At 45.0% G+C, this 144179-nt stretch overlaps 7 protein-coding genes and 1 pseudogene across 15 annotated transcripts; 6 read left to right on the plus strand and 2 right to left on the minus strand.

Moving 5' to 3' along the window:
• Positions 1-13525: 13525 nt before the first annotated feature.
• LOC125515923 lies at positions 13526-26491 on the minus strand. Of its 8 annotated transcripts, none has more exons than XR_007287178.1 (8): positions 26189-26487; positions 25769-26072; positions 25523-25685; positions 24087-24208; positions 23860-23971; positions 15009-15117; positions 14379-14470; positions 13526-14006 (listed from the first exon to the last, which is right to left on the minus strand). XR_007287178.1 is itself a non-coding variant. In XM_048681407.1 (8 exons), the coding sequence occupies exons 5-8, from the start codon at positions 23897-23899 to the stop codon at positions 13698-13700; spliced, it is 513 nt and encodes a 170-aa protein (XP_048537364.1). In that variant the 5' UTR covers positions 23900-23971; positions 24087-24208; positions 25523-25685; positions 25769-26072; positions 26189-26490; the 3' UTR covers positions 13526-13697. The 8 variants fall into 8 exon arrangements, 1 of the variants encoding a protein (XP_048537364.1); XM_048681407.1 differs by having other exon boundaries at positions 15046-15117; positions 26189-26490; XR_007287179.1 differs by lacking the exon at positions 15009-15117 and having other exon boundaries at positions 26189-26486.
• A 3008-nt stretch (positions 26492-29499) lies between these two features.
• Positions 29500-30497, plus strand: LOC125515922 (chlorophyll a-b binding protein of LHCII type 1-like). Its single transcript, XM_048681406.1, has one exon. It carries the CDS (start codon positions 29578-29580, stop codon positions 30376-30378), a length of 801 nt encoding a protein of 266 aa, XP_048537363.1. The 5' UTR covers positions 29500-29577; the 3' UTR covers positions 30379-30497.
• Positions 30498-37448: 6951 nt separating this feature from the next.
• LOC125512348 (chlorophyll a-b binding protein of LHCII type 1-like) lies at positions 37449-41503 on the plus strand. The gene is made up of 3 exons (XM_048677439.1): positions 37449-38321; positions 38356-38362; positions 40988-41503. Exons 1-3 carry the CDS (start codon positions 37525-37527, stop codon positions 41387-41389), a joined length of 1206 nt encoding a protein of 401 aa, XP_048533396.1. The 5' UTR covers positions 37449-37524; the 3' UTR covers positions 41390-41503.
• A 2133-nt stretch (positions 41504-43636) lies between these two features.
• LOC125512144 lies at positions 43637-48317 on the plus strand (annotated as a pseudogene).
• Positions 48318-51220: 2903 nt separating this feature from the next.
• On the plus strand, positions 51221-52206 carry LOC125514768 (chlorophyll a-b binding protein of LHCII type 1-like). The gene has a single exon (XM_048680125.1). It carries the CDS (start codon positions 51296-51298, stop codon positions 52094-52096), a length of 801 nt encoding a protein of 266 aa, XP_048536082.1. The 5' UTR covers positions 51221-51295; the 3' UTR covers positions 52097-52206.
• Positions 52207-54488: 2282 nt separating this feature from the next.
• Positions 54489-55290, plus strand: LOC125514979 (cyclin-dependent protein kinase inhibitor SMR6). The gene has a single exon (XM_048680381.1). The coding sequence runs from the start codon at positions 54652-54654 to the stop codon at positions 55078-55080; it is 429 nt and encodes a 142-aa protein (XP_048536338.1). The 5' UTR covers positions 54489-54651; the 3' UTR covers positions 55081-55290.
• A 2294-nt stretch (positions 55291-57584) lies between these two features.
• LOC125513271 lies at positions 57585-63732 on the minus strand. Of its 2 annotated transcripts, XR_007285842.1 has the most exons (6): positions 63255-63732; positions 62916-62994; positions 61193-62032; positions 60726-60983; positions 60022-60530; positions 57585-57891 (listed from the first exon to the last, which is right to left on the minus strand). XR_007285842.1 is itself a non-coding variant. In XM_048678343.1 (5 exons), the coding sequence occupies exons 1-5, from the start codon at positions 63640-63642 to the stop codon at positions 60371-60373; spliced, it is 1725 nt and encodes a 574-aa protein (XP_048534300.1). In that variant the 5' UTR covers positions 63643-63732; the 3' UTR covers positions 59955-60370. The 2 variants fall into 2 exon arrangements, 1 of the variants encoding a protein (XP_048534300.1); XM_048678343.1 differs by lacking the exon at positions 57585-57891 and having other exon boundaries at positions 59955-60530.
• Positions 63733-66321: 2589 nt separating this feature from the next.
• On the plus strand, positions 66322-71593 carry LOC125513272. Its single transcript, XM_048678344.1, has one exon. The coding sequence runs from the start codon at positions 66633-66635 to the stop codon at positions 67368-67370; it is 738 nt and encodes a 245-aa protein (XP_048534301.1). The 5' UTR covers positions 66322-66632; the 3' UTR covers positions 67371-71593.
• Positions 71594-144179: the final 72586 nt, after the last annotated feature.

Below are 144179 nucleotides of genomic sequence, written 5' to 3' on the forward strand. Positions count from 1 at the left end.
ATTCGAATGAAGGCTTGGCCGTAGTGTGATGTCATGCTGCGGAATATGTCAGCAGATTAGATTTATGTTAATATTATTCTCTCTGTGGCAATACGTGGAAACTTATTTTGCAGAGCCGGACACTACTCTTGGTGTTTACCAACTTTTATGAAGAACTTGGAGGAGGAACCCGCCTTGCAATGCCAAAGACAATCTACGCGCCGAACTCGTCGTCATTGAAGCCTGGTTCAGGGGCTACTGAGGGAGTCCTGGATTAGGGGGTGTTCGGGTAGCCGGACTATACCTTCGGCCGGACTCCTGGACTATGAAGATACAAGATTGAAGACTTCATCCGTGTCCGGATGGGACTTTCCTTGGCGTGGAAGGCAAGCTTGGCGATGCGGATATTCAAGATCTCCTACCATTGTAACTGACTTTGTGTAACCCTAACCCTCTCCGGTGTCTATATAAACCGGAGGGTTTTAGTCCGTAGGACAACTTCATCATACAACAATCATACCATAGGCTAGCTTCTAGGGTTTAGCCTCCTTGATCTCGTGGTAGATCTACTCTTGTACTACCCATATCATCAATATTAATCAAGCAGGACGTAGGGTTTTACCTCCATCAAGAGGGCCCGAACCTGGGTAAAACATTGTGTTCCTTGCCTCATGTTACCATCCGACCTAGACGCACAGTTCGGGACCCCCTACCCGAGATCCGCCGGTTTTGACACCGACAACCATGTTCACTTCCCGGACTCCGCCGGAAAGGGACCATCACGGCTATACACGCGGTTGATTCATTTTAATTAAGTCAAGTGTCAAGTTCTCTACAACCGGATACTAACAAATTCCCATCTGCCACATAACCGCGGGCACGGCTCTCGAAAGTTTATACCCTGCAGGGGTGTCCCAACTTAGCCCATCACAAGCTCTCACGATCAACAAAGAATATTCCTTCTCCCGAAAAGACCCGATCAGCCTCGAAATCCCGGTTACAAGACATTTCAACAATGGTAAAACAAGACCAGCAAGACCGCCCGATGTGCTGACAAATCCCGATAGGAGTCGCACGTATCTTGTTCTCAGGGCACACAGGATGGGACAAGCTACGAGTAAAACTAGCCCTCAAGTTTCCCCGAGGTGGCCCCGCAGGCTGCCTGTTTCGGACCAACACTCAGAGGAGCACTGGCTCGGGGGGTTAAACTAAAGATGACCCTCGGGTTTGCAACCCCAAGGGAAATTTATAGGTTGCTAGGCAAATGTAAAACCAAGGTTGGGCCTTGCTGGAGGAGTTTTATTCAAAGCGAACTGCCAAGGGGGTCCCATAACCCCAACCGCGTAAGGAATGTAAAATCAAGGAACATAACACCGGTATGACGGAAACTAAGGCGGCAAGAGTGGAACAAAACAGCGAGCAAAAGGCCAAGCCTTCCACCCTTTGCCAAGTATATAGATGCATTAATTAAATAAGAGATAATGTGATACCCCAACATATCCATGTTCCAACATGGAACAACCTGCAAGGCACCTGCAACTAGCAACGCTATAAGAGGGGCTGAGCAAAAGCAGTAATTAGCCAAACAACGGTTTGCTAGGAAGGTGGGTTAGAGGCTTGACATGGCAATAGGGGAGGCATGATAAACAAGTGGTAGGTAGAGCGACATAGTGATAGAGCGAACAACTAGCAAGCAAATATAGAAGTGATATCGAGGGTAATGATCATCTTGCTTGAGATCTCGCAAGGAAGAAGAACGAGTCCATGGAGAAGACAAACGGACGTAGTCGAACGAATCCTCACAACTCCCGAACGAAACCGAAGCTAACGAGAGAAGCAAACCGGAAAGAAGCAAACAACATGATAAACAACCATCACGTACACATGGCATGATGCACAACCAAGGATGATGCATGTCCGGTTTAATGAGTCATGGCATGGCAAAGTGCAACAAACAACACTACACGTTAAGTGGAGCTCAATATGCAACGAGTTGCATATTGACGAAACACCACATTCAAATATTTAGTTCACTCTCATTTATGTACCCAACAATATTAAATGTTATTAAACATGGCAAGGAGTGAGGCATAAGTAAACTAACTATTTAGGCAAGTTTAAATGAGGCTGGAAATAACAAACAATAATTCTAGAAAATCCCCATATGCATATTATGAATTTGGTACGGTTCTGCCCTAAACCATATTTTAGAGTTGTTAAACATGCAAGATGAGTGCACCATTTTAAACTAGGCATTTTTCTACCCCATTTGCATATAAAGTTTATTTAAATCCGAGCTGCGGTTAATTAGTTATGAATTAAATCATTTTAACATGAAAAATATGCAAATTAATGCAAACAAAATTTTAAAAAATTTTAACATGGATTAAAGTTGCATATTATGAAACTAGACAAAATTCTAAGCATTTTACATCTATAAGTTATTTACATATGATGCACGGTTTGTGAGATATGATATGCATGAACATGGAGGGTTTTTCTGCAAATCTACCAAGCTCCTAGATAAATGAATAAATTCGCAGCAAGGAAAAAAACTACACAGGAAAAAACTGGTTGTGCCAACAGTGCACAGGAAGCGGATGGAGGGGGCTGCTCACCCATGGCCATGGCCCAGGTCGGTGGAGCAGTGGGCCGGCTGGTGCGCTGGGCCTTAGCACCGAAAGCATGCACGGTTGGACCTCGCTGGAAGAGGCAGGACGGGGTCAACGTGGTTGGGACGAGCGGGCGTCCTCTGCTCGATAGGAAGTAGAGCCGCGGCGGCGCGGGCAACTCCGAAGGACGACAGAGCGACGGGAACGGGAGGAGATCGCCGGACATGGCGCAGGGCTGCCCGAATCTCGCTAGAGATGAAGCAGATTGGGTAGTGGCGCAACAAACTTGGCCGGCGGTGGGCTCCTGTTCATGGGGGAAAAGAGAGAGGTCGCGGGTGAGGGACACGAAGAGCAAACGGGGGAGAAAGAGAAGGGAGGCGAGGTCGGCCTATTCCGGCGGTGCTCCGACGGGATCCCGGTCGCCGGAGGAGGGCGGCGGTGAGGCGGTGGGGTCGAGCAGGAGGAGGCGCTCGGGGAGGTTGGTGCGAGCGAACTTGGTGCGGGGAGCAAAGGCGTACGGGCGGCGGTGCGGTCCGGGCCCAGGCGGGCTCGCGATGGGCTTCGCAGGGCCGCGCGGCTGGAGGTGGAGAATCAAGCGAGGTGGTGGCTGGCGAACGGCGGCGCACCAAGTGGCTGCGGGGAAGCGGGCAGGCGCGGAAATTGAGTAGGGTAGGTGCAGACTAGGGGATGCCAAATTTGGAAGGAGGGTGTCCATATATAGCAAAAATTGCTAGGGTTTGGGTCTAGGGTTTGTTTCTGGACCCTCCGAGGTCGATCAGACGGTTCTAGTCGAAGGGGGGTTAAATAGATGGGCTAGGAGGGCTGTGTAGAGGGGTTGGACTGAGATGAGAGAAGAGAAATGAGGCCCGGCAACTGTTTTCGGAGACCGAAAACGTCCGACGTTAGACCGGCAGCAGTGTCGCTATAGTTATCCGTTGAGGTATCAAACGGACTCCGAATGCCATGAAACTTCGCAGACGATCTACCTACAACACAACAACACCGCACACCAACTTTCATCCTATTCCGAGAACATTTTCCGGCCACTTATAAAATAATATTTCGGAGGTGCCGCGGACGCGTGTGAGTGTGGTTGGGCTCGGAACGAACAATGGAGAGAACTGGGAGACCCGGACGGATGCAAGTTTTGAAAACATGCAGATGCAATGCAGATGATGACATGAGATGAACAAAATGCAAAACGAAAGACAAAACCCAACCACGAAGGAAATATCATACATAGCCGGAAATGGCAAAAGTTGGAGTTACAAATATGAAAAGTTACATCTCGGGTGTTACACAGGTCGTGCTCATGGGTGCCGTCAAGGGGTACCGCATTGCCGGTGGCCCGCTCTGTGAGATCGTCGACCCACTATACCCTGGAGGCAGCTTCGACCCTCTCGGCCTAGCCGACGATCCCGAGGCATTCGCTGAGCTCAAGGTGAAGTAAATCAAGAACGGTCGCCTCGCCATGTTCTCAATGTTCAGCTTCTTTGTCCAAGCTATCGTCACAGGCAAGGGCCCACTTGAGAACCTCGCTGACCACATCGCTGACCCAGTCAACAACAACGCCTGGGCGTTCGCTACCAACTTTTTCCCCGGCAAGTAATTAAGATGTCTTGAAGATTGTGCACGCCACGAAGCGTGTTGTTGTGTAGTCTGAGTTGTACTACCATGATGTATATTACGAGAATTTTGTGCAAAAGCAATGCAAGATTGTCCGGCTTGGATGTTATTACTTGCATCAATCTAATTGTTGTGGTCACAATACATGAAAACAGATACATATTTCGACTCGCGCTTAGTGAACCATTATCATTATTGTTGGGGAACGTAGTAATTTCAAAAAAATTCCTACGCACACGCAAGATCATGGTGATGCATAGCAACGAGAGGGGAGAGTGTTGTCCACGTACCCTCGTAGACCGAAAGCGGAAGCGTTAGCACAACGTGGTTGATGTAGTCATACGTCTTCATGATCCGACCGATCAAGTACCGAACGCACGGCACCTCCGAGTTCTGCACACGTTCAACTCAATGACGTCCCTCGAACTCTGATCCAGCTGAGTGTTGAGGGAGAATTTTGTCAGCACGACAGCGTGGTGATGATGATGATGTTCTACCGATGAAGGGCTTCGCCTAAGCACCGCTACGATATGATCGAGGTGGATTATGGTGGAGGGGGGCACTGCACACGGCTAAGAGATCAAGAGATCAATTGTTGTGTCTTTGGGGTGCCCCCTGCCCCCGTATATAAAGGAGTGGAGGAGGGGGAGGGCCGGCCCTCTCTATGGCGTGCCCTAGGGGAGTCCTACTCCCACCGGGAGTAGGATTCCCCCTTTCCTAGTAGAACTAGGAGCCCTTCCAAGTAGTAGGAGTAGGAGGGAAGGAAAGGGAAGGGAAAAAGAGAAGGAAGGAAAGGGGCGCCCCCCCTCCCTAGTCCAATTCGGACCAGCCCATGGGGAGGGGTGCGGCCACCCTTTAAGGCCTTTCTCTCCTTTCCCGTATGGCCCATTAAGGCCCAATACGAATTCCCGTAACTCCCCGATACTCCCGAAAATACCTGAATCACTCGGAACCTTTCCGGTGTCCGAATATAGTCGTCCAATATATCGATCTTTACGTCTCGACCATTTCGAGACTCCTCGTCATGTACCCGATCTCATCCGGGACTCCGAACTCCTTCGGTACATCAAAACACATAAACTCATAATATAACCGTCATCGAACTTTAAGCGTGCGGACCCTACGGGTTCGAGAACTATGTAGACATGACCGAGACACGTCTCCGGTCAATAACCAATAGCGGAACCTGGATGCTCATATTTGCTCCTACATATTCTACGAAGATTTTTATCGGTTAAACCGCATAACAACATATGTTGTTCCCTTTGTCATCGGTATGTTACTTGCCCAAGATTCGATTGTCGGTATCTCAATACCTAGTTCAATCTCGTTACTAGCAAGTCTCTTTACTTATTCCGTAATACATTATCCCACAACTAACTCATTAGTTGCAATTCTTGCAAGGCTTAAGTGATGTGCATTACCGAGAGGGCCCAGAGATACCTCTCCGACAATCGGAGTGACAAATCCTAATCTCGAAATACGCAACCCAACAAGTACCTTCGGAGACACCTGTAGAGCACCTTTATAATCACCCAGTTACGTTGTGACGTTTGGTAGCACACAAAGTGTTCCTCTGGTAAACGGGAGTTGCATAATCTCATAGTCATAGGAACATGTATAAGTCATGAAGAAAGCAATAGCAACAAACTAAACGATCAAGTGCTATGCTAACGGAATGGGTCAAGTCAATCACATCATTCTCCTAATGATGTGATCCCGTTAATCAAATGACAACTCATGTCTATGGTTAGGAAACATAACCATCTTTGATCAACGAGCTAGTCAAGTAGAGGCATACTAGTGACACTCTGTTTGTCTATGTATTCACACATGTATTATGTTTCCGGTTAATACAATTCTAGCATGAATAATAAACATTTATCATGATATAAGGAAATAAATAATAACTTTATTATTGCCTCTAGGGCATATTTCCTTCAGTCTCCCACTTGCACTAGAGTCAATAATCTAGTTCACATCGCCATGTGATTTAATACCAATAGTTCACATCACCATGTGATTAACACCCATAGTTCAACATCGACATGTGACCAACACCCAAAGGGTTTACTAGAGTCAATAATCTAGTTCACATCGCTATGTGATTAACACCCAAAGAGTACTGAGGTGTGATCATGTTTTGCTTGTGAGAGAAGTTTAGTCAACGGGTCTGCCACATTCAGATCCGTAAATATTTTGCAAATTTCTATGTCAACAATGCTCTTCACAGAGCTACTCTAGCTAATTGCTCCCACTTTCAATATGTATCCAGATTGAGATTTAGAGTCATCTGGATCAGTGTCAAAATTTGCATCGACGTAACCCTTTACGACGAACCTTTTGTCACTTCCATAATCGAGAAACATATCCTTATTCCACTAAGGATAATTTTGACCAATGTCCAGTGATCTACTCCTAGATCACTATTGTACTCCTTTGCCAAACTCGGGGCAGGGTATACAATAGGTCTGGTACACAGCATGGCATACTTTATAGAACCTATGGCTGAGGCATAGGGAATGACTTTCATTCTCTCTCTATCTTCTGTCGTGGTCGGTTTTTGAGTCTTACTCAACATCACACCTTGTAACACAGGCAAGAACTCCTTCTTTGACTGTTCCATTTTGAACTACTTCAAAATCTTGTCAAGGTATGTACTCATTGAAAAACTTATCAAGCGTTTTGATTTATCTCTATAGATCTTGATGCTCAATATGTAAGCAGCTTCACCGAGGTCTTTCTTTGAAAAAACTCCTTTCAAACATTCCTTTATGCTTTGCAGAATAATTTTACATCATCTCCGATCAACAATATGTCATACATATACTTATCAGAAATGTTGTAGTGCTCCCACTCACTTTCTTGTAAATATAGGCTTCACCGCAAGTCTGTATAAAAATATATGCTTTGATCAACTTATCAAAGCGTATATTCCAACTCCAAGATGCTTGCACCAGTCCATAGATGGATCGCTGGAGCTTGCATATTTTGTTAGTACCTTTAGGATCGACAAATCTTTCTGGTTGTATCATATACAACTCTTCTTTAATAAATCCTAAGGAATGCAGTTTTGTTTATCCATTTGCCAGATTTCATAAAATGCGGCAATAGCTAACATGATTCGGACAGACTTAAGCATAGATACGAGTGAGAAATTCTCATCGTTGTCAACACCTTGAACTTGTCGAAAACCTTTTTGCGACAATTCTAGCTTTGTAGACGGTAACACTACTATCAGTGTTCGTCTTCCTCTTGAAGATCCATTTAATCTCAATGGCTCGCCGATCTTTGGGCAAGTCAATCAAAGTCCATACTTTGTTCTTATACATGGATCTCATCTCATATTTCATGGCCTCAAGCCATTTCGCGGAATCTGGGCTCATCATCGCTTCCTCATAGTTCGTAGGTTCGTCATGGTCAAGTAACATGACCTCCAGAACAGGATTACCGTACCACTCTGGTGCGGATCTCACTCTGGTTTACCTACGAGGTTCGGTAGTAACTTGATCTGAAGTTACATGATCATCATCATTAGCTTCCTCACTAATTGGTGTAGTAGTCACAGGAACAGATTTCTGTGATGAACTACTTTCCAATAAGGGAGCAGGTACGGTTACCTCATCAAGTTCTACTTTTCTCCCACTCACTTCTTTCGAGAGAAACTCCTTCTCTAGAAAGGATCCATTCTCAGCAATGAATATCTTGCCTTCGGATCTGTGATAGAAGGTGTACCCAACATTTTCTTTTGGGTATCCTATGAAGACGCACTTCTCCGATTTGGGTTTGAGCTTATCAGGTTGAAACTTCTTCACATAAGCATTGCAACCTCAAACTTTAAGAAACGACAGTTTAGGTTTCTTGCCAAACCATAGTTCATACGGTGTCGTCTCAACGGATTTAGATGGTGCCCTATTTAATGTGAATGTAGTTGTCTCTAATGCATAACCTCAAAACTATAGTGGTTAATCGGTAAGAAACATCATAGATTGCACTATATCCAATAATAGTACGGTTATGACGTTCGGACACACCATTATGTTGTGGTGTTCCAGGTGGCACGATTTTGTGAAACTATTCCACATTGTTTTAATTGAAGACCAAACTCGTAACTCAAATATTTGTCTCTGCGATCAGATCGTAGAAACTTTATTTTCTTGTCACGATGATTTTCCACTTCACTCTGAAGTTTTTGAACTTTTCAAATGTTTCAGACTTATGTTTCATCAAGTAGATATACCCATATCTGCTCAAATCATCTGTGAAGGTCAGAAAATAACGATACCCGCCGCGAGCCTCAACATTCATCGGACTGCATACATCAGTATGTATTATTTCCAATAAGTCAGTTTGTTGCTCCATTCTTCCGGAGAACGGAGTCTTAGTCATCTTGCCCATGAGGCACAGTTCACAAGCATCAACTGATTCATAATCAAGTGATTCCAAAAGCCCATCAGCATGGATTTTCTTCATGCGCTTTATACCAATATGACCTAAACGGCAGTGCCACAAATAAGTTGCACTATCATTATTAACTTTGCATCTTTTGGCTTCAATATTATGAGAATGTGTATCACCACAATCGAGATCCAACAAACCATTTTCATTGGGTGTATGACCATAGAAGGTTTTATTCATGTAAACAGAACAACAATTTATTTTCTTACTTAAATGAATAACCCTATTGCAATAAACATGATCAAATCATATTCATGCTCAACGCAAACACCAAATAACACTTATTTAGGTTCAACACTAATCCCGAAAGTATAGGGAGTGTGCGATGATGATCATATCAATCTTGGAACCACTTCCAACACACATCGTCACTTCACCCTTAACTAGTCTCTGTTCATTCTGCAACTCCCGTTTCGAGTTACTACTCTTAGCAACTGAACCAGTATCAAATACCGAGGGGTTGCTACGAACACTAGTAAAATACACATCAATAATCTGTATATCAAATATACCTTTGTTCACTTTGCCATCCTTCTTATCCGCCAAATACTTGGGGCAGTTCCGCTTCCAGTGACCAGTCCCTTTGAAGTAGAAGCACTTAGTCTCAGGCTTAGGACCAGACTTGGGCTTCTTCACTTGAGCAGCAACTTGCTTGCCGTTCTTCTTGAAGTTCCATTTCTTTCCCTTTGCCCTTTTCTTGAAACTAGTGGTCTTGTTAATCATCAACACTTGATGCTCTTTCTTGATTTCTAACTTCATCGATTTCATCATCATGAAAAGCTCGGGAATCGTTTTCATCATCCCTTGCATACTATAGTTCATCACGAAGTTCTACTAACTTGGTGATGGTGACTAGAGAATTCTGTCAATCACTATTTTATCTGGAAGATTAACTCCCACTTGATTCAAGTGATTGTAGTACCCAGACAATCTGAACACATGCTCACTGCTTGAGCTATTCTCCTCCATCTTTTAGCTATAGAACTTGTTGGATACTTCATATCTCTCAACTCGGGTATTTGCTTGAAATATTAACTTCAACTCCTGGAACATCCATATGATCCATGACGTTCAAAATGTCTTTGAAGTCCCGATTCTAAGCTGTTAAGCATGGTGCACTAAACTATCAAGTAGTCATCATATTGAGCTAGCCAAATGTTCATGACCTCTGCATCTGCTCCTGCAATAGGTCTGTCACCTAGCGGTGCATTAAGGACATAATTCTTCTGTGCAGCAATGAGGATAAACCTCAGATCACGGATCCAATCCGCATCATTGCTACTAACATCTTTCAACTTAGTTTTCTCTAGGAACATATCAAAAATAAAACAGGGAGCTAAACGCGAGCTATTGATCTACAACATAGATATTCTAATACTACCAGGACTAAGTTCATGATAAATTTAAGTTCAATTAATTATATTACTTAAGAACTCCCACTTAGAAAGACATCCCTCTAATCTTCTAAGTGATCACGTGATCCAAATCAACTAAACCATAACCGATCATCATGTGAAATGGAGTAGTTTTCAATGGTGAACATCACTATGTTGATCATATCTACTATATGATTCACGCTCGACCTTTCAGTTTCAGTGTTTCGAGGCCATATCTGCATATGCTAGGCTCGTCAAGTTTAACCTGAGTATTCTGCGTGTGCAAAACTGGCTTGCACCTGTTGTAGATGGACGTAGAGCTTATCACACCCGATCATCACGTGGTGTCTGGGCACGACAAACTTTGGCAACGGTACATACTCAGGTGGAACACTTTTATCTTGAAATTTAGTGAGAGATCATCTTATAATGCTACCGTCAATCAAAGCAAGATAAGATGCATAAAAGATAAACATCACATGCAATCAAAATATGTGACATGATATGGCCATCATCATCTTGTGCCTTTGATCTCCATCTCCAAAACATCGTCATGATTTCCATCGTCACCGGCATGACACCATGATCTCCATCATCTTGATCTATATCAATGTGTCGTCACATGGTCGTCTCGCCAACTATTGTTCTTGCAACTATTGCTATCGCATAGCGATAATTGTAAAGCAATTATTTGGCGCTTGCATCTTATGCAATAAAGAGACAACCATAAGGCTTCTGCCAGTTGCCGATAACTTCAACAAAACATAATCATCTTATACAACAACTTATATCTCATCACGTCTTGACCATATCACATCACAACATGCCCTGCAAAAACAAGTTAGACGTCCTCTACTTTGTTGTTGCAAGTTTTACGTGGCAGCTACGGGCTGAGAAGAACCGTTCTTACCTACGCATCGAAAACCATCCCTCGAACTCCGATCCAGCCGAGTGTTGAGGGAGAATTTCGTCAGCACGACGGCGTGGTGATGATGATGATGTTCTACCGACGCAGGGCTTCGCCTAAGCACCGCTACGATATGATCGAGGTGGATTATGGTGGAGGGGGGCACCGAACACGGCTGAGAGATCAAGAGATCAATTGTTGTGTCTTTGGGGTGCCCCCTGCCCCCGTATATAAAGGAGTGGAGGAGGGGGAGGGCCGGCCCTCTCTATGGCGCGCCCTAGGGGAGTCCTACTCCCACCGGGAGTAGGATTCCCCCTTTCCTAGTAGAACTAGGAGCCCTTCCAAGTAGTAGGAGTAGGAGGGAAGGAAAGGGAAGGGAAAAAGAGAAGGAAGGAAAGGGGCGCCCCCCCTCCCTAGTCCAATTCGGACCAGCCCATGGGGAGGGGTGCGGCCACCCTTTAAGGCCTTTCTCTCCTTTCCCGTATGGCCCATTAAGGCCCAATACGAATTCCCGTAACTCCCCGATACTCCCGAAAATACCTGAATCACTCGGAACCTTTCCGGTGTCCGAATATAGTCGTCCAATATATCGATCTTTACGTCTCGACCATTTCGAGACTCCTCGTCATGTCCCCGATCTCATCCGGGACTCCGAACTCCTTCGGTACATCAAAACACATAAACTCGTAATATAACCGTCATCGAACTTTAAGCGTGCGGACCCTACGGGTTCGAGAATTATGTAGACATGATCGAGACACGTCAATAACCAATAGCGGAACCTGGATACTCATATTGGCTCCTACATATTCTACGAAGATCTTTATCGGTCAAACCGCATAACAACATACGTTGTTCCCTTTGTCATCGGTATGTTACTTGCCCGAGATTCGATCGTCGGTATCTCAATACCTAGTTCAATCTCGTTACCGGCAAATCTCTTTACTCATTCAGTAATACATCATCCCGCAACTAACGCATTAGTTGCAATGCTTGCAAGGCTTAAGTGATGTGAATTACCGAGAGGGCCCAGAGATACCTCTCCGACAATCGGAGTGACAAATCCTAATCTCGAAATACGCCAACCCAACAAGTACCTTCGGAGACACCTGTAGAGCATCTTTATAATCACCCGGTTACGTTGTGACGTTTGGTAGCACACAAAGTGTTCCTCTGGTAAACGGGAGTTGCATAATCTCGTAGTCATAGGAACATGTATAAGTCATAAAGGAAGCAATAGCAACAAACTAAACGATCAAGTGCTATGCTAACGGAATGGGTCAAGTCAATCACATCATTCTCCTAATGATGTGATCCCGTTAATCAAATGACAACTCATGTCTATAGTTAGGAAACATAACCATCTTTGATCAACGAGCTAGTCAAGTAGAGGCATACTAGTGACACTCTGTTTGTCTATGTATTCACATATGTATTATGTTTCCGGTTAATACAATTCTAGCATGAATAATAAACATTTATCATGATATAAGGAAATAAATAATAACTTTATTATTGCCTTTAGTGCATATTTTCTTCAATTATCTGCTCAGATCAGCGATGGCTCAAATGATTCTGTAGGCTGGTCACACTGGTGAATTTGTGGGGTCAAATTAAAGGAACGCTAATATACATTTTCATGGAAACTTCCATCAATACAACCGTTGGGAATGATCTCAATTCAACTGCAAGGGGCATGGTTTTCTTTAGTTTCTTAATTTTCAACAAAAGCAGTGTGGCCAATTATACAACATTAGTGATTTTTCATATCTCCCTACCAGCCCAACGAAGTGGTTTGGTAATACCACTCGGGCGTTGTTGTCTAAAGTGAGAAGGCAAAGTGACTGTCGGAAGTAGTCAATTTAGTCGAGGAGGAGCGGTGCGAGAGACAGTCGCTAACGCTGATGTTGAAGTGGATGGTAAAGAATAAATATGGGCATCACCTATAAATCAACACGTGTCTTTATTCTGTGTCATCTCTTATACTACCTAAAAAGAATGTAAGATTCTCATTTTACCTTTCTTTCCACAACCATTTCGTCCAACCTTCCATGTATATGATAGTTAATCATCTTAATTTACTTATCTTCTAAACCAATTCCACTTTAATTTACTTACCAAACTTCTAATCAAAATATAAGGTAATTCACGGGCAGAATTTTATGAACATTTATTTACACAATCACATTATTATTGACAGAAAAATCACAAGCTAATGTACTAGAATATTTATATCCCGTTGCAACGCATGGCCATTGTTCTAGTTTTTATTATAAACCAATTAAAAATAGTTTCATTCTTCTTAAAGACTATAAAAGTAGACATTAAAATATACTTTTAAACAAGATAGTTATTAAAATATTGTCAATATATAAAGTTGTGCACAATATGATTGTTGTGCATGATCATCACCAAAACAAAAAAGATAGGGTGACATGAGAATCAACGACGTTTGTGAGGTAGGGAGCATGCGCTAGGATTATTTTCCTCGAGAGCTTCGACTTATATTTTTTTTACCAGATTCCTACCCTAATTTAAGAGCTAAACATATACAAATCAAACATACATAATTAAAAGTGAATATAGAGCATGATTGGATTGGTGCCAAATATTTAGCAATGTGCCAAATATTGGCTACAACTTGATTAGTTACCGAGTTGTTTTGCGTGTCTCACATAAAATCTCTACTCCTAATGGACGAATTGTTGAATAGTCCCCCCACTTTCGCCTGATTTTTTTTCAACCGGTTTTTTTTCCATCACCCACACACCAATCCACCGAACCCCACCCACGCACGTAGACAAAGAAAACAGCGTCCTGCCGCAGATCAGGATCGGCCTGCCGTCGAACCTCATACCCCGCCGGATCTCGCCGCCTGAGTCCATCTGGATCGCCGCCGTCATGCGATCTGCGCAGCCGTCGTACAATCTGCGCACTCCACAGCGCCGCCGCGGCGGAACCACTCGACAGCGCCGCCGCCACAGAACCACTGGACAGCGCCACCGCCGCGGAACCACGACAGCGACATAGGAGTTCCCGTCGGCAACGCTGTACGGATTCAACCCCAGGTATGAACACACATGCTTTGTTTGTTATGTATACGTGTACAGATCAGAACATATACAAATGTCCACAAATGTAATACATGATAACTTGGGCGGAACATATACAACTTTCGGTTAATCTATACATGACAGGCATAATTGGTTAATCTATATAACCGGTCCACAACAGTAAGTGCAATGGTTGTAGTCAAGCATCTAAAGGTCCTTTGGTTAGAGCAGGTCTACCCTTTCAGCTAGAACAAGTACTTCGATATTCATTCCTTCTCCATATTCACCATGAAGGATACTCTCAAAGATCCATACCTGGTTAAGAGCATAGTGTTGGGCTTCACATGACAAAAGGAAAAATAATTACCTGCCCGATTGTACCATCCTCAAAGTCAGCATTGAAGGATTCATAAATATTGTCGAACGTCATACCCTCCAAGACATCATAATTATATGGACCTGGAATAAACCAAACGAATAAAAGGATGAAAGCAAACAGAAACTAAATCAAGCCATGCCACAATTCATTTTGCACCTATGGTACACATGAAATTACCCGACGTTCCAAAATAAGTGGAATGCGACATATCTATTGCTATTTTGTTACAACAGAAACGGATTCTCAACTCAAATGAAGTGCAAATAAAAATAGATCTTGTGTAATACAGTTATGTGCTTGAGAACGAAAATAGCAATAGATTTGATTAACATAATACGGAAGGTCAGAGCTGGAATATGCAGTCGTGGTAGTCATTTTTCCTGTTAACAGGCTCCAATACTCAGACCAAGCAACCCCGATCATGTTTATAACCAGCAAATTCAGTTTTCAAAAAAATGCAAAGTAGCAAAGTCTGTTGGACATGTCTTTCTATTTTCATATGTATAGCAAAGCTGCCCTTATGGACTGAGTTTCTGTAGCATGGGAACGGGCGTTTAGTACTGTTGGTATTTCATGTTATCTGCTTGCAGAGTCGGTTTACAAGTTTTTGCGGGATACCTGAGTCTGTTAGACATGTCTTTTTTTTAGTAGTTACCTATGGGGACTCCACACAGCAAGCCAACAGAACAGACGACACCATCGCCGATACCTCCAGGTATATGTTCACCTGTAAATTGTGCTACACAAGTCAAACACCAACCCAGGAAACTGAATTTGTTGCAGGCCCGACGGAGGGGACAAGTGTTGACGACTCTAATGAAGGGATTATACCCGTAGCCGACGTTGTTGACATAATGTACCCACGTAGTCCAGGTATAAGGCTTAATTTTATCCTTTTTATGTGAAAAATCATACCTAACAGACTTGGGCACAACCGATTCTGATGTATCAACATCGTGACTTGTAGGAGTCCATATTACTCCCTACGAACGGATGATACTTGAGACCGATGGTGATAGCACATATGATACTCCAGGTATATATCTACCTCCATGTATATGTTCAGCTACATATTTTGTTATACATGTCAAACACCATCACAGGAGATGTTGCAGGCCCAATGGAGGGGACAAATGGTGACGACTCTTACGAAGGGGTTATACCTGTAGCCGACGATGTTCACCATGTGTCGAAAGGTTAACACCATGCGCTTACAACTTTGCCTTATATCGGTCCTGTATATTGTTATGTTTACATGATGCAGACAACCCTCCAATCTCATGCCTATATAATGTAGATTCGTTGCCGGCTCTCAGTAATCTGACAAAAGAACTAGCTAGCATGACAAGTGACATTTGGGAAGAGAGGCCTCAGAATGTCCCACGCCATCCTCTCAGTGATATCACTAATGCAGATCAACCATCCTCTATGGACCTTCATGAAAAGAGAGCTAATGAAAGCTCGGAGGCGAGCTGCTTATAGAAAGAAAAAAGAGGAGGCTACCGCCAAGCAACAAGATGAAAAACTGTCTGCCCTTACGATATCAGGTAAGAATGCTTTATGGGAAGGCACTGCGAGGATATTATATATACTCCCTCCATTCCACAATATAATGTTAACATCAAATCACATGCAGATATGCAAAATGTTCCCATGTTACCTCTCGGTGATATCACTAATGTGTGTCAACCAACCTCGGTGGACCTTGATGAGAAAAAAGAGCTAATAAATGCTCGGAGGCGAGCGGGTTATCGAAAGAAAAAAGAGGAGGCAGACAGCAAGCAACAAGATGAAAATCTGCCTGCAATTACGAAATCAGGTAAGGATGTTTTATGTTTCAGCAATACGATGACCGTATGTATACTTTCTGAGTGAAGAATCTAGGCAACGTATGTTTCCTCACCCCAACCCCACAAATAATTGACCGAACAATAGTTGACCACTGTGTTGTGCATACAATTCCTGATCATTTAGGTTCAATTCGATATAGGTCAGACATACGACTTTTGATTCCACACTTTATGTATGGACACGGAGGGATTATATAAAAAATAAACCCTAGATAGAGAAGTGGCTTCAACCAGACATGTTGCCTCTCGGTGAACAATGAAGACCCTAAACCCTCCGTGCATATATGCAAAATGTTCTGCTGTTACCTCTCAGGGATACCAACCCAACTACATCCAGCTATACATCATTGTTTAACAAGACCCTAAACCCTCCATGCACATATGCTAAATGTTCCCCTGTTACCTCTCGGTGATATCACTAATGTGTGCCAACCATCCTCGGTGGACCTTGACGAGAAAAAAGAGCAAATAAAGGCTCAGAGGAGAGCTGCTTATCGAAAGAAAAAAGAGGAGGCAGCCAGCAAGCAACTAGATGAAAATCAGCCTGCCCTTACGATATCGGGTAAGAACGTTTTATGTTTCATCAATATGTTTCAGCACTGGGATTATATTACATACCCGCTCGGTTTCATAATATATGGTTACTATGTTTTCATGAAACTGAACCATTTGAATCTTTGTCCAACATTCTAAAATAATACAACAGATAAAACAAACTTTGTATTGTCGATATTGGTATTTGTTGAGATTCTGCTACCTTGCAAAATGTTGAACAATGAACTTCTGATTATGTTTTCACACTGCTATAAAGAACACAAGGGTGACTTAACAGACGAGCAAAGTGAGCAGAGAAATGCGCGGAGGCGAGCAAATTATCAGAAAAAAGTGGGCGACGGAACGATCGATCTTCAAGAAAAAAATCAGAAGTTGCGAGAATGGCACGTGCAACACCCCTAAAACCATGACTGAGGATGAAAGGGGGGAATCAAGTGCAAAAAGAAAGGCAAAGTATGCTGCAAAAAGAAAAGACCCCGTGTGCGGAATCGATCGCTATGCCACGTCCAGATCTAACTAGCACATTGTCCAGCACTCACACACATTGTCCGACTCTCACGCTTTCAGCCATCACGCCACAATCTGACAGTGAACAAATAGATCATGCTCCTACCGTGAATGCGGCCCCCACATACATCCGCAACACCGAAACCGATGGTAGTTATCCTATGAACCATCATCTTTCATCATGTAATCATTCATGACATATAAATAATGGTTCGATAATGTTGTAGGTGCATACCTAAGCAGAACCTTTGGTGATGGTGCTGTAGATGGCAACCTCATCGAAATCAATGAGCACATACAAAATGCCGACCAGCAAACCAGTGATCCGGTAACAAAGCTGGATAATGGCGGACGAGCAGAGTCATGAGTCCAGAGCTCGGCGTGGGATGAGAGAGCGAGCTTGCAAGGGAAGTATGGCGGCGAAGACGCGTCAAGTGAAAATAGGGAAGCAAAAAACATGTTCGAAGGTACCACGTGGTGAGAGAAATGCTCTATGCGACCCGCGTAATGAAAGGTTTGCAGGTAGGGTAATGACACCAACCGCCAGGTCCATCTCCATACCGGAAATGAGCTCAACTGGACAACCTACCGTAGTGGAAGCACATGCTGCCTCGACCCCATCTAGCACGTCGGAGTACACGATCAGAAGTGAAGGTAACACTCCCATCCTTACTCTCTTGCGTTCCTTGAGACTAAACCCTCATTTATTGGTTTCGCACCTGAGCAGACGACATGGACGCTTACCTTAGTCGTCTCATGAATGATAATGTCAACCCTGACAGCCTCTTTGACGATGAGTATTACCTTTTTGCTGGTGAAGGTATGTCCACAGTACACCCACTGGAGCAACATCCACCCGTTGGAAATATCACACTAATTATAAACATTGTTTGCAGGCTCAGATGTTGATGGCATGGAGCACGACGAATTGGAAGACTCAAGTAAAAATACCTATGTCGACCATGATCCATTGGACTATGTCTACTCAAACCTCCCGGACCACACACACATCCTGAAGCACGCCGCAAATTGCCATCACTGCAAGGCCAAGAAGTTTGTGTCCGAGGCCCCAGGATTCTGTTGTCGCAATGGGCAGATCCAGCTGAAGCAACCGGAGGCCATCCCGGAGCTAATGAGGCTTTGGTCTAGCATGGATGCGGACTCAAGGCATTTTCGGGAGAACATACGGTTCTTCAACGGCCACTTCTCCTTCACAACCCTCGGCGTCAGCCTTGATGAAAGCTACACAAACATGAAGTCTAGGGTGTACACGTTCCAGGCGCACGGCACCATTTACCACAACATTCATTCCTTCGGGCCAACATCACGTCCAGATCATCTACAGTTGTACTTCTACGACGACGACCCAGGCCTAACCCATCGCAAGGCTGCCACCAAGCAATTAGACCAGGATGTCGTCAGAAAGTTAGTGGACATACTCAGGGAAAACCCGTACTCCCAGCAGTTTAGGAGTTTGGGTGCGCACAGGGACAACCTCGGCGATTACAGGATAGACCTAAACACTGACGCGAGACTAGACCAACGAAAGTATAATAGACCTCTGTCATCTGAGGTCGCTGCAATTTGGGTGGAGGGCACTGACCTAGCGAAGAGGTTCGATCGTAGGATTACACTTTGCGGGAATGACAACCAGAGACACAGTATACATGTGACGGCTGGCCCGTATGACCCGCTCTCTTACCCACTCTTCTACCCAAGGGGGAGCTCGGTTGGCACCCGAAACTTCCTAAACGTGATGTCCCTTGGCCGGTTGTGCAACAACCAAGAGGTAGACGTGATGATGATGATGATGATGATGATGATGATGATGATGATGATGATGCAGGTAAGCCTCATGCGTGTTCTGTCGTTTAGATTAATTGTATACTTCTCATATGAATCCTAATGTCCGCGTTACTCATCCATGTGCAGATGGGAATAGCAGGTTATACGTCTCGGTGAGAGACTACTACTGTTACATGCTACAGACACGACCTGGGATATTCAATCCCATACTCTGTGGAGCACGATTGCTCCAGCAATGGGGGGTGGACATGTACATCAAGATTGAGAGTTGTAGGTTGAAATGGTACAGGAAGAACCAGACAAAGATCCGCGCCAATCTGTATAAAGGAGTTGTTGATGCAATTACATCCGGGGAGACTCGGGCAAGCGCTGTTGGGGTAAGGATAGTGCTCCCTGGAACGTATCCAGGTGGCGACCGCGACATGAAGCGGAGGCATATGGATGCCATGGCAATTGTCCATACCTACGGGAAGCCTGACATCTTCTTGACCATGACCTGCAACCCTAACTGGGAAGAGATAACGAATGAGTTGTTTCCTGGTCAAACAGCGCAAGACCGACCTGATCTTGTTGCTCGTGTGTTCCATGGCAAGCTAGAGGCTATGAAAGAGATGTTCAAGAAGAATATCCTGGGTGTGGTTGTCGCACATGTATACGTAGTCGAGTTCCAGAAGAGGGGCCTCGCCCACGCACACTTTTGTTGATCATGGATTCTGCCTATAAGCTTGTCGTTCCGGAGCAGTACGACCGACTCATTTCTACCGAGCTACCAGACAAGCAGAAGTATCCTGAACTCCATGCCTTGGTGGTGAAACATATGATGCACGGACCATGCGGTGTTCTCAATCCCAAAAATGTGTGCATGCAACAGAACGAGTGCAAGTGCAGATACCTGTGGTCGTTCAATGAAAACACGGCACAGGGTAAGGACTCATACCCTGTTTATCGTCGTCGAGATAGTGGTCGGCAGGCTGAGGTCCGGGGTAAAATGTTGGACAACAGATGGGTTGTTCCGTATAACCCTTACCTTCTGCGGATGTTCAATTGCCAAAACAACGTTGAGGTTTGCTCCAGCATAAAGGCCGTCAAATACCTTTACAAGTACATATACAAGGGCCATGATAGGGCTTCTTTCAGCATCGACCAGCCTGACGCCGATGGTAACATTGATGGGATAAAACGATACGTAGACGCGAGGTGGGTTACTCCTCCAGAGGCGATGTGGAGGATATTTGGCTTCCCCTTGTGTGCCAATGAGCCGCCTGTCCTACAGTTGCCTCTTCATCTCCCGAATATGCACAGGGTGGCATTCAATGAGCAAGCTCACTTGACCGACGTAGTCGCCTCTGAGAAAGCTTCCAAATCCATGTTGACAGAGTATTTCAAAGCTAACCAAGACCACCCGTGGGCTAGGAATATATTGTACAAGGATTTTCCTGGAAGGTTCACATGGCAGAAGGGTAAGAAGTATTGGAAAGAGCGGGTGGAACGTTTTCAGATAGGTCGAATTGTGTCTGCCAATCCTGCCGAGGGGGAGCGATACTATATGCGTGTGTTGCTAAACCATGTTGCTGGCAAGACATCCTATGAGGACCTGCTCACCGTGGACGGTAGGCTATGCGGGAGCTTTAGAGAGGCTTCCGAAAGGTTGGGACTCATCGAGGCAGATAACACGCTCGACGACTGTCTTACCGAGGCAGAGCAATGGGCGATGCCATGTTCGCTCAGGAGGCTCTTCGCAACAATTTTGGTGCACTATGAGCCAGGCGACGTGCGTGGTTTATGGGATAGGCACTTTGAGCCTATGTCTGATGACTATCGACGATCACACACGTGCCTGATTGAGGTGGAACAAATGGTGTTGCTTGACATTAGGGGTATGTTGCAGTCCATGGGCAAAGACATAGCTGATTTCGCTCTTCCATGCATTGACGACTCGTTCGACCCAACCGAGGGCGAGGCCAGAGAAGTGGTCGAGGAATCCAACGTCGATTTTGACATCGACGACACTAAATTGGCTTCGTCGCTAAACTCAGAGCAGAGGGCTGCATACGATGAGATACTAGCTTCTGTTGAACGCGGTGATGGGGGTGTGTTCTTTGTTGATGGCCCGGGAGGTACAGGGAAGACTTTCCTGTACAGGGCGCTGCTCGCCAAGGTTCAAAGCGACGGAAACATCGCTATCGCTACCGCGACGTCAGGCGTCGCCGCTTCTATCATGCCTGGAGGCAGGACTGCCCACTCGAGGTTCAAGATCCCATTGAGCTGTGACGATGGCGCCTCATGCACCTTCACGAAGCAGAGTGATACCTCCAAGCTACTGAGGATGGCCTCATTGATACTATGGGATGAGGCCACCATGACTAAGCGACAGGCGGTTGAGGCACTGGACAACAGCATGCGCGACATCATGGGAAGACGGGACCGACCCTTTGGAGGAAAAACTGTTGTGTTTGGCGGGGACTTCAGGCAGGTGCTTCCGATCGTCAGGAGGGGGTCCCGGGGTCAGATAATCGATGCAACCCTCCGAAGTTCACACCTCTGGAAGGGTATGCGCCAGCTAAGGCTCGTCACCAACATGAGGGCTCATAATGACACCTGGTTTGTGGACTACTTGCTAAGGGTAGGCAATGGCACCGAGGAAGTTTACAATCAAGGAAACATACGACTCCCTGAAGATATTTGTGTGCCGTCTACAGGCGAGGGTGACGACCTGGAGAAGCTGATTGACCATGTGTTTCCGAGACTAGATGACAACATGTCCGATCCGAATTACATGACTTCACGTGCAATCCTCTTCACCACGAACGACAACGTCGACAAGATAAACATACGCATGGTAGAGCGTTTTCGGCGAGAAGAAGTAATCTACCATAGCTTTGACAGTGCAGAAGACGACCCGTATGGCTACTACGCTCCCGAGTTCCTAAATGGATTGACTCCCAACGGTCTGCCTCCGCATGCACTCAAACTGAAGCTCAACTGCCCTGTCATACTTCTCCGGAACATTGATCCGGCTAATGGTCTGTGTAATGGGACGAGGCTTGTGGTGCGAGGTTTCAAGAGGAACACCATCGACGCAGAAATCGTGATCGGACAACATGCAGGTAGGAGGGTATTCCTTCCTCGAATACCCCTATGCCCGTCTGACAACGACATGTTTCCATTCAAGTTCAAGAGGAAGCAATTTCCTGTAAGGCTTAGCTTTGCTATGACGATTAACAAGGCTCAAGGCCAGACGATTCCGATTGTTGGCGTGTACCTACCTAATCCGGTGTTCTCTCATGGTCAACTGTATGTTGCATTGTCTCGAGCCACCGCAAAGAGAAATATAAAGATCCTCATTGAGAAGGAGAAGGAGAATGCCAAGAAGGAAAGCGGTAAATCTAAGAAGCGAAAAAGACCTGCCTTGTCCTTACAGACCTCGATGAAGAACATCGTCTATAAGGAAGTCCTTACAGGCTGAAGTCCACTCTTAAATATGTGAGAGGATTTACTCTTATGCTACAGGTAATTTTGTGCTCTTTGCTGTCTTTGGACATATCTCTATCTTTCGATGTTTGCAATTGAACTTTATTATGTTTATAGTACAAGGCAAGTATTAATAATATTGCCTCGGAGCTGTGACTTTGCAAGTTGCCAAATTTTGTTGTATGCGAAATTATTTTTTGTTATGCTGGTTTGCTTATGTATATTATTCTTTTGTTGTTTTGTAATCAATCATCTACTACATCTAAACTCGGCTTTGTTTTTCTACACAAATATTGCACACTGCCTTGGTCACTTCGTCATTGTAAAACTAGACTCCACTCAAGTGTTCTACAATACAGAAATATTTATGATGTGGCCCCAAAGCGGCCACAAAACTGGACCACCATACAATATATCAAAACTATATCTATATATTATTTATCATAGGTGGAGGTCCCTGTATAGTCTCTTATTCCCCTGCATGTTGCAGCAGTCTTTGTATGTGACATTATTTTTCGTTTTGCTGGTTTGCTTATGTGTATTATTCTTTTGTTGTTTTGCAATCATTCACGTACTACATCTAAACTCGGATTTGTTTTCCTGCACACATATTGCACACTGCCTTGGTCACTTCGTCATTGTAAAAGTAGACTCCACTCAAGTGTTCTACATTACAGAAATATTTTTGATGCGGCCCCAAAGCGGCCACAAAACTGGACCACCACACAATATGAAAACCATATCTTTATTATATTATGTCTCATAGGTGGAGGTCCCTGTATAGTCTCTTATTTCCCCGTTATTTGAATTTTATAATGCTGGCTTTTCAATACATACATAAACAGCCATGCTGTGTTGCAGGTTTGGCGCAAGGAAACGGCTGTTATTAGTTGCGAGGTCCAACGATGGTGATCGGATTCGGATGACTTGAGCAAAGCTGTGACAATTCATGTGTACTATACAATATGTCCAGATGCATGGCTATTCACCAAGAACGCAGACTGCATGCTTAATTATTTTTGCGATCTTTGTGGGTCTATGCCTACAAACTACAGCCTGAGCCACTTCATAGCTCATAAATCATTATTACTAGAATATAACAAAAATATTCTAAACCACCTTCTGGCCTGCCAAGTGAAACAACTATTTAAACTTTCTATCGGCTCATAAACCATAGCTTGCAGACCATCACGAATCTATAATTGATGAGAATGGTAGTAAGGGGCACAACACAGCTTATCAAGCAATGTTGTTGTTAGTAGAAGAGTTTATATCAGTACCTTCCAGTTTCTTCACATAGAGTTCCTTGGCGGCCAACATTGTAATGCTGATCTCAGTCCAACTTCCACAAAAGGAGGTTTGCCTTGTTGAGACTGGAAATGGCCCAAGAATCTGCATTTCAAAAAAACACAACATATAAATCTTGTGAGTAATAATATTAGACCAATGTCTCTCTACTCCTAAGGTTTTGTCAGAGTGATATTTTTGCACACATAAATCAACTTACACATTTATAGCATCCGGCTTCTCAGGATCTGTGTAAGCATTATTGTATTAACGCTGAAGGGTTCAAAGGAACTCCTGGGATTGGGTTGCTGCCTTCCACTGCCCTCTTTGCTCACTGAAGATCTGCCGCATGTTTCAATGCAGAAGTTAGACTGATCATTCAAAATACAAAGTTGGATGTATGTTGACTATTGAACAATGCCTACCAACAAGACTCAAATCATTTTGAAAGAAAGATGTTCAAGATTAAAACAGCAAACACTTAAAATGAGAATTAACTATAGGTTTTTTCTCAAAAACTATAATCAGTAAGAAATGCATGTTAATTTAGTCACAAAAATTTCAGATGCAAACACTCGAGATAAATTTTCATAAGTACACTCAACATGCTTGGGTGACAGATGCCCTCGGCCTATTATCGTCATCTACTACTAAACAAGTTTCCAAAGGGCAAAGCCGCGTGTACGAATTGATTTAGGAAGTTCATTTAATCATAGGAGGACCTGTGAGAGCAAACGTCTCATATTAGGTATCAACTGTACTGGTGCGCTGACCTTTGCTAAAATGACAAGCATGACAGACTGACCCATGATACTAGCCAGCAATTGCTCTTTCAGATTCCTATTTTCAGCTAACAGGTGGCCCTAATGTTTATTTGAATTAAACATTTGGCCAAATCGCCAAACACAACATTAGGGTAAGACAAACAAACATGTTATTTGAGCAACACATTGATAAATATTGTGAGATTTCATATACTAATTATCAAAGATTCCAATAATCAACATGGGTGGATGTTATACACGATTCAGCGTGCTGCAGTGCTGATTTGGCACATTAACAAGGCTTTTTCTTTCTCGAATACACTTAAACAAGACTTGGTGTTACTACTTTTTATTTCTTTAGTCAGTTTTGGGGTTGTCTTCTGAAAAATATAAATGGAAGACCAGGTAAACTTTGCAACAGCCAGTACAACCTTATACGAGGCTAGCTATCGGCTATCATAATTGTTCTATTTCACAACTATCATGCTGTTTGAACATCTCAGTACCTTTTAGATACTTATTATTACATTGGAGTATTATGCCAATGGAATTTGATGGAAGCGATGGCACCGTAATAGCACCATCAACACAATGCATGTATTACGATATCATCAAATCAGACATTATATAAGCATAGTAGTCCCCACATATGTTATTCAATAAAAATATGAGTATCCATACAACAATTATGGGAAAAAACATGCTTGAGTAGCTCTCTAGAAATACTAGGGTTGATGCAATGAAAGCCTATTTAAGTCAATGTGGTGTTTAAAAGGATGCTTGAATTCAATGAAGTACATCTAACATTGACATTGCAGTTTTATGCAAGGTGAGTAAAAGAACGGCAGCAGCTTCCTCAAAGAAGTATATCTAACATTGATAACTGATTTACCTTTGCAAACTGCTCAAGAAGGGCAGCAACTTCCTCCTCCACGGCTATGCAGGACTCAAGCACATCCCAGTTAGGCCAAAACCACCTCTTGATTAGCATTATGGATTCAGCTGCATTGATGGATTCAGAGTACTACTGCCGGCACTCCCTGTTTCTTGGCTTGCTGAGGAAAGAAAGCAACCAACCAACAAATTCAGATGAGGGGCTCGCAAGCAAGCAGGCCAAGAGAGCAAAGGAGGGGCTTACCATCAGCTATGCGGGAGCCGAGCGAGGTAGCGCTTTCTGAGACGGTCGATGGAGATGCCGAGGTCGCCAGGCAAGGGGGGCGTTCCGGTTTCTTGGCCGGCTGAAGCAGCGGGACGAGCGACATCGTGTGGCCGGCCGGCGGCAGCGGTGGGGACGTGGACGGGTGGTCGGACACGCCGGTGGCTGAGGCAGCGGCGCCCCCGCGGCGCGTCGCTCGGCGCACGCCGTGCCGCAGAGCTTCGAGCTGTCGTCGCTCCTTGCGGAGGGTGGCGGCGTCGGGGAGCAGTCGTCGCCCTGGCCGTGCCTGTGAGACCGGGTCACGGCGCCGCGGCACACCAGGGAAGAGGAAACCACATCAGGGAAGGAATATGTGGAAGAAGAAGAGGAGAGGGGGCGCATCAAGCATGTGGAGTGGCGTACCGGAGCTGCTCCGCTTGCAGATCGAGCCGCCCCGCGTCGGATCGACCTGCGACCTCGCCGGAGAGGAGCACGCACGCCCGGGTCAGGAAGCTCGCTGCGTCCGCCTCCGTCGATCGCGCCGCACACAGCTGGTCGTAGTCCCAAGCCCCGCCAATTCATGAGACCGATTCGGTGGTCGGCGGGCGGAGTCGCGCGGTTGCGGGCTCGTCGACGCGCGCGGCGATGCGGCGGGGGGAGCCGGGGAGGGGAGAGGGCGAGAGGTGGTCAGTGAGTGGATAGGAGAGGAGAGAGTGCTGGGGATAAGGTTCATTTTTTTTTATATTTAGTTTTTTTAGGTGGGGGTAAGCTTGGGTGCTGGTTGGGCCGTGGTGGATAGCTAATTTGGGCCTTTGATGGCAAATTTTGCTCAACGAAAAAACATAGATATTGAAAGTATATATTTACCTCACAAAAACAATAAAAGTGTGTGTATATATATATATATTAAATATGGTTCATAAAAATAAATGTTTTTTATACTTATTATATATATTGAGTGTATCACAAAAAAAATTGAGAGACAAAAACGAATATACTTGGTTTATGTTGGTTTGCTTGCAGGTTTTTATCTTTTGTTGGAAAATTTTGCATAGCCTATATAAATAATTTTAAAAAATCAGATGAATACTTATTTATATATGAACATTATAGTTGGTTGTTTTCCCCGAATTGTTGTGTTAGTAAAATGATTTAAGCAACATAATTTTCTAATAATATCAAAAAGGTTTATCTTTTTAAAAAAGAAAATAGTTGTGTTAGTTTCAATTTTATTTTTATTATATATTATCTTTGATTATATGATGAAGTAGAAAATATCATTTATATTTCATCATAGATTTAAAGTGATGGGTTCTGACATACTCACTGATGTAACGATGACAGACCGCACTGAAAGACCACGAGAAGAGGTGCATATAGCTAACCTTTCTTTGTATGTATATTATACATCATAATACAAAAGGTGTATTTTTTTCAGGATATAGGAGACATGGATATGGACTTTGGAGATGCACAAAAAGAATCAATTGAGGGTTCCGAAGCAACGTCGCTGAAAGGGGACGGAGATTCACCGAATTATTTACAACATAATGATATGGAAGCGGTGATATCTCATATGGAAGCGGTGATATCTCATAACAAACCACAAAAGGATGCCAATTTTAATGTTATCGCACAAGGTATTTTTCAATATTATTATCAATCTTTTCTTTCTGATATTGCCTTTTGTATTCAACTAATTTGGCTAATTTTGTTTACTAAGTTGGCTCACTTATGATGTCGGCACACTATGTTTGTACCCCGAGAGATATTACAGTCATCGAATCAATCAAGTCTGCCCCCAAGAATACCCAATTCGTGAACATTGGAGATGCCTTATTATCAACCGTCGATTTGAAATGCATTATGAAAGATGATATGTTCTTACATAACGGTGTAAGACCAATTGCATAAACTTTGTAATTAATAATATGAACAATACATATAATATCGTAAAATATAAATATAATCTAAATGGTGAATGCAGGTGATAAATGCTTACGTATATTGCATGCTTGCTCACGACCATCTACAAGACAGGGCGGGTGGAAAGGTATATATTATTAGCATGTTTGTATCTGGCCAGATAAAAGAAAACGGGGAAAAAGACATAGACCCATCGAAATATCGTCACATCATGCATCATGTTAATACTTATCTACAACAGGATATGGTTAGTCTTGTCTCGTTATCCATGCATATAATTATGGATTGTTTTTCCTAATTCATATGTACAATGGTTTATTAATATTTATATCTAATTGTGACTGCGACCTGTATGTTATTTACACCAGTTATTCATTCTGATTAACATACCGGGCTACCATTGGTATCTAGCAGTCACCAATGCCAAAAAAGTCAGATTCAAGTATTGCAGAAATGGAATTCAGTTATTAAATAATTGTGTTTGTGTTATATTGTTTGTATGTGTGGAGTTTAACATGTAACTCTTGCAAACTATTTCAAGAGCCCGTGGCAACGCACGGGCATTCTACTAGTTGCCAATAGTTGGCAAGTCTTGGTATTGCCAATATTTGGCTAGCCAAATGTTGGCATCAAACCAATCATGCTCATATATTGCAGTACAATGAAACAATAATATTATGTGCGATCATACATGCAATGTATATGGTCCTCCAAGCTAAAATAAAAACAAAGGTATAAAAGCGCACATTGTACCAGAAATTTAGGGAAATAACAACTTAAACTACGCTTGGGTGCATATACAACAAAATTGAAAAGAAAAAATAGGAAACACTTTAAACAAATCTGAATTTTTTTAGACAAATATTGTTGAATGTTTTACCAACATAAAAGGTTGATGGTAAAAACCATTCATGGAGGTCTGGAGAAAGAAGATGTTCCAAAAAGGGCAATTTTTTAAAGCAATCTGGAACACTGACTTTTTTGTCCAGATCTCCACGGATGTCTTTCCATTACGAAACTTATTTGCATGTTACTAAAACATTCAACCATGTTTGAAATTTACTGTTCATCCTAGGTGCATATGCGCCCAGGAGCAGAGCCATCACTTCCGCCTAAACTGACATTTCTTTCATGTAGAAGTAATCTTCTCCATCATTTTTTTATCAATTAATGTGGTAATGTTACCCATTTTGATTTTTGTTGTTCGAGATTTGCTTTGAATGGAGGAACATTTTCTTATAATGTTAAATTAATAGTCCTTTTTTTTTGCTAAACATAACTTGTTTTATTTCAGTAGCAGTATGCTATACTTTAAACTAAATAAATTAATTTTACTTGTCAGTTGAATGGCAAATTAAGATGGACCTATATTTTTCATTGTGGTAAAAGAATAGATATATCTAGCTTTATGTATGGAATTTGGCTCAATAATGTGATATTTCACCACGACGAGATGGTACATCCTGTTTTGATTTTCTGAAATCTAGAAGATACGTGAGCACAACAGCTCGCCGGAGTCACACCGCGCGATGCTTTCTCCACGTGAGCGAACCATGCAGGACTCACTCACACACTTGATCCAGTGAGCTGTCTCCACGGAAATCCAGTCACAACCACTCCTGGCCACAAGTTCACAGGAATACTCATATCTCTTGGCTCTCGATGTTACAGGTGTTCTGAGTGCAAGAGATCTATGCAGCACCAATGGCAGCAAAGCTCAAGATTTTTCTCTCTATCCATCTTTATCTTGTCTGATTACACACTAAATCGATCCCTATACCACCTCCGACTGCCTTAAGTAGCCACATCCCCCTCTCCTATCAAGTCATCTGGACACACCCATCTCTTGCAGAACCCATACTGCCAACATTTTGCGTAGCCTTACAATGGCGACCACAACCATGTCCCTCTCCTTCTCGACCTTTGCCGGCAAGACGATGAAGAATGTACAATCGTCGACTCTCTTTGGCGAGGCCCGTGTCACCATGCGCAAGACTGCAGCGAAGGCGAAACGGGTTTCCTCTAGCAGCCCATGGTACGGTGCCGACCGTGTGCTCTACCTCGGCCCACTCTCCGGCGAGCCTCCGAGCTACCTGACCGGTGAATTCCCTGGCGACTATGGGTGGGACACCGCCGGGCTTTCGGCTGACCCCGAAACCTTCGCCAAGAACCGGGAGCTAGAGGTGATCCACTGTCGTTGGGCCATGCTTGGGGCGCTTGGTTGCATCTTCCCTGAGTTACTCGCCCGCAACGGTGTCAAGTTTGGCGAGGCCGTTTGGTTCAAGGCTGGCTCCCAGATTTTTAGCGAGGGTGGTCTCGACTACCTCGGCAACCCCAGCCTCGTCCACGCGCAAAGCATCCTAGCTATTTGGGCGTGTCAAGTCGTGCTAATGGGAGCCGTCGAGGGGTACCGCATTGCCGGCGGCCCACTTGGCGAAATCGTGGACCCACTCTACCCAGGCGGCAGCTTCGACCCTCTCGGTCTAGCCGATGACCCTGAGGCATTCGCTGAGCTCAAGGTGAAGGAGATCAAGAACGGGCGTCTCGCTATGTTCTCAATGTTTGGTTTCTTTGTCCAAGCTATCGTCACAGGCAAGGGCCCTCTTGAGAACCTCGCTGACCACATCACTGACCCCGTCAACAACAATGCTTGGGCGTTTGCCACCAATTTTGTTCCCGGCAAGTAAGTTATCTTGAAGCCTGTGCACACCACCAAGCGTGTTTATTGTACAGCCTGAGTTGTACTACCATGATGTAAATTACGATCATTTTATGCAAAAGCAATGCAAGATTTGTCCGCCTTCAATGTTGTGACTTGCATTGATCTGACCATTTTGTTGTGACAACAATCACAATCACAGAAACAAATAAATACTTTGTCACGCGCTTAATTAATTATTACTTCCTCAGTCTGAAATTACTTGTCACTCAAATGGATAATTCCGGACAGACGGATGTGTTTGGCACTTAAATACCTTTGTTTGAGCGACAAGTAATTTTGGACAGAGAAAGTATCATACTGTGCTCAGGTGAGTGACAATTTATAGAATCGTGTGTGTCGTTGAATTTGCGGAGCCTGAACGAAGGAAACATTAGTATATATATTTTTCATTGAAGATTTCTGTTTCGTGTTTACTCTCCACGCCTTCTTTTTTTGCAGGGGTACTCTCCACGCCTTTGATCAAGGCAACCATCCGAAATGATCTCTATTTATCTCGCTCAGTTGCAAGGGCCATGATTTATTCTCATTTCATAATTTGCAACAAAACAGGGTGTGTCCAATTATACCGCATCAATGATTTTTTGGATCTATCTGCATTTTTACTTTATGATTTGGACAATTTAGAGACACATACCCAAGCATCTATTCCAGAGAAGGTTTTTGCCCTGAGATTCAGCCACTTGGTTGAAAGCAACTTGTGGGCATTTCCTTTCTTGACACATGTATTACTTTGGGATATGGTGGGGTAGAAACCGATGTGTGGCTGTGTGTTTTTGATTCAAATTTTTTGAACTTCATTGCTTCATCGCTGTGTAGTTATTGGGGTGGATCTAGCAATTTTCTGTGCGATGTGGGACATTCCTTTTGCCTTGCATGTGTGCTGCATGGCGTCGTAGTTGATTTGATCACGTAGTTTAGTTTTGTCCGCTTTCTGGTTGGATGGATTTGTGGGCTGGCTGCTTTTTTTTCCACCTCCGTGTTTGTCTCCCGCTCAGTTGTATGCTGCTTGATTTTTGCCTCTGTAGACGCGTGTCCGTGTTATTTTTTGCATGTGGTGGTTCTGGTTGTTGCGATTTACATGCATATGCGGCATGCTGGTTGCCTAAATTCGGGTCTTGAACGCCGCTTAACTCGATGGTTCTGGTACTCGCTCGCCGCTTTGGTCGTTGTTCTGGCCACGTGTTCCTGCCGACATCCTGCCGCTTAATTCGATGCTTCTTGATCGCCGCTTGAATCGTTCTTTCTAGATGAGCCGAAGGTGTATAAATAGTGAGATTCGCTTCTGTTTCACCGCAGCACTGGCCAATTCCTCCTCACCGTGCCCCGCTATATCGTCGTGCCGCATTGAGCCCACTAGCACCGCGTGGGAGATGCCCCTCACGGCCGGCGGCCAGATCACCAACTTTCCCATCCTCTTCTGCTTCGCCTTCGTCTCCTACCTGCTACCTGCTGCTCTTTCTACATCCTCTTCTCTGCCGTCATGGATGACCTCCTGTAGCCATCCACCACGCGGTTCGACCAGGGGATGGTGTCGACGCCAGTCGCTGCAACGGCAGCTCGGCATGCGCGTCAGCCTGGTGAACGAGCGCATCCAGTCGTACACCCATGAGTGGGAGTTCGGCGTCATGGGCACCATGGACGAGTTGCACCTCCGGGCCGTGCCCGAGTGTGTTACCGGTGCCAGGCCTGCTCGCTATGATGTCCAACACGAAACTACCCGTCGATCAACGGCGCTAGCGATACCCGGAGGTCGGCGGCGGCCTGTGCATCATCAAGGAGAAAAGGCCGCGGCACAAGCGCGACGGAAGCGAAGAAACAACATCTTGCAGCAGCGTCATGGGGCTGGTGGACGACAGGCCGCGGCTGATGATCCTGTCCCGGAACGGGTTGCCCGCGCTCGAGAAGGAGGCCGAGCTGGCGGCGGCGAGGGCCAGGTTCCGCGTGACCATGCTCCGGCGGCTCCCAGACGCCGGTGGGCACACCGGACACGCGTGGTGATGTGGCCCTGGAATGCATGCTAGCATGTACTACACGGGTGGCCGGTCATGCGGGCGAGATGAGTCATGGGTGACGGCTGTGTGGAGTTGTGAGATGGCAGCGGCATCAAGGAAAACACCCCATAGGAACGGACCTATGCGCGTGGGCGCGCGGGGTGGTCGCCGGCCTCGACCACTCCTCCTTCCGCCTCCCCGCCCACTTCTTCGCCGTTTACGATGGACGACTAGCGGTGCCCGATCGCCGACTACACAAGCTACACGCCGCGCTCGCCGCAGAGGACCTGCCTGCCGCAGAGGACCGCGTCGGAGCCTTCGAAAACCTGCCGCCTCGAGCTCGCGACCTCCCAGGCGGACGGCGTCCTGCCGTTCCGTGTCACTTATACAACGGTTACCGGAGTCGGAGGTCCTGTGGTGCCGGTGGCCGCCTCTCGATTTTTTTCGTGTGGCTCCGCCTCCAAAGCCATCGCGCCGGTGACAACACCTTCCCCGGCATGTGTCACATTATCACAGCAAGGCCGCATTGCTCCTTTTGACCTTCTCTGATCGACTGGGTGCCCGAAGCAAGGTGGCGACCATCGTGCCGTCCCCAACCGAACGCCCCCGCCCGCAGCTCCGCGACGCTCTGCTCGAGCGCGATTAGCGCTTGCTCGAACGAGCCGTACGCGACGGTGGACCGTTCGCAGGTGGCAATGCAAGGAACTCGCCGAGTGCGGCTAGGGCATCCTCCACGTGCGTGAGCTCCGAATACCCGTCCACGGCGGAGGCTGACTATGCATGCTCGCGCAGACTCCGGCGTCGAGGTGCGTGTGGACGCGGGTGGCACGGCGACCGGGCGTGCGCAGTCTTCCCCTTCGGCCCGGTGTCTCCAAGTGTGAAGTGCATTATGTGACGAGTATCACCAGCGGCTGCACTTGCACATTGGTTTACTTGGCACGTTCGATGGATGGCCTCAAGAGTACGTACGTGCCTGGGCACCGTGGTTTACTGCAACTTGCATGGCAGGGAAAGCTCATGTTCGTCCATGTGAGAGTTGGCGCAGCGCTGACGGTACGGTAGCTGGGCCTGTTTACTGTACTTCGGCGTGGGGGCAGAACTACTATTACAATGGACGAGCGATGATCCCAGCGCTTTCAATGTTGACATCCCTATGCGAACAGGAGATCTGTCCACATAAGTGAGCACTTGAAAATTTAATAGTATATGTTAAGTTGTTCTTTTTAATATAAAAGTTCACATGCTTTCACAAGGCACTAACCAGTACAGCCGGAAGCATTTGTACGTGCAGATGGAGCACCATGAGATGCTCTCTGGCTGAAGTACGAATTTTGTATCTGTATAATCGGAATGGTTGGATTCTGGATTGATGCGCTTTAGACTGACGACCCAATGTCTATTTGAACAGAATCCAAAGTTGGGCATGACATACATACACGGATACACCAACAAGCACGGTCTCAAATAGTTTATTTCTTTACGTGTTAGTAATAACATCACTACCCCGCAAAGGATTCCTTTTTCTCATTTTTCTATTTGAGGTTTCCTTGGATTTACCAATGAATTTTACGGACTTGCAATTGGGTGGACCCGACGATTTATCCTCGGATTTGTTTTGTTAGATCAAACTGCCTTTTGCTGCGTGGTAGTATCTGTTTTGTTTCCGGTTTGACCGCTGATAGGTGCATGCAATCACCGGCGCTAATTTCGGAGGGATATGATTACATGCATCACTGCATGGCGGCCGATGTGACTACGTGCATGTGATTTCAGTTGCCCTTTTTGAATTATACGGAGTATATTATTTTTCTATGGATTGAGATATTTCTCCTTCGGTCATTTTATGTGTGTGGCTTATTTTCTTTTATCTTTTTCTAATATATTTTTTACGTCTTATCCGTACAATGAGATATTTTCTCTATTTTTTACCATCTGTTTTGTTTCCTTTTTTGACGGTCGCATGTGTGGGTTAATAATGGTGTTGCCGCGTGGTGGATTATGGTTGACATGTTGCATATGTTATTTCATTGTTGTTAGCAGAGTCATATGGAATTTTTCTTTTTGCTGCTTTAGGTCGGTTGCTGTTTTGGCTGTAGAGACTGATTTATATATGGTGCTCATGATAGAAACCGGGTGTGGATGTGTTGCGTATATATTTGTTCTCTTCATGATCGGCCACGTTCTACTTGGCCGCCTGCTGATGGTAGACCTGATAATGCTGGTCGGGAGGTGGATATTAATCGTGGTATCTACGCAGACTACTAGGCGCGTAGACAATGAATCTGTAGAAGGTACCCGACGCCGGTGGGTGCTCCACCGAGCCGCTGCTATGGCCTCTTTCAATAACATGTGCCCTAGCTTCTTCCATCTCTTCTCGGAGTAAGACATGTTCTCCACCATTTTCCATCTCGCAAGATGTATCATGCATGGTGATAATAAATGCATCCTTTGCAAATCGCTTATGTGCACAACTTACCTTTTTAAACTAAAAAATAATGACTTTAAACTTATGCTCATAAAACTCTTATTTTTAGACCTGAATTCATCACACAAAATAAAAATATCATATATAATCATAGCTTATTTTTGAGGCGCGGCATGCCGCCGCGCGGGCTAGGCTAGTACACATTGATCTAGTAATCAATAATGGTTGTCTCGCCATGTTTTCATGTTTGGCTTATATGTGCACACACCATCGTCACAGGGGAACATTGTTAGATTTCTCCATCGAAGAAGTACCTCCGTGCTATTACTTCAAATTTATCAAACCTATCATAAAAGCACCCCCTCTTACTTTCTTAGTTAATCCAAAGATGAATGCAAGTAGGTCTATAGTATATGAATCGAAATTAAGCCCAGTCCAAACCTGACAGCTAGAACATCATTGCATCATATATGACCATCCCCATGTCCCATGTTATAGTCACCACTTTTGGCTGATGTTTCGCTGCCCCTAAACCTACCATCTTTCAGCAAATGCAAATCAACTAAGAACTACCAAACTCCTAGATGTTTTTATGTTGATGCAGTGCTTGAACCAATCATGTTATTTTCTTACCCAATTTCACCACACAACTAATATTGCTTGTTTTCACTTGATACATTGCCTCAATCATAGCATGTACTTTTTTAGAGAAAAGGCATACGCGCGACTTTATAAATAAAGCCATACGAAAAAGTAAATCCATACGAAAAAGTAGCAACAGAACAGCACAACACAAACAGTTCACTCAAAAACAATGGGCCAACCACCACAGGACATAAGAACCAAAGTTCGGTGGCACGCAGGCCCAAATACTACAAAATGAGGCATGCAGGCCAACCACCTACTACACTAAGGAGAAGCCAACAAGCTACGACGAAGCGGCGACGGGGGGAGAGGACATCAGGTTGGCAGACGCCTGCACTTTATTGATCAACACCCCCATGCCATCTTGATCCGCCGATTTAGTCAATAATTTTCATTGCTACAAGAAGATAGACATTTTAAACAGGACATCAGCAGGCTTATTAGGAAAAGCACCCTCAGTGGTGAATTTGTTTCTGGTAGTCCATAAGGACCAGCAAAGAGCACCCAGCCCAATCCAAAACAGCCTCCTGGACCGTCCCTGTAAGTTAGCCATCAACAGACGCATGTCTGAGAACGAACCGGGGGCCCATGAGGTGTTCCGCCAGGAACGAACACACCCCCACAACAACTTGGCCAAAGCACATCCAAAGAAAATATGATTAGTGTCTTCCAGGGCAGAACATAAAGCACAGTAAGCCGAGTCGGGGTCATTCCTTTTCCAAATCTGATCCCGGGAAGGCAACCGCCCCCTAAAGGCTTGCCAAAGAAAAATCTTGATCTTGGGGGGGATCCTGGCAGCCCAAATTTGCTTAAACTTGGAGGAAGGAGTACCAGAAATAATCCTAGCATACAATGACTTGACAGAAAACTTCCGAGACGCGGCATGAGGCTAGGACACGGAGTCCTCCTCCTTCGAGAGAACAGGAAACAAAGCAGCAAGACGGTGCCAATCCCCCAACTCTTCGGGAGAAAGAGATCTCTGGAAGCCCAAGTCCCAATTATTACGAGGGAGCTCAGAGATTGAGATCTCCAGGTTAGAGCAATAAGAAATCAAAACCGGAAAAGAAGACTCAAGCGAGGAATCGCCAGACCACCAATCCAACCAAAAAAGAGTAGAGGCACCATTCTTGACCACGAACTTGACATGCTCAAGAAACAGATCCCTCACCCTAACCAGGTCTTTCCAAAACTGTGACCCACGAGACGCCGTAGCGAACATGGGATTACCAGCAAGGAAGTATCTAGTTTTGAGAAGATCGAACCAGAGAGTGCTGAGAATAGCAATCATGATCCTCCGCCACCATTTGATAATGAGACAGGTGTTCATCACCTGGGTGTTTAAAATCCCGAGCCCCCCAGTACTCCCTTTGTACCATACTATATGTCGTTTTAGCACTTCAAAATTGATTGAAGTACCATCAATGAGAGAGTCCAATATAAAAAGCATATAAAAATCAAACATATAGATTATGCAAATTTAAATTGGGAATAAATTAATTTACTTATCAATCGAATGACCATTAAGATGGACCTACAATCTTCATTAGAGTAAAAATGGATATATCTAGCTTTACGTATGGAATATGGCCAATAATGATGTGACCTTTTACTACGATGAGATGGCACATCCTATTTTGATTTTCTGAAAGATAAAAGATACGTACGTGAGAACAACAGCTCACCAGAGTGTGTGCGGTGTGACGTTGCGCGATGCATCCTAGTGCATGCGAACCCTACAGATCTCACTCACACACTTGATCCTAGTCACAGCTACTTCTAGCCACAAGCTCACGGCGATAACGTTTCCTGGTTCTCATTGCGCCAAAAAAAAAAGTGTTCTGAGAACAAGAGATTTGTGCAGCACCAATGGCATCGAAGCTCCAGATTTTTCTCCCTATCCATCTTTATCTTGTCAGCTTACACACCAAATCGATGCCCTGTGCCACTTCCGTTGCCATAAGTAGCCACCTCCCCCTCTCATATCAAGGCATCTCCACACTCACTCATCCCTTGGAGAATCCGTACAGTAGACAATTTGCTCAGCCTTCCAATGGCAACCACCACCATGTCCCTCTCCTCCTCGACCTTTGCCAGCAAGGCGGTGAAGAACGTGTCGTCATCGGCTCTCTTCGGCGAGGCCCGCGTCACCATGCGCAAAACTGCAGCGAAGGCAAAGCAGGTTTCCTCTGACAGCCCATGGTACGGTGCCGACCGTGTGTTGTACCTCGGCCCACTCTCCGGTGAGCCCCCGAGCTACCTCACCGGTGAGTTCCCTGGCGATTATGGTTGGGACACTGCCGGACTTTCGGCTGACCCGGAGACCTTCTCCAAGAACCGGGAGCTGGAGGTGATCCACTGTCGTTGGGCCATGCTTGGGGCACTTGGTTGCGTCTTCCCTGAGTTGCTCGCCCGCAACGGCGTCAAGTTTGGCGAGGCCGTTTGGTTCAAGGCCGGCTCCCAGATCTTTAGTGAGGGTGGTCTCGACTACCTCGGCAACCCCAGCCTTGTGCACGCGCAAAGCATCCTAGCTATTTGGGCATGCCAAGTCGTGCTCATGGGTGCCGTCGAGGGGTACCGGGTTGCCGGCGGCCCACTTGGCGAGATCGTCGACCCACTATACCCAGGAGGCAGCTTTGACCCTCTCGGCCTAGCCGATGACCCCGAGGCATTCGCCGAGCTCAAGGTGAAGGAGATCAAGAACGGTCGCCTCGCCATGTTCTCAATGTTCGGCTTCTTTGTCCAAGCTATCGTCACGGGCAAGGGACCACTTGAGAACCTCGCTGACCACATCGCTGACCCCGTCAACAACAACGCCTGGGCGTTCGCCACCAACTTTGTCCCCGGCAAGTAAGATGTCTTGGAGATTGTTCACGCCACAAAGCGTGTTTGTCGTGCAGTCTGAGTTGTACTACCATGATGTAAATTATGAGAATTTGTGCAAAAGCAATGCAAGATTTTTCTTGCTTGAATGTCATGACTTGCATCGATCTGATCGTTGTGATCACAATCCACGAGAACAGATAAATATTCCTGCTCGCGCTTAGTTATCCATTATCATTATGTGCTCAGATCAGCGACGCCTCATATGATCGTGTAGGCTTGTCCGCTGGTGAATTTGCGGGGTCAATTCAGAGCAAAGGAAACGCTAATATAAATTTTCATAGAAGCTTCCGTCAATACAACAATCAGGACTAATCTCAATTCAATTGCAAGGGGCATGGTTTTCTTTCATTTCTTAATTTTCAACAAAAGTAGTGTGGCCAATTATACTGCATTAGTGATTTTTCATATCTCCCTCCCAGCCCAACCAAGTGGTATGGCTTACCGGTGTGGTCTAAAGTGAGAAGGCAATGTAAGGGTCGGGAAATAGTCGATTATTCAAGGATTGGGGTGCGAGAGGCGGTCGCCGCCGCTGATATTGTGGTGGATGGCAAAGACTTGGAGGCGGAGATGGGTGGGCGTCCACCTATAGATCAACACATTTCTCTATTGTGTCATTTTTATTATAAATCAATTGAAAAATTATTGATATTCTTGTTAAAGCAGAGTAGATAGAATTAAAACATACTTTTATGCAAGATAGCTATTAAAATATTTTCAACAAATAAACAATTCACAATATAATTGTTGTGCATGATCATCACCCAAAGAACATAGGGTGACCTGTGAATCAACGACGTTAGAGAGCTGGGGAGCACGTGCTAAGATTTTCTTTCTCGAGAGCTTCGACATATATTTGTTCGTCAGGTTCCTGTCTAATTTAAGAGCTAAAGATATAAAAATCAAGCATACATAATTATAAGTGAAAATTATAAGCACGTAAATGAATTTGACTCAACATTGATGTTTTGATGTACGTGAATATATATTGCAATATAGTGAAATAATTATATTATGTGCGATCATACATGCAATTTATATAGTCATCCAGGCTTGAATAAAAACAAAGCTATAAAAGTGTACATTATCCATAAATTTAAGGAAATAACAACTTAAACTGCACTTGGGGGCTTATGCACCCGACTGAGAAGTAAATTTGAAAAACATGAAAATTATCATGGTGAAAAACATTTGTGGAAGTCTGAAAAACCATTACAAAAACGATGTTCCAAAAAGGGCAATTTTTAAAGCACTTTGGAACACTGATTTTTTTTCAGACCTCCACAGATGTTTTTCCATCACGAAACTTATTTGCATGTTAGTAAAACATTCAAGAATGCTCATCACAAAAAAAAAGTTTTAAATTTGTTTACTATTCTTTTCAAAATTCAATTTTCGCCTGGTGCATATGCACCCAGGAGCAGAGCGAACACCTCCGCTTATTCTAACATTTCTTTCATGTAGAAGTAATCGTATCCATCATTTTTTCCCCAATTGATTTACTACAAATGGTGGAACATTTTTTAAGGTTAAATAAATAGTCTTGTTTTTTTGTTACCAAACAGAACTTGTTTTATTTCAGTAGCATAATGAGTCTCTACTTTATTTACACTGAAATATAGAATATTCAAATGTAAATTGGAATAAATTTATTTATTTTTCAGATGAATGGTAAATTAAGTTGGACCTACATTTTTCATTATGTTAAAAATGGATATATCTAGCTTTATATGTGGAATTTGGCGCAATAATGTGATTTTCTAGATGCAATAATGTGATCTTTTACCACGAGCAGATGTTACATCCTATTTTGATTTTCTGAAATCTAAAAGATACGTGAGCGCAACAGCTCGCCGGAGTACGCGTGGTGCGACGCCTCGCGATGCTTTATGGTGCATGCGAACGTCTCACTCACACACTTGACCGAATCAGCTGTCTCCAACGAAATCCAGTCACAGCCACTCCTGGCCACAAGTTCACAGCAATACTCATTTCTCCTGGCTCTCGCTGCGCCAAGTGTTGTGACAGCAAGAGATCTATGCGGCACCAATGGCAGCAAAGCTCAAGATTTTTCTCTCTATCCTTGTTTATCTGGTCAGATTGCACACCAAATGGATTCCCTATGACACCTCCTGCTGCCTTAAGTAGCCACCTCCCCCTCTTCTATCAAATCATCTCCATACTCACTCATCTCTTTGAGAACCCATACAGTTGACACTCATCTTAGCTTTCCAATGGCGGCAGCCACCATGTCCCTCTCCTCCTCGACCTTTGCCGGCAAGGCGGTGAAGAACGTTCCATCTTTGGCTCTCTTTGGCGAGGCCCGAGTCACCATGCGCAAGACCGCAGCAAAGGCGAAGCAGGTTTCTTCTGGCAGCCCATGGTACGGTGCTGACCGTGTGCTCTACCTCGGCCCACTCTCCGGTGAGCCCCCGAGCTACCTGACAGGTGAGTTCCCAGGTGACTATGGGTGGGACACAGCCGGACTTTCGGCTGACCCCGAGACCTTCTCCAAGAACCGGGAGTTGGAGGTGATCCACTGTCGTTGGGCCATGCTTGGGGCACTTGGTTGCGTCTTCCCTGAGTTGCTCGCCCGCAACGACGTCAAGTTCGGCGAGGCTGTTTGGTTCAAGGCCGGCTCCCAGATCTTTAGTGAGGGTGGTCTCGACTACCTCGGCAACCCCAGCCTTGTGCACGCGCAAAGCATCCTAGCTATTTGGGCATGCCAGGTCGTGCTCATGGGTGCCGTTGAAGGGTACCGCGTCGCCGGTGGCCCACTCGGCGAGATCGTCGACCCACTATACCCAGGAGGCAGCTTCGACCCTCTCGGCCTAGCCGACGACCCCGAGGCATTTGCTGAGCTCAAGGTGAAGGAGATCAAGAACGGCCGCCTCGCCATGTTCTCAATGTTCGGCTTCTTTGTCCAAGCTATCGTCACGGGCAAGGGCCCACTTGAGAACCTCGCTGACCACATTGCTGACCCCGTCAACAATAACGCATGGGCATTCGCCACCAACTTTGTCCCCGGCAAGTAAGATGTCTTGAAGATTGTGCACGCCCCAAAGCGTATTGGTGTGCAATCTGAGTTGTACTACCATGATGTAAATTACGAGAATTTTGTGCAAAAGCAATGCAAGATTTTTCCGTCTTGAATGTTGTGATTTGCATCGAAATGATCATCGTACTTGCAATCCACGAGAACAGGTAAATATTTCGGCTCGCGCTTAGCTAACCATTATCATTATGTGCTCGGATCAACGGCGGCTCATATGATTGTGTAGGCTATTGACGCTGGTGGATTTGTGGGGTCAGAGCAAACGAAACACTAATATAAACTTTCATGGAAGCTTCCATCAAAACAATAATCGGGAACGATCTCAATTCAATTGCAGGGGTCATGTCTTGCTTTCGTTTCTTAATTTCCAACAAAGGTTGTGTGGCCAATTATACCTCATTAGTGATTTTTCATATCTCCCTCCCAGCCCAACCAAGTGGTTTGGTTTACCACTATCGGTCTAGGGCATTGTTATCTAAAGTGAGCAAGTAATGTAACCGTCGAGAAATAGTCAATTTAGTTGAGGAGGGGCTGCGAGAGGCGGTTGTTGACGCTGATATTGCGGTGGGTGGCAAAGAACTGGAGGTAGAGATGGGTGGGCAACACTTGTCTCTGTTTTGTGTCATTTTTATTATAAACCAATTAAAAATTATTGCTATTCTTCTTAAAGCATATAAGAGTAGATATACAATAAAATATACTTTTACAAAAGATAGCTATTAAAATATTGTGAATAACTAAGGTTTTATTACACAATATAATTGTTGTACATGATCATCACCAAAACACAAAAGATAGGGTGACCGGTGACATGAGAATCAACGACGTTAGAGAGATGGGGATCACGTGCTAAGATTTTCTTTCTTGAGATCTTTGACTTATAATTTTTTTTATGAGATTCCTGCCCTAATTTAAGAGCTACACATATACAAATCAAACATACATAATTATAAGTGAGAATTATAAGCACGTTGATGAATTTGACTTAACATTGATGTTTTGAAGTATGTGAATATATTGCAATATAGTGAAACAATAATATTATGTGCGATGACACATGCAATTTATATAGTTCTCTAGGCTCAAATAAAAATAAAAGCATACGTTATCCCAGAATGGGAAATAACAACTTAAACTGCACTTGGGTGCATATGCACCAGGCTGAACAGTAAATTTGGAAAGAAAAAATAGGAAACAATTTCAACAGAAATCTGAACTTTTTTAGACAAAGATTGCTGAATGTGTTTACCAATATGAAAAAATTTGTGCTGAAAATCATTCGTGAGGTCTGAAAAAAAATGATATTCCAAAAAAGGGCATCTTTTAAGCACTTTGGAACACTGGTTTTTTTTTTCAGGCCTCCTCGGATGTTTTTCCATCACGAAACTTATTTGCTTGTTATTAAACCATTCAAGAATGTTTATCACAAAAAAATGTTTACTAGTTTTTCAAAATTTGCTATTCATCCTGGGTGCATATGCACCCAGGAGAAGATCGAACACTTCTGCTTAAACTAACATTTTTTCGTGTAGAAATAACCTTCTCCATCATTTTTCCAATTTATGTGGTAATGTTACACACTTTGAATTATTTTTGTTCAATATTTAGTACGAATGGAGGCACATTTTATTAAGGTTAAATTACTAATCTTTTTTTACCAAGCATAACTTGTTTCATTTCATTAGCTCTATAATATATAGAAAAAAGCAGTATAATAAGTCTATAAAATATATAGAATATTCAGATGTAAATTGGAATAAATTGATTTTATTTGTCAGTTGAAAGGTAAATTAAGATGGACCTATATTTTTCATTATGGTAGAAATGGATATATCTAGCTTTATGTATGGCATTTGGCTCAATAATGTGATATTTTACCAAGAGGAGATGGTACATTCTATTTTGATTTTCTGAAATCTAAAAGATACATGAGCGCAACGGCTCGCCGGAGTGGTGCATGCGAACCATGCAGGTCTCACTCACACATGCACATAGATCCAATCAGCTGTCTCCAAGGAAATCCATTCACAACCACTCCTGGTCACAAGTTCACAGCATACTCATTTCTCCTGGCTCTCACTGCGCCAAGTGTCCTGAGAGCAAGAGATAAATGCAGCACCAATGGCAGCAAAGCTCAAGATTTTTCTCTCTATCCTTGTTTATCTTGTCAGATTACACACCAAATGGATTCCATGTGACACCTTCTGCCTTAAGTAGCCACCTCCCCCTCTTCTATCAAGTCATCTCCACACTCACTCATCTCTGAGAACCCATACAGCACAGCGGACACTTTTCTTAGCTTTCCAATGGCGGCAGCCACCATGTCCCTCTCCTCCTCGACCTTTGCCGGCAAGGCGGTGAAGAATGTACCATCTTTAGCTCTCTTTGGCGAGGCCCGAGTCACCATGCGCAAGACCGCTGCAAAGGCGAAGCAGGTTTCCTCCGGCAGCCCATGGTACGGTGCCGACCGTGTGCTCTACCTCGGCCCACTCTCCGGTGAGCCCCCGAGCTACCTGACCGGTGAGTTTCCTGGCGACTATGGGTGGGACACTGCCGGGCTTTCCGCTGACCCCGAGACTTTCGCCAAGAACCGGGAGCTGGAGGTGATCCATTGCCGCTGGGCCATGCTCGGGGCACTTGGTTGTGTCTTCCCTGAGTTGCTCGCCCGCAATGGCGTCAACTTCGGTGAGGCTGTTTGGTTCAAGGCGGGCTCTCAAATATTTAGCGAGGGTGGTCTCGACTACCTCGGCAACCCCAGCCTCGTCCACGCACAAAGCATCCTTGCTATTTGGGCATGCCAGGTCGTGCTCATGGGTGCCGTCGAGGGGTACCGCGTTGCTGGCGGCCCACTCGGTGAGATCGTCGACCCACTCTACCCAGGCGGCAGCTTTGACCCTCTTGGCTTGGCCGAAGACCCTGAGGCATTCGCCGAGCTCAAGGTGAAGGAGATCAAGAACGGTCGCCTTGCCATGTTCTCAATGTTTGGCTTCTTTGTCCAAGCTATCGTCACAGGCAAAGGCCCACTTGAGAACCTCGCGGACCACATCGCCGACCCCGTCAACAACAATGCATGGGCATTTGCCACCAACTTTGTCCCCGGCAAGTAAGGTGTCTTGGGACTAAGCTCGCCATGAGGCGTATTATCTTGTGGTCTGAGTTGTACTATCATGATGTAAATTAAGAGAATTTTGTGCAAAAGCACGGCTTGATTTGTCCACTTCCATGTCGTGCCTTGCATCGGTCCGATCATTTTGTTGTGATATCATGGTTCATGAGAGCAGATAAATACCCCCTCTGTTCCATAATATAATATCGTTTTTGACACTAGTGTAACTTCTGTGTGCACTTACTTAACTGTTACCATGTTGGTGGAAGACACATTTAAAACTGATTCCCATATTTAAAAGAGTGGCAACATGTAAACCAGGCTCTAGTGATTCTTTGCTGCTTTGACTGGAAAATTGGTCTGACCAACCTTTACAACAACTTTATCCTGAGCTTTCCTCCTATGCCACTAACTTGTTCCTTCGAGTGCAGCTTCGCAATTGCATGATCTAGCAGACAAGTTTCATAGACCTATTTCTGCTCCGGCTCACTCTCAGTTCATCCACTTGCAAGAGAATATTACTGCACGTCAGGCTCAGGGAGATGCTGATCAATGGAACTATTCATGGAATTCTGCCACTTACTCCTCCAAGAAGATGTACAATATTCTTATGGTGAGTTTCAAGCCTGTCCACATTTTATCTGGCTTTGGAAGAGTACCTGTCAACTCAAACAAAAATAAATTGTTGGCTACTACTTTATGAGAGAGCTAACACCAGAAATCTGGTGCAGAGGAAAACATTTTGTCTTCCCCCTTACAGCTGTGTCCTTTTTCCATGAGCAAACAGACTGAAGAAACTCAGCTTGATCTCTTCTAGGACTGCAGTTTTTGCCGGGCATGCTGAAATGCTTTTATACCTCACAAGCTCATCTTGATCTCAACCTTTATGAAATTAAGCTTGCAAGAATAACCATTAACGCTCCATTTAGCATGGACATAGTCATTCCATGCTGTTGGAAGATATGGAAGATCGGAAATGTTAAAATATACGTACCTCCTCCTTTTCTAAAAAAAGAACTAAGAGGCTTTCTATGGGAAGATCGCTTAGAAGTTTCAGCTAAGATATTACTCTGGTTATCCATGGGGTAAAGAGAAAACACTCGGATAATTTTCTTTCTTGGATAGAAAATAATTTGTAAACATTCCCCTTCCCTCTTCTGTATATAGTCCCTTGTAAATATGTGTATTAACATAGTTACACAGTAGAATCCTTTCCTACTGTTTTCCAGTAAAAGAACATATATAATGTGTTCAGACGAGAGACAGCTTACATGATTGTGTACGCCGGTGAATCCATGGGGGGCGAGCGAGGGAAATGCTAGTATACATTTTTCATTGAAGCTGGCTATTACGTGCTATTCTTCAGGCTTTCCATCAAGGCAACCATCACGAATGATCTCAATCCATCCCGCTCGATTGCAAGGGCCATGGTTTTCTTTCATTTCTGAACGTGCAACAAAACAGAGTGTGGCCAATTATACTGCATCAGTGATTTTTCAGGTCTCTCTGCACTTTCACGTTATGATTTGGACAATTCAGAGACAGATAGGCGTTGATCGAATATTCAAGAATGGCCGTTGGCTATGAGACTGCAGCAAACAGCATGCACGTGCGTGTGATCTGAATTGTACTACTACCATTCATGTGAAGTACAAATGACCATGTGCCAAAGCATTGCCCACTGCAGATTTGCCTCCCTCTGCTCCCAATTTTTCACACCTGGCCTGAAGCACCCATTGCTATTACTCCTAAGATGATTGCAAAAGGAGGTCTAGTACATGAATCCAAAGTAAGCCCGGTCCAAACTTGACGACTGAAACATCGTTGCGTCCTATGTGGTCATCCCCGTGTTCCATTACCATGTCACAATCAGCACCGACTCGACTGATCTTGCGCTGCCCCTAAACCAATCAGGCTATCAGCATCGCCACGATGCCACACCTACCTCTAAGTTAGTTTAAATTTCTTTCAGAAAATGTCTATCAACTAGGAACTACCAGGTGACTATTCTTTAACAAAAAAAAATTGAATCCTGCACGCCTGTGGGACGCTTTTCACAATATCCAACTCCAGTTCGAGATGCAGGATGTCTAGGCTTGCTCTGGATATTATGTTGTTGCAGAGACTGGGTGTAATTGGTATCATCTTGATATTAATATATTCCCTACAGTATTCTCTGTGAAGGAGTCATTTGGTATCCAACTGCAAGGGCCATTTGGTAATGTTACACACTTTGATTTATTTATTTATTTTTGTTCAAAGATTTACTACGAATGGGGGAACATTTTCTTTTAAGGTTAAATTAATAGTTTTTTTTATTTAGCCAGACATAACTTGTTTTATTTCAGTAGCAGCATAATTAGTCTCTACGTTAAACTAAAATATATAGAATATTCAGATGTAAATTGGAATAAATTGATTTTATTTGTCAGTTGAATGGCAAATTAAGATGGACCTACATTTTTCTTTGTGCTAAAAAATGGATATATCTAGCTTTATGTATGGCATTTGGCTCAATAATGTGATGCCGCGCGAACCATGCAGGTCTCACTCACACATGCACTTAGATCCAATCAGCTGTCTCCAAGGAAATCCAGTCACAGCCACTCCTGGACACAAGTTCACAGCAATACTCATTTCTCCTGGCTCTCACTGCGCCAAGTGTTATGAGAGCAAGAGATCTATGCAGCGCCAATGGCAGCAAAGCTCAAGATTTTTCTCTCTATCCTTGTTTATCTTGTCAGATTACACACCAAATGGATTCCCTATGACACCTCCTGCTGCCTTAAGTAGCCACCTCCCCATCTTCTATCAAATCATCTCCACACCCTCTAATCTCTTTGAGAACCCATACAGCACAGCGGACACTTTTCTTATCTTTCCAATGGCGGCAGCCACCATGTCCCTTTCCTCATCGACCTTCGCCGGCAAGGCACTGAAGAATGTACCATCTTTGGCTGTCTTTGGTGAGGCGAGAGTCACCATGCGCAAGACCGTAGCAAAGGCGAAGCAGGTTTCTTCCGGCAGCCCATGGTACGGTGCTGACCGTGTGCTTTACCTCGGCCCACTCTCCGGTGAGCCCCCAAGCTACCTGACAGGTGAGTTCCCAGGTGACTATGGGTGGGACACAGCCGGACTTTCGGCTGACCCTGAGACCTTCTCCAAGAACCGGGAGTTGGAGGTGATCCACTGTCGTTGGGCCATGCTTGGGGCACTTGGTTGCGTCTTCCCTGAGTTGCTCGCCCGCAATGGCGTTAAGTTCGGTGAGGCTGTTTGGTTCAAGGCCGGCTCTCAAATCTTTAGTGAGGGTGGTCTTGACTACCTTGGCAACCCCAGCCTTGTCCACGCACAAAGCATCCTGGCTATTTGGGCATGTCAGGTCGTGCTCATGGGTGCCGTCGAGGGGTACCGCGTTGCCGGCGGCCCACTCGGTGAGATCGTCGACCCACTCTACCCAGGCGGCAGCTTCGACCCTCTTGGCTTGGCCGAAGACCCTGAGGCATTCGCCGAGCTCAAGGTGAAGGAGATCAAGAACGGTCGCCTTGCCATGTTCTCAATGTTTGGCTTCTTTGTCCAAGCTATCGTCACGGGCAAGGGCCCACTTGAGAATCTCGCTGACCACATCACCGACCCCGTCAACAACAATGCATGGGCATTCGCCACCAACTTTGTCCCCGGCAAGTAAGGTGTCTCAGGAGTCAAGACTCTGCTCGCCATGAGGCGTGTTGTCATGTGGTCTGAGTTGTACTATCATGATGTAAATTATGAGAATTTTGTGCTAAATCACGGTTCGATTTGTCCACTTCCATGTCGCTCCTTGCGTCGGTCTGACCATTTTGTTGTGATCATGGTTCACCAGAACAGATAAATACTTCTGTGTGCGCTTACTTAACTATTACCATATTGGTGGAAGACACATTTCAACTGATTCCCCTATTTAAAAGTGTGGCAACATGTAAACCAGGCTCTGGTCATTCATCCTGAGCTTTGCTCCTACGCCACCAACTTGAATATCCTTTGAGTGCAGTTTTGCAACTGCATGATCTACAGACAAGTTTCATAGAACTATTTCTGCTCAGGCTCACTCTCAGTTCATCCAAATGCAAGAGAATATTACTGCACTTCAGGCTCAGGGAGATACTGATCAATGGAACTATTCATGGAATTCTGCCAATTACTCCTCCAAGAAGATGCACAATATTCTTATGGTGAGTTTCAAGCCTGTGCACATATTATCTATCTAGCTTTGGAAGAGTGTCTGTCAACTCAAACAAACAAACAAAATTGTTGGCTACTACTTTAGCTAACTCCAGAGATCTGGTGCAGAGGAAAACATTTTGTCTTCCCCCTTACAGCTGTGTCATTTTCCATGAACAACCTGAAGAAACTCAGCTTCATCTATTCTCGGACTACAGTTTTTCTCGGGCATGCTGAAATGCTTTTATACCTCACAAGCTCATCTTGATCTCAACCTTTATGAAATTAAGCTTGCAAGAATAACCATTAACGCTCCATTTAGCATGGACATAGTCATTCTATGCTGTTGGAATATATGGAAGATCGGAAATGCTAAAATATTCAGAACTAAGAGACTTTCTATGGGAAGATGGCTTAGAAGTTTCAGCTAAGATATTACTCCCTCTGTAAATAAATATAAGAGCGTTTAGATCACTACTTTAGTGATCTAAACTCTTATATTTCTTTACGGTACTTTAGTGATCTAAACTCTCTTATATTTCTTTACGGAGGGAGTACTACGGTTATCCATGGGGTAAAGAGAAAACACTAGGATAATTTTCTTTCTTGGATAGAGAATGTTTTGTGATCTTTCCCCTTCCCTCTTCTGTATATACTCCCTTGTAAATATTTTTATTAATACAATTACATAGTAGGATCCTTTCTTACTGTTATCCAGTAATATATATATATATATATATATATATATATATATATATGATGTGTTCAGACAAGAGACAACATATATGACCATGTACGCCGGTGAATCTACGGGGCCCGAGCGAAGGAAACGCTGGTATACATTTTTCATCGAAGCTGGCTATTTTGTGCTTATTCTTCACGCTTTCCATCAAGGCAACCATCACGAATGATCTCAATCCATCCCGCTCGATTGTAGGACTCTCTGCGCTTTTACGTTATGATTTGGACAATTCAGAGACAGATAGGCATTGATCTAATATTCAAGAATGGCCGTTGGCTAACTGCAGCGAACAGCACGCACGTGTGTGTGGTTTGAACTGCACTACCATTCATGTGAAGTACAAAGGACCATGTGCCAAAGCATTCCCACTGCAGATTTGCCTCCCTCTGCTCCCAATTTTTCAGTTTTCACACCTGGCCCGAGGCACCCATTGTTAGTTACTCCTAGGATGAATGCAAAAGAAGGTCTAGTATATGAATCCAAATTAAGCCCTGTCCAAACCTGACGACTGAAACATCGTTGCGTCCTATGTGATTATCCCCATGTTCCATTACCATGTCGCAATCACCACCGACACGCCTGCTGCTGCGCTGCCCCTAAACCAAACAGGCTATCACCATCACCATGTGTGATGCCGCACCTACCTCTAAGTTAGTTTAAATTTCTTTCAGAAAATGTCTATCAACTAAGAACTACTACCAAGTTCCTAGATTTTTTTTAATTCTTATTCGTGCACCTGTGGGACGCTGTTCACAATATCCAACTCCAGTCCGAGATGCAGGCTGAGATGGAGTTCTTGGAGGCTTGGTGGTTCCCATTCCAGGAAGCAACTCCCAAAGGCCAAAGCGCAAAGGTTTCAGCTCAATGGCCATGTTAACCTGCTGGTGTCTAGAAGCAAAAGGACGCTAGAGTGTTTGCCAATACTAGTCAACAGCTCAGTGGAACTGAACTTTGCCCCTTCATGTTTATGAACTGCATCAATGGGTGCTGCCTTTTGGAACTGAATCCTCTAACATTAAGGAAAGTTAGAGAAGATACAATACCCTATCTTTCCTTCTTTCAATCCATATGATTAAGGCTAAAATGATTTAAATTAATTTGCAAGTTACAGAGTTAATGTATACATTCATAATCATTACATAGAAACACTTTCTTTTAAGGTTATAATAAATTAATAGTCATGTTTTTTTCTTATCAAACATAACCTGTTTTATTTATTAGCAGTATAATGAGTCCCTACTTTAAACTAAAATATATAGAATATTCAGATGTAAATTGGAATAAATGGATTTTATTTGACAGTTAAATGGAAAATTAAGATGGACCTACATTTTTCATTATGGTAAACAAATGGATATATCTAGCTTTATGTATGGAATTTGGCTCAATAATGTGATCTTTTACCGCAAGGAGATGGTACATCCTATTTAGATTTTCTGAAATCTAAAAGATACATGAGCGCGACAGCTCGCCGGAGTGCACACGGTGTGACGCCGCGCGATGCTTTCTGGTGCATGTGAACCATGAAGGTCTCACTCATAGACTTGATCCAATCAGCTGCCTCCAAGGAAATCCAGTCACATCCACTCCTGGACACAAGTTCACAGCCATACTCATTTCTCCTGGCTCTCATTACGCCAAGTGTTCTGAGAACCAGAGATCTATGCAGCACCAATAGCAGCAAAGCACAAGATTTTTTTCTCTATCCTTGTTTATCTTTACACACCAAATGGATTCCCTATGAAGCCTCCTGCTGCCTTAAGTAGCCACCACCCCCTCTTCTATCAAATCATCTCTTTGGGAACCCATACAGCACAGCAGACACTTTTCTTAGCTTTCCAATGGCGGCAGCCACCATGTCCCTCTCCTCCTCGACCTTTGCCGGCAAGGCGGTGAAGAATGTACCATCTTTGGCTCTCTTTGGAGAGGCCCGAGTCACAATGCGCAAGACTGCAGCGAAGGTGAAGCAGGTTTCCTCTGGCAGCCCATGGTACGGTGCCGACCGTGTGCTCTACCTCGGCCCACTCTCCGGTGAGCCCCCGAGCTACCTCACTGGTGAGTTCCCAGGCGACTATGGGTGGGACACTGCCGGACTTTCAGCTGACCCCGAGACCTTCGCCAAGAACCGGGAGCTGGAGGTGATCCATTGCCGCTGGGCCATGCTCGGGGCACTTGGTTGTGTCTTCCCTGAGTTGCTCGCCCACAACGACGTCAACTTCGGTGAGGCTGTTTGGTTCAAGGCCGGCTCTCAAATCTTTAGTGAGGGTGGTCTCGATTACCTCGGCAACCCCAGCCTCGTCCACGCACAAAGCATCCTTGCTATTTGGGCATGCCAGGTCGTGCTCATGGGTGCCGTCGAGGGGTACCGCGTTGCCGGTGGCCCACTCGGTGAGATCGTCGACCCACTCTACCCAGGCGGCAGCTTCGACCCTCTTGGGTTGGCTGACGACCCTGAGGCATTCGCCGAGCTCAAGGTGAAGGAGATCAAGAACGGTCGCCTTGCCATGTTCTCAATGTTTGGCTTCTTTGTCCAAGCTATCGTCACGGGCAAGGGCCCACTCGAGAACCTCGCTGACCACATCGCCGACCCCGTCAACAACAATGCATGGGCATTTGCCACCAACTTTGTCCCCGGCAAGTAAGGTGTCTTGAGACTGTGCTCGCCATGAGGCGCGTTGTCCTGTGGCCTGAGTTGTACTATCATAATGTAAAGTACGAGAATTTTGTGCAAAAGAATGGTTCGATTTGTCCACTTCCATGGCATGCCTTGCATCGGTCTGACCATTTTGTTGTGATCATGGTTCACGAGAACAGATAAATACTTCTGTGTGTGCTTGCTTAACTATTACCATATTGGTGGAAGACACATTTCAACTGATTCCCCTATTTAAAAGAGTGGCAACATGTAAACCAGGCTCTGGTGATTCATCCTGAGCTTTGCTCCTATGCCACCAACTTGAATATCCTTTCAGTGCAGCTTTGCAACTGCATGATCTAGCAGACAAGTTTCGTAGACCTATTTCCGCTCAGGCTCACTCTCAGTTCATCCAAATGCAAGAGAATATTATTGACTACTCATGGAATTCTGCCAATTACTCCTCCAAGAAGATGTACAATATTCTTATGGTTACTTTCAAGCTTGTGCACATTTTATCTTGCTTTGGAAGAGTGCCTGTCAACTCAAACAAAAAAAAAATTGTTGGCTGCTACTTTATGAGAGAGCTAACACCAAAAATCTGGTGCAGAGGAAAACATTTTGTCTTCCCCCTTGCAGTTGTGTCCTTTTCCATGAACAACCTGAAGAAACTCAGCTTCATCTCTTCTAGGACTGCAGTTTTTCTCGTGCATGCTGGAATGCTTTTATACCTCACAAGCCCAACCTTTGATGAAATTAAGCTTGCAAGAATAGCAATTAACACTCCATTTAGCATGGAGATAGTCATTCTATGCTGTTGGAATATATGGAAGATCGGGAATGATAAAATATTCAGAACAGAGAGGTCCTCTCCGGAAAGATGGCTTAGAAGTTTCAGTGAAGATCTTACTCTGGTTATCTATGGAGTAAAGAGAAAACACTCGGATAACTTTCTTTCTTGGATAGAAAATAGTTTGTAATCTTTCCCCTTTCCTCTTCTGTATATAGTCCCCTGTAAATATTTTTATGAATATAATTACATAGTAGGATCCTTTTCTACTGTTTTCTGGTAAAAAAACATATATAATGTGTTCAGAGAGAGTCAACTTATATAATGTGTTTATTCTTCAGGCTCTCCATCAAGGCAACCATCCCGAATGATCTCAATCCATTCGGCTCAACTGCAAGAGCCATGGTTTTGTTTCATTTTTTAATTTGCAAGAAAACAGAGTGTGGCCAATGATATCGCATCAGTGATTTTTCAGGACTCTCTTCATTTTTACTTAATGATTTGGACAATTCAGTGACAGATAGACATTGATCTGGTAATCAAGAATGGCTGTTGGCTATGAGACTGCAGCGAACAGCACGCACGTGCGTGTGGTTTGAATTGTACTACTACCATTCATGTGAAGTACAAAGGACCATGTGCCAAAGCATTGCCCACTGCAGATTTGCCTCCTTCTGCTCCCAATTTTTCAGTTTTCACACCTGGCCTGAAGCACCTATTGTTAGTTACTCATACGATGGATGCAAAAGAAGGTCTAGTATATGAATCCAAATTAAGCCCGGTCCAAACCTGACGACTGAAACATCGTTGCATCCTATGCGATCATCCCCGTGTTCCATTACCATGTCGCAACCACCACCGACTCGATTGATGTTGTGCTGACCCTAAACCAAACAGGCTATCACCATCGCCATGTGCGATGCCGCACCTACCTCTAAGTGAGTTTAAATTTCTTTCAGAAAATCTCTATCAACTAAGGACTACCAGGTGACTATTTAAAAAAAAAAAAACTGAACCGTGCACACCTGTGGGATGCTTTTCACATATTGACAATCCGATCCCCGCTAGCACGGACATCTTGGAAGATTGGTGGTTCCATTCCAGGAAGCAACTCCCAGAGGCCAGGCGCAAAGGTTCCAACTCAATGGTCATGTTAACCTGCTGGTGACTGGTGTCCATGGAAGCACAAAGTGAGGCTAGAGTGCATGCCAATACTAGTCAGCAGCACAGTGGAACTGAACTTTGCCCCTTCATCTTGATGAACTGCGTCAATGGGCGCTGGCGGGCGAGAGCGGAGTAGCAGCCATCTGCAGGGTATCTTTCAGGTGTTGGAGTGCTGTAGCTCTCTTCTATAAAGAAATGGTGTACAGTTTGAAAAGAAAAAAATCAGTGCTTGAACTATTTTTTATTCTTACACAATTATCACCGCGTGGCTGATAAATCTTTTTCACCTGATACATTATACCCCCATCCCCATGCACAGTCAGTCAGAAAGAGTCCAAGACTGTATCTACCCCAGCTAATCGCCCTCCCAGCCCAACCACCCCTACCACAGCCTTCACCCTCCCCTGTCTCCATTATATATTTCATCAAGTAGCCCCTCCTCACTTTCACAAAGGACCTCCCAAAAGCCTCTCCCTCATTTTTCTTAGCTGCCAAAGCTTTCATCTGCTGCTATTTCTCCACTCCACTGTTGTCTTCTCAGCAGCTCAATTTGCTCATCACACTCAAACACAAGGTAGCTAAGCCAGCCAGCTGCATTTACCGCGCTCATGGGGTTGCAAGAGATGGCGAAGCTGCAGCTGCACCACCATGGCGGCATGCGAGCTGCTGGCAACGACGGCGACCAGGCAGCAGGCGGCGGCGGGGGCAGGAAGAAGGCTGCGTCGGCGGCGGTCTGGATCGCCGTGCCGCTCAGGCCCGTCAAGGTCGGCCGCCGAAGACACGGCGGAGAGACAGAGGAGGAGCAGAAAGAAGAGGAAAAAGAGGAAGAAGAGGTGACGACGCCGAGAGGGGAAGGGTGCACGATACCCTGGGAGGCGGCGACGTGCCCGCCGGCGCCCAAGAAGGCGAGGACGGCGGTGGCGATCTTCGCCGACCGCCGGTGCAACCGCGACGACGGCGAGGCGGCGGAGTACTTCCGCGTGCCGGCGGACCTGGACTCCGTGTTCGCCGTCAGCCGGGTGGCCGAGGCGAACTGATTGATTCTTCCTACGCGCGCCTAGCGCTGAAGTGCTGCGAGTGCGAGCGATCAAGTCCAGTTTGAAAGACAGAGACAGAGGAGATGATCCAATAATGCAGCTGTAAAAATTTCGCATTGTCGATGCAATGGATTTATCTTAGTTAATTACATCTCTTTTATCAGTGTAAATGTAAATTAATCGAGGTCGAGGAGTGCATCTGTACTAGTACTGATTCGATCTGTCTTGCTCATTTGCTGGATGGTCAAATCTGCTGTTTGTCTAATCTTCTTTTCATGTCTCGTTAGGAGGGAAGTGGGTTTTCCCTGTTCTTTGGCAGATAGTGCACCTTTTAAGTTGGACTGAATTTCGCTGTGAAATTTTTGTGAGAGAAAATGGAAGACACCCACATCTTTATTTTTCTCTTGATAGTGTCTACATACTTTTCACGCAGTAATAATATGGACATTATGTATCCTGGGACTGTTGTCAGCTAATTTACTTTAAACGAAATTTAAACCCTGATCGTTGAACTAGCTAAAATACATCGAGTGTTTACCCTTCAGTTCAACACTTACTATGGAAAATCTCAAGAAAATCACAAGCCTCCATATGTATCTGGTAAACTATTCCCCCGCCCTCTCGGTCATTTTCTCAGATTGTTCGCTCCTGGTGCTCCCTCAACCCTCCTTTCTCCCCAGGATTCTTTTTCTCGCCACTCCTTAACCCCGGATGGAGCTCAAAGAGCTCATTGGAATGAAAATTCGACGCGCCTCCGAGCTCGGAGAAGATGGTGGGTGGGGTTGGGATGCATTTGGGCTCGCCTGATCAGATTCGTTAGCGGCGAGTCCAATGCAGCGACATTGCTGGCCAAAGTATTAATGGTAAATAATTAGCAACTTGAATCCCAAACTTCGAATGGATGAAAGCCGTGTTGCAATGCTTTTGGCCGTCCATATCTGTTGTGAAGTGTTGTGTTCATCTTGTGAAGGCATTTAGTGTTGCCGTGTATTGTTATGTATGTTGCCATATGGTACTCGCGACTAGAAAGTATCCAGCAGATATCACATTTCAAGCATCTATCCAATTCCTGATAAAATATAGTGTATTAAATTTCAAACTTCTAAACAATTCCCGAGAAATGGAAGTGCATTAGAAGGGTGATGGTCTATAAGCATGTGAAATTTGAAGCTCAAACTCATGCTCATTGGGTGGTAAGAGAAAAACAAATTATGCAAGAAATAGTGATATTGTGGTCAATATTCACTACTGAATTTGGTTATTTTATACCTCCCAAATGAATTTGATTTTTAACTTGGATTTTATATCGGTTTTGCTAAAGAAAATCTAGATGTGCTCTAAGTATTGCACATCTAAATGCTATATCATTGATATAGGTGTGTCTAGGACACATCTAGATGTGCCCTAGTTATTGTACATCTAAGTGAGTCAATCAAGCATAGAAGAAAAGAAAAAACAAAAATCCTCATACGAACTCCGCGTAAGATCATGAGAAACATATATATTTGTACAACATCACCTCCCCAACATATTTTTTCCAGAATTTTTAGAAACCTTAAAACAGGGAGTAGTTTGTACTTGCTTTACACTAATGTTCACTGTACCTTGGTTTCCACCAGATATTTTCTTGCAAACAATTTTCTCAAAGACATGTTACAACAAATAGAAACATATATATTACATATAAAAAAACGTATGCGTGTGTTTGAAAAGATTGCAACATTTTTTTCACGTTCTCTGGCAGATCATGAGAAAGTTATATACCCACGAAAAAAAACTGCACTTTGATCATTTGCTTTTGTTACTGAGATTGGACGCTCTAGAAGCATCGTTTAAGTAAGACTGGAGGCAGGAGGCAGCCGATTTCCCGCAACGGCCGCCCTACCGACGCTAGCACGTCCAATAAAAACACTGGTAGCATTTTTATGCACATGGCTATCCGTACTTGAACACACCAGCCAACCTCTAAGCCCGCCAAAATTTGAAACACCCAGTTCCAAACAGAAGATCAATTAAATCCCAGAAAACCTGCGTCACTTTGGTTGATAATAATATATTCAGTAGGTTTTTCTCTAAAGTGTTCTGCTTTCTCGAGCTTCCAGGGGGGAAATAATGTTTTGGTAGGATCCCAATTTCAAGTACTAATTAATTTAAACAAGAACAAGTTGCTGATTCTTTTGCATGTCCTACAAAAAAGAGTGACCTACTCCTTTTGTACCTGCAAAATTTATTAATTCGAGAAAAAGAGCAATGATTCATGCTGGCTTTTTTCAAACAATAAATATAACCATATTTTTCCCACCATTAATTTATAACAGGTTCTTCATGCCACAGGAGGATGTGTGTATCTAATCCCTCGATTGTATCGAGTTTTTACCAACTAAAATCATACACCAGATCCCAGACGCTCAAAAGGCCACCGAAAAGAAGGCAGAAGTCAACACAACAAACATATGGATGCTCATATAAGCTTACCAACTTGTTTCTTTTATACTCATCACTAACCTTGAAGATCAGATCAACAACAGCTCTCGTGTAGCGTAGGCTAGCTTCACTTCACCTATGGTAGAATGTTCTATTCCATTAAATACCTGGTCTCAGATGCTGCTGCATGGATGCGGCCACAGTTTCATGATCAGAGCAAATAGATGGATAACATGTCCAGCCAATATAAAATTCAGATACTAGTGCAACGGCTCCACTAGGACTTTGGCCAGTGGCCAGTGCTATCATTTTCTCCCTTGGATCCCTCTATGCCTGGGCCACCACATTGCTCAAAGGCAAGTTCCTTCCCGCTTCCTCTGCTTTGACCTGCACAGTGAAAAGGTATACTATTTACTCTTGTAAAGTTCTATGTACTACTAGTGTATTTTGGTCTGATCTTATGTTTGCACGATTGGTAACTGAAAATGATTCATTCTGTGAAAAGTCACTTTGGAAAGTATTATGCAAATCATGTCTGATGAAGTGAAAAAGGCAGTATCATATTGATCAGACCTTTTTTCACTATTATCATTCTTAATTATGACAGGTCAACAGAATTTCATCTTCTTTTTTACTTTCAGCAGAGCATAGAAGCACTTGTCCATGCATATATATTTCCAAGAACTAATGAGCGTGTAGAAGAGCACCATGCCAAAGATCAAGGGGAAGTAGTTACTCAATCAGATCTTGAAGGTAAAAAAAAAATACAATGTCAGATCCTCTTGCAGATAAAGCTAGGGTTGGTTATTCAATTTGGATCACGGCCTTAATTTGGTTATGTGTCCAAATGATGAAAGCTCCAGTTAAGGGTACTGGAGATGATTAGGGGGACTAGCCCCACTTCATTATGTCTGCCATTATAGAGCTTACATGTATAATCTATTGGCCCACTGTGTCTTTTCTTTAACTACACAACAAGAAACAGTACCAGCTAGTGTATGTATATGTTGATGTAACTAGACACCAATGTTTGTCGTGACTGATCTACTAAAATGGTGATCTAATTATTGGATTGGATGCCGTAAATGAAAGGATAAGGAGAGGTTGATGAGCACCAAATTAAGATGCACATCATCTCGAACATTGCGTCTTAATTAGTGCTATGTAACATGTTGAATGAAAACGACAAAGACAAAAACCAAGCATTGTTGAAATACATGCATGAGTTGGCCGAATGTGATGGGCATAATTATTATTTTTATTAAAAGGATCAATCCCCATTGCATGTGAGCATTATACAATGGTATAGGAAGGCTTAGTACCTAAGCTTGCTCTATCAAAATACTTCACTAGTACGACTAGGACAAGTTGTCTCTTTGTTTTGTGTTTATTCCTAAATTCACTCTGATCATTGCACTTATCATCATAATTATCCAACATGCTATTAATATCATGCCTAACTATGTTCATGTGTAATAATGCCTCCTTTTGCATTCATCATCATCAAGGGAGGTGCATTCATCAGGACCCAATGCAACATTAAGTGTAGTCTTTTCCTTCCAGCTAGTTAAGATAATATGACATGTCTCACAGGTAGGTCATTGTTCACCCTCTCATGCATGGCCCTACTGTGCTTTACCATTTCTGTAACAACACTGGATAAATCATGAGCCCTTTCCACGCCACTTTCATGGTTGTGGAGAAAGGTCTACGCAAATCATGTCTGATGCTGTGGTGCATGCACGTTGTTCCAAAACACATTGAAGTGGACAAAACATGGACATGCACATGTACAGATCCATGAGCTTGCATGTACAGTCACTTCATTTATCACAGGCTGGGTTTGGTTCTTTTCATCTACCCTTGTAATTATCATATACAAATAAAAAAATACTAGGAGTTTGATGACATACCATGTGATCAATAGGCCAAAATAGTGGACAGTTTGCGCAAAATTATTTAACTGATATGAACAAATGTGATACTGTATATTTTTCAAACCAAATCATACAGTCAAATGCAATTAAGATGAAATTACTCTTTTAGGAAAAAGGAACATATGTACACATCCATGCATCAATGCATGTGACAATCTGGGTGGAGGAATCTAAGGGGTTGATGTTATGTTACAGAAGGGGGCAAGCCAAGCACTCTTGTACCTATGCAAGACCCCAGCACTGTTACCTTTATTGACTAACAAAACCATTCATATTTTTGTGCTTGCTAGTTGCTCCAGACTATATCTGATGAATGTAACCAGGCACCACAAATCTTGCAAGTTGCAACCACCATTCATAATATTAATATATAACATGGTTGCATTTGGGTTTAAGACATCAGCAGAGACTGATTGATCTGCAGTTTCCTAGGAATCAGTTATGTTATTACAAGGATGCTTCATTTGCACCAGGCTATAAGAGTTGGAGAAATATATTTTTACCAGAAGAGTCGAAGAAATATAATGCATCACATATCACTCCATAAATGCATTTCAAGGACTAAAATCTAGCAACATACCAGAATACAGAATACAAGCAGGTTAGTGGGTTGGCCATTAACGCTGTATAGCTACAACAATGTGCCAAATACTTCTTAGAGTAGATGACGAGAAGGCTGAAACCCCTATCACCAAAAGCAAGCTGAATAAGAACTCCGTCTGTCACTCAGACTTGTGTCAACAGGAGGGAGTCCAGAAATCTTGCAGTGTACAGACGGGATAACCAGCTCGCCAAACGACTACTAAACTGAGATAGGCAGGAACAGTGCTTGGTATATATGATTAGGGTCTACACCAGAGATGCATGATACAATGATCAGTCAGCGGCTTGGGGCATCATGAGTAAAGTATTAGCATCTTAAAATCGAATCAACGCTCCAGAGACGAAAGACACATTCCTTCAAGAGACGAGCAAGAAAGAGGGAACTCATCCTTGGCTGAGCTAAGGCATTCAGTAAGTTCATTTATCTGCCCGGCCATCATGTATAACTGTTCAGCCCGATATTTGGATGACCACTCCTCTACTGTCCTGAAAACAGAAGGAAACAAACACAGGTTACTGCCATTGTGACTTCGCACATAACAGACTTGCAGGAAATACAATCATCTGTCCAAATTTCATATTGAGGTACAATTAATGCTGTAGACAGTATGGTAGGTATGTAAACATCAGTATACTTCCCATCAACAAAAAGACTAGGTGTAGGTTTAGCATATACCATACCTTAAGTCTGTTTCTGAGGCACTACTGCAGTTAGAATACAGGAGCTTAACAGTAGGCTGCAGATGTGCTGTCACATGTGAACCATCCATTTCATTTTCATAGCAGTAACCAGAAAACATCCATGCTTTTGAACTAAGGAGGACTATTTGCAGCATGGGCCTTTTGGTTTTCAAATCTCTCACTATTGTACGAAAAGATATTTCATCTTCAGCAATTTCAAGCAACAAATTAACAAATAGTTTTTCCAATGTGTGTCCCCTGCACATAGATAACCATGCCCCATGTCAGTGATGAAATCAACTTATGAACACCAAGCTAGTGCAGAATATCCATTCAGAGAGTTACAAGGAGCAACAGCTCTAACTGCCAGACTATGTATAAGAGTTGTCATTTAACTTCCTTTTTTCAATCATTAGGAGTGGTTACACCAGTTATCTCAAAACTAGAGAGAAGCACATATAGAGTACCTGAACACATCATGAGGACCCCCAACAGGAAGGTCTGAGGATGTGTAACATTTGAACAGCCGTACCCGTCCATCTGATGGAGCATCTGAATATTGCGATGGGTATGATCCAAGAGATGACGAGCAATGAGAACATAGAAGCTCAACCCAGTTAACATCTTTCACAAGGTTTGATTCTTTAACGATAAAGCTACTTCCAAGAGAGATACTTTTTGTTAACTTGTAATCTCTTTGGTTCTCCAATCCAGCTTTTCCACTATCTCCATTGTCACCGCAGCAACTGCATGGATCTACCAGATTCGAATCAGCCTCTTGAGAAGTTTGCTCCATGTTTTCAATAAAACAGTCACTTGTAGACTTCTCAGAATTCACATCGCCACCATTATTCAGCTGGATAGTACCACACTGATCAGTCCAAGGAGTGCCTCCATTTTTTTCAGTATTATCAATACAAGGACCCTCTTCCAAAAGAACTGGAGGTTGCAAGTGATTAGAACCAATTTTCTTTTCATGGCATACCTCCTCTTCTGAATTATTCAATTTTATCTTCTCGGCAGTATGATCGCTTTCTAGAGTAACATTAAACATAGCTTCTTCTAGTGCAACAAAATCAACACTGGGCACTGAAGTATCTACTCTCGACACTATATCAGTCTCAAGATAATCCTTCTCTATAATAATGGAGGTAGCATCTAGTAGAGTTGTTCTCTGCAGGCGACCGTATGCATTGATATAGTGTGATATTAACTTCTCACTTGCCCCTCCGAATGATGTGCAACATCCACCAAACCAATTGTCAGCCACATCCTCCCAATTTAAAGATGGCATTTCCACAACGTCCCTGAAAAGTAGTTATTTTAAACATGAGACTCGCCAACGAGATAAGGTTCATATGAAGCTTTTGGACCATTATAATACTGATGAAACATAAGCTGTGCACCTAGTTTTCACGTCCAGTACAAACTATTAGCACCCATGAGTTGTAGATCGCACAAGCTCATGAGCAGGCTGATGATATGTGAGTAATTACCTAATGCTTAAATGCAATAAGATACTCTTAGTGTTAGTGATCTGTAGATTGCAGCTATTTTTAGAACTTAGATTCTAGAAATTATCTACTGAACCAATAGTATATCTTCCAAGTGGGACGAGAGAATAAGACTACACCATAAAGCGCTTCCTTACCACTTCCCGTGTTGCTCCTCAGACAAAATCAGCCACTTCTAATGCTTCTTTAGAACATTTACATTCCAACAGAACTTCGTAAACCACTACGATGCGATGACTGATGAGCAGATCCATCAACCAATAGTAAGTTCTCTCCAATTTAAAAGCAATGGAGATGATATGAAAGTGCAAGGCATCTCTGAATAACTTACTTATTACATGTGAAAAAGAACAGGTTGTGCGGGAGAAATAAATAATGATAAAAAGTTTAACTTGATTATGAAAACTTTTATTGCACTTTCCACTAGATATTAACATCTTTCCAGTTTCTGCAAAGAGATGCAGTTTGATTAAGATCGTGATTCTTCATTCTTGCATAGCACACTATCATGGGTTTGGATATTGCTAAGTATGAAGTACTGAGTGCCAGCAATTTGATTTGAGTAGGTTCAGTTTCCATGAATTTTTTAACGTGTAAACAAGTGAGACATGTAACTGAAGAGTAAAGACTGCACCTAAAGTGTAAAGCCCCAACCACAAGGTTCCCAAATGTCTACCTTAGTGGCTGTTTTGTCAATCTTGCTGAGCATGTTTTGCAGTACAAATGGACATCTCCAGAAGATAGAGACTTCAAATCTGCCATGAAAAAGAACCAACAAAAATATCTCAAAATTGATCTGAAACATGGAGATTCAAAATGAGGAAACCTAGCTCTGAACACTTCACTGTCATTTGAAAGTAGAAATCAGATTATAGTCTTCACTAAAATATACGGGGCTATGGTAATCTGTGAGTGATTATTGAGTACTGAGTCAATTTCAGTTGAGGAGGCAATTGGGAAACTAACTAAACCTCGCTTAATCTCAGAGGGGAACGGAAGTTAACCAAAAGCTCACCATCGCGGAGGGAGAGGGGCGCGGGAGGGCCGGCGCCGGGGAAGGCGGCGGCGACGACGGGATGGTCGACGGGGAGGACGAGGGTGAGGCGGACCTCGAGGTGGTCCCCCGCGGCGCGGCACTCGGGCGGGGCGGAGGGGTCCACGAGCACCCTCGGCACGGGGACCCTGAGCGATACGGGGTCCGACGCAAGGGAGAAGGAGAGGAGGAGGAGGTCGGCCTCGAGGCGGAGGTCGGCGCGGAGGCCGGAGGGCGCCGCGGCGGAGAGGGCCGGGTGGGAGAGGTAGAGACGCAGGAGGGGGAGGTGCGCCAGGGTCTCCCACGTGTACCGCCACTGCCGCCGGTGCGCGCTGTCGCCGGCGGCGAGGAGGGAGGACGAGGCGGCCATGGCGGTGGTGCTCGGCGAGGCGCTGCCGAGTGAGGGGTCTCCTGGGCTTTGGTGAGGTTCTAGGTCAGGTCCCCCGCGTCGATCTTGCCCGTCCATCCTTGAACGGACGGAGGGAAGCTGCCCTGCAACGGGTCTAGTGCTTTAGGCCCGGCTAGAACATTCCAAGCCAAGATCAGAGTCGTGGTTTTAGTTCAAATTAGGCATTTTACAGTTTATTTCGTCCATACACATGTAAAATAGGCACATATCATCCCGTCAAAAAGAAAGAAAAAACTAAGCGCATATCCTACGGATTAGTCTCGTTGTTTGAATTCCCGCAAGCAGACGCAAATCAGGGATTTGCGGGCGTTCGGAACGCTGGCCCGTACACATCCGGTCCCACTTTAAAACCTCTTCCGTGCCATCGATCTCTCCTGCACAAAGCAGTTGTCACATATTCATGTCGATCAATGTCGTTCCAGAAAACCAGTGCCGCTTTCATGTCGATTTAGAGCGAACGTGACCTCTCATGGTGTTGGCATTAAAGCGGCGCGCCGGCCGAGAGCGTTGCCCACGTCATGTCCCTGTCTCGTCTTTTTAATTTTTGTTTTTTTTTCACTTTTTTCCTTATATGTATTGAAATATACAAACAAAACTGTTCAACCATTGAAAAATATCCATACCATTAAACAAATATTAATTATATATTTTGGAAATGTTTAATGTGTATAGAAAATAGGTGTGCATAAAAATGTACAATGTGTATGGAAAATTGTATCATGTATTTGGAAATGTTAAATGTGTATAAAAATGTTTTATATGTATACAAAATGTATCATCTGTATGAAAAATATAGACATCAAAACATATATTAATCATGTGCTTGAAAGTTGTTAACCGAAAATCTGAACAATTAAATTAGTGATACCGAATATTCAACTGACCTATTAATTTCTTATAATCTGCTCTACAAGAAAAATGTTTCTTCTGTATACAATAAATGTATAATATGTATAAAAAAAGTGGACATCAAAACATATCTTAAAAAAATGTCGATCATGCATTTAAAAATTGTTAAAATATGTATAAGAAAAATGTTTCTTATGTATATGAAAAATGCACAATTTGAATGAAAAAGTATGCATAAAAAATATATATGAGAAAATGTTTATCATGTACTTAAAAAATTATTAAATGAGTATAAAGAAAATGCTCCTACTGTATATGAAAAATGTACAATCTGTATGAAAAAAAGACTTCAAAACATATATTTAAAGAAAAATGATCGTGTATTATAAAAAAATGTATAAAAAATTGTTCAGGTTGTATACAAACTACAAAGCATGTGCAATGTTTATGAAAGGGATAAAACAAAGAAAATTAGAAAAAAAACAAAGAAACCCGAGGAAAAAGAAAAGTAATAATTGAAAGTGCAACTAATTCTTGGATGGTTTTGGTAATTAATAACAACATATATGCCATTGATCTAATGAACATTGATGATAGATTTCAGAAAAGACAAATGATTGGCATGGCAAGGACTAATGGATGTGGACCCCTCAAAATGTCAAGGACAAACATTGGCAACCCCAAGACTCTACATTTTTGGTTTAGTGATCTAGGATCATATTGAGTCCCTTAGGAAATCCAATATTGTTAAAAAGGGATGGGGTATTGATGATGAGGTTGTTGCTCAAGTGCTTAGTGATATCGCTCCAAAAACCCTCAGTCATTTTTCTTAAAACACATATGTCCAAACCCTAATTCTCATTCTTGGTCCCACCGATATCATCCACTTCAGACCCACCGAGATGACCACTTCATTGACACAACCAAAACCCTAGCAATTCAGTTTGACCGAAAAGGATCTCGGTCCCACCGAAATGGCATTACCAAGTTTCTGTGATGACACTTCTTCACTTCGGAATCACCGAGTTGAAACAATCAGAATTCCCGAGACTAGGTTTTGCCCTAGCCATTGCACTTCGGTCCCACCGAGTTGTTCCACTTCGGTCCCATCGAAAAGCCCAACGTTCACATCTTTTACACTAATCGATCTCACCGAGTTTATGTTCGGTATCACCGACTTGGGTCAAAAGTGTGTAACTGTTGGATTTTGGGTGAATCTTTTACACTAAGCTTTTACACTAATCGGTCTCACCGACTAAGAGTGTAGTGGTACTGATATACGTCTTTAGTTGATGCCATTGTAGTTTGTGTTTTGTCCTGGCTGGATGGCCAATTTTGTTAGCTCTTTCTATTTTGAGAAGGCCCTCCGATATCAATTCCTTGACAAAAACTTATCCTGTCAAATGGCCTCGGTTCAGTTTTGTTGGAATTTAATTACACTGAACTGTCTAGAACATGTGTTCAAATTGGTACCATTACATCTCATAACCACACTACAATGTTTCTCTTTCAGTCGAGTCTTAATTTTGGTCAAGATTTGTTGTAGATTTGTCTTAAGTAATCTGCAATTTTTGTCTTATGAAGATTATAGTCTCGGGTCTAGCTTGTGTATGTTAGTGGAATTTTCTTATTTTCTGGGACTGGGAAAGTTTGATCATTGTACCACTAACAAGAGAAAAGCTAACATTGCTACAACCTGTGCAGAATCTGCTCATTAGCGAGTGGAATTCTGTCAACGCCAAGGCCTCTACGTCCAGCCCACAGGAGGAAGCACCATTCGTGACCCAAGAGGGAAGGCCCAGCAAGCGGGCCCATCATCCATCGACAAGATACGCTGAGAAGGATTGGGTACTGAAGTGAGTCTTTATAAATAGCGCAACTGTGTAATTGGATGTTGGCGAATTGGTAATGGCTGAGGCCATTGGCTTGTAAATCAATCCTTCCTCTGTAATCGAATACATCAAAGAATACAGAGTGAATACGAGATGCCGCCATAGCTTTCCCCTTCCATCTCCAATCCCTAGCTAGATCCTAACAATTGGTACTCAGAGCCAAAAATTCCCCACCACCCTTCCAATCTCGAGCCGGAGCCCGTCCACGAAATGCGTCTGGCGGCGGCGGCGCGCCGACGGCACGAGCTCATGGAGAATCTCACCCCGGAGGGCAAGGCCATCTACGAGACGGTGTCCCAGGAGAGCGAGGCCGCCCACGCTCGCCACCAGAAGGAGCTCGACGCGCTGATTGTGGCCGCGGTGGGCAGCGCGGTTGAGGCGGCGGTGGCGCGTTCGGTGGGCGCGGCGGTCGACAAGGCGGTGGGCGCGGCAGTGAGCACCATCATCAACGACATGCAGGCATACACAGACGGCGCCGAGGCGGAACTGCTGAAGCAAATCCACGAGCTCCGCAATTCCAAGGGATTTACCTCGCGGGACAGCGACCAGGAAGTTTTCGATCGGTCGCCCAAGGGCGCGGTGGATCGAGCGCCAATGAGGCAGCGTCCGTCGACGACGACGCGGGGAGCAGGATTCGGTATGGCCGCGCCATATGTCCCTCCTCCGGCCCGGGTAGTCGCTGAGGTATCTCGTCCCAGCTCGTCCTTCTCAAGTTTACTGCACCGCGAGAAGAGGAGCAGCTCATACTCGTCATCAGGGCATGGCAAGCCTTCCTCTGTTGATTTTCCTCGATTTGATGGCGAGAACCCAAAATTGTGGCAAACCAGATGTGTGGATTACTTTGAGATGTTCGATACAGACCCCGATCTATGGATTGCTATCGCGGCTATGAAGTTTGAAGGAGCAGCAGCTCGCTGGCTCTCATCTGTTCAGCATAAATTTGTGTGATCTTCATGGGAAGAGTTCTGTGAAGCTGTGCTTAGCCATTTTGGACGGAACCAACATCAGTCCTTGGTCCGTAAACTGTATCGCCTTCATCAGACCGGATCAGTGGAAGATTATGTTAGTCAGTTTTCTGAACTTATGGACCAGTTGACTGCTTATGAACCAGAGCCAGATATGCTGCACTATACAACCCGTTTCATGGATGGTTTAAAGCCAAGTGTGCGTATGACAGTAGCGGTGCAGCGACCTGCTGATCTCGACACTGCTTATTCCATTGCTGCAGTACATGAGGAAATGGGAGAGCTCGATAGTGATACTTATACGTCTGGTCGTCGCTCTTTTTCCTCATCGGGGTATGGGCGTTCTGACAAAATAGTTCCTGTCAAAGCTATTGAGGAAACTAGAGACAAGCCTAAGGTGAATGCTCTAGAGGATAAGTTGGCGACACTTAAGGCTTATCGCCGAGCAAAAGGCCTTTGTTTCATTTGTGGTGAGTGCTGGGGTCGAGATCATAAGTGCAATCAGACTGTGCAACTGCATGTAGTGCAAGAGATGCTAGAATTTTGTGCCTTGGATAATGGTGATTCTGAGGATAGTGATATGGATCTGATGGTATTGTCAGCTGACACACAAACTGCAACAGGCGGCTCTTCGGCTATCAGGCTTGATTGTCAACTAGCTGGTCATAAGGTCATCTTCTTGCTTGACTCGGGAAGTTCCCACTCATTCATCAGTGATCGTTTAGCAGCTCATGTGCCTGGTATGCAACAGTTGCCCAAACAACAGAGTGTGAGAATTGCTGGTGGTGGACAATTGCAGTGTACACATGTTATTCCTCAGTGTTTGTGGTCAGCTAGCGGACATGAATTTGATTGTGATTTCAGAGTGCTACCATTGAAACATTATGATGGCATAGTGGGAATGGATTGGCTTTCTTCTCTCGGCACTATGCAAGTGAACTGGCTTGAAAAATGGTTGGCATTCGAGTATAAGGGAGCTCCAATATTTTTGCAAGGACATCCCCCTGCTTCATTTAACTGCACTGTGGTCGAGCTTCATTTGGTTCAACCAGCTAGTGACAAGAGTCCTATTGTTCCTCTTCCGGCACCTATATAGGAACTGTTGGATGAATATGCTAGTGTGTTTGCTATTCCCACTTCTCTTCCACCGCGACGAGCTTGTGATCATCACATTCCTCTGATGGAAGGAGCTCAGCCAGTAAATATCCGACCCTATAGGTATTCTCCAGAACTAAAAACAGAAATTGAGAAACAGATAAAAGAAATGCTGGAATCTGGAGTAATTTCACCTAGTTCAAGTCCTTTTGCTTCCCCTATTATCATGATTCGCAAGAAAGATGGGACGTGGCGACTCTGTGTGGACTATCGGCACCTTAATCTGATCACATTGAAGACCAAATATCCCCTACCTGTGATTGATGAGTTACTCGATGAATTGACAGGAGCATCTTGGTTTTCAAAGCTTGATCTCCGTGCAGGTTACCATCAAATTCATTTGGCTCCGGGTGAAGAATATAAAACAGCTTTCCATACGCATAATGGACATTACCAGTTTAATGTCCTAGCTTATGGTCTAACAGATGGCCCTCCTACTTTTCAATCTGTCATGAATTATGATCTGGCTCCAGTGCTACGTAAGTGTGTTGTTGTATTCTTCGATGATATACTCATCTATAGTCAGACATTGGAAGATCATATACAACACTTGAAAGAGGTGCTGCAATTGCTTTAAAAACACCAGTGGCAAGTCAAGAGCTCCAAATGTGAATTTGCACAACGTCGTATTGCTTATTTGGGATATGTGATTGATGGCAATGGTGTCTCTACTGATCCAGCAAAAGTATCTACTGTGCAAGAGTGGCCAGTCCCTGCTAACCTCAAGGAATTGCGTGGGTTTCTTGGACTATCTGGATATTATCGCAAATTTGTCCAACACTATGGTATGATTAGTCAACCTCTCACTCAATTGCTGCGCAAGCATGTCCCTTTTGTGTGGTCTCCAGCGGCACAACAGTCCTTTGATCAACTGAAGCAAGCTCTTACTACAACCCCTGTCCTAGCCTTGCCAGATTTCTCTAAGCAATTTGTTATTGAAACTGATGCAAGTGATCTAGGAGTGGGAGCAGTATTGTTACAACAGGGCATCCTCTGGCATTTGTGAGCCGTGGATTGGGCCCTCGCACTCAAGGGCTCTCTACTTATGAAAAAGAGTACACGGCCATCATTCTCGCAGTTGAACAGTGGCATTCTTATTTACAGCATGCAGAATTCTTGATTCTTACAGATCACAGTAGCTTAACTCATTTGAGTGATCAACGTTTGCATACTCCTTGGCAGCAAAAGGTGTTTACCAAGCTCTTGGGTCTTCAATTCAAAATCCAGTATAAAAAGGAGCAGAAAACCGTGTTGCAGATGCTTTGTCACGCAGACCATCCCCTGATGAGCACTTGTTAGCCATATCCCATCACCAACCTGCTTGGCTTCAGGAGGTATTGGATTTGTATCAAGACAATGCAACAACTCAAGAACTGCTCACTAAACTAGCTGTGCAAACTAGTGTGGATGATTCTTACTCCTTGAGGGATGGTCTTATTCATTACAAGGGGCGTTTGTGGATCCCAGAGGGCGCTGAACTCACCCTCAAGCTGCTGGATGCGTTCCACACAAGCCCTATTGGTGGCCATTCAGGTGTACCAGTGACCCTACGTCGCTTGAAACAATTGTTTTACTGGAAGGGCATGCGAGCGCAGGTACGACATTATGTGCAAGAATGTGTGATATGTCAAGAGAGCTAAGCCTGATAGAGCTCTTTATCCAGGCTTGCTTGAACCATTGCCTGTTCCCAAATGTTACTGGCAAATGTTGACAATGGATTTTGTCGAAGGCCTCCCTCACTCTGGCCGCTACAATTGCATTTTGGTTGTGGTGGATAAGTTGTCCCGTTATGCTCATTTTCTTGGTCTGCAACATCCTTTCACAGTGTCGACTGTCATTTCTGTGTTCATGGACAATATTCACAAATTGCATGGGATGCCAGAATCAATTGTGATAGATCGTGATAGAATTTTCACAAGTCGCTTCTGGAGGGAGATGGCAGCCTTGACAGGTACTAAATTGCGTATGAGCTCGTCTCATCATCCTCAAACTGATGGTCAATCCGAATGAGTCAATCAGTGCCTCGAAGCTTTTTTGCGTTGTTTTACTCATGCATGTCCGGTTAAATGGGCTCAGTGGCTCTCCTTGGCTGAGTATTGGCACAACACCAGCCCACACTCTGCTCTGGAAGGGAAGTCTCCTTTTGAAGTGCTTTATGGCCAGTCTCCTCGTACATTTGGCATTTCAGCAGATGACACGTGTACTGTCCCGGATTTGGAAACCTGGTTGCATGATAGAGATTTGATGTTGCGTCTTTTAAAGCAACATTTGGAGCGAGTCAATTCCAGAATGAAGCACCAGGCCGATAAGAAACGATCTGACCGAGTTTTTGCAGTGGGAGACTCAGTATTCCTCAAGCTACAGCCATACATACAATCTTCTGTTGCCCCTCGTGCGCATCACAAGCTGCTGTTCAAATATTATGGACCATATCGGATCCTTGAGAAAGTTGGCGCATCAGCTTATCATTTGGCACTCCCACAAGGCAGCCGCATCCACCCTGTTCTTCATGTTTCCCAACTGAAACTTGCTCTGGGACCAAAAATTGCCAGGTACAGTCTGAACTTCCACCTATTGACTCTCAGTTTGCTGTCCCTGTGCGTGTTCTGCAGAGGCATTTGCGTCGCCGTGGCAATGAAGCTGTTCCTCAGGGTCTCATACAATGGTCAGATCAGCCTGACACACTGGCTACGTGGGAAGATCTTGAGGAGCTTAAGCAAAGGTTTCCACGAGCTCCAGCTTGGGGACAAGCTGGTTTTCAAGGAGGGGGGAGTGTCAACGCCAAGGCCTCTACGTCCAGCCCACAGGAGGAAGCACCATTCGTGACCCAAGAGGGAAGGCCCAGCAAGTGGGCCCATCATCCATCGACAAGATACGCTGAGAAGGATTGGGTACTGAAGTGAGTCTTTATAAATAGCGCAACTGTGTAATTGGATGTTGGCGAATTGGTAATGGCTGAGGCCATTGGCTTGTAAATCAATCCTTCCTCTGTAATCGAATACATCAAAGAATACAGAGTGAATACGAGATGCCGCCATAGCTTTCCCCTTCCATCTTCAATCCCTAGCTAGATCCTAACAAATTCTTTTGTTCATCTTTTTTATTTAACTTATTGCAGTAGGTTTAAATATATTTTTGGGTGGCAGGATGAGTCAGCCCCTGTTCCTATCTCCCTCCACTATCTCAGGTACAGAAACTATTATGTCATGTTAAATAGTTGTGCGATTATAAATGGTTAGTGGAAATGTAAATAGTGAAAAAGTATATGCTAAATTTCTTCTTGGGGTGGCAGGATGAGTCACCTTCTGTTAGTGATGCTCAGTTTTCTTTCAGGATGAGATGAAGTCACTGAAGCGTAAGAGAGTTGAAGCACCGAAAATGCATAGGAGCTCTCGGGTGCTACGCCCCCCTATATTCAAAAATAATTTAGTAATTAAAAAAATCAAAAAATCCTGGAACATTTTATGGAATCAAACATGACCAGGTATTGCACTCGTATAAAAATATTTAAATAGCAAATGACTTATATTGTATCCGTGGTCAAAGATTTTCCAAAAAAAGCTAGATACAAGTACTATTCATGCTATATTGTCATCATAAATTTGTTTTTTTACCCTGAAGTCAACGAGAGTTATTCCTTGGCCAAACATTTTATATAAGTACAATACCTAGTCATATTTGGTTCAAAAATATATCCAAGATTTTTTTTGGCTTTTTTTGAATTATTAAATTATTTTTGAATATAGGGGTATGGAGCACCCGAGTGCTCCTAATCCGCTTCCATTAAAGCACAACATATTCCAACATTTGAGGATGTGCATCCTTACACTAGGTGGTGTATGTCTGTCCGAGTGTACCACAAATTTCACATGGAGAGATCTTCTATTGGGGACAGAGACTCAACATGGTATTATTGGATGAAAAGGTAATACTTATTTGCAAAAGTAGTTTCTGCTGCAACAAAAAATATCTCTTTAGTTGTAATAGGGCAAAAAATGGTTTATCGTATATGATGATGATGATCGATTTAAGCCTTTACTTGTAGAGGGACGAGTATATTATGTATGGAAGATGGTCGCAGAACCACCTATGAGAAATGCGGACAATATTTTTGTAGATAATCACTTTGTGTGTCGTTTCACCTCAGAGACAGTAGTTAACGAGATAAGAAATGTGAATGAGCAGTTGGTCCCATTGTTCCCGCCATTTATGCCTTTTGACAAAGTTTGGGAGGTTACCCTAGATAATGACATGTGTGTGTGTATATATATATATCTTTTCGATAAAGGGCTTTTCATTGAATTGAAATATCGAGTTGATACAGACGCATCAAAGATCACCCGGCCTCTACATAGCTAGATGCACACAGCCAAAAGTTCGAAGAAGTCTAGATCAAAAATAATATGGCCAAACAGTCACAAGTAAAAATAAAACAAGCCTATAGCGGGGCCAATCCAATTCGAAGATCACAACGCCATCCATGGGGGTAGATGATAACCCACAAGTATAGGGGATCGCAACAGTTTTCGAGGATAGAGTATTCAACCCAAATTTATTGATTCGACACAAGGGGAGCCAAAAAATATTCTCAAGTATTAGCAGCTGAGTTGTCAATTCAACCACACCTGGAAACTTAATATCTGCAGCAAAGTGTTTAGTAGCAAAGTAATATGATAGTAGTGATAACGGTAGCAAAAGGTAACAGTAGTAAAAGTAATGTTTTTGGTATTTTGTAGTGATGATAGCAATAGCAACGGAAAAGTAAATACGCGAAGAACAATATATGAAAAGCTCGTAGGCAATGGATCGGTGATGGAGAATTATGCCGGATACGGTTCATCATGTAACAGTCATAACCTAGGGTAACACAGAACTAGCTCCAGTTCATTGATATAATATAGGCATGTATTCCGAATATAGTCATACGTGCTTATGGAAAAGAACTTGCATGACATCTTTTGTCCCACCCTCCCGTGGCAGCGGGGTCCTTACGGAAACTAAGGGATATTAAGGCCTCCTTTTAATAGAGAACCAGAATAAAGCATTAACACATAGTGAATACATGAACTCCTCAAACTACGGTCATCACCGGTAAGTATCCCGATTATTGTCACTTCGGGGTTAACGGATCATAACACATAATAGGTGACTATAGACTTGCAAGATAGGATCAAGAACACTCATATATTGATGAAAACATAATAGGTTCAGATCTGAAATCATGGCACTCGAGCCCTAGTGACAAGCATTAAGCATAGCAAAGTCATAGCAACATCAATCTCAGAACATAGTGGATACTAGGGATCAAACCCTAACAAAACTAACTCGATTACATGATAGATCCCATCCAACCCATCAGCGTCCAGCAAGCCTACGATGAAATTACTCACGCACGGCGGTGAGCATCATGAAATTGGTGATGGAGGATGGTTGATGATGACGATGACGACGGATTTCCCTTTCCGGAGCCCCGAACGGACTCCAGATCAGCCCTCCCGAGAGGTTTTAGGGCTTGGCGGCGGCTCCGTATCGTAAAATGCGATGAATTCTTCTCTCTGATTTTTTCTCCCTGAAACTCAATATATGGAGGTGGAGGTTGAGTCGGAGAGGCAACAGGGGGCCCACGAGGTAGGGGGGGCGCACCCCCACCCTCGTGGCAAAGGTGGTGCCCCCCCGGCCTTCATCTTTGACAGGTATTTTCCTTATTTTCTGAAAAGTGTCTCCATGAAGTTTCAGGTCATTCCGAGAACGTTTGCTCCTGCACATAAATAACACCATGGTAATTCTGCTGAAAACAACGTCAGTCCGGGTTAGTTCCATTCAAATCATGCAAGTTAGAGTCCAAAACAAGGGCAAAAGTGTTTGGAAAAGTAGATACGTTGGAGACGTATCAACTCCCCCAAGCTTAAACCTTTGCTTGTCCTCAAGCAATTCAGTTGACAAACTGAAAGTGATAAAGAAAAACTTTTACAAACTCTGTTTGCTCTTGTTGTTGTAAATATGTAAAGCCAGCATTCAAGTTTTCAGCGAAGATTATAACTAACCACATTTGCAATAACGCATGGGTCTCAAGTTTACTCATATCAATAGCATAATCAACTAGCGAGCCATAATAATAAAACTCGGATGACAACACTTTCTCAAAATAATCATAATATGATATAACAAGATGGTATCTCGCTAGCCCTTTTTGAGACCGCAAAACATAAATGCAGAGCACCTTTAAAGACCAAGGACTGACTAGACATTGTAATTCATGGTAAAAGAGATCCAGTCAAGTCATACTCAATGTAAACTAACAATAATGAATGCAAATCACAGCAGTGCTCTCCAACTTGTGCTTTTTAATAAGAGGATGATGACTCAGCATAAAAGTAAATAGATAGGCCCTTCGCAGAGGGAAGACGGGATTTGTAGAGGTGTCAGAGCTCAGTTTTAAAACAGAGGTGAATGATATTTTGAGCGGTATACTTTCATTGTCAACATAACAACCAAGAGATGGCGATATCTTCCATGCTACACACATTAGAGGCGGTTCCCAAACAGAATGGTAAAGTTTATACTCCCCCTTCCACCACAAGCATCAATCCATGGCTTGCTCGAAACAACGAGTGCCTCCAACTAACAAGAGTCCCAGGGGGGTTTTGTTTGAAATTATTTTGATTTAGTTTGCATAAAACATGGGACTGGGCATCCCGGTGACTAGCCATTTACCTCGTGAGTGAGGAGCGGAGTCCAGTCCTCTTGAGAATAACCCGCCTAACATGGAAGATACAGACAGCCCTAGTTGATACATGAGCTATTCGAGCATACAAAACAGGATATTTATTTGAAGGTTTAGAGTTTGGCACATACAAATTTACTTGGAACGGCAGGTACATACCGTATATAGGTAGGTATAGTGGACTCATGTGGAATAACTTTGGGTTTTAAGGGATTGGATGCACAAGCAGTACTCCCGCTTAGTACAGGTGAAGGCTAGCAAAAGACTGGGAAGAGACCAGTTAGAGAGCGACAATAGTCATGAACATGCATTAAAATTAATCAACACTGAATGCAAGCATGAGTAGGATATAATCCACCATGAACATAAATATCGTGAAGGCTATGTTGATTTTGCTTCAACTACATGCGTGAACATGTGCCAAGTCAAGTCACTTAAATCATTTAGAGGAGGATACCACCCTATCATACCACATCATAACCATTTTAATAGCATGTTGGCACGCAAGGTAAACCATTATAACTCATATCTAATCAAGCATGGCACAAGAAACTATGATCTCTAATTGTCATTGCAAATGTGTTTATTCATAATAGGCTGAATCAGGAACGATGAACTAATCATATTTACAAAAACAAAAAAGGTCGAGTTCATACCAGCTTTTCTCATCTCAGCCAGTCCATCATATATCATCATAATTGCCCTTCACTTGCATGACCGAATGATGTGAATAATAATAATAGTGCACGTGCATTGGACTAAGCTGGAATATGCAGACATTCAATAAACAGGAGAAGACAGGGCAATATGGGCTCTTTTGTCAGATCAACAATAATGCATATAAGAGCCACTTCAACAATTTAATTATGGTCTTCTCCTATCGACCCCCAAAGAAAAGAAAAGAAATAAAACTATTTACACGGGAAAGCTCCCAACAAGCAAAAGAAGAACATGAAATATTTTTGGGTTTTCTTTTTAATTACTACTACAAGCATGGAAAGTAAACTAATTAAAAGCTACAACTATTTTTTTTGGTTTTTCTTAAGGTTTATTAAACACACAAGAAGAAAGCATAAAAAGGAAAAATAAACTAGCATGGATGATACAATGAAAAAGTATGAGCACCGACATCTAGCAATGAGTGTGTGAGCATAAATGTAATGTCGGTGAGAAATACGTACTCCCCCAAGCTTAGGCTTTTGGCCTAAGTTGGTCTATGGCCATGGCTGGCCTGGCGGATATCCATAATAATAGTTGGGGTCATACTGTGATGCAGAAAAGGAAGACTCCGATTGCCACTGGCTGACAATCATCTCCGAATCCCATTGATAATTAGACTGTCGTGAAGAATCAAATTGTGGTTCCGGCTTTGGCTCCTCGGCTGGTGCAGGGTTCTGGTAGGCATGAATAGCCGTCAATGGAACAAGGTACATGCCTACAGTCAAATCAAACAAAGAAGGAGCAGGCAAGGTAATAGTTTCAGGATGATGTTTATTAAAGAACAATTGATATTTAAGCTCTCCTTCCCTATTCTTAACAATAAAATCATGTGCTACCATACTTTTATAATCTAAATAAACACGAGGCAGCACCTTTTCTTCCTTCTCATAATGCCTAATAGGTATGTTAAAATGTGCAGCTAGGCGTGTAGCATAGATGCCTCCAAAGATGGGGCCCTTGGTACGGTTCAGACTTAACCGTTTCGCAATAATGCCGCCCATACTAAAAGAGTTATCACCGTATAAACCATGGTGCAAAATAATAATATCAGGGATACTCAGGTTTCCACAGTTTCCGCGACCAATTAAGCAACGACTAGCAAATAATGCAAAATAACGTAAAATAGGAAAGTGTATGCTAGTGATTCGTGCATCAGAAACCTTCCTTGTTTGCCCTACAGTGATAGTGTCAATAAATCCCTCCACACCATCATGATGTGGTTCTTCTGTATTGCCCTCAAAAGGGACTAAACAGACCCGACAGAAATCATAAAGTGACATCTCCTTACGCTCATCATATAAATAAAACTCCACCGTAGGTGGTGAGCTCCTAGAATGGAAATGAAAGTTTTGCACAAAGATATTTGTGAGCAAGAGATACTGATCGCATTGGTCGTGGAGAAAAGCGGTAAGGCCTGCAGTCTGAGCCAATTCATGAAAATCTTCATAAATCCCGGCTGCTCTTAATAAATCCTCGGAAGGCCATTCACACGCCCGAACCTCCGCGGTGCGAGGCAGATTATACTTATGCATCGGTGCCTTTTCCTTCGAGCTTTGGCTCGATGAGCCCCTCAAAAGTCTGCTCATCATTTTATGAAAAATTCTGAAATTTTTAGTAACTTCAAAATAAAAGTAAACCAAACTCAATAATATTGATAGCAACTACTCCTACAAGTGCCTAAGGCCTATATCATGCATCAAAACTACTTGGAACCATATAAATTTGACATGCAAGCTCAAGAAGAGGGTCACCTAAGCAGCAAAAATTTGCAATAAATAAAGCACTAAAACAAAAACTAATTGGACCAATGGAGGAGCCACATACCAAGGAACAATCTCCCCAAGCAGTTTTGTGAGAGGTGCTTTGAGCAAGGAGATCGAAAATGGCAGCAAAACGAGCTTGGACTCGGGTTTGAGCTGGTTATTCGTGTTTGGGGGAGGAAGAAGGAGTGTATGGGCGAAAGGATAAGTGGAGGAGGGACACCGTGGGCCCACGAGGCAGGGGGTGCGCCCTAGGGGGGTGGGCGCGCCCTCCACCCTCGTGGGCAGGTGGTTGGCCCCCCCGGTGTGTTCTCAGTTCCACAAATCCTCAAATATTCTAAAAAAATCATATTTAATTTTTAGGGCATTTGGAGAACTTTTATTTTCGAGGTATTTTTATATTGCATGGATAATCAGATAATAGACAAAAAAATATTTATTTCTATTTTATTTAATATAAATAACAGAAAGTAAAAGTGGGGTATAGAAGGTTGTGCCTTGTAGTTTCATCCATCTCATGATCATCAAAAGGAATCCACTAACAAGGTTGATCAAGTCTTGTTAACGAACTCATTCCGAATAACATGGAACCGGAGAAATTTCGAATAACACTATGTTACCTCAACGGGGATATGCACATCCCCAATAATAAGAATATCATATTTCTTCTTGACAGTAGGAAGAGGAAATTCAAAACCTCCAAATATAATCGATGAAATTTTTCCAATAGAGTTGATACTATGAACTTGAGGCTGTTTCCTCGGAAAGTGTACCATGTGCTCATTACCATTAACATGAAAAGTGGCATTGCCTTTAGTGCAATCAATAACAGCCCCTGCAGTATTCAGAAAGGGTCTTCCAAGAATAATAGACATACTATCGTCCTCGGGAATATCAAGAATAACAAAGTCCGTTAAAATAGTAACATTTGCAACTACAACAGGCACATCCTCACAAATACCGACATGTATAGCAGTTGATTTATCAGCCATTTGCAAAGATATTTCAGTAGGTGTTAACTTATTCAAATCAAGTCTACGATATAAAGAAAGAGGCATAACACTAACACCGGCTCCAAGATCACATAAAGAAGTTTTAACATAATTTCTTTTAATAGAGCATGGTATAGTGGGTACTCCTGGATCTCCAAGTTTCTTTGGTATTCCACCCTTAAAAGTATAATTAGCAAGCATGGTGGAAATTTCAGCTTCCGGTGTCTTTCTTTTATTTGTAATAATATCTTTCATATACTTAGCATAAGGATTTGTTTTGAGCATATCAGTTAATCGCATACGCAAAAAGATAGGTCTAATCATTTCAGCAAAGCGCTCAAAATCCTCATCATCCTTTTTCTTGGATGGTTTGGGAGGAAAGGGCATGGGTTTCTGAACCCAAGGCCCTCTTTCTTTACCATGTTTCCTAGCAACGAAGTCTTTCTTATCATAACGTTGATTCTTTGATTGTGGGTTATCAAGATCAACAACAGGTTCAATTTCTATGTCATTATCATTACTAGGTTGAGCATCATTATGAACATTATTATTAGCATTATCACTAGTTTCAGGTTCATTACCAGATTGTGTTTCAGCATCAGAAATAGAAATATCATTTGGATTCTCAGGTGTTTCAACAATAGGATCACTAGAAGCATGCAACGTCCTATCATTTTTCCTTTTCTTCTTTTTAGAAGAACTTGGTGCATCTAAATTATTTCTCTAAGAATCTTGCTCAATTATCTTATGATGGCCTTCAGGATACAAAGGTTCCTGAGTCATTCTACCAGTTCTAGTAGCCACTCTAACAACATAATCATTATCTTTACTATTCAATTCATTGAGCAAATCATTTTGAGCTTTAAGTACTTGTTCTACTTGAGTGGTAACCATAGAAGCATGTTTACTAATAGGTTTAATTTCACCTTTGACATTAGCCATATAATCACTCAAGTGTCCAAGCATATTTGAATTATATTTCAGTTGTCTACCAAAATAAGCATTAAAATCTTCTTGCTTAGCCATAAATTTATCAAACTCATCTAAGCATGGGCTAGCAATTTTAGTAAATGGGATTACAACTTTATCATATCTATAGAGAGAATTTACCTTTACTACCTATGTCGGGTTATCAAGACCATGAGTTTCTTCAATAGGTAAAGGATTTGGATTATATGTTTCTTCAACAGGCGGTAAATTAAGACCATGTATTTCTTCAATAGGAGGTAAATTCTTAACATCTTCAGCTTTAATACCCTTTTCTTTCATAGATTTCTTTGCCTCTTGCATATCTTTAGGACTGAGAAATAGAACACCCCTCTTCTTCGGAGTTGGTTTAGGAATAGGCTCAGGAATTGGCTCCAGATGTGTCCAATTATTTTCATTTGTCAACATATTATTCAATAGAATTTCAGCTTCATCCGGTGTTCTTTCCCTGAAAGCAGAACCAGCACAACTATCTAGGTAATCTCTGGAGGCATCGGTTAGTCCATTGTAAAAGATATCAAGTATTTCATTTTTCTTAAGAGGATGATCAGGCAAAGCATTAAGTAATTGGAGAAGCCTCCCCCAAGCTTGTGGTAGACTCTCTTCTTCAATTTGCACAAAATTATATATATCCCTTAAAGCAGCTTGTTTCTTATGAGCAGGGAAATATTTAGCAGAAGTAATAAATCATATCCTGGGGACTACGCACACAACCAGGATCAAGAGAATTAAACCATATCTTAGCATCACCCTTTAATGAGAACGGAAATATTTTAAGGATGTAAAAGTAGCGAGTTCTCTCATCTTTAGTGAATAGGGTGGCTATATCATTCAGTTTAGTAAGATGTGCCACAACAGTTTCAGATTCATAACCATGAAAAGGATCAGATTCAACCAAAGTAATTATATTGGGATCAACAGAGAATTCATAATCCTTACCAGTAACAAAGATAGGTGAAGTAGCAAAAGCAGGGTCAGGTTTCATTCTAGCATTTAGAGATTGCTTACTCAATTTAGCTAATAATTTTTTAAGTTCAGTTCTATTTCTGCAAGCTAAAATGGCTAAAGAAGCATCTTGATCAAAAACATAACCCTTAGGAATGGCAAGTGGTTCTTCATCATCACTTTCATCAGTATCATCAGATTCAATATTTTCAATTTCTCTAGCCCTAGCAAGTTGTTCATCGAGAAAATCACTAAGTGGCACAGTAGTATCAGGCATAGAGGTAGTTTCATCATAAGTATCATGCATAGCAGAAGTGGCATCATCAATAACATGCGACATATCAGAACGAATAGCAGAAGCAAGTGTAGGTATCGCAAGCTTACTCAAAACAGAAGGTGAATCAAGTGCAGAGCTAGATGGCAGTTCCTTACCTCCCCTCGTAGTTGAGGGATAGATCTTAGTTTTTGGATCTCTCAAGTTCTTCATAATGATAAGTAGATATATATATCCGAAGTGACTCAAAGAATAGAGCTATGCTCCCCGGCAATGGCGCTAGAAAATAGTCTTGATAACCCACAAGTATAGGGGATCGCAACAGTTTTCGAGGGTAGAGTATTCAACCCAAATTTATTGATTCGACAAAAGGGGAGCCAAAGAATATTCTCAAGTATTAGCGGCTGAGTTGTCAATTCAACCACACCTGGAAACTTAATATCTGCAGCAAAGTGTTTAGTAGCAAAGTAATATGATAGTGGTGATAACGGTAGCAAAAGGTAATAGTAGTAAAAGTAATGTTTTTGGTATTTTGTAGTGATGATAGCAATAGCAACAGAAAAGTAAATACACGAAGAACAATATATGGAAAGCTCGTAGGCAATGGATCGGTGATGGAGAATTATGCCGGATGCGGTTCATCATGTAACAGTCATAACCTAGGGTGACACAGAACTAGCTCCAGTTCATTGATATAATGTAGGAATGTATTCCGAATATAGTCATACGTGCTTATGGAAAAGAACTTGCATGCCATCTTTTGTCCTACACTCCCGTGGCAGCGGGGTCCTTACGGAAACTAAGGGATATTAAGGCCTCCTTTTAATAGAGAACCGGAACAAAGCATTAACACATAGTGAATACATGAACTCCTCAAACTACGGTCATCACCGGTAAGTATCCCGATTATTGTCACTTCGGGGTTAACGGATCATAACACATAATAGGTGACTATAGACTTGCAAGATAGGATCAAGAACACTCATATATTGATGAGAACATAATAGGTTCAGATCTGAAATCATGGCACTCGAGCCCTAGTGACAAGCATTAAGCATAGCAAAGTCATAGCAACATCAATCTCAGAACATAGTGGATACTAGGGATCAAACCCTAACAAAACTAACTCGATTACATGATAGATCCCATCCAACCCATCAGCGTCCAGCAAGCCTACGATGAAATTACTCACGCACGGGGGTGAGCATCATGAAATTGGTGATGGAGGATGGTTGATGATGACAATGGCAACGGATTCCCCTCTCCGGAGCCCCGAACGGACTCCAGATCAGCCCTCCCGAGAGGTTTTAGGGCTTGGCGGCGGCTCCATATCATAAAATGCGATGAATTCTTCTCTCTGATTTTTTCTCCCCGAAACTCAATATATGGAGGTGGAGTCGGAGAGGCAACAGGGTGCCCACGAGGTAGGGGGCGCGCCCCCACCCTCGTGGCAAGGTGGCGGCCCCCTGGCCTTCATCTTTGGCAGGTATTTTTCTTATTTTCTGAAAAGTGTCTTCGTGAAGTTTCAGGTCATTCTGAGAACGTTTGCTCCTGCACATAAATAACACCATGGTAATTCTGCTAAAAACAACGTCAGTCCGGGTTAGTTCCATTCAAATCATGCAAGTTAGAGTCCAAAACAAGGGCAAAAGTGTTTGGAAAAGTAGATACGTTGGAGACGTATTAGTAGAAAATCTCCCTGGCCGAACGCTCCAGCCGTGTAGACGCCATCATAAAAAGGTCTCTGTCCTCCGGCCGCTGGAGGATAGACCACATACGGAGCCATCGCGAGCATATATGAATAACCTGCATAGGAGAAGAAATGCATTTATGGTTAAAAACAATATCATTCCTAGTGAGCCAGAGTGCCCAACATAAGGCAGCCGCCCCCACAAGAATGTGTTTAGAAAATTGTTTATCTATTCCTCTCAACCAGTTGCCGAACATATTACGTGCACTACGTGGAGGGTATATATTCGAAGCTATTTGGACAATGGCCCATACCGATCGAGCAAACTTGCATTCAAAAAATAAGTGCTTAATCGACTCATCATGGTGGCAGAAAACACATTTTTTGCAACCTAGCCAGTTTCGTCGTGCCAAATTGTTCCTAGTTAAGATAACTCCTTTAGTGAAAAACCATAGGAAAATTTTCACTTTTAGGGGAATCTTAAGCTTCCACAGTTTCCTATTATCTATTGGTACCTCGTTATGAACCAGTGCATCGTACATGGATTTAACCGAAAACTTACCACTTTGATGCAATTTCCATTTAAAGATATCTGGTTCCACTGACAGTTGGATGGCTCCCAGTCGGGTTAGCAGATCATCTCATGCTGCCAATCGAGGACCAATGAGGGTTCGACGAAAAGAAATATCAGGGTTTGCTTGTCCCAACACTTGTTTAATCGTGACAAACTTATGTTTAACTATCTGATATAAACTTGGGCATTGCACATTTAAGGGGTTGTTCCCCAACCAGGTGTCTTCCCAGAAACGTATCTGGGAGCCGTCCCTAACACTACAAAAAAATACACTTCCGTGATGAAACGTGTTTGTCACAGCAGGTCACTTTTTTTGTCATGCATGTACATCCATGACAAATTTATGACAGAATCAAGATAGTCATACCTGTGCTGTCGTAGAAGTGTTCCATGACATTACCAAAATTATCATCACGGAAGTGTCCACTTCCATGACGATAAATCGCACGTCACAGAAGTGCTTTCATCAAGGGTGACCGACACGTGGCATCCACCGTAACGGAACGCCATTAAGCTATCAGGTCGGGTTTTGGATCCGATAACCAGTTAACAGCCTCGACCAATGGGGATTTTTCACGTGTAAAATCATCATTGGCTGGAGGAAACACGTGTCGGCTCATCGTTGGGACAGATGTCAACCACTCATTGGACGGAAGGCGCCTATGATACGTCGACATGTGGCACGGCCCAACAGAGGTCCATTCCTGTGAAAAGGCCGGCCCATTTGACTTGGTCAAAAGGTGGCAGGCCAGCCCATGGAAAGCCTGTTAACGGCCTGTTCGCATATAGCCCATTTACAGCCCGCTAACCCAAGGCCCGTTACGCCCTATCCGAATTAGGCCCAGTAGCGTCATCTGGGCCATCCAATATGATTCCAGCCCGTTTTCACTTCTGGCCCATGTATGGCCCATGACGTCTTTCGACCCATATGAGGCCCTATGTAACTCTTGGCCTATTAACGGCCCGTGGTGAAACTGGCCCGTAATGAACAATGTATCACTTTACACCCATTAACGGCCCATGCTGAAACTGGCCCGTAATGAACAATGTATCACTTTAGACCCATTAACGGTCCGTTATTCCGTTGGGCCGTTTCCAGCCCATGTTATCTTTTGGCCTTCTCAGAGCCCATTTATTCTTGGGCTCATTTCCAGCATTCGTTTACTTACGGCCCGTTACTGTCATTTTCTGCTTCTGGGCCAAATTCAGCCCGTGGTTACAGTCGGCCCGTTTGTGGTCCGTTAATATGTTGGGCCATTTTCATAGCATCATCAAATACGGCCTATTAACGATGGCCCGTTACGGTCGGCCCATGAACGGACGATTCCAACTCTAGCCCGTTTACAGCCATAATGCGGCCTGTTATTGGCCCATGTTTGGCCAATCGATCATACGACCCGTATAAGGCCCATTGATGATACGGCCCGTAGAGACCCATTGTTTCTACGGCCCGTAGAAGGCCTACTGTTTCTACGGCCCGTAGAAGGCCCACTGTTTCTACGGTCCGTAGGAGGCCCAGTGTCACTACAGTAAATATTAGCCCATGGTTATTGTGGCATAGTTTTAAAAATAGGTTATTGCAGCCACTAGTTAACCGCGGAAAAAGAACTGCAATGACTACAAGCAAACAAATAAACAAGACAACAAGAAAATAAATAAGCAAGCAACTAACGCTAGGCTATCACGGCTATTACACATATTACATCCACCGGGCATCAAAGTTCGCCACCAGTGCAAATATAGGGAACAAAGCAGCATATCATATACACTAGCCGTCAAAATTGGCCACCAGTGCAAATAAACGCGGCAGCAAAACAAGAGCATAACTGAAACAACTTCAAAAGAGCTCAAGAAACGTTATCCTGGGTATCCACCATGCTGACAATAAGCTTAGCAAGCTGATTAGCTTTGTCCTGTTTGGCGCTAAAATCCTTCAACGCTTGCTGTTGCACCAGAAAGTATGCATCTGAATGCTCCAGGGACTTCCGCAGTCCTTCCGCTTCTTGTCGCAGCACAGCTGATCGATGTCTTTCAGCTTGTAGTCGAGACTCAAGAAACCGAACTGATTCAGATAGTGAGTTTGAATAGCTTGTGCAAGCGGTAGTGGCCAGTAACTCCAACACTAAACTAAGACAGGATGTGTCACTATCCTGAACCTTATCTGCATTACTTCCTTTAACGTTGCTTAATAAGGCACTCTTCCCCAATATTCTGTCAGCATTCTAAAAGAAGAAACAAGCAGACACATAACAAATTTAGCATGTACTAGTATATGAAACTCATTTCGGTGAACCAGTTCATTAGTAAGGTGGACAGGATTAAACTACCAAGTCTTCTATTGCCAAGTACTAGTACATAATAAAAGCATCAAACAAACATATATCTATGTCCTATGGTAACAATGGAATCTTAAATTAGAACAGTTGTTCTTCAGGTTTAGGCACTTGTTCTACATGAACAGAGAGAGTACAGTAAGATGCAAGAATATAATACTTAAAAATAGAAAATGAGCTCATAGACCTTACGACATTCTTGGTTCGGGACCAGTACAGAACAAGGCGTTCCCAGTCATCGTCCAGTAAATGTGTCTCAGGAGAACATAAGGGAATTTGATGAGTTTCTTTGCCGGTGAAGTACGATTTCTTCAGGTAATTCCGATACTGCCACCAAGCATTCTTGAAGATAGCAGAGGTATTAGCACAGGTTACCTCATCCTGAGTTTCCAAACCGGTCCTTCTCTATAGAGAAAAATGGGAAAATTTGCTGTATTATAACCATCATGGAGGTAGGATGTATGGGACGAAGCAAAGTAATTGCCATGAATAACATTACTTACACATAACTCCTGGAAAAACACCTGCAACTGGCATTTTCCTTCATCTTCAGTATAATATTTCCAAGATGGGGAGATACGCACATACGATTTAACAACATCAAATGCGATAGATGCTAAACTATGACTAGCTGGTTGTGCTTCCTCCACAGGAATATGCGTACTAACTGGTGGAGTTGGGGTTCGCCGTGATAGTACTGGCCCTATGGGCACTGGAGCTGCCTTACTAACCGCTCTTGTTTGGGAGCTCTGTGGTGGAGATGGTGCTGTGTCAACAGGAACTGGGTTACTATCGGCTGGGGTTGGGGTTAGATTGGGTGAAGCTGGTTCTCTGTCCATCATAGTAGGGGTACAATCTGCGAGAGTTTGGGTTATGTGTGGTAGGGTTGGTTCTTGTGCATGTACAACCGGGGTGCTATCTCCACCAAGAGGTAGCACTGTTTTATTTGAAGACCGTGTTTTTAGTCCGCTAGATACTGGCATCCCCCGCTCCAATTCAAATGGCTGATAAACAGGAAACATAGTTGAATGTACAGACATTGTATGAGAGACAGATGCAATAGATAGTGTGGAAAAAAGAGGGCATGAAATAGTTGACATGTATATTGTTTAACTAAAATGGATAGCATGACATAATTTCACATATATGATGTCTATCTAAACTGGATAGCATAGCATAACATAATTCAAAGATATAATGAATAACTAAACATGATCGCATGACATAATTCACCTACATGTTATCTAAGTAATCAGGATCGCATCATTTAATTCACATATGTGATTTATATGCTAAACAAAGGGCATTCGATATGATGCCTGAACTAAGAACATGGTGTTGAATATTGTGTATATGATGTCTAAACTATGCAATGCAAGACACCGTATGCATGATATGAGCAGTATAACCGTGCCAAGTTAGAGCATACACCTCAGTGGGGGAATAGGACTGGTCATCCGTCTCTGAATCCATCTCTGAGGAGCTATCGGGACCCAACAAGAGATCTGCTTCGACAGGTAGCACTGTCTGCTCTGAAGGCCTTATTTTCACTCCAGAATTTTCCATCTCCCACCCAAATGGCTGATTCGCAGGAAGAGTAGTTTAATGTACAAACATTGTCGACAAATGAAAATGTAATGAAGAAAAGGATGGACAAGATATCATTCAAATATATGATGCCTGGTTAAACAAGATGGCATTGCACATTTCACATATATTATGGCTGGCTAAAAGACATGAGACTGCATAATTCTCATATATGATATAGAAACTAAACAGGTGGCATTACAGAACATGTCTAAACTAAGCAGATGACATATATGATGTTAAAAGTAGGCACTGCAAGGCAACATATGCATGATATGACTAACATCATGATGCCAAGGTAGAGCAAACACCTTGGGGGGTAAATCGGAGTGGTCAGCGGCGTCCGAATCCGCCTCAGAACAGATATCTTCCTCTGGATTACAATCTGGAGAGGGGTGGGAAGGGTTTGCCATTGAACCCACCATGGAGCGATGTCTGCATGACATTGTATTGCTGCGCAAAACTCTTCTCTTTTTCTCTACATGTTCAGCATGACCGTGTACAATATCTGACATGCATACAAAAAAAATATGGTGAGATTATGTAAGGAGAGCATGCAGAAATTTAGAGTGATGGTAGCAACGAGTGGATCGATGTTTTTCCGTTGAACCAAAATAGCCCTAATGGATCGACGGGAATGTATAGTAATAAGTGATGCAACGAGTGTACAACCTCTTTGCCGTAGCCGTGTCGACCTCAGCATCATTGGGTTGGTCGCTGAAGTAGTTGAGGCAGAGGTGGCTGTCGAAGGTGTGGAGGAAGATCTGAGGAATCTGTAGACGGCATCCAGGGCACTGCTCTATTGTGACGGATCGTTCTGTCGTTGGAGCAGCTCCGGTGAGCCGTAAGACGTCAAGGCTGAAGCAGCACAAGACAGACATCGTCAATCTCAAGTGGGATTCTAATAGGATCTCCAATAGATGATGTAAAATGGATGTAAAATTAACATCACCAAAAACCACCTGACTACAACAGATGAGGTAAAAACTGTTGACTCCGAACTTAATTGTCGAAACTGAAATTTACTGTGGAATCTGAATGCTACTGTCGAAACTGAACGCAATGGTAGCAGAGAGGCACTTGACATGTAGTTTAGGGAGGGCCTGCAGTTCATCTTCAACCTGCACCCCCCTGAGCCACTAGCCACCACCGGCCGAACCGCCGGCCCCAGCGCCGCCTCGCCGCCTCGGAACAACTCGCCACTGCCGCCCCGGCCAGCCCTCTAGGCCCCCCGCCCCCCGCCCCCACCCTGAACCCTAAGATAGATAGTGGGGTACCTCTCCGGCGAGCCCCCATCCCCGCTGCGGGTGGTTCTTCCTTAACTCCGGCGAGCCCCCCCAACCCCTGAAAATCGACTAACCCAAAAGTCGATTTAGTCGACTGAAGTGTGGCTTAATCAGAGCAGAGCAGTAGCACGAGCGAGGGGGAGAGCAGCAGCAGCAGCTGGGCGAGCGAGCGATCGAGCGAGAGCCGGAGCAGCAGCAGCAGATCCGGCTGGTATGGATGCCGCCGCCGAAGGGGCCTCGCACTGGGGGAGAGCCACCATGGAGATGTTGCCCGTGGCGCCGGCTTCAAGGTAGCCGCTCCATGGGGGTGCGGGATGGAGCACCGTCGGCGCCGGGAGGTCGAGTTAAGGAGAGGTGCGATGCGATGAGTGTACAACCTCTTTGGTGGCGCCGAGTAGGCCTCGGCTTCGTCCGAGGAGTCGGTGAGGATGCTGCGGTTCCGGTGGAGCAGGTTAAGGCGGCGCTGTGGGGATGGAGCAGCCGCGATAGACGAGGCGATCATCGGAGCAGATCCTTGGAGGTGGAGGACGGGGCGGCTGAATCGGCGGGATGGCGAGATGGACGACGGATCCTCATCCGGGGAGGTGGACGAGGGACGTCGAGCTGTTCCGCTGGACGACGTCGTCGGGGAAGAGGCTCCGGCTGGGCAGCGGTGACGTGGCGGACGGAGGAGGGTGGGGTTTCGCGGCTGGAGCGGAGAGGTTATGGCGGCCTGGGATTTCGAATGGCGAAAAGGGGCAATGGGAGGGGGTGAAGCATGACTTAGGAACGCGCTTGTCCAAAATGTAGGATGTGTTACAAAAGTACCCCCCACCGATTTGAACTAGCGGCCCTTTCGGCTCAGGGTTAGAAGGGGGATTTCGCGTGTCGGGATTTGGCAGCTGGAGGGAGTTTTCGCGCGCGTTGTAATTCCGAGATAGCAAGGCGCCAGTTTTGGGAGCACGATATCTGAATTTTCGGGATATAACAAGACGCGGGTTGAATTTTAGGGACAAGCCTAACGTGTAGTAATATTGTACTTGTACGTACCAAATCAATCCGCACTTCCCTCAACCAAAAAGAAAACGAAAAAAATAAAACTATTCACACCACACAAATAGAGAGTCTTGCCCCGTTTTACTATACAAATGCTATTCAAAGCTACTCCCTCCTTCCATATATATAGGGCCTAATGCGTTTTTCGATGCTAACTTTGACCAAATATTAGAGCAATGATATATGACATGCAACTTACACAAAGCACACCGTTAAATTCGTCTGTGAAAGGTTCTTTCAATGATATAATTTTCACATTGTGCATATCATGTACTATTAATCTTGTCAATAGTCAAAGGTGGTCTTAAAAATATCATTATGCCCTATGTAGATGGAAGGATGGAGTATGAATCCATGTTATGTCCGATTAAATTTTTTGCTTGCTGTATAATGCATGTAACCTACTCATACCAACATTTTAGTGCATTCCAAATGTCTATACTACCGCTGCAATGCGAACTAAATTTGAATTCGTTTCTCTATTTCAATAAGAATCTACAATCATGATTGTTGCCAACTTCAACCATCATAGTTTCCTTGCTATCCACCAGATATAAATCAGACGGCCTATAATGCAGGATGGCAGGCACACCATCATCAACAACTCTGTTTTTTATAAGAGTAGAGATAAAACATATTAAATGTAGTATACCATGTTCATAACCACACCATGTGTATCACCGTTATATATATTCACACATCCGTCGGTTTGAAACACTATGATAAATTATTCAAATATCCGAATTCGCTTTTTATAATGAAGTATATATGATCTCTATTCGTCTTTTACACCCACACAACCCTCTTATCTTTGTAGCTAGCGCTAACTTTCTCTTGTGCATGCACACGCCCGCATCCCTCTCACCCTCCCTCAGCATTCTCTAGCTCCATCGCGCAAATTCGTCTTTTCACTTTAGGTCGTTCACCCACGGTGTGTGTAGGCCCCCCATCTCCTTCTTTATGGCACACATCGATCGATATGCCTCTCTAGCCAGGTGTGCCTAGCACAAACACAAGCTTCCCCTCTTCTCTTGTCACCGTCCATGCCTCACTCCCACCACTCTTTTCATCATTCTCGTACTCGCACACTCCTCCCCCTCGATATAGTATGCCTCTCGTACCACCTCCTACATGCATCCCTCTCTCTCTATCCTTCTCCTCGTGCCTCATTTGCTTCTAACACACACATGAATGTATACCGATCGATCTCCCAACATATACCTAGATCGACTTTAACTACCCCCCATTGATCGACGTACCTCACAAGTTATGTCTCTCCTTTATCTTACAAAGGGCGATTGATCTTCCTATGTAGTTACGTCTGTTTACCACAGCCACATCGTCCCCCCTCATCATTCGTGCATGCCTCCTGACCCGTCTCTCACACGCACGTGCACAGACAACAAGCAGCCATCTCCTCTCTTATTGATATTGCGGGCGTGCCCTCCATTTGTCTAGCAAGCCTATCCCACCATTTGTTAGAAGCAACTCCACTACCACCCCCTCCAACACTCTAGCTTTGTCTCTCTCCCAACCTTATTCATCTCCTGCACATATGCATGGATGTCGATCGATCTCCCTTAATACATGAGGCAGATCGATCTCCTTAATACATGAGGTAGGCCTCTCTCCTCCTCCACACATATACCAGCCATTGTACCTCTATAGTTAATTGGGCCTCCCTCTTCCCCCACCACACACCGATAGTCGAGCACTGCAGGTAGGTATCCATGCCACAGAGACAAACTGCACATGTCCCATCTCACGTTCCAGTAGGCCAACCACTCTATATCTTTGACGTGGGCACACACAAATTCGATGGCACTCTTTATCGATCGCGCGCGCACACACACACACATCACCCCTCTCTTCGATTCTATGGACACCTCAAGCCGATGATACCTCCACTCTCTTCTCGTGGATCGCCCCCTCTATATATATGTTATATCCAGGACTCTATTTCACACACATTGCATATGTTAAATTTTTTGATTGACCCCCCCCAAAAAAAAACACTCTCAAGAACCCACACACTATATCTCTCTAGGTTTGTATCTCTCTCACACAACCCCACAGGTGGTGTACGTATACAAGAAGAGAATAGGTGCACCGTGCATGTACTCACGCTTCGTGCCCAGCCACACCCGTGCAGGTACACGGTGGAGCTCATTTCTTTACGAAATGGCAGCCCACGTGCTAATTTGAACACCTGTAGCAGTTGTTTACCTAGGGAGGTCATGTACCACGCGTGCACGAAACAAAGTTTGACTTGACGCGTTGCCGCGTTATTTTTAAATAAAGTTATAGCGCTCAATGGCACGTACACAGAATATAAAACGATTTTTATGGAGGAAAAGGTAGTCCGCTCTTTAGAGTATCTCACACAAGGCTCCGGTGGCCTCTCTCTCTCTCTCACCGTTGGTCACTGATCCGGCCGCATCCCGTCCGCCGGGGGAAGGGGAGTGCGGTGGCCTCTCTCTCTCTCACCGTTGGTCACTGATCCGGCCGCATCCTGTCCGCCAGGGGAAAGGGAGTGTGGTGGCCTCTCTCTCTCACCGTTGGTCACTGATCCGGCCGCATCCCGTCCGCCGGGGGAAAGGGAGGAAGTGCATCGTTTCTCCGTTCGACGGCGCCGAGGCAGCACGTCCCGATCTGCGGTACACGCCGTTCTCTCTGACCAAGCTTCGGCGCGGTAGGGCCTACGTCACCTGCTCGCAGATTCCGCCCGCCGCCACTCACCTAGTTACATCCCGACGACCTCCAGGTATCCCCTCCGGCCTTGCTCCACTGCCCGTTTTCCCACGTCGCTGCATGTGGATCTTCCATAGTTCTTTGCCCAAAATGTCGCTCGTCCGGCGTACTTTCCATATTGCATTCTCGTCCTCACACCGTTTTAGACAAACACAACCGTGTTGTTATCTTCCCTTAGGACAAGGAATATGCTTCTTTTTTGTCGTCGCATGTGTCATCAACTGTTATTGGCCAGTAATTGTTTCCTTTCTACCTCTTTTTTGCAAATAGGGCTATCCATTTCACGCCGTTGCTATTGCGACCTTTTGGTGAACTGTACAAATCACTTTTTTCTTAAGAGTGTTTTGTGCAGTTATACTAAAATGTCACACGGGCAACGTCTCTATATTTCAGTGCGACTGCACAAAGGGAGATTGGTTTTGCTCTATCCTCCTCATCCAACTCCGAGCCTAATCTTCTCCAACTAGTTAGTCTTAAGAGAGACTGCAAAGGTGACCGGCTTCTATTTGTGTGTTTATTGTTTCATCAGCAGTCCTCTATCATCGTAATCACACTTTATATCTTTAGAACAGGGACGCTCAGCTCTATTTTAGTGGAACTGCACAAAATGATCGGAATGTTGCATGCTCCAGACAGCTACTTTTTTCCCAACATGCCTTGTTGATTTAGACAGAGCTGGGGGGGGGGGACGTTGCTGCCAATGAAAGCATGGATCAATTTTAATTTAACACCTTCTCACAACTTCGTCTTCAGTTGTGATGTAATTATTAGCTCTGATTTGCTAATAATTGACATGCATTAGCAAGGAAGTTAGTTTTTTATTGTTTTCGAAAGAGCATCGATGGCAAGACACACGAAACAAAAGCTGAAAGCGCACACCATTGTACAATTTCATGTCGTTGGAAAATTATTTGTATAGTACGTCAATTATGTAAACAAATGATGGAAGCTTGATAGCATTGCCAGAAGCCTCTTCATCATCCGGGTCCATGTGCCATGCACAAAATTATACTCCTTCGTTCCTAAATATTTGTCTTTTACAAATTTCAAACGGGCATATTTTAGAGTGTAGATTCACTCATTTTGCTTCGTATGTGTACTCCCTCTGTTCCTAAATATTCTATTCGTCTTAACAGAGATTTCAACAAGTGACTACATACGGAGCAAAATGAGTGAATCTAGACTCTAAAATATGTCTATATACATCCGTATGTGCTAGTCCATTTAAAATCTCTAAAAAGACAAATATTTGAGAGAGAGAGTAGTCACTCATTGAAATCTCTAGAAAGACAAATACTCCAGAGTATATTTAAGAACCAAGGGGGTAGTGCACAATGCATGGGAGACTCAGCTCGGTCGTTGCGCCGCATTAATAGTGAGTAATGAGCAGTCAAATCATAAGCCCCACCTTTCCCACTGTAAGTTGCTCTGAAGAAGCAACCATCAATACGCTCTTCTTTGAATCTGCTCATACTACTCCATCCGTCACTGTTTATACAACGCGCTTCAGAAAAAAGAAAAAAAATCTATGGGACCAAGGCGACTAGCGATCGGCCTGAAAAATAGCATTGGTAGTTATAGCACGACGTCTATTACTAGAGGGAATAATGTGTACACACATGCATGTAGTGTTTCCACCCCGGGTGCACACATGCATGCACTCCGTAGTAGTACAGTACATGGAGAGAAAATTGTGGACTTGATTGCGGTTACCACGCCCTAATTAATTGAGCATTATACCAAACGCGTCTAAAGTCTCTCTGGTGGTGGAAATGCATTGAGAGAAATGCATCATAATGAAGCACGCCCTGTAAACTGTGACGGAGGGTGGAGTAGTATGAAGGTGCAAAACCAAGTATGCGTACTACTGCGCTTGGCTCTTCGCCCCTTCGTGAAGTCGAACAATGATGGTACTCCGCATGTTGGGTACTACAGTGTATGCCTCTGACAATCTGACACCGAATGGACTGATGCATGTCCACCGAGGGTAGGTTGCATTAGTCAAAAGGCGTAAGCGAGCTTCACCTTGTCCTGCAAGCTTCTCCTCGTTCTGCGAGTTGACGGGACACACCAAAAAGTAGTGCTAGTCCATACTCCCTCCTTTCCGGTTAATATGGCTTAATCTTTTTTGCGGGTAAATGAGAGAGCTTTATTCATATATAAGCATTCTTAGGACGATCATCCAAGACACTGGTCACTAGGAAGCGAGGTACCCCACAAAAAAAGAAGTAGGAAGCGAGGTGTTTCATCAAGCCAGCTCTCGGCCACATTCAAAGTGCAGCAAGCACGGTTCGCACAAAGATGCGCCGCAAGGTTTGCTGACCTGTTTACATGCTGAATAACAAAAAAAGAGGAAATATTACTGAGCGCTACTATTTGTAACAGGATATGAGCCAGAATTAAGCGAGAATTGTGGCGAGTGTTCCATGCAATCAACTTCCATTATCACATGCGAGAACCCTCGAAGAGAACCAAATGTGTTGAAGATTGCTTTATCACATTTTAAAATTATAATAAGAGTGCAGACGCTCCTCCATCCGGTTCCTAGTACTAGTATAGTACGTACCTTTATGGACTATAGTAGTAGTACTAGTAAGGCCTCCTTTGGTTTGTAGGATTTTTGTAGGAATTCTATAGGATAGGATTTGCAAAGGAAAAATTACTTTGAATCCCTTTGGTTTGTAGGAATGGATTCCTATTCCTATCTAGGATAGGAATCAATCCTTCACGTTTTGGAGGAAAAAAACATTAGCCTAGACTCAATGGAAAAAATCCTATCCTATGCACCAAATGACATCTCTTTCTCTATAGGAATTGACATGCATGTCATCTCACTTTCTATGATTTTCCTATTCCTATAAAATTCCTATCCTATGAACCAAAGAAGGCCTAAACTTTGCGCTTGGCTGTTCGGGAAGTCGAACAATAATAGCACTAGTAGTATAGTGTATGCTTCCGGCAATCTGACACCGAATTAACTATTGCACGTCCACCGCCTGAGCGAGGGAGAGCTTGCATTAGTCAAAAGTTTCTCCTTGTCCTGCGAGCCACCGCGCGCAAGCTTCTGCCGCCCTGCAAGCTTCTCCTTGTTCGGCAAGTTGACGGGACACAGCAAAGTAATGCTAGTCCATGCTGCCTCCTCTCCGGTTAATATGGCTTAATTTCGAATGAGATAACTACACTGTCTGTCATTGTATATTTGTAAAAACACGGTCAGTGGACTTCATAATATGCTCATTGCGCTCAATATATATATTTTCCGGTGTTCATACGGTCACTAGCTCACCCTGACTGAGTATGTGTGTGCATGCACGTGTAGGTTGAGCACTTGAGCGTGACCGTGTGTGTTCCGTCGTGCGCTCGGACATGCATGCATTAGGGCGTCGCGCGTGTTTTTGCGTCCATGTGTACGTGTGACTGTTGCATACACGTAGGGGGAGTACGTGTAGGGGCCACTAAGGAGCAGTCAAATCACACAGTAAGTTAGTCGGAAGAAGCAACCATCATTTCACTCTTGAATGACACGTACGCAATATAAAATGGTTGATATGGAGAGAAAAATAAAACCACTATATATACACTAGCAGGAGCCTAAGCTACAAGCCTGCTTGCTTAGGTTGCTCTCTTCACAAGCATAGAACGACGAGACTAATCCCGCAGCTGGCGGAAGGGAACAATGTTCTGCGTAAACGCGGTCGACATCGGCGAGGGAGAAAACCCACAGTCGGTGCGTCCCAATCGGGGGTCACCGCGGTATGGGCCGATGCCGCGTCCCAACCGCCCTTCTAGCTACAGCCCGACGTCCCAGGTAGTCCATCTTCCTTTTGGAGCCGGCTTGCTCCACTGCCGTAGCTCCATCTCCATGTCGATCTTTCTCTACTTTTACCGGCTTCTACTTGTGATGAGTTTATGTCTCATGAACTAGTGCCAGTACTATTATTCTAATCAAACTTCTTTAATATCTTTGCCATCAGGGATGCTCAGGTCGATTTTAGTGGAACTGCACAAAAGCATCGTATGATCCGAGGGTGCCAGCCGTCTTTCCTTCGACAGGTTCTACCTGGCCAGGAAATTAAATCATGTTTAGGGTTTAAGTCGTAGTGACCCCATCAGTAGTTTTTCTATCATACACGCTCTCACAACTTTTTTCTTTAGTTGTGAAGTAAATATTGGCTATGATCTGTGAATCATTGAGATGCATCAGCATGCGTGTTAGTTTTCCTTTGTATTTGATGGAATGTTGTAACGGGGCAACCTTGGAATAGGAATGAAAATGGAGTGGAAAAGTTTCCGTTTTTTCAGAGAAAAAATGGAAACGGAGAGAAACCAACGTTTCGTTTCGTTGGATCGCGCCATCGAGCAAAACCAACATTTAAATCACGTCTGTCGTGCTCGTGTCTCACCCTCCTCCATGGCTCGACCCCACACGGTCGCTCGACATGCCACTCATCGCAAACCGAGTAGTATACCATAACTTTCCCACCTGCTTGTCAATGGATCGCGCCATGGAGTACTAGCACTACTGGAAGAGATTGACGAGTTGGGGGAGGATAGCTAGCTGTAGCACGGACTCCCAAGAACTTACTACTAGAAGATATTGCGCATGTTGTAGCCGGCTATTGCGACCTTTGAACGCGGAGCAGCCGCGTGCACCCGGAAGCAGCACAGGCGACGCTCTCTCGGCCGGCGCGCCGCAATCAATGCCAGCGCCAGTGAGAGGTCGCGTCCGCTCTGGCCGGGCATGAATGCGGCACTGACCGTTTCGGGCGGGAAGCACGCGCGGGTGATGAAGAGGGTACGGGTTGGTCAGGACCGGCCGTGGCAGCGGTCCGGACGTGCGCAAACAAGAGATGATGTACGTTAATATTGCTGCATATATAGTTAACAACGTAAAATAATGTGCCAGTTGGACAAATATGATTGGAGATGGAGATGGAAATGGAATTTTACGTAAACAAGGATATGCATGTCTATGTCTATGTGTGTGTGCGCGACGACTCTCGCGACCTGGAAGCGGGGGCGTGTTTTTGATTGAGTTTTCTTTCTTGGTACGTTAGAAAATCAGTTTGTCTAATTCACATCTAGATGTTATTTAAGGATATCACATCTAAGCTCCCACAAGTATATAATGTAGCAACAAGAAACAAAGAAATTAGGAAAAGACCACAAACAGAGTGGACATCAACTTATATGTGACATAACTATGTCACATCTAGATGTGTCCTAGACAGACCCTTAAAAAATTGTCCGCCAGTTTTCGTTTCTTTTTTCCGGGAACGCGCGTATTCTATTTAAAACCAATGATATGGAGAGATTTTTTTACTCCATTATAGCCTCTTGTTTGATAGAGTTTCTCGTGTCTCGCTCTCTTACCCTCTCCATATCAAAACAAGATGACAGTGTCCACTCTATCTCTCTCCTCACTGATGGTCACAGATCCGGCCGAATCCTGTCCGGTGCGGGAGGTGAGGAGGTGCAGTGTTGACGTTGTCGCCGTCGGCGACGGAGGAAGCCGATGCGCACCGTCCTCTCGGAGCCAGCGCTGGCTCGGACGAAGATCCTCCGCGCCCTTGTTCGCTGTCGTCGTGTGGGCAGATCTCGCCCGCCCGCCTAAACGACATTTCGCCCACCTGAGGTATAACTTCTTGTACTGGTCCAGCTCCCCAGGTCGTTGCGTGCGGGTTTTCTTCTATGCGACTACTCCCCATCTCCCCATGCATAGTAGCTAGGGTTCATCGGCTGGTCCAACATCACCTACTAGTACTATTATAGAGGAAATGCCACTCAAAAAATTGTCCTGATTTATGCCTCGGTGGAGGTATACATGTTGTTTCAACAAAAAGTACATGGTGGTTGTGCGGTCATTGTCCATATGGTGGTAGTACTATCACTGGTTAAATGAAGAAATGCTTTTTTTCTTGGGTATCCTGGTTTAGTTCCCATCAAGATAATTATGATGCTTCTGTTTGTTGGTGTACTTTTCATTAATTCTTATTGACAATTGAGATGTCGTTGCTAACCCTTTTTTATATTTTTGGAAACAGCGATGCGTGTCTCCATACCCGGGCATGTCTTCCTCAATTTTAGTGGAACTGCAAAAAATTGGATGGCCATTGTTGTTCCGCCTCACTGTCCTCTGCCACGTGGTTCTACCTTCCTCGAGCTTGATTACTGAGAAGAAACGAACCACAGTGAGGATTTGTCAAACTTCTTAGGTGCCTCACCCAAACTTGATGCCAAATGGATGATGCATCACCACGATGACCTATCGATGCTGATGGTTGCGCCTTATGGTTGCGTCGGCTGGTGAAGCTGGTCGATTTTCGACGAAAAACAAGCTGTCTTCCATCAGTGCTCTTTGCTTGTTACGCAAAAAGATGATATCCTTCGTCAGTTCACCTTGGTTGCGTTGGAGACACAATCGTCTTTCACGTTGGTGCAATTTTCGCTAGGGTTTTACGACAGGTGGGCCCAAAATGTGGCTGGCTCACCTGTCATACAGCCAAAAGCAGGTGCAGTGAAGGCATCGGAGCTCAGTCCGTACTACAGTAGTATATATATAAGAGGGAGCCTCAGCGCTTGTTCGCTAGGGTTTGCACTCTCCACACGCTCGCCGCACTACATATATGTTACTCCCTCCGTTCCGAATTACTTGTCTTAGATTTGTCTAGATACGGAGGTATCTAGGGTTTGCACTCTCCACACGCTCGCCGCACTACATATATGTTACTCCCTCCGTTCCGAATTACTTGTCTTAGATTTGTCTAGATACGGAGGTATCTAGCACTAAAATGAGTCTAGATACATTTGCTAGGGTTTGCTATATTCACAGTCTCTCACCCTCTCTTCACCAGATCTAAACAAGACTGCGTTGGCCTCTTGTCTCTCTCTCTCCCCCCTCACAGCTGGTGAAGGAGGCGTCCGTATCCCGTCGCACCGGAAGGGGAGGAGGTGCAACATTCACTCTATCGCCTTTGGCGAGGGAGGCAATCCACTGTCGGCTGTGCTGTTCTCTTTCACCTAGTGCCTGTGCGGGAGGGTCACCGACCCCTTCTTCCTCGCTGCTGTACTTAGTGTGGGCAGATCTGGCCTCCCGCCGCACGCCTTGCTACACCCCGATGACCCTAAGGTATAAGTTTCTTTGAAACCGTCGTTGCTCTAGCTGCATGTGGATCTTTTTCGATCTATAGTCGAATCTAGGTCTTGGTTCAAAGAGGAATGAAGGGTGCGGTGGGCTGGAGCAAGAATCTAGGACGTAGTTCAATGAGGAAAGGAGGGGCAGAAAGTAGTATAGACTGGCTATCCAGCCGCTTTGTAGGTCGAAAAGGGAAAAGGGGGGTAACCCAGTACACACATCTGTAAGGAACCGATCTCTTTGTTGAAAAGGGAAAGAAACTGGGGGGTCGGGTAGTTTGTGCACGACTAGATTTGCTGCCCTCACATAGGAAGAAGGTTCAAAGAGAACAAATATGGGACCAGCGCATATATGCTGCTTGACTACATACTCTGCATCACCCATTTATACGTGTGGATGCACATGGTGCTGGCATGTCCCATGCAGCTATTTTGCTGTTGTTAATCTCAGAATTAACTACTGATCTGTTTTAAAAGAATTTCTCTGTTAATATGAATCAATGCAACCGTTTTAGAAATGCCACTGTCCTATACTTTGTTTTCCATCAAGATAAGGTAGATGCTTCTTTTTGTGGCCGCATGTTTCATCCTCCTTTATTGGCCAGTAAATGTTTTCTTTTTTGCCTCTTAAAACAGGGATATCTGTTCAACTTGTTTCTATAGAAAACTTAAATGTCACACCGGCAACTTTGCTTGATTTCAGTGCAACTGCACAAAACTTGATTGGATTTCCTATTCGTGTTGGTAGATTCGTATTTTATGTTGGTCGTCTCATGAAAGGTCAGTACATGCCTTCATCCACATGATTGTGTAGTGTGCTTTGAGATGCTGTGCTACTTGTATTGGTACTGTTTTAAATAAATGATGAATTAAAGCTATTGTATTGCTGTCTTTTCCCATTAAGTAGTGAACAAAAATGGGACCAACCCAGACATGATGCTTGTTGCTTTGTTACAACAAATTCAGCATCACCCCCTTTATAAGCCAGTAATTGATGCCACTCTCAGAATTAACTACTGAATCTTATTTCAAAACTGCAACACTTGTTAGGGATTGGCGGGATTACCATTTTTGTGGCCGCATGTTTCATCCTCCTTTATTAGCCAGTAATTGATTCCTTTTTTGCCTCTGTTTATACAGGGATATGTATTCAACTTATTTCTATTGTGACATTTTGCTTCGCTACGCGAAACACTTTGCTTGATTTCAGTGCAACTGAACAAAACGAGATTGGATTTCCTATTGGTGTTGGCAGATTCGTACGTGATATTGTGTGCGTCATGACAGGTTGGTACTTGCCTTCATCCACATGATCGTGCAGTGTGTTTTGAGATGTTGTGCTACTTGTATTGGTATTGTTTTAAATAAATGATGAATTGAAGCTATTGTATTGCTGTCTTTTCCCATTAAGTAGTGAACAAAATGGGACCAACCCAGACATGATGCTTGTTGCATTGTTACAACAAATTCAGCATCGCCCCCTTTATAAGCTTTGTCGTTCTTTATACATGTTGAAACAAGGCATTGTTAAGATAATGTCTCAGTCAATATGAATGAATCACACTGATGGAGAATTGCTACTCTCCTGCTTTGTTTCCCATTAAGATAAAGTAGATCAGTAGATGCTTTTCTTCTGGGAGTACAAGTCATCAACCGTTATTTCTTAGTAATTGTTTCCCTTATACCTATTGTTGCTTACAGGGATATCAAAATTAAAGCTCGGTTTTATTCCGACTTTGATTTTAGTTGAACTGCACAAAAGGAGCCAATGTGTAAGGCAAACTGCTGCATTACTGGGTCTAGTTGGTCGTTCCACTTTGCAGAAAGAAGCAGTCACTGTTTGCGCTACATTACAGAAGGAATGACCAAGAAGCTTTACAGAGTATTATTAGACACCGGTGACATGACTAGTCTACAGAGACCATTGGCAATTTAACAATACGTGGAGTTCCCTGGGCAAAAAGTGCCCAAACAAGTATAAAAGCTACGACAAGACTCCACGATCATAGGCATTACATATTTTGAATGGGAAAATCTTGTCAAAGTTTAATCATTGATGTTAGCAAGAAGACGTTAGTTTAATATATTGGAATTGGAAAACCTTGTCAAAATTTGCTCATTGATGTTAGCCAGAAGGCATGCATTTGATATTTTTGAGTGGGACGCCCTTGCTGTGAGCAGCGTCGAGTGTTTTTTCCTATTCCTGTGTTCAGTTTAGAAGTAAATAGTTACTCTGCTGAGATATTCCTATGTTAAGAGTTTGTTCTGAATATTGTCTATGTAATGCCAGGCCTTGTGTTTGATTGCAAAGTTGAGCTTGGAATGTTGTGGCATGCGGCATCATGAGCTGCTCACCGTGCCTCTTGAGAATAATGCTTCGTATTGTTTTGCATGTCGATCTAATGCCAGTGATTTTCTTGTTAAGAAGATCCTCCTCTTCTGTTGTTTTCGTGCTTAAGAAGTTCATCGTCTGATGTTTCATTCATAGCCTATACGACAAGTCGGGTAGGTTAGACGTGAAACCATATGATCTTCTAACCAACTCATGATATTAGGCCGTGATTGGATCGTTGTTTTCCAACCAAAACCGCTTGTAGAACTGATGCTTGTAAATTAAAGCTGATGGTCTCGGGCGAAGGCGCTTGGTTGGTCGATTTCGACTAGTAAAATATCGGAAGTACTTGACACACGATAAAAACGCTGAACGACACTCGGACGATTGCTAATCCAGCCGTTAGCTACTGTTTCAGCCTTGCCCATGGATGGCATGATACGCACGTCATGCATGTATCGTCTGGTAATGGCGTCCATATAGCAGTGCTCGTAAAATATACACTGGTCTCTCAAATTACATGCGTAACCCGCCGGTTTTACTTACAGACCTCGGGCCCTCGGTTTCATTACGCCTGTATTTTACGCATTGTTTTTGATGACGAGTACATTACACTTGTATGTTAATACAGGTTTGAAATAAACCAGAGCTCCCAAGTGCGGCCTTACCGTTTCATGCCGTCTCAGTTTCTCGAAGGTGCTCATAGTGTCCGATGATCCTGGCTTCCTGAATGAGTAGCGGGCGCTGTATCTGACCATCTGTAGGGCCCGCGAGGCCCTCTCCGTTGTCCTTCGAGTAGTTGCGCTCACCATGGCGCCGAGCATTGTTAACATCATTAACGAACATGAGGATTCAGGAGATGACTTTATTTTGACTGGATGGCACTAGGGACCCACTAGGGCCATAGCCGTACGTACGCAAGTGCGTCCTTATTATGTACAACTATATTTTTTTTGCTTTCTCCTGGTTTCGTGACATCACGGTCCCGCACCATTGTCAACCTATGTAGTCAATATAAACGAGAGAATTGCACAAGGTGCGGCCGACAGCTAGGACCAAGCAGCTCGAGTACTATTTGTGTTTTTGAGACATGAGCACTGCAGAGTTTTTCTTGGCGATGATTTCATTGTTGTTCAGAGGAGAGCAGGGTATTAACTGGGCGGGTTGTGGCCCGTCTAGCCTAGGCCAGATATCCAGCCCAGATACTAATTTTTTCAAGATGAAAATGGCTAGCCCAGCTATACGTCTTTTTGAGGAATACCCAGGCAAGGTCAACTTGTTATTCTCCACCCCGCTGGGCTGCAAATCTTTCCTAGGAGGGATGCATTAGGCTTAACAGGAAAATGAGCTTTAAAAAATAATAAATGGGATGTAATTATAAAAACTGGGCAGTAACTATAAAAAAATGCACCAAACACGAAATTATTTTATAAAATATTATTTATGGATTTTGAAAATCTTAAATTTTCATTGTTGTGCGCGCAATGTCTCGTTGGATTTTTACGTAATACAAATTTATATTTCATCTGACTAGAAATTTTGGCATAAAAATATTTCGGAGCCCATCAAAATGTGGGAAATTTTATTGAATTCTGTCTTCAACGGTTGGTTGAAATTATTAATCATTGTCCTAGCTAGAAAATGGGCTGTACTTTTAACAAACTGTAAATGGGTTGTTGTAAATTCCATTAGAATTCCAAAATGGGTTGTACATTCTTACAAAACGCAAATGGGCTATAAGTTCTCTGCCACACACTTGTGGGCCTACTAAGTGACGCGTCCCCTAAAAAAATAAGTTGACACATATGCAAGGCTTTGCCAACTTATTATAGTCAACACACGGTTCTCGCAGCAGTGGCCGTTGGATGTCTATCCAACGGATGTCGTGCTTCTTCTTCAATCTCGGATATTCTTAGCTTTGGCCGCCCAAAAAATGATTCCTCCCCCTGACATCTGGGGTGCACCGTTTCGGAGGCTGACCTGTGGGCCTACTAAGTTGGAGCGTACCAAGGGCTTTGTCAACTTAGTCAATAATAAACGTTTCTACCTTCAGTGACCGTACGATGTCCATCCAACGGCCGTAGTGCTTCTTCAACCTCTGGTCTTCTTGGTCCAGCCGCCCAAAGCAGCGCCGGTCGTGCCGCCTGCTCCTGCCTCCCATGGCCGGCTGTGCTGCCGCGGAGGCCTCACCGCCCCCATACTACTCCCACCGCTGGCCAGGCCATCCCTCCACTCACCCACACCCCCTGTTATTCTGCGGCGACGGCAGCCTCACACCGCAGCCGAACCAGTGAACCCTCATACTCCTTTCCACGCGGGCTTCCACTGCTGCATTTCCCCGGCTCCGCATCGTCCCCTTCCTAGGCCTCGCCATCGTCCAGACCACCGCCCTGGTGCTCTCGGCGCGGCGTGGTCAACGTGGTCAAGGAACGACTTCCATCGGAAGAGTACTGTACGTGGAGAGGCTGACAGCTGGGTCCAGGCGGCCGCTAGGAAGTGCCTCCTTATTACGCGCAAAATAATTATTTCTCCACCTTACAGCAGGGACCCACTGGACGGGCCACCTTATTTCCCAAAAAAAAAACATTTCCCCCCTGACTGCTCGGACCCACCGAACGGGCCAGCATATTTCGTGAAAAAAACGTCCCCCTCGCTGTCAGCTCAGACCCACCGGAAGTGCCTCCTTATTACGCACAGAAAAATGAATACTCCCCCTGCTAGCTGGGACCCACCATGGTGGGAGGCTTACTTGTGGGCCTACTAAGTTGACTGGGACGGGGGCCTTTGTCAACTTTAGTCAATATGAATGATTCTAGCTCCAGTGACCGTATGATGTCCATCCAACGGTCGTAGTGCTTCTTCAACCTCTGGTCTTCTTGCTCCAGCCGCCCAAAGCAGCGCCGGTCGTGCCGCATGCTCCTGCCTCCCATGGCCGGTTGTGCTGCCGCAGAGGCCTCACCGCCCCTACTATTCCCACCGCTGGCCAGGCCCTGCGGCAACGGCAGCCTCACACCGCAGCCGAACCAGTGAACCCTCGTACTCCTCTCCGCGCGGGCTTCCACTGTCGCGTCTTCCCCGGCTCCCTGTCGTCCCCTTCCTAGGCCTTGCCATCGTCCATCGCCCTGGTGTTCTCGGCACGACGTGGTCAACGTGGTCAAGGAACGACTTCCATCGGACGTGGACTGTACGTGGAGAGGCTGACAGCTGGGTCCATGGCCGCAGCAAGGAAGTGCCTCCTTATTACGTGCAAAATAATTATTCCTCCACCTGACATCGGGGACCCACCGGACGGGCCACCGTATTTCGCGAAAAAAATGTTTCCCCCTGACTGCTGGGACCACCAGCTACACCTTCACACGCAAGGAAGTGCGTCCGGGCAAAAAAAACAGAACGATTCGCCCCCCTGACTGCTGGGACCCACCAGCTACATCTTCGCATGCAAGGAAGTGCCTGACAGACGGGACCCACCTGGTCGAAGCGTATGTAGCGTTGTCATTCTGGTCGCGAACGTGTACGTACATATATACTGGTCGATGTAGAGGCGCGCATGTGTCGTAGTAGAGGCGCGCACGTAGCATGTACACGTACGTACAGCGGCCAGGGTGCAAGAAAGAAAATACGGCCCCATATGTGTACATATGGGCGGGGTCTCGAACGCCTACTCACGCATACGTACGGCCAGGGCTCGTGTACATGGCTGGGTCGGAACGGAGAAACAACATCGTCGTCGTGTTCATGGGGAGGCAACGGAATGCGTCGTGTTCATGGGGAGGCAACGGAATGCGTCGTGTTCATCGGGAGGGCTTGGATGGAACAGACGATGGAAACGAGGCCTGGCGTACCGCAGAACGGAGGAAACAACCTTGTGTTCGACCGGCCACGTTCGAAACGGGATCTTGTTCATCGGGAGGGGTCTGGCATACCGCAAAACAGAGGAAACGGACCTCCTACGGTCGAAACGGGGGTCCTGTTGATCGGGAGGGGTGTGGCGTACCGCAAAACGAACGAAACGGACTTGTGTTGGAGCGCTACGGTCGAAACAGGGGTCCTGTTCATCGGGAGGGGTGTGGCGTACCACAAAACGGGACTCCACGGGATACTGTTCATCTCCACCGTCGACCCCCTCCAGCCTCCACGAGCTACTGTTTATCCACCGTCGACCTCCTCCAGCCTCCACCTGCGACTGTTCATCCACGGGCTCCTGTTCATCCAGCCTCCACCGCGCGCTACTCCACCGGCTATTGTTCAACCACCCCTCTCCACGGGCTCCTGTTCAACCACCCCTCCACGGGCTACCGTTCATCCTGCCCTCCACCATCTACTGTTCATCCTGCCCTCCACGGGGTGGTCCTGTTCATCCAGCCCTCCACGGGGTCCTGTTCATCCAGCCCCAACCGGCTCGATCGATCGGGGTCCTGTTCATCCAGAGGCAACACCACGGGGTCCTGTTCATCCACCCCACCTGGAACTGTTCATCCAAACCCCCCCGCAACGCTCACTGTTCATCCAGAGGCAGCATCGATCGGCTTCAGTTAGCAGCAGTAGCGAAGGAATCGCTCGATCGGGTTCAGTTAACAGCCATCGATCGACCGCTCGAGTTCAGTAACACGTAGCCTGCAATGCAATCGCTCGGGTTCAGTTAGAGCCCAACGCCTCGCTCGGATTCAGTTAGAGCCAACGCCTCGCACACACACGCATACGTGTATGAGAGAAATGCGCATCGCTCGGCCACCGACCTCCCATCGTAACCAGGAACTCCCCAAAATTTTCCTCCCCCTCGCTTCTACCATGGTTTTTTCCGTCATGGACGGCCCAAAGAATGTCATGCAGCTACGTCTCCGGCCCGCCCAGGACAAAAAGCCCATTTTCTGTCATGATTTTTTGTCATAGAAGTAGGAGCCCACCACATCTATAATGATACCGGGTTTTGTCACAATTATCGTCATAGAAGTGTCATATGTATGACAGAAAATTTTTTGTTCGGCCCAAAATGTCACGGATGTGTCTTTTTTTTGTAGTGTAACCGAAAACGTTCCAAACTGGAGAAAGAATTCTTTAGCTTTCATCACCCCACTCCAAAAATGTGAATCTCCGGGTCTCCAGTAGACTTGGGATATTGCTTTGGAACCCACGTATTTATTACGAATGATTTCCTGCCAAACACCGTTCTCAGTGAGTAATTTATATACCCATTTGTTGAGCAATGCTATATTTTTGATCTCAAGATCTTGGATTCCAAGCCCCCCTTGGCTTTTAGTGCGACATAATAGGTTCCACCTTGCCAAACGATACTTCTTGGTTTCATTATTGCTCTGCCAAAAAAAATCTTGATCTATAATAGTCAAGACGCCGGAGCACTCCTTTTGGGAGATGAAAAAAAGATAACATATAAAGAACCATATTGGTAAGGACCGAATTGATCAAGATTAGTCGACCTCCATATGACAAGAGTTTGGCCTTCCAACTGGCCAGACGTTTCTCCAGTCTCTCTTCAACATGCTTCCATTCAGCTATTGTCAGTCACCTATAGTGAATAGGGATACCAAGATAGCGAATTGGAAATTGTCCGAGTTGACAACCAAAGATTTCAGCATAATCTTGTGAAACTTCTGCGGCCTCACCAAAACAGAAGAGTTCACTCCTATGAAAATTAATCTTTAGTCCAGAATGATCCTCAAAGGCACATAACAACAATTTAAGGTTTCTAGCCTTTTCTAAGTCATGGTCCAAGAACAAAATGGTGTCATCCGCATATTGTAAAATTGATAGGCCTCCTTCTACTAAATGAGGAATGACCCCGGTGACTTGACCTGCTAACTTGGCCCTCTCAATAAGAGTAGCTAACATATCAGCCATAATATTAAATAGAATGGGTGATGCGGGGTCCCCTTGACGGAGCCCCTTCCTTGTCTGGAAATAGTTGCCTACATCGTCGTTTACCTTAATAGCTACGCTACCTTCGGACACAAAGCTCTCAACCCATCGACACCAAGTATCGGAAAACCCTTTCATACGTAATGTTTGTAACAAAAAGGGCCACTTTACTTTATCATAAGATTTCTCGAAGTCGATTTTAAAAATGACTCCATTCAATTTTTTATGATGAAGCTCGTGGACCGTTTCATGAAGGACAACAACACCATCCAAAATGTTTCGCCCTTGCATGAATGCTGTTTGGGTTGGTTTGACTACATGATCAGCCACCCCATTCAGACGGTTAGTCGCCACCTTGGTGAAGATTTTGAAACTTACATTGAGTAAGCAAATCGGTCTATATTGTTGAATCCGACTAGCATCTTTCGTCTTGGGTAGAAGAATAATTTCCCCAAAATTTAGGCGGGAAATGTCAAGTTTATGAGCATGTAGTTCATAGAACAACTGAACCAAGTCTGATTTTAACATGTCCCAGAAATTTTGGTAGAACTCCGCCGAAAAACCATCCGGACCCAGAGATTTGTTATGTTCCATCTGAAAAACCGCCGTTCGAATTTCCTCCTCAAAGAATGGAGAGGTTAGGAATTCATTTTCCGCAGCGGATACTTGCTGAATGTCGTGACAAATGGACTCATCCATCTCGATAGTAGTGTTCACAGATGGCCCGAATAAATCTTTATAATACTTAGTAATGAAGTTCTTTAGTGAGGCCTCCCCCTCAATTCGACCCTCCTCCTGATCTAGAGCGAAGATTCGTTTCTTCCTATGTTTGCCATTGGCTAACATTTGGAAGTATTTCGTATTATCATCCCCAAGAACTAGTGAGTCAGTCTTACACCTTTGGTACCATTTTATTTCCTCCTCGCGTAAAGGGTGGGCTAGCTGCTCATTGAGATGACTTTTTTGCTCAATCTCCGTGGCAGAAAGGAGCCTCACCTCCGCGATCTTATCTAAGGAGTCAATTAAGGTAGAGAGTCGCAACTTCTCCTTCTTATAAATCCCTGCGGTGTGTTTGACCCAACCACGAAGGAATTGGCGCAGCGCACGGATGCGATTGTTCCATCATTGAATTGGTGTGTCACCACAAGGTTGGCGTTGCCACACTTTTTTTGCCAACTCATGAGAACCCTCTCTAGTGAGCCATCTCAATTCGAATTTGAACTGATGGCGGCTATTACTGGGAGCAGGTTGACCGAAATCAGTTAGCAACGGAGCATGATCAGATAAAGCCTCAATTCTCTCCAGTGCTCTCACCGAAGCTAGGGGGTACTTAAATTCCCAGTCGGTGGTAATGAGCACCCGGTCTAATTTTTCGAAAGTTGGGATAGATCTGTTATTGGCCCAGGTATATTGGCGCCCAGATAAGGCAAGTTCCCGCAAATTGAGACTATCAATAATAGCATTAAAAAGGAATGCCCATCTAGTGTCGAACCTGTCATTGTTTTTCTCCTGCTGATATCGGAGAATATTGAAATCCCCCATAGTATCATTGGGTGTGGGTTTTCTCGGTAGGTATTGACAATTTCCTTGAGGAAGGCCGATTTAAACTCATCTTGAGCGGCGCCATAAACAGCAACCAAACTCCAAATGAAGTTATCAGATTTATTTCGAATGTTGAATTTAATATGATACTCCCCCTTCGAAGTCGAAAGAAGTTCCAAGTAAGTGGAGTGTATGCCTAACAGAATACCCCCAGACCTCCTAGAAGGCAGTAAAATATGCCACTCGTAATCTTTACCACATGAAAAATGGTTGAGATCACGTGTTGGAAAGTCACGCTTGCCACACTCATAGATTGCCACAAAGTCGAGAGCATAATCCCTAACACAATCGGAAATATGTTTATGTTTAGCCAAGTCACCAAGACCTCTGCTATTCCAAAACATTCCTTTCATGATGAACCTTTCTTGTGTTTGTAAACTTTTGCCTTCTTTTTTGGTCGTCCCTTTTTACTACCTGAATTAGACTTGTTCTTGCGTATCGACACAACGAGCTCACAAAGCATAGTGTCACGCGTGGTGTCATCCAAGTCTACCTCAGTTGCATCTTTGACCAAATGAGAGAGGAGTCTGCCTTCATGATTGGCATCCGACTCCTCATCATCCTCATCTTATACTAAGGGATCCAAAATATGCGATTTAGGAGCAACCGTAAGCCGGTCGAACTCCACTTGCTTAAGAGCCTTAACGGAAAAGTATACTGCTGTTTTATTTCTTCCTAATGAGATACCAAGACTAGTAATATTTGAAGAAACTTTGGCATTATCAAAAGAGAGAAAAGATTTACTAGTAGAAGTACCATCAAAGTCGAGGTTCCGCGATGCCGTTCTATGCATGGCCTTCCGCATGGAGTCCTTGTTAGTAGCTGAAGCCCCGTCAGCGTTAACTGAATGGCGGCCACTGCATCTGAGAGATGTAGTCGTAGACACAGTGGCAGCTAGTGTCTCGGAGGCCTTGCAAGGTGGTGTAGATGGCTCCGGCGTAGCCGAAGCAGACTGAGTAGGTGGCAGCCTACCCTCCTCCTCCTCGGTCGCCGAAGAGGCCTCCAGACCACCCGGCGAAGGAGGCGCGGACGACAGCGCTCGAAGCTCCACCATCGCAAGGTCGTGAACCGCCCTCACCGCGGGGGAAAACATCACTCCCCGACGGCTAGACAGCCGCGACGAAGCCGAGGTCGGAGTCACCACCTCATCCGTAGCATCCACCCTCGGAGTCCCTGTCTCCAGAGACGCCGACGACTCATCGCCCCGAAGTCAAACGCCGGGAGCAGCTGGTGATGATGCCGGCAGAGTAGGTAGCGCAGGTATGCGAGATGGCGAGGAAGCACACCGTGGCGCCAAGTTGTCCACATCCGACCGATCACCTAGCGGTGTCGTACTCCGCATAGGCTGCAACACAAGATTAGCTGACGATCTCCAGAGAGGGTTTGGCGGCGTGACGGAAATTAATTTTCCCACCGCCACCGGCCGTGAGGGTGCACCAGAAGGAACACTAGTGGCTGAAGTTATCTACATCGGAACAACACCTCCCATGGTTGTACTGGCCGTCGTGTGAGTGGTAGAAGAGGATCCTTTCGGCCTCTTGCTCATGTCATTAGGCCTTGATGTATCCTCTCTGTCATGTCCCTTGTCACCCTCAGAATCGTCGTCTTGCTCCCAAACTCGTGGCACAAAATCATCATCCACTCAGAAGTCATCATCCTCCAAAGTATACCGGAACTCATACCCCTTTCTTTGAACAGCCACGTCTGACAAGAGGGAGTCGAGAGTACTCATCTTAAAAGTGTCCAGATTAAGCACGCCCACCTGTATCCGAACAATTCCCCAGCGGCGCAAACAAAGGAGATCGACATCCAAGGTGGCGCCAATAATAGAACCAACTGCCCAAAGGCCTAAGAAATGCCGAAGTGCGTGAGGTACTCCATGAACATGCACCCAAATCGGAATCAGCTCAAAACGATATGGGATATCCTCGGACTGCCATGCCTTGAACTCCAGTGTTACGTTATGTGATTTGATGAAGATCGTAAACCCGGTTACTCTCAAAAGCACCTCTTCACTAGGAAACGACATGGGAAAAGCATTCTGGCCATGAGGAATAGCCTCCCACGTCCACTGTTGCTGATACTGCGCAATCTTGGCTACCTCTGACTCCACAATGCTGAAGGTGATAGAACCTCCCGAGATCGTGACAAGAGCTGTTGTAGAACTCTGTGGTGCTAAATCTGCTCTGCACACATTATCTGGCATCTGAAAGAAGGCCATATTCTCAGTACCATATCCACAAAGCATTGCCGCCGGCTTCGGCAACTTTAGAGCCGGGCGCCGCCGCAGGGTCATCGGGTGGTTCGATTTGTTACAAATGAAACAGTATTGCTGGGTCTCACAATCCTCAGTCAGGTGTCCTGCCGACTGACACTTGGTGCACCACATCTTTTTGGTTGCAGTACCCACGCCTGAAACTGTAGCGGGTTGCATCTGAACATGCTGCTGAACCGGTGCCATATGAGATTGAACTGTAGTCGCAACAGCCACCGGGACGAGAGGTGGCTCTCCCTGCTCACCATGAGCAGCCGTAGCAGTTGAGGCGACGTTGGTGGGAGCGACCCCCGGTTGGTACTTGGGACGACCACCTTTGCCCCCCTTCGGCTTCCGAAGGAGCATGTTTCCCGCCTGCCCGCCGGCCGCGGAGATCGCCGGACCTGCGTTAAAAGCAATGTGTTGTACGCCAACAGGGGGTCCCAGGCTCAGCTGCGTGAGAGGACCAGCCGGCTGATACATGTATGCCGGTGACTGGTTCTGCATGTAGCCGACCGGAGCGTGAAATACCGACTGTTGTTGATAGTACTAAGGCAGATGGTTAGCCTAATAAAACTGCTGCTAAGGTTGCACAGGCACATGACAAGCAGATTGTGATGGAGGAGGAACCATATTGGCCATGTTGGTGTTGTGAGTTGGCTGCTGCGACGGAATAACCGGAGCAAACACACTGGGCACGAAGCCCGGCGCGCCGCCCGAAGACGAGCTGTCCGCCGGCAGCATAGCGGCGGAGGTTGGCTCGACAGAGCCAGAGCCAGGCGGCGCAAACGCCTCACGGGACATCCCAGAGGAACGCACGGCGGCCACGAAAGAAAGAGGAAGATTAGGGTTTCTCCGATGGCAGGACCTGTTCCACATATGAAACAACCAACGGTTGAGATTAACCATGCGTAATGGACGTCTAGGATCAGACAAACCTGGGCTTGGTTGTGGGCCCATCGACAGAGCCGGATCAGGTGATCTGGGATGCACAACGGACGGAGTAATCGATGACCTTGCCGGCATTGACACCGCCGCCGTCGCAAGGCCGGCAAGCATGATAGCGTCGCCCAAAGTACTGGGGGGAGAAATCCTTGGAGGCGGAATGGGTCCCATCCATGGCCTGACCAGAACCCTAGTTGAAACCCCTGCCCCAGCAGGTCCTCGTCCAGTCGGCGCCACCACCTTGGGAGAGATCGCCGGCATTACCAGAGCCATCTCCCCATCCTTTTGAGCAGAACCTACCGGAGTAGAAACCCGCCGCGAAGAGGGTCTCTCCCACACTCTTGAGCCTAATTTATGTACCCCGTGAACAAAGTTTTCATGGAGTGCTTAGACAAGATAGTTGTCATCTTTATTTTGGTAACATAATTGTCTACCCGAAGACGGAAGAAGAATCACTGAGCTGGTGAAGAAACATTTGAAGACCGCGATGCCAAGGAGGAAGGACTATACCAACCACCATTGCCAAGAAATAAACGTCCGCGTTGAAGACCAAGTGTATCTGCAAGCCACTTCTCTCAATGGGACCAAGCATTTCCATGCCAAGGGAACCCACACCAAGATTCATCAGCCCCCTCCGAGATCACCTCAAGATGAAGAGTAGACGGCTACCAGCTAGAGTTACCACCTGAGTTACCCATTGTGCACAACGTTTTCCACGCATCACACCCCGGAAGTGTTTCCAACTTCCTAACTTGCCCGATCTCTACGAGGGCATCGACCACTGAGCCATCGACCCCTAGCCCAATCTAACCTACCGCAAGCTACCCATTAGCAATCTGGATCAAGAAGAACGTCATACACGAAGCCATATCATCAAGTACTTCAAGTTCAATGGAGCACCACGCGGAAGCATAAGCATTATGAGGACATGAAGAGTACCGCAGATTTAAGTTTTGTATTCCTTCCCGCGCCTAGTTTGGGAATCTCGGGAACGAGATTCTTGTAAGGGGGGTAGGTCTGTCACACCCTGATTTTCATGCCACAACACTTAAGCTAATAAATCATGATAAAGTGTGGTTTGACAAAAACTTTTGCATTATTTGGCTTTTATTTGGAGTTGGTTTTCCCTATGTGTTTTTCAAGTGCTCTTTAAAGTCAACACAACTCCCCTCCCGTACTTCATCTCCTTGCTCCAAACTTCTGCCCAATGATCATGCCATGTGTATAGAGCAATATAATATTTTCTTACAAAAATATTTTGCCCAAAAAGAATTTTATAAATTAGGTTTTCCAAAAACCCCTGAATTGAGACTTGAACTACAAGTACTTAATTAAGGGTGTGAAAAATCTTTCGAAAAGTATATTTGAATCCTATTAGATATAGGACTCCCATAAACCACAAAAATACAATTTTAAAAGTTATTTTCCTATTTTATTTTAAAGCTTTTTCTTAAGGCCAGAAATGGTCTTTAATAGGGAAAAATTATTTTATTGTTTCAAAAATATTTGACAAAAACCTAGAGAAACTCAGTGGACATATATTGTCCATATATAAGAGTTTCAACACATGGTCATGTTCAAAATAATGGTAAAATCCCTCAAAAACCCTTTCTGAATATTTCAAGCTTTTGAAATATTTACAAAGGAAATATTCCCCAAATATTCCAAGAAAATTCTAGAATGTCACATATGACATGTTTGATGATCTTGCCAAGTATCATGTCATGGAGAATAGCATAACCCCATGAAATCCCCTCAAAACCATTTTTGTCCATTTTGAAGTTTGAGCTACTTTACATTGCCAAACATGTCCAAATGTTATAAAACTTGGTGAACATGCTCAAATGGTCAAATTATTCATCTATACCAAATGGCACAAGTTGGAGAGAATGTTATCTTGATCAAAGTGCCCCAAAACCCTCTCTGACTAGAATCAAATTTGAACAACTTTGTACTACCAACTTTCTCTCCTTGACCCCAACTTTTGTGAGCATGTTCACATGACCAAATGAGGCCACTACACCAAGTGGTGCATCAAGGGGAAGTGATTTTCTCAACTAGATCTACACAAGTCCATTTCTGTTGATTTCTAGGGTTTACAAAAGTTGCATTGGCAACTTGGCCCAAATAAGCTCCAAATTGGTGGAAGGCCCTAATTATATGTGTAATTTCACCCTGTGGAGTATCATGGAAAATGGAAATCATCTACTTGCCCAAACCATTATCAAACACCTTCTGACATTTTACCAAAATACCATTTTTGACCTCTTCCACTTATCTCCTTGAGCTCAACTTTTTACCACAGCTCCTCCTAGTCCTCTCCTACCTCCAGTAACTCTTCCCTGGCCTCAGCTCAATGATTGAGGGGTCAAATGCCCCCATTTACCTCCCTGGACAGCCCCTCTCTCCCTCTTCTTCTACCTCTCTCCTCTCCTACTGGCCACCCAGGGCATCCAAGGCCATCTCCTACTTCTTTACTCCTCCCCAGAGGTACCAGACATGCTTGGTCGTGCCCACTTTACCAAAAAAATGGCATGCCGGCCATTTGCACGCTCTGGAGCGTGCTACAGTGCGCTCCCGCACTGTAGCCGCCCCCTTCCAACCGCCTCCGGCCACCTCAGGCCTCCCCAACGCGCCCGACGATGCGCCTCGACGTCTGCGACACGCCACGCCTCTGTCCCCCTCCTCCTTCTCCCTCCTGTCGCCCCAGTCCGCACGCGCGCCGACCGCCCAAGCGCACCAGTGAGCGTGCTCACACGCGCGCCGGCCGCCCGAGCGCACCAATGAGCGTGCTCACACGCGCGGTGCCCTGGCCCCCTACTTTCCCTCTCTTCTCTCCCCTCACCCTAGACCAACCCCACAAACACCCCAAACACGCCCACGCGCGCCCCCGTGACCCACAGCAACGGCAACAACCTCGCCGGCGCACGGGTCTACGGTGAGCCGTGGCTCGCCTACTTAAAGGCCTCCCAGAGCTCTCCTCTCCTCACCACTCGCTCTCTGCATCACCAAATCACCCCCTTGCACCCCCAGTTCCTCTTTAGAGCTGCCCGAGCTCGAGATCGAGCTCCAGCTCCGCCGCTTCGGCTCGCCGGAGTTCGCGAGGTACAGGCCTCCCCCGCTCCTCCTCTGCCTCGATCTGGAACCCCAGAGCACCCCTGATCATTTCCCCTTTCTCCCCCGCTTCTTTTGCAGCCGGAAACGGCCGGAACTGATGACGCCCGAAGGTCCTCCGCCGCCAGACCTCGTCGCCGGCGAACCAAGCTACCCCGGTGACCGCAACCACCTCCACCCGAACGGCGACTCGACGCTGAGTCCATCCGTACCCTCGCCCGACCTCGCCGTGCCCTACATCGACGCCGGTGAGCTTGCCGGCCCTCTATCGCAGGGTTAGGGATGACAGGCGGGCCCCGCCTGTCAGCCTCTCCTCTCCATCGCCCCTCTCTCTCTCGCTGACGCCTGGGCCCCGCCCGTCAGGTTTAAACCTGGCATGCGCCCGTGCACCAGTGCGCTGGGCCGCCTCTCTGACTAGGCCTGCTACGCTGCGGCTGTTCTGGCCCAGCACGCACAGAGCCCTTTTTCCTTTTCTTTTTCTGTAACTTTTCCAAAAAATCCATAGGATTAAATAATAATCCAAATGCAATAATTCCAACTCCTAAATTCTTGTAATAATCCCACCTATTTATTGGTGCAGTTTTCATTCATATCAAACCAACTTTTCTTCACTGTTCAAATTTAAATTTGAATTTGAGCATTTATGCCTGTCATTTGATATTCCTAGCACTGTTTCCATGTCTCCAAATCCAAAACTAGGAATTTTCCCCCGTCTTAGTTTTCACCCTAGTATTTAACAAAAATGAGTTGACATTTTTCTGAGCACCTTGGTTTTTGTCTTTTATTATTGCCTTATTTATTTTCTCGCTATTATTTTGCGATGATAGATTGCGTTGCTGACAAAGGAGTTGGGCCAGCAGACTTTGAAGACCTAGAAGACCTTGCTGAGCCAGGCAAGCAGCCCTTTGACCATGTTTATGAAACCCTTTTTATGCATGCCATATAGCACCATATTGTTGTTGCAACGGAATCATGATGAGGTGGAACCACTTTGATGGTTTGCCTCCATTACTTCCTTGTTGATACTTGCATTGTGCATGACCCTACCTCCTTATGAGGGTTATGCCGGTGGGAGTAGATAGGATGCTAAAGTAGTTGCTACGCAAAAAGGGACGGGGATATGCATGGTGATGGAGACAAAGTATTTTCAAAGGACTTTTTGAAAACCCCGTCGGGTGCCACTTATGCCCGGGGGAGATGATGAGTTGGGTAACCACTTGATGACAAAGTGGTGTATCGAGGCAAGTGTGTGTGTTGTTTTTCAAAACGGATTGGTTTAAGTTGCGACCGTTATTCCAACCTTACATGCGCAACCACTCTACCCTTGTATGGGAAAGGGTATTATTGATTACCTAGGTCGATACTAGCTTGGAGCCCGCATTACTAGTGACGGGAGAGTTGTTGGTGCGATCTCTCGGGACGGGGTCGTGCCAGGTAGGGCGGCCAAGAACATTATTATGGGGCACCGGACACACCGTTGGTACCCCGTGCCAGTGGTATGTGATGAATATGGGAGCGAGGCTCCACAATTTTAAGTTGTGAAATGTTGGGCACGGGGGTTACTACCAATCGAGTGGACTCCATGTTAGTGTCGTCTAGGGAAAGATAGTGATCGGGTGCTTACCCCGGGTACTGGAGGTACCGCGGGTCGTGGATGACACGAAAGTTCCCCGGATCTTGTGGGTAAAGTGTGCAACCTCTACAGAGTGTAAAACTATTCGAATAGCCGTGTCCACGATCAAGGACAGTTGGGTGACCGCTCTTGGGCTACGTCCACATGTTTACAAACCAGTGTGTGTGTTTGGATAAGTGGGAAGAACTACTTGGGTCAAGTCAAAGGACTTGACATGATTGAGTTGGGTTGATGCCCACTCTATTTATATTAATATCTGTAACCTGTCCTCATGGTTACTTGAATTCTCCTGATGCACGTCTTACAAGTTGTTGAACATGTCATTGCACTCAAAACTAGCTTTCTGCAAAAATTTACCTATACCATGCATTGTTGTATCTTGAACCAAAACATGGGTTGCTTGCGAGTACATTCAAAGTACTCATTGGCTTTCCACTGGTTATTTTATTGGCCAGGCATGAAAGAACAGAATATAATGAAGAGTACCTTGGTGACGAACATGCGAGCTAGGACGCTTCTCAGTCAGAATGCCTATAGGGTTAAGGCAGATGGCATGGATCCAAGTTGTTATTGAAGAGTTCCGCTGCGATGATACACTCAAGACTTGACTATAATGGTCCTACTTGTGTAAAACGGTATGTATGGATGTAAGACTCTTGTTATTCAGCTTCTGTGTGTTCAGTGAGCATTGATCTCTGGGATCACCATACACGTGCATTCGGTGATCTCGACTTATGAGTCGGGGTCCCCACAGAGCTGGTATCAGAGCCATCCTGACTGTAGGAAGCCTTAGTTAGCATGGGCGTTAGATAGGATGAAACCCGTTTACAAGACCCTCTATACTTCTCTTCTTTGCTGAGATTTCCCAAACCTAAGGGATATTTCTCCTTATTGACCTCCCCTATTCAACTTTTGTAGATGGTCGTCGCCCCCTTGAGACTCCTTATGACAGGATTCCCATCACTCCTAAAAGACTGCCTCCAACAATGCCACTATCCCTTGCTGCCAATGTACACCCTGCATGAACTGGAAAATGACGTGCTTGAGAAGGAGTTCTATGCCAAGGTTTTTGTGCCTGCCAAGACCTCACCCCAGGGGTGGTTCTTCATTGGACCACACATGCCAACAAGAGACCTAGCCATTCAGCAAGTGGCATATGAAGCGCTCCTCCGTCTTCGAGACCTCCTTCCAGAAATGAAAGAAGAACATGCCACTTACTATCTACCTGGCAAGAACGGATTTGGAGCCCCAACTCAAGTGATGATTTCCTCAGAAGACGAGGATCCAACCCTCAAGTACCAGATCTGCTTCATCAACGCATGAGACTACCTTCTATGTCACCTTACCGAGGCATTCCTTAAGGCTCGCCAAGACCTCCCTTCACTTCTGCACCTCCACTGCCTCGAGAAGAAGAAGGTGGCCGAGCAAGGACAGCAAATCACTACCTTACAAGCCCACATTGCCAATCAGGAGCAACAAATCGAGGAACTTCGGAAAACCCGCAACCAAACCCCACGCGGGAGGCATAGGAATGAATCTCCATATCCACCTCGTAGAAGATCGTCGTCAGGCCACCAACGACTTAACCCAAGACTGAATGACAACCTTTTTGCTTCCGTCACTTGTCACGGGTGTGGTGAACTTGGGAACATTAAAAGGATGTGTCCCAATAGGTGGCCGACTATCGCATACCCATTGGCACCACAAGGGGAACCCAGAAACTGAAGACTGAGAGCCCTTCTCTCCGAGCAAGCACGACTACCAAGTCCGAGAACCCCTAGGGTAGGATGAGTCATGTACCCCCATATGCGTAGTCGAGTCCGTGTGATGGTTCGAATGGAACCACGTTCTGTGTTGCTTGTTTTTATTTGTTTGTGTTTTGATATAAGTCGCACATTTGCCCTAGGCAGCTTGTACACGACTGTATCACCTATCATGTCTTAATGGAATTGTGTGTGGCCTTTACGGCACTTGTTTGTTTACACTTGCACCATAAAACCCTCTTTTGGCATTCCCCTCCTCTATGCTATTTTCCCTCTCATCTCTGAAGACCAGCAAGACAAAATGCACTAAGGACTCCACCTCGGTAAGCAACTGACACTGAAGACTTTTTGCTACAGCCTCCTCGACCAGGTGCAAACCCGTAGTATTACCCCTCATGACTGGAAACCCCATCCCTAGACCCTTCGAGACTTCACGAGATACCCCAGCTCGAGTCCTTAACCATGTGCTTAACCCACAGAATCGCAAGAGGACCAGTTAAATCTATGTAAACCTTGCACAGCACTGGGTTCATTATGGAACTAGCGGACATAGTGAACAAGAACATTATCATCCTAATATAGCACCAGAACTGACGATGCCATAGGGAAGACCAATTTGAGGATATAGGAATAGAGGACAAATGACTTGATGAGTTTATATCAATGACTTTGAGGAATTATATGAGACTATTTGGTGGATTATGATGCTTTCATGTTGGCAGATGAACTTGGTGGGATCATGATTATGGAGTAGCATAACTTTCCTTACCCTTGAGTAAACTGGATTTAGTAGGAAAATTATGATCGCAAGCTGGAATTCTTGGAAGTATATGGATTTAACTTAGCCATGGGATATCGATAGGAGACAGTTGATATTACGTAAATGACTTGGGGGAAACATGTAGGAATTCTCGTTGGACATGAGATTTGGATTTAAATAGGTGATCCTAGTTGAGTATAGGTGGTGAGTAAGTCTACATGGTTCGGAGTAAATTGGATTTAGAATGATGATCTCGATCATGATATCATGTTTCTTGGAGGACAATAAACTAGGATATTGGATTAATTGTCGGAGATGATATAAGCTTGACCTTGGAAGTTACTTGACCCCGATAATGGCAATTGGTGGACTGACTATAGTAAAGATAACCCTTTTCAAGTATTCGGGGATTATAGGACTTTAGGAGATCATGTGGAACACCATAGCCACTGGATTTGTAGAATTAAAGGATTATGTAGTGATTAATGGAAGTTGACGGGTTGTTGGAGTTGATTCATAGGAAGGAAACAAGATTTTGGAGTGACATAAGACATGTTTCCTTAGGATAGAGATACACTAACATGGATCTTGGAAGAATAGGATGGGCACTTGGATTGTCATGATTTATTCCCTCTTGGAAGCTTGTATGCTCTACCCATGGATTTTTAGGGGTAGCCATACATATAAGTTTGGGGATTGTAGACATATATGATTCTGATAGACCTCCTCTCGGGAGTCACGGGTATATATAGATCACATGAGTGATGATTGGATTTGGCCTATACGAGATGATGCTTTCGGTGGTATAAGGTTATTTGTTTGAAGGACTAGATAGACTATTGGCATCTCAGAAACCGTGCTTAAGGATAAGATAATAAAATGTTCACTCGCACACTAGAATTCTTGAAACCCTTAAGCCCTACAAAGCTACAAAATGGTTGGATCATGACCGTGGGTCTTGACTCTTGATCGAGAACACCTCGGACCATACTCAACCGTGACCACCACCAATACCCCCAGCCTAATTTATGTACTCCGTGAACAAAGTTTTCATGGAGTGCTTAGACAAGATAGTTGTCATCTTTATTTTGGTAACATACTTGTCTACCCGAAGACGGAAGAAGAATCACTGAGCTAGTGAAGAAACATTTGAAGACCGCCATGCCAAGGAGGAAGAACTATACCAACCACCATCGCCAAGAAATAAACGTCCGCGTTGAAGACCAGGTGTATCTGCAAGCCACTTCTCTCAATGGGACCAAGCATTTCCATGCCAAGGGAACCCACACCAAGATTCATCAGCCCCCTCCGAGATCACCTCAAGATGAAGAGTAGACGGCTACCACACCAAGATTCATCAGCCCCCTCCGAGATCACCTCAAGATGAAGAGTAGACGGCTACCAGCTAGAGTTACCACCTGAGTTACCCATTGTCACAACGTTTTCCACGATCACACCCCGGAAGGTTTCCAACTTCCTAACTGCCCGATCTCTACGAGGCATCGACCACCGAGCCATCGACCCCTAGCCCAATCTAACCTACCGCAAGCTACCATTAGCAATCTGGATCAAGAAGAACGTCATACACGAAGCCATATCATCAAGTACTTCAAGTTCAATGGAGCACCACGCGGAAGCATAAGCATTATGAGGACGCGAAGAGTACCGCAGATTAAGTTTTGTATTCCTTCCCGCGCCTAGTTTGGGAATCTCGGGGACGAGATTCTTGTAAGGGAGGTAGGTCTGTCACACCCTGATTTTCATGCACAACACTTAAGCTAATAAATCATGATAAAGTGTGGTTTGACAAAAACTTTTGCATTATTTGGCTTTTATTTGAGTGGTTTTCCCTCTGTGTTTTTCAAGTGCTCTTTAAAGTCAACACAACTCCCCCTCCCATACTTCATCTCCTTGCTCCAAACTTCTGCCCAATGATCATGCCATGTGTATAGAGCAATATAGTATTTTCTTACAAAAATATTATTGGCCAAAAAAATTTTATAAATTAGGTTTTCCAAAAAGCCCTGAATTGAGCTTTACTACAAGTACTTAATTAAGGGTGTGAAAACTTTCGAAAAGTATATTTGAATCCTATTAGATATAGGACTCCCATAAACCACAAAAATACAATTTTAAAAGTTATTTTCCTATTTTATTTAAATTCTTTTTCTTAAGGCCAGAAATGGTCTTTAATAGGGAAAAATTATTTTATTGTTTCAAAAATATTTGACAAAAACCTAGAGAAACTCAGTGGACATATATTGTCCATATATAAGAGTTTCAACACATGGTCATGTTCAAAATAATGGTAAAATCCCTCAAAACCCTTTCTGAATATTTCAAGCTTTTGAAATGTTTACAAAGGAAATATTCCCCAAATATTCCAGAAAATTCTAGATGTCACATATGACATGTTGATGATCTTGGCAAGTATCATGTCATGTAGAATATCATAACCCCATGAAATCCCCTCAAAACCATTTTTGTCCATTTTGAAGTTTGAGCAACTTTACATTGCCAAACATGTCCAAATGTTCTAAAACTTGGTGCACATGCTCAAATGTTAAAATTATTTCATCTATCCAAATGGCACAAGTTGGAGAGAATGTTATCTTGATCAAAGTGCCCCAAAACCCTTTTGACCAGAATCAAATTTGAACAACTTTGTACTACCAACTTTCTCTCCTTGACCCCAACTTTTGTGAGCATGTTCACATGACCAAATTAGGCCACTACACCAAGTGGTGCATCATGGGGAAGTGATTTTCTCAACTAGATCTACACAAGTCCATTTCTGTTGATTTCTAGGGTTTACAAAAGTTGCATTGGCAACTTGACCCAAATAAGCTCCAAATTGGTGGAAGGCCCTAATTATATGTGTAATTTCACCCTGTGGAGTATCATGGCAAATGGAAATCATCTACTTGCCCAAACCATTATCAAACACCTTCTGACATTTTACCAAAATACCATTTTTGACCTCTTCCACTTATCTCCTTGAGCTCAACTTTTTACCACAGCTCCTCCTAGTCCTCTCCTACCTCCAGTAACTCTAATGGCAAATCCACAGTTCAATTATTGGATGGGTAAAACCCCATTTACCTCTCTCTGGACAGCCCATTCTCTCCCTCTTCTTCTCCCTCTCTCCTCTCCTACTGGCCACCCAGGGCATCCAAGGCCATCTCCTACTTCTTTACTCCTCCCCAGAGCTACCAGACATGCTTGGCCGTGCCCACTATACCAAAAAAATGGCATGCCGACCATTTGCATGCTCTGGAGCGCGCTATAGTGCGCTCCCGCACTGTAGCCGCCCCCTTCCAACCGCCTCCGGCCACCTCGGGCCTCCCCAGCGCGCCCGACGATGCGCCTCGACGTCTGCGACACGCCACGCCTCTCCCCCCTCCTCCTACTCCCTCCTCTCGCCCCAGCCCGCATGCGCGCCGGCCGCTCGAGCGCACCAGTGAGCGAGCTCACACGCGCGGTGCCCTGGCCCCCTGCTTTCCCTCTCTTCTCTCCCCTCACCCTAGACCAACCCCACAAACACCCCAGACACGCCCACACGCGCCCCCGTGACCCACAGCAACGGCAACAACCTCGCCGGCGCACGGGTCTACGGTGAGCCGTGGCTCGCCTACTTAAAGGCCTCCCCGAGCTCTCCTCTCCTCACCACTCGCTCTCTGCATCACCAAATCACCCCCTGCACCCCCAGTTCCTCTCCAAAGGCTGCCCGAGCTCGAGATCGAGCTCGAGCTCTGCCGCTGGGCTCACTGGAGTTCGCGAGGTACAGGCCTCCCCCGCTCCTCCTCTACCTCGATCTGGAACCCCCGAAGCACCCCTGATCATTCCCCTTTCTCCCCCGCTTCTTTTGTAGCCGGAAAATGGCCGGAACCGACGACGCCCGAAGTCCTCCGCCGCGAGACCTCATCGCCGGCGAAGCAGGGCCACCCCGGCAACCGCAACCACCTCCACCCGAACGGCGACTCGACGCTGAGTCCATCATACCCTCGCCGACCTCGTCGTGCCCTACATCGATGCTGGTGAGCTTGCCGGCCCTCTATCGCAGGGTTAGGGATGACAGGCGGGCCCCGCCTATCAGCCTCTCCTCTCCATCGCCCCTCTCTCTCTCGCTGACGCCTGGGCCCCGCCCGTCAGGTTTAAACCTGGCATGCGCCCGTGCACCAGTGCGCTGGGCCGCCTCTCTGACTAGGCCTGCTACGCTACGGCTGTTCTGGCCCAGCACGCACAGAGCCCTTTTTCCTTTTCTTTTTTGTAACTTTTCCAAAAAATCCACAGGATTAAATAATAATCCAAATGCAATAATTCCAACTCCTAAATTCTTGTAATAATCCCACCTATCTATTGGTGCAGTTTTCATTCATATCAAACCAATCATTCATATCAAACCAACTTTTCTTCAATGTTCAAATTTAAATTTGAATTTGAGCATTTATGCCTGTCATTTAAAATTCCTAGCACTGTTTCCATGACTCCAAATCCAAAACTAGGAATTTTCCCCCTTCTTAGTTTTCACCCTAGTATTTAACAAAAATGAGTTGACATTTTTCTGAGCACTTTGGTTTTTCTCTTTTATTATTGCCTTATTTCTTTTCTCGCTATTATTTTGCGACGATAGATTGCGTTGCTGACAAAGGAGTTGGGCCAGTAGACTTTGAAGACCTAGAAGACCTTGCTGAGCCAGGCAAGCAGCCCTTTGACCTTGTCTATGAAACCCTTTTTATGCATGACATATAGCACCATATTGTTGTTGCAACGGAATTATGATGAGGTGGAACCACTTTGATGGTTTGCCTCCGTTACTTCCTTGTTGATACTTGCATTGTGCATGACCCTACCTCCTTATGAGGGTTATGACGGTGGGAGTAGATAGGATGCTAAAGTAGTTGCTACGCAAAAAGGGACGGGGATATGCATGGTGATGGAGCAAAGTATTTTCAAAGGACTTTTCGAAAACCCCGTCGGGTGCCACTTATGCCCGGGGGAGATGATGAGTTGGGTAACCACTTGATGACGAAGTGGTGTACCGAGGCAAGTGTGTGTGTTGTTTTTCAAAACGGATTGGTTTATGTTGCGACCGTTATTCCAACCTTACATGCGCAACCACTCTACCCTTGTATGGGAAAGGGTATTATTGATTACCTAGGCCGATACTAGCTTGGAGCCCGCATTACTAGTGACGAGAGAGTTGTTGGTGCGCTCTCTCGGGACAGGGTCGTGCCAGGTAGGGCGGCCAAGAACATTATTATGGGGCACCGGACACACCGTTGGTACCCCGTGCCAGTGGTATGTGATGAATATGGGAGTGAGGCTCCACAATTTTAAGTTGTGAAATGTTGGGCACGGGGGTTACTACCAATCGAGTGGACTCCATGTTAGTGTCGTCTAGGGAAAGATAGTGATCGGGTGCTTACCCCGGGTACTGGAGGTACCGCGGGTCGTGGATGACACGAAAGTTCCCCGAATCTTGTGGGTAAAGTGTGCAACCTCTGCAGAGTGTAAAACTATTCGAATAGCCGTGTCCACGGTCATGGACAGTTGGGTAACCGCTCTTGGGCTACGTCCACATGTTTACAAACCAGTGTGTGTGTTTGGATAAGTGGGAAGAACTACTTGGGTCAAGTCAAAGGACTTGACATGATTGAGTTGGGTTGATGCCCACTCTATTTATATTGATATCTGTAACCTGTCCTCATGGTTACTTGAATTCTCCTGATGCACGTCTTACAAGTTGTTGAACATGTCATTACACTCAAAACTAGCTTTCTGCAAAAAATTACCTATACCATGCATTGTTGTATCTTGAACCAAAACATGGGTTGCTTGTGAGTACATTCAAATTACTCATTGTCTTGCCACTGGTTATTTTATTGGCCAGTCATGAAAGAACAGGATATAATGAAGAGTACCTTGGTGACGAACATGCGAGCTAGGACGCTTCCCAGTCAGAATGCCTGTAGGTTTAAGGCAGATGGCATGGATCCAAGTTGTTATTGAAGAGTTCCGCTGCGATGATACACTCAAGACTTGACCATAATGGTCCTACTTGTGTAAAACGGTATGTATGGATGTAAGACTCTTGTTATTCAGCTTCTGTGTGTTCACTGAGCATTGATCTCTGGAATCACTGTACACGTGCATTCGGTGATCTCGACTTATGAGTCGGGGTCCCCACATGCTCCCTCCTCCTACGTCTCTGTAACTCTTTTTCTGTTCATTGATCACTTGATCACAAAATTTGTAACTCTCCCCTGCTAAGCCAATGAAAAGCTAGCAAGTCTGGATCTTTCAAAAAAAACTAACGACCTGGATTGCTTCAATGTCGAGCGCTCAACACATTTAGCGTGCGGTTAATTTCATGCTAAATATAGTGTTAATCACATAATAACACGCAAATAGTATCCTACTTAATATCCACATGCACTTAATATACTTTCAAATTAACGTTTTTTTCTCCAATACGCCTGGGAGCGTATCATTGCATTGATAGGCAGGGAGAATACAGAGTAGGTTACAAGGTGGGAGAACCACCGCTTCATACACTAAGAGGCTAACCGGGGGCGATCAAGAGCAGGGGGGATGCTCAGCCCCACTACAAGAATTATAGCGCGTCAATTATAGCTTGTAGCCCTTTGGCGCCGGCATTTGCCCAGGCACACACGTCGTCTTGGATGGAGGAGAGTAGGCAGCTAATCGAGGGTTGCTGATGATCGAAGATGCAGGCATTGCGATGCTTCCAGATGGCCCAAGTGACCAGGGGGGCGATCGAAGCCAATGCTTTGCGTAGCGAGAGGGGGGCGGAGGTTGCAGCGTCTCGCCACCAATCGTAGAGGGTCAGGTTGCTGTCCGGAGGGTGGACAGTGAGCTTGCATCAAGCCAGGGTGCGGTGCCACACCTCGCGAGAGAAGATGCAGGCGGCGAGTAGGGGATGGATGTCTTCGGTGCCCTGGTCACAGAGAACGCAGCAAGGGGGTGGCCCAGACCTCGCTTAGCAAGTCTCTCGGCAGTCCAACATTGGTCGAGCTTCGCAAGCCATAGGAAAAGCTTGGCGTCGGTAGGAGCCCAGCCCTTCCAGATCAGCCGCCAGTCGTGATCAGCAATAGAGCCTTGGAAGAGCGCTCTGTAGCAGGATGAGGCCGAGTAGGTTCCGCGCTCGGTCCAGCGCCAACAAATATGGTCTGGGTCAGTGGAGAGGGAAACATGAAGAAGGCGTCGCCAAAGCTGAATGTATTCGACCGTGGTTGCTACACCCAGAGCGCCACGGATGTCGCTGATCCATGCCCGGTTAGGGAGCACCTCGTGGACGAGGCGTTTTCTGTGGTGCCGCCGGGGCACAAGCTTGATCAAGTTGGGAGCGAGCTCAGCCACAGACTTGCCATCGAGCCAATGGTCTGCCCAAAAGCGGCAGGTTAGGCCGTTGCCGACATGCCAAGTGGTCGATGCATGAAAGATGTCACGCGCCGCTGCATCTTCAGGCAAGTGCAAGTGATGCCAGGGGCGGGAGGGGTCGGTCACGCGCAACCAAAGCCAGTGAACACGAAGAGATAAGCCCGTGCGCTGGATGTCTCGTATGCCTAGACCACCAAGGTCGAGGGGGCGGCATACCCTCGGCCAGTTGACTAGGCAGTTGCCTGCCTGCGGTTCCTTCCTGCCGTGCCAGAGAAAGACACGAATGAGCCGATTGACGATCTTGAGGATGGAGGGTGCCAAGGCCATGGCGCAAGTGCTTCAATTTCCTTCTATATATTCGAAATGTTCTTTTGGTCACAAATGATCTCGGTGAGAAATATTATTCTGCTGGATGGCACGTATGTACAATGAAAGTGTGTTGGGTTGTTTGGATGCTCGTGCATAGAGCTGCAAATAGTTTATTCAAACGTGCTAGGGAAAACCAGATGTCTGGTTCCATGTAACTCCAGTTGTATTGGTTGTGTCTTTGTATAGAGACTCCTAGTTGATGTGATTAAAGCCTAACCTTCTTTCTAGAAAAAATCTACTAATTTTAGTTTTGTTCTCTTATTATTCCACCTCATTTTAAGTGGTAGTTTCGTAGCATAGCACGGACGCCTTACTAGTAAATAAAAGAAAAGGAAGCCCACAATCCCTTCGCTCAATGAACAACCACAAATAGAGACATACGTAGTCAGCTCATGTGATTGCTGATGCAAATTGTCCTCAATTTTGCCCCTAGTCCGAGCACAACAACTATGACGAGGCCAAACGGCCATATTTGAGTCCATTCCGTCCGCCGGCGTTAGTGGTTGTGGGTCCGGAGCTTACACGTGGGACCACATGGACGTGGGTCCGGAGCTGACATGTAGGCCCGTGCAACTAAATCCCCAAATCATTCTAGCTCTCACCCATCCGCCCGGCCGGTTGTCCTGCACCGCCGCCGCCGCCACCTGCGCCGCGGCCAGCACCTGCCCCGCCACCAGCTGCATGGCCTGCTCCGCTGCTACCTCCCTGCACCTACGCTCCACGGCTACCTGTGACGCCCACCACCTTCGTGCGACGCCACGGGTGGGGCGCCCGCCACCTGCTCGATCCGCGGCACGGCCTCCTTCGGTGCGCCCGGCCGGAGCGCTCAAAGGTGGGGGGCTGCTGGAGCTATTTGAACTAGGAGGAAGAACCCTAGGGCGAAATGGTGAGCAGCGGCGACCCCGGAGTATTTGGCGAGGCAGGCATCGGGCCGGAGATCCGCCGCGTCCACGACTGGGTTCCTGAGGGGTAAGTCTCGCCTCTTGTTTAGATTGAGCTTAGTTGTGCATTTGAACACTCGATTCGAGTTGGTTTGCCCAATTAGTGTGCTGATTGCATCTCTGTTTTTCGCCGGTTAGGATGGAGTTGCGGTTTGCTTTCATGGTGCACATTAGAAGGGACCGGTACATGTTCGATGCAAAGGATAAGAAGAAATACCAAGGAGGTTTTGATTATCGGTTGCCAATGGCTAGTAATTGGAGTTTCAGACCATTTGGGGAGGTAATTTGTAGCCAATATCCTTGAGGTTTGCTTGATGAAGTGGTATACAAATATGATGATGGGGAAAATAATTGGGTGACAGTTAGTAATGATGAAGAGCTAGCTACCATGTTTGTTAGGCATAAAGAGAAAGATAATTTTCATGTGAGGCTGCAAGTTGATGTGCTTGAGCAGGAATTTGGACCTAGGATGGCGGGTGCAACATCTCGGGGAGAACCAAGTCGTCGTAATGGCATCTCTAGCCAGAACAGTTCAGTTGTTGCTCGACGACGTGGTGGCTCGACAAGTGGGAAATGGTAGTAGGGTCCCCCTTGAAGTGGAGCCTGATGGCTACAATTCTGGGGTTGATGAAGAGAAGCTATATTCTGATGTTATTCGGAATTTACGACGGGCACCTCGGACTGAAAACCAAGATGAGGCTCACAATGCAGTCCGTGTGGATGATGACGCAATGGGTGAGGACGAAGACCTTGCAGCTATTGAATGGGAGCCTTTGAACCCTCATATGGAAGAAGGTACATTTTTTGCATCCATGAATGAGTGTAGAAATGCACTTGTGACATACTGCATCAAGGTAGAACGTACTTTCAAAGTTGACAAGAGCGATCAAGTACGTTATAGAATGCACTGTCCGACTGAGGGTTGCCCATGGAGGCTGCTTGCATCTAAAATGCGGAATAGCACTAATGTTCAGGTCAAAGTGAACCCTTTTAAGCACACATGCCAGGAATCAACCCTTAGGAAGGATACAATCAGTAGAGCCAAGTCAAGATGGGTGGCAGAAGAAGTAAAGAAGTGGGTGAAAGAAAACCAGCAAGTGGGTCCAAAGGAATTACAGAAGAACATCAAAGATAAGTTCAAGATAGATTTACCATACATGAGGTTGTTCAATGGTAAACAACATGCTATGGATTTTATTTATGGTAACTGGCAGGAAAGTTTTCAATTGTTGTATTCATTCAAAGGTGAAGTGGAGAGGACAAGCCCAGGCAGTATTATAGATATTGATCACCACACCGTGGAGTACACATTCAGGGGAGTGACAAAGACCAAGGAATGCTTTAGGAGGGTTTTTGTCTGCTTTGAGGCTTGTCGCCAGGGTTTTTTGGCAGGCTGCAGGCCTTATTTGGCTATTGATGCCACTTTTCTCACAGGGAGGTTTAAAGGACAGTTAGTAGCAGCTTGTGCAGTTGATGCACATAGTTTTGTATTTCCAGTTGCCTATGGTGTGCTGGAGACAGAGTCTGAGGAGAGCTGGACTTGGTTTTTGCATAATCTCCACCGGGCTATTGCACATCCCAATGGGTTGGTCATTCACACAGATGCCTGCAAAGGTTTAGAAGTGGCCGTGGACAATGTGTTCCCTGGAGTAGAGCATAGGGAATGCATGCATCACCTTGCTGCAAATTTCATGAAGAAATTCAAAGGAAAGGTGTATACCGACAATTTATGGCCAGCATCTTTGACATGCAGTGTGAAGAAGCACAACTACCACTTGAGGCAGTTATACATGAATCCCAAAGTGAAAGAATACTTGGAAACACACCACTCCAAGTTATGGGCCAGAAGCCAATTCAGTGAAGTGAGCAAAGTTGACTATGTGCACAATAATCTAGCAGAGTCTTTCAACTCAACGATCCGGAAACTAAAGGGTCATTATGTGGTGGATTTGCTTGACAGGATAAGGATAGAATACATGCAGAAATTTCATTATCGTGCAGGAATAGCCGAGGCAAAATTCATGGGCCACATTATCATCCCTGCCGTGATGAATGAACTGAAGCAGAAGACAACGGGCTTGGAAATGAACATGACTCTTTGCTCGGGTACCACAGCAGAGATATCATATTTGGATAAAGGGAAGAGGGAATGGAGATATCCAGTGGATTTAGAAGCTAGAACTTGCAGTTGTAGGCAATGGCAGATAACTGGGTTGCCATGCATTCATGCCTTGTTTTTCATCACTTCTATCCCAGGTCCAGCAGGGAACATACAACAGTATGTGCATGATTACTACTCTGTTGCAAGGTTCAAAGCCACATATGCTTATGCCTTGCCTGCTATGGAGGGAAAACAACAATGGGACATGGTGGACCCTGGATTCAAGCTTTGCGCTCCAGTTCTGAAGAGAGCAGCAGGTAGACCAAGGAAGAGTCGAATCAGACCTCACAACGAAGGAGCTGGACTTGGAGCGAGGAAGCGTAAGTGCACAAGGTGTGGTGGGTCTGGTCATTTTGGTAAGTATTGTGATAACACAGTAGATCCAGCGTTCGAAGAGAGTTTTGATGAAGGCTTCGATGAAAATGTTGGTCAGTAGCCGGTTGCCTTCACAGATGATGAAAATGATGGTCAACAGCCGGTTGCATCAGATGAGGATTTTGACGAGGTTCCAAATGATGATGGTCAACAGCCGCATGATTTTGACGATGATCCAAAATATCCTCCAAATAATGATTCAAGTGAGGCTCCAAATGGTGATCCAAGTGAGGCTCTAAATGGTGATCATGGTGATCCAAGTGAGGCTCCAAATGATGATCCAAGTGAGGCTCCAAATGGTGACCAACCTTCTGTTGTTGTGAGTTCTGCTAGGTATGTAAAATCTTGCAAGGGTCAAATACTACTATACATATATCACTTGACATGATCTCATTACCGTTTATGTTTTGCACAGCTCTATGGTAGGTTTGAAGAATATGCGCAAGGTACCGACAACCAAGAGAAGAAGAGAAGAAACAATGAGCACAAGGTGCACGAGGAGCAAAGTTATGGCAAGGAGCTCAAGGAACAGACAGAAGCCCCAACGCTATCTATGAATAATTATGAAACATTATGAATAAGCGATGATGTTGTATTATGAAACATTTATCACTTGACATGTTGTATTTCTGTTGGATGATGTTGGACCTATGTTAGAAGTATGTTTGACATGATGTTTAAATATCTGTTGGATGATGTTTGAATGAGCACATGGTTTTTCCTTTTTTTGATTTTTTTGAATTTTGTTTTGCTCATTTAAATTCTGGTTAAACCTAACTTTGACCAAGATTTAAACAAGTCTAAAACATCAAAATGAAAAACTAAGCCTGGATACTTCTTAGTCAATCCAAAATGAAGTTGTGGTGAGGTTTTTGAAATTTTCATGAAAAATGTGCTAAAAAGAGGGGTCCAAAGGTAGGGTAAACGGCCTCATTTCTAAGCAAGGTTTTTTTCGACCTTGTCTAAATCAGCCAAATAACTTTTCTACACATATATTCTATATGTACAGACTATGTGCGCTGGTTTTTCCATTTTTCGATTTTTTAATTTGTTTTTCTCATTTGAATTCTGTTCAAACTTAACTTTGACCAAGATTTAAACAAGTGTAAAATATCAAAATGAAAAACTAAGCCTAGATCCTTCTTAGTCACTCCAAAATGAAGCTGTGGTGAGTTTTTTGAAATTTTCATGTTCATTTCCCCAAAACACTTCTCTTCACTTCATACAAGAGAGTTTGAGATACTCGAGATATCATACAATACACATGAACTTATCATTTAAATGTATGTAAAGCTTGTTTATCAACTTAAATCGTTAGTATATGACATAAGAAGACTATGTGCGCAGGTTTTTTATTTTTTATTTAATTTATTATGCTCATTTGAAATCTGGTCAAACATAGCTTTGACTGCTCCAAACCCCTCCCAAACCCCACTAACCCTAGCGCTGAACAAGGACCGTTCATCTAACCCTAGCGGCGATCAAGGGCCGTCGATCTAACCCTTCTAGAAGGAATCTGCGGGGAGGAGGGGGGCGATCCACGAGATGCAATCTGATTGGCTGGGAGATTTTTTTTAACAAATACCGGGCGCGCTGGATGGACCATTGGGTCGTCTTGTTGTCTGGGCCTGAGACCGCAGTAAATAGCCCGTCTCAGCCTTTCCAGGCCTTGCATGCATGGAGGCGGCGACGTGGGTTTGCATGCGCGGGAGGCGGCGACGTGCATGCATGCGAGCGAGGCGCGCTAGGCGAGCTAGGCTAGCGAGGCGAGCTAGGTGGTTTAGGGAAGCAATTCACATGCACCGCCCGGTCAAAGAGCTATGCAGTGATTTAGATGCACGCACGCGCCCCATGCATCGTTTTCGTGCAAAAATTTAAGTGTGCAAAACGTAATGGATACACACACGCGTCCGGATTCACACAAGCACCGTTCTCATCCTTTCTCTCTTCCTCTCCCACCCACAGGCTTATAAATGGGGTGCCTCTCTTCCTCTCCCACCCACAAGCCAGATCTGATCCTCTCCAACTTCAAACACCCAAGCGACCGAGCCCTTCCCAAGCGAGACCAAGTGAAGATGCAGTTCAACGGGCCGACCTTCAACCGTCCGCCTGTCGTACCGGAGCTGCGCTACCCACCGGGCATGCTCGTGGAGAGGGAGCTCTGTGTGTGGGCTATTTCAAGGTGGAGGGGTTCCATCGAACTCACCCGCGCTTTCCTCAGAGCCGGCTATGCCCACCTCCCACGGGGCTCGCCGAGGATGTTCACCCTCAACGAGGTTCGTCACCGCGGAGGCATCCTCCTACTGCTCACGGTCACCTTCACCAACCCGTTTGACGCGCGCGAGCTCCTCGGCCAAGTCTTTTGGTGCGGCTGCGAGGCCATCTTCTTCACCGTCTACAACATCTACACCAACTACGAGCGAATCTTCCCCGCTCCAGGCCAGATGCACTCCCTTCCCTACGACAAGGAGGAGGGGGTGTGAAGATGAAGACGGTGTTGAAGGGGCGCGCGCGGCCAAGGTGGAAGAAGGAGGTCAAGATGAAGATGTTCAAGCCCGGAGTCAAGCTCATCATGTTTCATTTTTATTTTGTTGCTTTCCTATGTCGTGTCGTGTCATGTTTCGTCATGTGTCCGTGAACTGTCCGTGAACTTATCTAAGTTATTGTAATGGTACAATGTGTTCCATCTTATCTAAGTTATTAGGGTTTATTATGTGTGTTAAAAAATGTCCGTGCCCAAACATATCATTTCTTCCCTAAACAAGTCATGAAGTTCGAGAACTTGTGGTTTTCATTAATGAAAATCGGAGGGGGTGAGAAGCCCTCTGTTTCATTCAAACAAAAAGTCATGAACTAACATGCAAATTTATTCCCTTTAAATCCTAAACCAAGTGCCACTCTAACCCTAAACCAAGTGCCACTCTGACCAAAATCATGTGGTAGTGCAACATACATTTTCAACCTTCCAACCCTCCAAAATTTAAGTGCAAAACAAAGGAAAACCACTCTCACGCGTGTGCAAACATTCACGGTCTCACTATTTTTAAAAAAAATTCACAGTCTCACTATGTATACCTTCCTTCCCTACCCATGTCAAAGTCTTGCCATCTGTCCTAGCGGTTACCAGCGCAGCCCTAAACACCACAAACCCACGCGGTCCTGGGTTCGAGTCCCCAGCCGCACCAATTTTTTGTGCATTTTCCACCCTTCATTTTTTAGACAAATTATGTTTTTCTCAATGTAATTCCCTTAAAAAATGTTCATTTATTTTGGCACCTGGCGTAAACCTCTACCAAAGCTGAGGCACATTTTCCATGACATTTTGGTCTTTGATTTAAATCACGATGTATTTGAATTGGATTAATTAACAGCTCCAAAAAATTTCTAAACTTAATTGTTTGGCTCCGGAATAATTCAATTAGCTTCCACAAAAAGTTTCAACATTATGATTTACTACCTAAATTAAATCAGAATAGAAAACAGAAAAATACGCAAGAGAACCCCCGAATGGGCCTAATTGGATGCAGTTGGCCCATTAGTCTAGCCTGCACTTGGCTCTACGCTCTGAATTTAGCCCAAGAGCAACCTTTTTTTGGACAGAAAGGCAGAGCAGAGAGCTGCATTTCATTGATCAAAAGTTTCTGAATTCCTAATTTCTTCTCTTTTTTTCCAACATATTTAAATGTTGGTCACTTCTTCTCTTTTTGTTTCAACATTTAAACAACTTTAACCAACATTTAAACTAGGTGAATTTCTCAAACAATTTCAAGATTACAAATTCCTCCATAATTCATGCCTTTCCATACATTTTCAACATTACAACCAGTGCGATTACCATACCTACAAATGCCCAAAAGTATTTGCAAATGGGTATTGGTAGTGCTTGATCTTCAAGCTTCCTAACCTTCTTCAACATCCTAAGCTCAACAGCTAGCTCTCTGTCAGTCCGTGCTTCGCCCTCCATCTCTTCTTCCGGAGCTCGTGGTGCGGCCACTGCCGTTCGTGGCAGCATGCACAACCATTCTTCATGCTCTTCTTGCAGTTCATTCATCAGATTCTTGGCCAGAGCATCGACCCAAAGAAAGAAGCATGTCACCTGCATGAACACCAAACAGATCAACCCATTGCTGAAAGATCCCGACCACGAAAATGGTGCAATTGCCCCGATTCTTACCCCATTCTCGCTGCACGCGTAGAACGGACGATTCTGGTTCCTCGGTGTCTGAGAAACCCTCCGATCAACGCCCGCCCGGCACCGCGGATAGAGGAAGACAGGCATGTCCACACACGCCCGGCTCTGCATCCGCGAGGTGGCGCGGGAGCTTGAGGAAGACATGGAGCTCGGAGCCGAAGGGGATATCAACGCCGCCGCGCCCTCCACTGCTAGCTTCCCACTGTCGCGCCCTCCACAGCTAGCTTCCCGCCGCCGTGCTCTCTCTCTCGCCGTGGTCACCACCGTGCTCTCTCTCTCTCTCTCGCCATGGTCACCACCGTGCTCTCTCTCACCGTGGTCACCGCCACTGTCGCCCGCTTATATAGCACACTCGCCAACGGCTCTCTGCTCAACGGCTCTCTGCTGGGTCCCACAAGCCACGTGTGCAACGGTCTGAATAAAATTGGCCATCTCTGCCGCCTGGTCCCACCTGTAAGGGCCGAGTCAAAAGGTTGACCTGACGGAGACGGCAGAGTTCATGGAACGAGTTGGTGCGCACGGACTAGGGGCAAAACTGAGCACAATTCGCATCTGAGGGAAAAACTGAGTACATGGACACCACTGAGGGCAAAAGGATAATTAACCCTTAACAGTTTGAGTGCAATGAACACTTTGCTGGAAACTTTGCAGATAGACATCTAAAAAATAGAAAAATATAGAACTATTCCTAGGTTTTCCTGCACTCGCCGAAGTCAGCGGCCGCCGCCCAAATCCAGCGTCGCCAAAGCGCATGCCAGAAGTGACATCGAGCCTCCACCTTTGCCAGATCCGAAGAAGCGTCATCGCCAATGAGGCTTTGTAAGCCGATGATCAGGCCTGCTGCAAGCAGCCAGGCACATATTGTTGTGGCATGTCGACCGAGGGACGTTCCTGTGGACCAAGATCCACGATATCCCATTGACAAGGTTGGGGAAGAACGATAGATCCACCACCGTCGAACCAAACACCTTGCTCCAGAGCATCTGTCTCGCCCTGGCCACCAGCGCCGCCGTGGTAGCGACACACCGATAGACTAATCTCGCCATATCTGAAAACAGTGATAGGATCAAGCCACCTGCTTCATGGCGCCACCGTTTAGAGCATCGCCGAGATGAAGGAGAAGTAGTCCGACCTAATTCTGACGCGGCACCGTCCCTGCCACCGACATGACGCCCATGAAAAACCTAGCCCAACCTTAACTACTTTCCCGTCACCGTAACGACGGACAGAGGAGGCAGGGACTAGCGGTCTCGCTGGCAGAGGTATGGGGCGCAAGTTTGGGTCGATGCTGCCGCGCGTAGGGACAATTCCGCCAAGAGACAAAAGGATGTCGTGTTTTTATTGTTGGAAATCATGTGGGATTTGGGATATTGGAGCTAGGGATTGGAGGTAGCAGGAAGAAGATTTGGGAAAATTCTTGATCGATCCTTTCCGATCTATTCTCTCTGCTGACTTATATATTGTTTGTACAATTTACATTTTAGACCCTATGGACTCACCTAATTACATTATGTACACACCAACACTCCCTCTCAAGATGGGGTGAATATGTCGTACAAACCCATCTTGCTACAAAACATGGAAAAAGTCTTTTCTGGGAGTCCTTTTATAAGTACATCTGCTACTCCCTCCATTCCACAATGTAGTGCTTCCTCTATCCCCGTGCTTCAACTTTGACCGTAAATTTAACTACCAAGACTGATTGCGGCGGGAGCAAAAGTTATATCAGTGAATTCGTATTCAAAAGAAGTTTTTAATTATGTAACTTTTTCTCCACCGCAGTCGGTCTCGTTCGTTAAATTTATGGTCAAAGTTCGACCTCGGGAAGCGCGGGCGCACTATATTTTGGAATGGAGGGAGTACTTGACTTGCTGAAGTTACATATGGTAGGCAAATTATCCCTCTATCAAGCTTCTCCTTGGTGAAATGACGATCAATTTCTATGTGCTTGGTTTGGTCATGTTGAACAGGGTTATTTGCAATGTCAATAGCAGCTTTGTTGTCACAATACAACATCAAAGGTTTGTACTTATACAGCCGCAGCTCTGTTAGGAGAATCTGCAACCATAATAACTCACATATGCCGTGAGCCATAGACCTAAACTCGGCCTCTGCAGTAGACCGAGCCACCACACTTTGTTTCTTACTTCGCCATGAAACTAGGTTTCCTCCAATAAATGTACAGTAACCAGATGTTGAGCGCCTGTCATCTAGGGAACCAGCCCAATCAGCATCAGTGTAGCACTCAACTTGCAAGTCCCCTTGTTTGGTATATAAGAGGCCTTTTCCTGGGCACCCTTTCAGATACCGTAGGATCCTATTTACAGCTTCCATATGAACTGATTTTGGGTCATGCATGTATTGGCTAACTACACTCACAACAAAGGCAATATCTGGACGGGTATGAGATAAATATATTAACCTTCCAACTAGTCTCTGGTAGCGCTCTCAATCCACTGGTGTCCCAGCATCACTACATAACCGATGATTTTTCTCAATAGGTGTAGCAGCAGGTCGACAACCAAGCATACCTATTTCCTTGAGTAGGTCCAAGATATATTTTCGTTGTGAGAGAAAAATACCTTTTGACCCTCGTGAGACCTCTATACCAAGAAAATATCTTAGTTGTCCCAAGTCCTTCACTTCAAACTCATGTGCAAGATGACACTTCATATCTGCAACTTCCTTGGAGTCATCTCCAGTAATCACAATGTCATCGACATACACTATCAAGATTGCAACCTTGCCATTAGTATGCTTGTAAAATAGCGTATGGTCAGCATTACTTTGAAGATAACCCCTCTTTAGCATAGCATGTCTAAACCGATCAAACCAAGCCCGTGGTGATTGCTTTAAGCCGTATAAAGAACGATGTAGGCGCAATACCTTTCCAACAGGTTTACTTGACTCAACTCCAGGCGGTATATGCATGTATACTTCTTCCTGGAGATCACCATGAAGGAAAGCATTCTTCACATCCATCTGGTAAATATCCCAATCAAGGTTTACAGCACATGATATAAGTGTCCTTACAAAATTCATCTTTGCCACCGGTGCAAAGGTCTCTTCATAATCGATTCCATATGTTTGTGTGTAGCCTTTTGCTACAAGGCGGGCTTTGTACCTCTCCACCTTGCCCTCAGGGGTGTGTTTAATAGTGAAGACCACTTACAACCTGCAGGTTGCTTACCTGGTGGTAGATCCACAAGCTCCCAAGTCTCATTCTTCTCCAAGGCTTTCATCTCATCAAGCATTGCTTCCTTCCAATTTGGGTCCTCTGTAGCTATTTTCTAGTTTGATGGTATGGAGACAGAATCTAAAGATGCAATAAAGCTTTTGAAGGGTGGAGTACAATATTCATAGGAAATGAAATTGGCTATATCATGTTTAAAATCTTTGAGGTGTCCTGGAATGTTTCAATTTCTAGTAGGTTTCCTCACAAAAATAGGTAGGTCATTTTCAGGAGCAAGGATAGATAATTGGTTATCACTCTGCCTTTTGGTGCTAATAGGAGCGACTGGACTAGAGGGGTTACTGTTAGTACCTGGGTCCTCATGCCTGTGAAGCTCACCATCTTGTGAAGGAAGTGAAGAGTTTCCTATTACATCTTGTATGTCTCCATGACCAGAACCATGATTACACCCATCACTATTTGTGTCCTCCCCCTGATTTCGAACATTATCTAGAGTGGGTAAACCACCCAAAGTGGAAACAAGAATAGGGCTTAATGGAGAGCCTTCATTACCACTCTCCCCTTCTTGTTGCACTTCAGGCGGGGATAGGGCAATGCCCGTGTCACTGGTTGATCCATAATATAATTCAAGTTCACGGAATGTCACATCCATGCTTGTCGTAGAATCGTCACGGTAGATGTCCTAGTGTGAGGACTTAGTCGTGAGGCCAACGCATCTATGTGGTAGCTTGAGAGGGGTTGAACGGAATCGAGAGACGCAACATAAGACAAGGATTTAGACAGCTTCGGGCCCCGGGAAACATCATCCGGTAATAGCCCTACTTGCTGTTTGTGGCTAGATCTCATTATGGTCATGAGGAAGTTGCCGTAAACCGGCTCTCCTAGTTAACCCTAACCCTTTAAAATTGTTTCTTCTTACTTGTCCCTCTTTGGGGAGCCCTGCCCCTCCTTATATATGTTGAAGGGGCGGGTTACATGTAGAGTCCAACTCGGACTTAAGACTTAACTATTATGACTTATCTTCATGGGCTTCTAACATCTTGGGCTTCATAACGTCTCGGGCTTCATAACTCCTAGCAACCAAGTTACCACTACCTGCCGAGAGTTAACTGGTGCAAGTTTAAGATTGTCTGCCGGGAGTTAACTTCTGCCGGTTTAAGATGGTCTGCCGGTTTAAGAATATCTGCTGAGTTATCATCTGACTTAACCCCTGTCTTAACTGTCAGCCCGTTTAACAACCGGCCAGTTTACCGTTTGGGTTAACTGCCTGTTTTACCTGTCTATCTTAACTGTCAGCCGGTTTAACAACCTGCTGGTTTACCGTCTGACTTAACACCAACCGGTTTACCACCTGCCTTAACACCTGCCGGTTTACCACCTGCTTTAACACCTGCCGGCTTACTAAGTCCCAGCCGGGTTATAACTCCGGCCAGATCATACCGCTGGGTATATCCCCGACATTAGCCCCCAGTTTAATTTGGATTTATCCATGTTAAACCGATCCTGATCATCCTTAAGTCCTTGTCACTTCTTTCTTCTAAAAGATCCAGGTCAATAGGCCAGCTTCACAATTAATTTGCTGACATTGGCTTGTCACGGATAAATATTGTGAAGAATAACTCCTTTGACTCAGCTCCCAATGCTTAAAAAATATTGGTCTTTGAAATACTCATCTGATCTTCAGCCGGTGTAGAACTTGTCGGTTTAAGAATGTAGAACTCTGCCGGTTTAAGAATGTAGAACTTTGTCGGTTTAAGACTTAAACTTGCCAGTTTAACATTGCTGGTTTACAAATATTGATAGCACCGGGTCATAATTGTAGTTAACATCAAGCTTGAAAATATACCTCTTATATGCCTATCACTTGTAGCCCCCAAGTCTTAAGAAGGTAGCATAGCAACAGCTTAAGACTTGCTTCAATATGAATGTCACAAGTTTGAAGAAATCCAGGTTGTTCATGTCAATCACCAGTCAGAACTAAGTATTCCACATATGTAGCCCCCAAGGGCCGGGTTGTCATGCTTGCAGCAACCTGGGACTTGAAATTGCCTTATACTCATAAAAACTTCAACCAGTGTAGCCCCCAAGGGCCGGGTTATTATGCAATAATGAGCAGGGACTTTGTAAATATGATCATGTAAACTTGAGCAGCAATGTGTAGCCCCCAAGGGCCGGCTCAGTAAGATAATATTGAGCTGGGACTTTATATATACTTCATCGCGAATAACATTATATGATGTAATCCCCATCATGGGGCTTGAACCCACGTCCACAAGGTTAAGAGCTTTGTGCTTTACCAACTGAGCAGTGGACCCTTCAATATAATGGATTAAAAGCTTTGTACCTTGAATGGTTGACAGGAGCAATTGGTAGCCCCCAAGGGCCGGCTCATTGCGATGTGATGAGTCGGGTTCTTCAATAAGTGAGCAAACAATGACTTTGCATTAGCCCCCAAGTGTCATGGTGCATGCTTGCAGCAACATGAGACTTGTGTATTTGATGTAATCCCAATTTGAATAATGTAGTCCCCAAGTGTCGGGTCATAAGCCTGCAGCGACTCAGGACTATTCCTTCAATTGTAGAATAAAGCATATCCATTGATAATATGATAGCCATTGCGCTAAAGCGACTTTGAAAACCTTAATCATAATACTGGTTATTGATAACCATAATAAATCCAGCCATGTTGGCTATTAAAGATTTTGAATAATATAACCTGGTTGAAAACTGATTCCTGCCATATAAACTGGTATATCCATGTAATGATGATGCAACGTATGATGCAATATATGATGATGTATATGTATGATCAAGAGGGTTTAATCTATGGTTCGAATACGACCAGAGCCCCCATGTAGTCATAATTGTGGCATTGCGCCGATCAAGAGGTGTAGCCATGGTTCGAATACGACCAAGCCCCCAAGTGATTTCCCTAGTGCCCTTATGCCTATCAAGAGGTGTAACTATGGTTCGAACCCATAGCCCCCAAGTGATTTCCCTGGTGGCCTTATGCCTATCAAGAGGTGTAGCTATGGTTCAGATACGACCAAGCCCCCAAGTGATTTTCCTGGTGCCCTTATGCTTATCAAGAGGGTGTAAGCTATGGTTCGAATACGACCAGAGCCCCCAAGTGATTTCCCTGATGGCTTGAAGCCTATCAAGAGGTGTGACTATGGTTTGAACATAGCCCCCAAATGATATTGTGAGCTGTGCTCAAGGGATACCCATGTTTGAGTTGTGCTGTGCAACAAACTCTCTTTGGCCCCTTATGATAATATTGGCTTGATAGCCGGATTACCGAAGTAACCAGAGCTGTGCTCTTATGATAATATTGGCTTGATAGCCGGATCAAGAGGTGTAGCTATGGTTCGAATACGACCAAGCCCCCAAATGATACTGTGAGCTGTACTCAAGGGATACCTATCTTTGAGCTGTGCGGTGCAGCAGACTCTCTTTGGTCCCTTTAATTTTTCCTGAAAACTTGAACTTGCGAGAGATTTACTCTTTGTTGAACCGGAAATTGTAAAACTGGATACTGAGAGCTTCAAAGCTTTATGGTAGATAGCTTTGCCTTGAGCCGGATTTTAAACCGGAGTCCTTCATTTTAAGCCGGAAATTTTTCTGACGGCCTTTAAATTTGCACCAATATGGCGGTCTAGGGTCCTGCATTAGATAACTTTGCAAGCCGGAGTAGCTGCTCTTTTAAAGAAAGCAATATATAATATACAAATATACTGGATGGATTTCACCTGATACGCCAGACCAGTAGTTATCCACCGCGGAGTTGATGACCACCATGGTGAAGCAGAAATCAATCATGGGTGAATCCGCCGTAGGAGCAGATAGATGAGCCAGCCGCGACATTCTAGGCCGGTGCGGACGGGCTAGTTGTCCTCCGTGTTATAAACCGGTTCGAACGCGTGAACCGACCGTCCATTCATCAGGTAATGTGACACAAAGGAAAAAACGCCGTTGTCAGTGCAGAACGTTGCCAGTGCATGCTTTATACCCGTAGCATAGCAATAATCTTACCTAGTTTGTTCATACAACAGATGATCCGTATGTGGCACCTTAGATAACCTTTCAGTACTGTTGCCGAATTCCGTTTGATACTTATACGCATCCGAAGGAATTTGTACTGATCACCTCGAGGACCTTGCCAAATGCTGCCACATTTCTCATCCTTGATATCTTGCTGAGCTTTTGATAAATAGTGCAGCTATGTTTGATTGGTCAACAATAACCACAGTCTATAGCCGTGCGTGTAACTCACCGATACCGTAATCAAAATATATCAGATGTCTGATGCGGCCATTGTACCGTATCCCATGCTCTTTTATACGATAGCAAACCAGCACAGCACTTGCACTTGTAGTAGTTATTCTACTAACACATGAGCCTGGTGGTGGACCTTTGACTTTTCCAGCATCCAACAACAGAGCATATTTCTTGTTACTGCCACTCCATAGCGCGAAGAGCCTGCGGGGGCATGGTATAGTTGATGTTTGAGGGAACAAAGTCACGGCGGTTTACCGCGGTGATGGTGATCCGGCGACGATTCAACGCAGAGGCAAACCCGGCGAGGCGCGGTGTTTCGACGAGGGCGGCCAGGAGGTAAATCCACTGCGGTGACTCATGAGAGATGACTCACAGACCGGCGGTGACTCACAGGCCGACGGTAACTTGGAGCGGCGACTCTGAAACCGCACCGAAGTGACGGCGGTTCAAGGAGGAAGTGGGTTGAAGTTGGTGCGCCAGAGGTGACCCTTTCGGGGCGGCGGTTTAACCCGCGGCGGTTCACTGGGACTCAGCGAATCCGGGTCCGCGGCCGGACGGACGCAGTTGCTGGTGAAGAGGCCCGCGGCCGGGCGGATCACGGTGGTGACTCAGCGAAAACGAATCCGGGTCATCTCGGTGAAGGCGAATCTGGGCCATGGCCGACGAGTCAGCAGCTCCAAGGCGGGTCATGGTAATGACTCGGGGTAAAAATTTGCTGTAGCTCGGCCACGCCGCCGGGTCATCTGTGCGGCAACTCGGTGGCGATTCAAAGCCAGAGGCCGACGAGGCAACTTGTAGCAGGGGCTTGACTCGGCGGCGGTTCGGCTCGGATGGAGGCCGACGGCACGCGACCGTTTCTGGTGGAGTGAGGCAGACAGCAGAGGCCCGCGGCAAGGCCGCTCGCGGCCGTGGCGGCGCAATGGATGCAGGCCGGCAGCGCAGGGCGGCTCTCTGCGGCGCATTAGGAACGGAGGCCGGCGACTCATGGAGCATCTCGAGGTGTATGCCACGGCAATGGAGGGCGGGCGGTCGATGAGCCGCCGGCGAGTCAAAGCGAGGACAGGACCGTCCCATCCTTGACGCAGCGGGCTAAGCGCGACACGGCGGGTCAAGCGCAAGGGCACGACCGGCCCAGCACAGCGCGAACGCGGTGGCTCGGAGGTGATAGCACCGGCCAGCTGCGGCAAATGACCAGGCCGAGCAATGGTGGCTCGAGGCGGCGCGAGGCGAGCCACGGCGACTTGGAGGTGGCAGCTCGGGGGCGCCGGTTTAAAGCAGCAAGGATCTACGGCGGTTCAGCAACTTGGCGGGGATGACCCGCAGCACGGCCTGAGATACAGCAGAGGGGCCACGACGACTTGGCAAGGTGGCGACAGCAAGTTTTGACGCGGATTCACGGGCATTCGCGGCGGCGAGGCCGCACTAACATGATGGGTGGCAGCTCGGGAAGCACGGGATGCGCGCGACAAGTCTGAATGAGGAGGCGGAAGTGATCCGGCGGGAGAAGGCCGGCTTGCGGTGGTTGTGTGAGCGGCGTCTCAAGGACAGCAGCTCAACGGGGGCGGCTCGATGAGGCCGCTCGGCGGCGTCCTCGATAGTGGTGCAGAGCGGCAGTGAGCTTGAGATCGCGGAGGCGAGGCCACTACGGGTCAGAC

Source organism: Triticum urartu, chromosome 6 (assembly GCF_003073215.2).
Source record: "Triticum urartu cultivar G1812 chromosome 6, Tu2.1, whole genome shotgun sequence".
Classification (NCBI taxonomy): domain Eukaryota; kingdom Viridiplantae; phylum Streptophyta; class Magnoliopsida; order Poales; family Poaceae; genus Triticum; species Triticum urartu.

Bases quoted from the DNA above. Each gene is read 5' to 3' on its own strand.
- LOC125515923 (XM_048681407.1), bottom strand. From the start codon at position 23,899: ATGTTGGCCGCCAAGGAACTCTATGTGAAGAAACTGGAAG. The intron at 15,118-23,859 runs GTACTGATATAA...CACAATTTACAG, and splicing joins CTATGTGAAGAAACTGGAAG to GTGAACATATACCTGGAGGT. The intron at 14,007-14,378 runs GTAATTATTTTT...GAATCCGTACAG, and splicing joins AGGATGGTACAATCGGGCAG to CGTTGCCGACGGGAACTCCT.
- LOC125515922 (XM_048681406.1), top strand. From the start codon at position 29,578: ATGGCGACCACAACCATGTCCCTCTCCTTCTCGACCTTTGCCGGCAAG.
- LOC125512348 (XM_048677439.1), top strand. From the start codon at position 37,525: ATGGCAACCACCACCATGTCCCTCTCCTCCTCGACCTTTGCCAGCAAG.
- LOC125514768 (XM_048680125.1), top strand. From the start codon at position 51,296: ATGGCGGCAGCCACCATGTCCCTCTCCTCCTCGACCTTTGCCGGCAAG.
- LOC125514979 (XM_048680381.1), top strand. From the start codon at position 54,652: ATGGGGTTGCAAGAGATGGCGAAGCTGCAGCTGCACCACCATGGCGGC.
- LOC125513271 (XM_048678343.1), bottom strand. From the start codon at position 63,642: ATGGCCGCCTCGTCCTCCCTCCTCGCCGCCGGCGACAGCGCGCACCGG. The intron at 60,984-61,192 runs GTACTCTATATG...ATCTATGTGCAG, and splicing joins GGTCCTCATGATGTGTTCAG to GGGACACACATTGGAAAAAC. The intron at 60,531-60,725 runs GTATGGTATATG...TTCTGTTTTCAG, and splicing joins GCCTCAGAAACAGACTTAAG to GACAGTAGAGGAGTGGTCAT.
- LOC125513272 (XM_048678344.1), top strand. From the start codon at position 66,633: ATGCGTCTGGCGGCGGCGGCGCGCCGACGGCACGAGCTCATGGAGAAT.